The 139,450-nt window shown below is 40.1% G+C and overlaps 11 protein-coding genes across 17 annotated transcripts in view; 4 read left to right on the forward strand and 7 right to left on the reverse strand.

The window, feature by feature from the left end:
• Positions 1–6,809: 6,809 nt before the first annotated feature.
• pigh (phosphatidylinositol glycan anchor biosynthesis, class H) lies at positions 6,810–8,649 on the reverse strand. The gene is made up of 4 exons (XM_014996136.2): positions 8,176–8,649; positions 7,475–7,684; positions 7,301–7,384; positions 6,810–7,212 (listed from the first exon to the last, which is right to left on the reverse strand). Exons 1-4 carry the CDS (start codon positions 8,350–8,352, stop codon positions 7,138–7,140), a joined length of 546 nt encoding a protein of 181 aa, XP_014851622.1. The 5' UTR covers positions 8,353–8,649; the 3' UTR covers positions 6,810–7,137.
• Positions 8,650–9,379: 730 nt separating this feature from the next.
• zfyve1 (zinc finger, FYVE domain containing 1) lies at positions 9,380–18,505 on the forward strand. The gene is made up of 13 exons (XM_014996128.2): positions 9,380–9,665; positions 10,811–11,297; positions 11,837–12,080; positions 12,179–12,439; positions 13,001–13,215; positions 13,303–13,409; positions 13,534–13,642; positions 13,730–13,827; positions 13,932–14,049; positions 14,219–14,389; positions 14,482–14,662; positions 15,297–15,410; positions 17,074–18,505. Exons 2-13 carry the CDS (start codon positions 10,818–10,820, stop codon positions 17,304–17,306), a joined length of 2,331 nt encoding a protein of 776 aa, XP_014851614.1. The 5' UTR covers positions 9,380–9,665; positions 10,811–10,817; the 3' UTR covers positions 17,307–18,505.
• An 89-nt stretch (positions 18,506–18,594) lies between these two features.
• wdr21 (WD repeat domain 21) lies at positions 18,595–24,583 on the reverse strand. 3 transcript variants are annotated; one of them, XM_014996132.2, is made up of 13 exons: positions 23,987–24,583; positions 23,757–23,878; positions 23,018–23,169; positions 22,787–22,869; positions 22,340–22,442; positions 21,630–21,776; positions 21,424–21,473; positions 21,199–21,278; positions 20,966–21,058; positions 20,382–20,479; positions 20,128–20,304; positions 19,884–19,998; positions 18,595–19,806 (listed from the first exon to the last, which is right to left on the reverse strand). In XM_014996132.2, exons 1-13 carry the CDS (start codon positions 24,061–24,063, stop codon positions 19,562–19,564), a joined length of 1,542 nt encoding a protein of 513 aa, XP_014851618.2. In that variant the 5' UTR covers positions 24,064–24,583; the 3' UTR covers positions 18,595–19,561. The 3 variants fall into 3 exon arrangements, with proteins under 3 accessions (XP_014851618.2, XP_014851617.2, XP_014851616.2); XM_014996131.2 differs by having other exon boundaries at positions 21,633–21,776; positions 23,995–24,582; XM_014996130.2 differs by having other exon boundaries at positions 23,995–24,582.
• A 10,193-nt stretch (positions 24,584–34,776) lies between these two features.
• Positions 34,777–49,214, forward strand: dpf3 (double PHD fingers 3). 4 transcript variants are annotated; one of them, XM_014996133.2, is made up of 11 exons: positions 34,777–34,915; positions 36,862–36,969; positions 39,283–39,416; positions 39,730–39,825; positions 40,739–40,811; positions 41,242–41,283; positions 42,165–42,302; positions 42,389–42,517; positions 45,035–45,147; positions 45,253–45,334; positions 45,499–49,214. In XM_014996133.2, exons 1-11 carry the CDS (start codon positions 34,837–34,839, stop codon positions 45,564–45,566), a joined length of 1,062 nt encoding a protein of 353 aa, XP_014851619.2. In that variant the 5' UTR covers positions 34,777–34,836; the 3' UTR covers positions 45,567–49,214. The 4 variants fall into 4 exon arrangements, with proteins under 4 accessions (XP_014851619.2, XP_087857948.1, XP_087857949.1 ...); XM_088001822.1 differs by having other exon boundaries at positions 34,832–34,915; positions 45,035–45,334; XM_088001823.1 differs by having other exon boundaries at positions 34,832–34,915; positions 45,253–49,214.
• A 401-nt stretch (positions 49,215–49,615) lies between these two features.
• On the reverse strand, positions 49,616–52,214 carry leg1.1 (liver-enriched gene 1, tandem duplicate 1). The gene is made up of 8 exons (XM_014996135.2): positions 51,849–52,214; positions 51,673–51,759; positions 51,509–51,582; positions 51,320–51,424; positions 50,718–50,836; positions 50,444–50,585; positions 50,261–50,357; positions 49,616–50,176 (listed from the first exon to the last, which is right to left on the reverse strand). The coding sequence occupies exons 1-8, from the start codon at positions 52,144–52,146 to the stop codon at positions 50,025–50,027; spliced, it is 1,074 nt and encodes a 357-aa protein (XP_014851621.2). The 5' UTR covers positions 52,147–52,214; the 3' UTR covers positions 49,616–50,024.
• A 1,702-nt stretch (positions 52,215–53,916) lies between these two features.
• Positions 53,917–62,056, forward strand: stx7l (syntaxin 7-like). Of its 2 annotated transcripts, none has more exons than XM_014996126.2 (10): positions 53,917–54,020; positions 56,001–56,093; positions 56,201–56,270; positions 56,480–56,570; positions 56,666–56,803; positions 58,101–58,141; positions 58,237–58,327; positions 58,427–58,499; positions 60,055–60,137; positions 60,866–62,056. In XM_014996126.2, exons 2-10 carry the CDS (start codon positions 56,009–56,011, stop codon positions 60,959–60,961), a joined length of 768 nt encoding a protein of 255 aa, XP_014851612.2. In that variant the 5' UTR covers positions 53,917–54,020; positions 56,001–56,008; the 3' UTR covers positions 60,962–62,056. The 2 variants fall into 2 exon arrangements, with proteins under 2 accessions (XP_014851612.2, XP_014851613.2); XM_014996127.2 differs by lacking the exon at positions 53,917–54,020 and adding an exon at positions 54,030–54,253.
• Positions 62,057–90,759: 28,703 nt separating this feature from the next.
• On the forward strand, positions 90,760–93,467 carry ccn2a (cellular communication network factor 2a). Its single transcript, XM_014996121.2, has 5 exons — positions 90,760–91,042; positions 91,208–91,424; positions 91,509–91,760; positions 91,856–92,067; positions 92,171–93,467. The coding sequence occupies exons 1-5, from the start codon at positions 90,980–90,982 to the stop codon at positions 92,465–92,467; spliced, it is 1,041 nt and encodes a 346-aa protein (XP_014851607.1). The 5' UTR covers positions 90,760–90,979; the 3' UTR covers positions 92,468–93,467.
• Positions 93,468–95,970: 2,503 nt separating this feature from the next.
• Positions 95,971–104,646, reverse strand: chga (chromogranin A). The gene is made up of 8 exons (XM_014996123.2): positions 104,351–104,646; positions 104,054–104,103; positions 102,489–102,582; positions 99,863–99,931; positions 99,660–99,746; positions 98,363–98,554; positions 97,290–97,699; positions 95,971–96,653 (listed from the first exon to the last, which is right to left on the reverse strand). Exons 1-8 carry the CDS (start codon positions 104,394–104,396, stop codon positions 96,570–96,572), a joined length of 1,032 nt encoding a protein of 343 aa, XP_014851609.2. The 5' UTR covers positions 104,397–104,646; the 3' UTR covers positions 95,971–96,569.
• Positions 104,647–109,028: 4,382 nt separating this feature from the next.
• Positions 109,029–115,524, reverse strand: LOC106923201 (phospholipase B1, membrane-associated). Its single transcript, XM_014996122.2, has 16 exons — positions 114,981–115,524; positions 114,686–114,750; positions 113,791–113,881; positions 113,648–113,706; positions 113,431–113,498; positions 113,285–113,328; positions 113,077–113,197; positions 112,905–112,956; positions 112,735–112,815; positions 112,565–112,630; positions 112,386–112,477; positions 111,334–111,415; positions 110,926–111,027; positions 110,542–110,637; positions 110,079–110,150; positions 109,029–109,918 (listed from the first exon to the last, which is right to left on the reverse strand). Exons 1-16 carry the CDS (start codon positions 115,033–115,035, stop codon positions 109,802–109,804), a joined length of 1,263 nt encoding a protein of 420 aa, XP_014851608.2. The 5' UTR covers positions 115,036–115,524; the 3' UTR covers positions 109,029–109,801.
• Positions 115,525–116,085: 561 nt separating this feature from the next.
• On the reverse strand, positions 116,086–124,998 carry sel1l (SEL1L adaptor subunit of SYVN1 ubiquitin ligase). The gene is made up of 21 exons (XM_014996120.2): positions 124,441–124,998; positions 124,256–124,293; positions 123,136–123,328; positions 122,356–122,523; positions 121,859–121,964; positions 121,057–121,219; positions 120,899–120,952; positions 120,749–120,808; positions 120,576–120,657; positions 120,314–120,468; positions 120,032–120,088; positions 119,880–119,948; positions 119,578–119,655; positions 119,390–119,452; positions 119,168–119,255; positions 118,928–119,076; positions 118,661–118,826; positions 118,481–118,555; positions 117,617–117,789; positions 117,354–117,482; positions 116,086–117,238 (listed from the first exon to the last, which is right to left on the reverse strand). The coding sequence occupies exons 1-21, from the start codon at positions 124,550–124,552 to the stop codon at positions 116,942–116,944; spliced, it is 2,475 nt and encodes an 824-aa protein (XP_014851606.2). The 5' UTR covers positions 124,553–124,998; the 3' UTR covers positions 116,086–116,941.
• A 1,039-nt stretch (positions 124,999–126,037) lies between these two features.
• The window catches only part of arhgap18 (Rho GTPase activating protein 18), a 19,543-nt gene continuing 6,130 nt past the window's right edge, over positions 126,038–139,450 (reverse strand). The window contains exons 2-18 of the mRNA XM_014996118.2: positions 136,010–136,244; positions 134,727–134,859; positions 133,887–133,966; positions 133,633–133,785; positions 133,137–133,191; positions 132,435–132,556; positions 131,881–131,952; positions 131,667–131,760; positions 131,089–131,180; positions 130,704–130,781; positions 130,452–130,611; positions 130,289–130,371; positions 129,481–129,687; positions 129,228–129,362; positions 128,291–128,412; positions 128,147–128,202; positions 126,038–128,006 (exon numbers count right to left, since the gene is read on the reverse strand). Coding sequence (XP_014851604.2) covers positions 127,915–128,006; positions 128,147–128,202; positions 128,291–128,412; positions 129,228–129,362; positions 129,481–129,687; positions 130,289–130,371; positions 130,452–130,611; positions 130,704–130,781; positions 131,089–131,180; positions 131,667–131,760; positions 131,881–131,952; positions 132,435–132,556; positions 133,137–133,191; positions 133,633–133,785; positions 133,887–133,966; positions 134,727–134,859; positions 136,010–136,244 — 1,969 coding nt within the window. The 3' untranslated portion in view covers positions 126,038–127,914. The remainder of the gene's footprint in view (positions 128,007–128,146; positions 128,203–128,290; positions 128,413–129,227; positions 129,363–129,480; positions 129,688–130,288; positions 130,372–130,451; positions 130,612–130,703; positions 130,782–131,088; positions 131,181–131,666; positions 131,761–131,880; positions 131,953–132,434; positions 132,557–133,136; positions 133,192–133,632; positions 133,786–133,886; positions 133,967–134,726; positions 134,860–136,009; positions 136,245–139,450) is intronic.

A 139,450-nucleotide genomic window follows, 5' to 3' on the forward strand; every position in this document is an offset into this window, starting at 1 on the left:
GTTGGGTCACCCCATGATCACCAAGTCTTCTTAAAAGGTAGAGTCTCTGAGAACAGTTCTTCAAAATGTAGTCAGTGTTTCCATCAAAGTTGAGCTGACTGTCCAGGAACGACCCAAATTTGCCACAGTTTCAACAGGTTGGCCATCGAGAGAAACTGGAACCACTTTAAGGTCTTGTTTAGATCATTTAATTAGCTCTACATTCTTAAGAGAATGAAAAATTTATAATAAATAATAAAGACTTTGCGGTATTCTGATTTAGTAATGTAATTATATTAGTTGTGTTACCACCCCTACGCCACTAGAGGCAGTACAACACCGAAAAGATGCGACTAAGGAGCAGATTTAGAAGTACACCGAAAGCTACAGAATTTGGTAAAAACGGTGAGTTTTGCTGAAGTAATTAAAGACACAAGTTCAAATCCATGCTGAGAGTGGAGCTCCTTCAATCAGTGCTCTTCCGCAGCTCTGATTGGCTAAGCCATGTAACGTGATCCTCTGCAGCAAGTGATGGCAAAGCGGGGCGTCATCACGACTTTACACAGTGTGTCTTTACCTCCGCGGCAGAGGCTCCGCCGAACCCCTGGGGTTCGATCTAACCCAGGTTAAGAACCACTGCTGTAGAGGGAAGGATCTGGCCCAAAACGTTGAGCAGTGTCGTGACCTCACACACAAACAACGAGCGAAGCTCCGTCTTCAGTCAGTGTTTGAGAAATGGTTTTAATAAAATCAGCTGAGGGGTGCTGTGTGCCAGCACAGGGGTTCAAAATTTCTGAGGCGAAGTTTTCAAAGACAAAGTAAAGGCTTTGTTAAAATGGAAAATCTCTCTCACACCATAATGTATCTGCCTTTTTTTTAACCCACAGTATTCATTAATCTTGAGAAAACACAAAAAGCACATTAAAAGGAAGAAGTTCCTATTATCTAATTCAGTGGGAGAATAGACAAAAGAGAGAGAGAGCAAGAGAGAGAAAACAATCAACCTGAAAATATTTGCATGTGAGAGAGCATTTTTATGTTTGGGATCTACAAGGATTTTCATATTTATTTTAAAAAAAAAGAAAGAAAAAAGGTCTAACAACCACAATATTCCATATTTGGCTTAATACTGAGCACTGAAAATGAAAAACATGTAGCCATATAATTTATGAAGAATGTTTTCAATTTGAGGATTTCGATCAGCAAGGCTAACTGTTTGGACTAAAATGCTTTAAAATAAAAAAGTATATGAATATTTATTTTTCAATTGATACTTTCTGTTAAACAGAGAATCTAATTAGTAATTAAAATGTGTGTCCAGGTGGCAAATTTGAAATAAAACCAGTAAATTTAGACATCATTGTCTCTTCAAACAGGATTATATGTGAGCTAACCAACACAGAAATGATTCACTAGACACAAAGTCAACTTCATTGGATGGAAAAAAAAAAATCTGTCGGTTAATCTGAGGAGAAAACAAGAGGTGATTCTGCATGAGAGGTTGCACAAGGAGAAATAGTCAAAGCTAAGGCCAAACAGAGGAACTGCAATGCAATAATATATATTTTTTATTTTCTACTGTGCATGTTGTCATTGTTTAGGTATTTGTCTTTCTTTCCAGCAGTCACATGTCTTCCATGACCTATCTCTAAATGATCCAGGAAGCTCAGTACCTATTTATGGAGTCTGAAGACTCCTGCTTTAGCCTTTGCCTTGTGCCATATTAGAAATATTTTAGTCATTTACTGGTTTTATGGATCAGGCCACTAGGAGTCAATGTGGGTTGTATGCAATATACTAGAAGTATTCATTTATGACAGCAAATGTTTTTAATATTTTGCCAGTGATCAAATCTTTTATAATATATCATGTTATCTGACTACTGTGCATTTTTTTATTTATTTATTTTTAACTTTCCTGGTGGAACAGTTATTTATTTATTTTACGTTGAGCTAATCAGATTTATTTGGGGCAGCAGAACAGTCAGACAATATACAGGTAAGTGGCCCTTGTGTAGTTGTAAGCAAGGGAAACATAAATGTTCATCCTATATCACTGAAGTGTAACAGTAACATGTTTTCAAAGATGACATTGCCTGAAAGGCAGGGAGGGACTTCAGGGACTCTTTTCAAGATTCAAATCTAAACTGACATCATGCGTCTCTTACCTGTCTGAACCAGATTAACTGAAACTTCTTTAAAAACAATAACACAAAGCGCTTCCCCCTTTTGCTCCCAAACTCAACATATTAACAGGGCAAAGAAATGACGGCATACACCAGCTGCCAAAAATCGGCACACCATGTTTTCCACTGTATTTAGCTCAAAACTACAGTAACGAAGCTGGTCAAAAATGAAAATACCAACATGCTAACATTAAGGGGCCATTTGAGACTAAGCAAAAAGAAAAACTGGCCATGGAAGAGTAAATTTCTGGAAAAAAAAATAACTCATGTTCAGATATTAATTTTACATATTTAGAAGGAAAAAGAAAGAGATCAATTTCTAACATTAAAACTAAGAAATTCTCAGAAATGTTAAAGTCGGACAATTGAAAGAAAACACTTCACTGTCTTAAAAACAGAAGTTTATATTTGCAAATATTACTATGCCTTTCAAGTCATGACTTTGTAAGCTTCTCATAGGTTCGCAACGTTTGAGCTAAATGGGGGCGCAGCCGTGGTTGCATTTTTTTTTTTTTTAAATATTTGTTTATTGGTTTTTTTACTATATGTAAACATCAACAAAAGTAAACAAAAACAACCCACCCCAAATAAACAAGAAGCACAGCAGTGTCAACATAGAATAAAATTAAAAAAAAAAAAACAAAACAAAAAAAAAAATATATATATATATATATATATATATACATACAGCCCACATACACAAAGTACAGACAGACATTCCCAGGCAACATTCTAAATAGTCAAAGCTCCCAGACAGCCAAGTGAACGATATATTAAATGTAAAGAAATAAAAAAAACAAGTAAATTAATAAAATAAATAAAGATTACAGTCTCTGTAAGAAAGATTGTACTGGGTCCCAGATCCTCCAGAATTTGTCTGACTTTTGATGAAGATCATGAGTCAACTTTTCAACTAAAACAATATCAGAGATTTGTGAAATCCACATATCAACCGTAGGGGCCTGCGGTGCTGTCCATCTCAGTAATATGCATTTCTTGGCCAGAAATAAGAGGATTACAAGCAAATGTTTAGTATCTGCATTATATAGAATTTCCGAAGTATGATTAAAAAGACAGAAGGAGGGAGTTAGTGGGAACCATTTACCAAAGATCTCTTGTATCATCAGATGAACTGCTTTCCAGAAAACTTGAATACAATTGCAAGACCAAAACAGATGAATAAATGTGCCCCTATGTATTTTGCATTTACGACAAAGATCTAAAGTATCTGGAAACATCCTCCGAAGGCGAACAGGTGTATAATAAGTTCGGTAGAAAAATTTAAAGTTCTGCTCATGTATAGAAACTGAGGTGCAGTTGGGAAAAACCCCAATACAAATTTCCTCCCAATCTGCTAGATCAAACTTCAGCCCTAGATCATGTTCCCACACCAGCTTCATAGCATCGTAAGCTGAGGAGTCAGAGCCAGATAATAAACTATATATCTTGGAGATAAGTCGTTTTGGAGATTTGGTCATGACAATTATATTTTCTAACTCTGACAATCTTGTGCGTAAGTCTCCTGTTCTCCTGAGAGAGTTCACAAAATGACGGATCTGTAGGTATTTATAAAAATCTCTATTAGAAATATTGAAATTGGCCTTAATTTGTTCAAAGGATTTAACAGAGTCAGAGTCCAGTATGTCCATAATAATTGACAGTCCCCTAGATGACCATTCAGACAAACCAATGTTTCTAATCTCCGCTGGTAAATCTGGGTTCAAGGTTAACGACGACCAAGAAGAGAGGATGGGAGAGATATTAAGATATTTCTTCACATCTCGCCAAGCCCGTGGTTGCATTTTAAGCTAACACCGTAAACGTCCCGCTTTCTTTGTGGCAATGTGGGCGACTCCAGAGAACTCTGGCAAATGAAATCACCAAATACGGCTGGCCACTACATGGAAGGATTCTGTGTACCAGTGACTGCAGTGTTTTGTTGAGACACGTGCGTTTCATCCTCAAGACTGTTGAAAGATTGCTCAAAGAAGCCATTACTTCAAAAGCCATATAAAGGACCAGATTATAGTTATCTTTTTTTTTTTTAAAGGGATAAGATATTGGTGGTATGTCTGACCCTTAATTGCATTTTGAGGAAAAGTATAAAAACTGGAGTACCTTATAATCTTCAGCCAGGATACCAGCAAGTTGCTTAAAGTGGATTAAGGACAACCAAATTACTATTTAGTAGTGGGTATCTCAATGACCTCATTTCAGTGACTGAAAAGTTGTGTGTAAGCAGGGCAGCAAACAAATATGATCCGGCTACATCAGTTCTGGCAGAATGCAGTTGTCAAAATAAGAGCAAACTGTTGTGAGAAACTTTTTGAACACAATATAATAATAATAATAATAATGATAATAATAATAATAATAATAATGTTTGACAGAATTTATACTGTGCTAAAATGGAAATATATCAAAATACAGAGGAAGTGTGTAATAAAACTAGACTAAGTTTAGAAAGGATTTTTGAAATGTCCTTATATAATTCTGGTATTTAGGAAAAATAATTAATTTTGGTAATCTGGTAAAATATTCAAGTCTAATTTAATGTTAGAAAGTAAAAAAAAAAAAAAATAACTGGACTTTTTATTTAATGTAAATATGGTTTCAACTGTAAATGGTCATTATGTAGCTGGAACTAGCATGTTACGAAGACAACGTGCTAGTTGTCTGTAACAACTAGCATTGTTACGAACGCTAGTTGTTACGAACTAAAAGCAATAAAATATTTATTGCTTTTATGAAAGCAATAAATGTAAAATTTATTGCTTTCATCTTATTAGTTTTCTATTCAAAAGTTTTATGTACAAAATTTTAAACTGTCTATCTAGTATTCATTAAGTTCAAAACAAGCTAATTTCCTCAGATGTTCTAACAGGCAGAGTTTGCCACGCTAACTGCTAGCAGCTAAATAGCTACTACCGCAGATATACACATCGAGACGCTTTTTAAAAATACTAAAACTGTGATGTTGTCGAGAACATTCAGAAAAGAAAAATGTAATGATGTAAGATACAGCATGACATATTCTAGAAGTCTCCAGCACTGGAAGAACTGCTCAATAGATGACGTGCCGCAGACACTGAGGTCATAAACAAGCCTTCCAGTTCTCTACATAACAAGATCACACACAGATATTCTGAATATTTTTTCCTTACAAGGCATCTTCCATACCATTTGCTTTCAGTGACCTATCCTAGTGGTGTTATCCCAAGGACAGTGGACTAAAAGCAAAATTCAATCTGTTAGCGGAAGGGGAGAGAAGGGATTCAAAAGGGATGAGCCGTGCCCATCGCATTTATGCAAACTCTCTACCTCTGACTGTGTTGTATTGTTTTAATGTCAGTGAAGCAGAGTGTGTGCACATGGGTGTGCACTGCAGGTGGGAAAAGGATCACTCCTCTTCTCAGTGGGTCACTGGTACCTCCACCTAAAATAAACCATGATGTCTTCACACCCAAAAACACTGTAAACTATTTGTACTTTACATGCACTCTTTAGATACTGAAGCACAGTGAACACCTTACTGAAACACACAAATTTAAAACAGAAAAAGATGGCAAATTCATGAGTTATTATACGAGAAGTTATTTTACGATTGTAGCCCTACCGTAAGGTGATAGTGGATCACCGTTGAGTCTAAAGCAAGCCTTGCTGTGTTTTTGCCCTGCCTGATCTTTCAGCTCACTATGGGGGTAGCTGCTGCTTTACGAGGCCTATTCAGAGACCCCAAGGTGTCGCTCTTGCTAATTCCCGGGCCTCCCACTTCTTGTCGATTCCCAACTGTCTCACACCTCCAGGAGGGTCTGTTGTTACGTCAGAAGGTCCCACTTCCCATCAAGTGAAAGCCTCACTCCATGAATGTCACATACACATACAATTAATTATACAATTCAGATGGTTCTGAAGTTTTAATGAAAAAAAAAAAAAAAATAGAGCAAAACATATTAACCCCCTCCCTCCACCCCACCAAATCTTACTACTGCACTACTCATTTTTAGAGAATGGAAGTCATTTAAATATCTGTCCAGGGGTATCCCAGCCCCCCCATTGTACACCATCACTAGCATGATGCGTTTTGAAACTACTGTCCAAAAATATATATATATAATGCTTGTGCAGCAAGCACGGCTCTGAAACCATCACTGCACCCACTGCAGCGGTAATCTGAGGTAAGAATAACTCAACAAACAAGTCTTGTTAACAAAACAGAAAGGCAGACATGTGAAACGTGTCCGACTAAGAGAATGGCTAGATTAGACGTGCAGTTCAACAAGGAAGTAAAATATTAAATATTTGTACCGGTAAGCCCAAAATTATTCATACTCCTATGAACTCCAGGTTTAATCCTTTAATTTCACAAACACTTTTTTTCTGAATGTAAATAATGCTAACATCTTAGAGAAGCCGAGCCAGCAGAAGGGTATGCTTCACTATAAACATGGCATTTTAAAATAAAAATTTAAATAGCTTGTAAACCTCTCTTAAGCTCTTTACATCTAAACTAAAATAAGTTGCATTTACATTCAAAGCATGTATTGGAAGATATTTCGAAACCTTTTTTCAATTTTATAAAGCATTGGTGCCCCCTACTGTCGAATAAAACTATTGCTCTAGAAAAAGAAGCATGCAAGTGAACTTAAGTTTGTTTTAAAATTTATTAACTTACACAAAATGTGTACAATATATATTACACTATATAAGTTAACATCTAGAAGGAGAAAGAATGTTTTCCTATGAAAGCAAGTATTAAACTACCTTTATAACAAAGTAACACATTTAAACTACTGCTTGCGAATAAAGTAAATCTGTCTCATTTCATGGATGTATTCACAAAGGAAATAAATCCTGTAAATATTTAAGATATCCTGGGTAAAGAATGCATTCTCTGCTCATCGGTCAAAAAGAAATTTTAAATAAACAAACAAGGCCCATGAACAATGTTATGACGTTATACGACTTATGTGTCATTGGCACTTGGACAGAATCTCTTGACAGCTCTTGTAAACCTTCGCTAAGCAGTTGAGCCTCGGCTTGGAGCTCTGAAAGATAAAGACGGGACAGTCATCGTGACATGTTCCTGTTAGTCCTGCTAAATGTGACATCTGCCTTAACAGACTTCTAGTTCACCTGAAACAATGGGACAACACTTGAGACTACATTGGGTTCAGAAGGCTCCTTTAGCAGCACACACAGGTAGTAGATGATCTGATTCTGAAATAAAAGCAAAAATATCCATTTAAAAGAGTTCCCGTAGACGTACAAGAGACTATTTTTCCTGTTTCGCAGCATGCACCCACTCACCAGGTAAACAGCTTCATTGATGACAATGTCTTTGATCCTGCTCATCTCGATGAAAGTGGTGACCTCGCGACCTGACGCGTAGCTGGAGGACAGCTGGATGCCCAGGGAGCCGATGACAAGGAGAGACTCGTGGTCCACCTTCACAAAGTGGATGTGAAGCATCATGCCAGTGAGGGTGATGAGAATAGCACTGGAGAGAACTGTGGTGTTCTGCAGGAGAGAGAGAGACAGTGAGGTTCATGAAGGCAGTAAAGTAACAACAATTACGAGGACTTAGTTATAAGTATATGCAGGTATTATAAGCCTGGCAGGGCCACCAGGCTTTACTTGTGTCCCCTCCAGGCTTAGCATTGCTTATTTACTTAAGATTTTTTTTAAATGTTTGAATTTTTAAAGATTTTATAGTTGGTGTTCAGATGTTAATCTTCCTTTCTTCCAATAACACATAATTATGAAGTCCTATTTTCAAATTTCCTATGAACTTTAAATATTTTTTAATTCAAAAACACAGCCCTGGATAAATGACTGCGAACCTTGTATATAATGTTGTAATATTTATGACATTCTCTAAACTGTATACCGAGTAACTAAATATTTCCTTGTGAAATAAAGATCTCTCATTAGGTTTAGAATGAAAAATAAAAAGCCTTGTGATTGTGATCTGGTCAATATTAAGTGATAATTGAAACACACTGTCTTACCTCTGTGAAAAAGAACACACCATAAGCTAAGAGCCACACAGAACAAGTGTACACCATCACTTTACCGATGGACATCTTGGGGGAGCTAACAGTGAACTCCCTGCAAAAGCTGGAGTGAGTCTGGCAATCCAGGGATATCGCTTTGCCGCTTATATTAGACAAGGCTTCGTCCTCCATTGCGGATGAAACTAATACAGAGTTATAGACGAAGAAAGGCGAGCACTGAGTGATTTATCAGAGCTAAAGTTAGCAGCAAGCTAAAGTCTGGTATACGCTTGGAGTCAAGGTTAAAAGCAGGCTATGCTAACAAAAGATAGTAAAAACTAACGACGGGGGAAAACGCCCATTGAAGGATAACGGTGGCTCCCGTCAATATATAAAAGGGGGAAAAAACTCCGCAATTTAATATATCAAATAACTATGCCAGAGATTGGTGCGGAGATGTCAGCGCTCAAATCAATCTTAATTTTGGGCGTAATGTTTTGTACACCAGCGCGTCCAGATTTGCAGCTTTAACTAAAGCGGTCCTTTAATGTGCTTTTTCAAGGAATCACAGTTTAATTATTAACATTAATCAGCACAATATAAATTTACCTTCATCACATGATATTGACCATGGGTTTAGTCATAGACACAGCGTTGAGATAAAAACTAAACAGCATTGGCTTCGTTGCGAGTAAGGATACGCTAGGCGTCCGCCATAATGTGAGTGGCAAGGTCCCCTAAATTTTCTGAAACAAACAAATTTATACTTCGAACTTATTGTGATCAACTATTTTTTATGTAAAGTATTAAGCGCTACTTTTAACACCAGTAATCAGTGATTACTATAATAAGAGATTGCCAATTTATCGGTGTACCCGTTACTTTACTTTTAACTAATAGGATACATTACTGAAGTTGTTGGACCACTGTATATACTTTAAATTGTGTGTAATTTCGTGTATTTATCACTCTGCTTCTGTTCTACTGTGAATTCTCTACTCATGGACAGCTATTTTATTTTCACGCCCCGCTGCTGCGTCATTCGGTGTACGCCGATGTTTAATACAAACAAACCGTACAGAAGCTGTGAGGCGCAAAGCATTTTGGGTAGTATAAAAAACGTTGAAGCCGCATCTTCAGAAAGTTTTTAATTCGCTTTTTGCAACCGTTAGTAGAGTTTAAGCAGGGGCTAAATTGTTTTGATTTCACGATAAATTAAAATTATGCTTATTGTTCCTTCGAAGTGAATTGGGCCATAACACAAAAAATAAACAAACTATATTTCCCGTGATGCACTGCGTTACGCTGACTCTTGACCCTTGTGTAAAAACAAGCCGATCAGCTGCAACAACATCTAACCAGTGGCTGCTGATACAACATAGCTTAGCTTTGCCGACGGGGCAGCTATATGTGGCAGTAGACAGGATGGTCCTGGACAGCAGACGGGTCCAGTTTTAGACCGAGTCCAGCCAATGTTTTCAACCTGAGAACCGTCCAACGAGTGGGTGAGAACTGCTAGATACATTGACTTACATTGTCTCCTCAGAAGTGAGTTGTCTCTTTGTGTAGTAGCTGCTGTTAGCTTACGGCTGTTTATTATTGAGTTGGAGGACCCTGACTTGAAACTTAGCACCATCTGGTGAGCTGCCGCGTTTCTTAATGTTACCTAACAGATTTTTATGTCATCATGAAAAAATATATTTAATAGGCTTGGAAAGTGTCTCCTACCACTGTTGTACTTGAGAATGAGTTATGTTTTTTTTTATTATTAATAATAATAATAAAAATAAGAGTAAAAAAAAAAAAAAACCTTGTTATTTGTATGACTTTGAGAGATAAATATTAAATGACACCGGCTCATAGATTCCTCTAAATGTCCCCTAAATACAACTATTAGCTTTGCATTCAGATCAACAAAGAACATCGGTAAACATCAGCTTAGCTCCACCCATCTTCCCATCAACTCTAACCAAATTCCTGATCCCAGTGGAAAATACTGAGATCAGTATTTTCTTACTTATGTTACCATCACCATATTTCAGTGTTGTGTGCTCAGTTGGATTTGCAGCATTTTTTTCCTGTATGTTTGTCCCAAAAGCTTAATATTGATGTCATCTGACCAGAACCCCTTCCTCCACATGTTTGCTGAGTCGCCTACATGGCTTGTGATAAACTTGTAACAAAGACATCTCATGATTTTCCTTCAAATATGGTTCTTTCACAAAGAGCAAATGTGTGGAATGCATAACAAATATTGTCCTGTCAGCAGATTCTCCCACCTGAACTGTGGATCTCTGCAGATCGTCATGATTCTGCTTGTTAGCTACTGTTTGCTCCTCCAAAACATTTGTTTTTATTTTGCATTAAACTCCTAGGTTAACACCTTCTACTAAATTTGAAATAAGTTGGTTACATTTCATTTTATTTGGTGTTATCAGGATGAAAGGGGTGAAAACAAATGGAATCCACACTTTTCAGATAGTCTAGTGGTAAAAAAGAAAAAAGAAAAAGGAAAACCATGTATAATTTCCTTTCACTTCAGTAATGTATTAATAATTTTGCTGCTTCTCTTCAAAGGTCTGAGTTTTTCAAATATTAATAAGCACATAAATTTTCCTGCTTATTAAGGGGAATCAATCTGACCTTCCAGGTTTACCATGAGCAGCCAAAGTCCGGCGGTGGATAAAGGAATGAACACAGTGCTGGTCTGCCAGGAGAGCTACGCCTGCGGTGGGTCAGACGAGGCTGCGTTCGAATGCGACGAATGCGGCAGCTTGCAGTGCACCCGCTGTGAACTGGAGCTCCACCGCCAGGAGCGCATGAGGAATCACGACCGGGTTCGGATCACGCCGGGTCACGTTCCCTTCTGCGACACCTGTAAAGGCGACAACAGCTGCGCCGGCAGACTCAGAGCGGTGGTGCGCTGCCAGGGCTGCAAGATCAACCTGTGTTTGGACTGCCAGAAACGCACTCACGGTGGAGTCAACAAGCGGAAGCACCCTCTGACGCCTTATCCCCCCGCCAAGGCTCCTCAGGAGAGCAGCGTGACGGATGGGGAGTCGGAGATGGAGATCCTCAAGTCGAAGCTGGAGAAGGTTTGCAGCTTCCTGCTGGTTGATGAGAGGGAGGAAATGCAGGTAACAGCCATAAAAATAGATTATTTTTTCAACAGCAGCTCTTTATTTTTTGCATGATATTAGGGCTTCAACTAAAGATCGTTTTAGTAATCGATTATTCTGATAGGATAAAAAAATTGGCACATTCTCGAGATCTTTTTATTTAACCACATAAGCCCTTTTTATACAATTATATGATCTCATGCTAAAAGATGCAAATAAATAAACAATTAAATTTCCATTTTAAATGAGAAAATAAAAAACATTTAATCGCCTAAAATGCAATATCAAATTAGAGCCGGGTAAAGCTAAAACTATGCCACTCGAGGAATGCAAAATGCATTATGAGGACTTAAATGCAAAAATATATATAGTTTGTACAGTTTTGGCTTAATAACCACTTTCAGAAAATGTCCTTGTTTTGAGTCTTTATATGCCTGTTATCGATTAATCGATTACTAAATTTGTTGACAGTTATTTCAATAATCGCGTCATCATGATTAATAGCTCAAGTCCTACATGATGTAATAATCATGATATGATCTAATGTGGATTCTCAGGTGAAGAATGAGGAGGACTTTGTCAGCAGACTTGGCTGCACCCCTGATGGACTCCTCAAGGTGGTCTCCATCTTTGGCAACACCGGAGAGGGCAAATCTTACACCCTGAACCACACCTTCTTTCTTGGAAGAGAAGTGTTTAAGACCTCCCCCACACAAGAGTCTTGCACCGTGGGGGTTTGGGCAGCTTTGGACCCCATCCATAGTGTTGTAGTCATTGACACAGAGGGTTTGCTTGGGGCCGGTACGGGATAAATTATTTAACTTTAATTAGTTGCTCACCACCACTGTCACCTGGTCTTTGTTAACCAATTTTTATTTTTTACTTTTTTCACTCACCAGGAGCCAACCAAGGTCAGCGAACGCGTCTTCTTCTGAAGGTCCTGGCTGTTTCTGACGTGGTTATCTACCGAACGCATGCGGACCGTCTCCACGACGATCTCTTTAAGTTCCTCGGAGACGCGTCAGACGCCTACCTGAAACACTTTACAAAAGAGCTGAAGGCAACGACGGCCCGCTGCGGTCTGGACGTTCCGCTGTCAACGCTGGGTCCAGCAGTGATTATTTTCCATGAGACCGTCCACACCAAGCTTCTAGGATCAGGTATCTAGCTTGCCAGATTAGATTAGAATCAAATAATTTATCACATTGGACCAGGTCAACTATAAAAAGTTCAAAATGTATGTCTAAAATTAAGGTCTTGAAACGTCTTAAATTCATTTTTAAAAAGTAAGTTGGCCTTAAATATGTTGTTCAGAGGTCTTAAATTTAATCACATATATTGTATCTATTTTTTTAACGATACTTTTCTGTCAGAAAAAATTTGAGTCACACACAAACATCTTCATTGTACTTGGAACTGAAAAAAATGTACCAGTCAGTAAAATCAATTGCAACGCCTCCACATGTCGGAGCATCTTAGAGCTATTCTGACTACCTCAAGTTATGACTTGCATTTCAATATGGCTGCTCCTCGCATCAACCGCAGTGAGATGTGGTGGAAACATGTTTATTTGAATGGAATTTAAGACATACATCTTAAATTGTCTTCATAATGGTCTTAAAAAGTCTTACATTTGAGTTAGTGAAACCTGTCCAACAGGACGGGAACTCCTCAGTGTGACCCATTCTTCTGCCTCCTCTCTGTGTGTTCTCTGCATTTAGACAAACTGTCCGAGTCGGCCGAGCGTCTGCTCCAGGAACGATTCAGGAAACTGGGGCTTTTCCCTGAGGCTTTCAGCTCCATCCAGTACCGCGGGACTCGCACCTACAACCCTCCCACAGACTTCAGTGGGTTGCTGCGCAGCCTGGAGCAGCAGTTGGATAACAACAACACCCGATCGCCGCGTTCCGCAAGCGTCATCTTCAAGGCTCTGCAGGTGTTGTTGATGCTGGCCTTGATCACGGCGGCCTGCACATTCACGCTGCTGTGCTTCCTTTAAAACTAACCGGCTTCTGTTGGTCAGGCCTTGAGTGAGCGTTTCTGTGGGGAGATCCCAGATGAACGAATGACCAGTAACTCCTTTTTCCCAGATGAGTATTTCACCTGCTCCAGCATCTGCCTCAGCTGTGGGTATGTATGTTTTTACAAGATCAATAATGACAAAAAAAAAGAAAAAAAGCACATACATGACTTTTACTGTTAATACCTAAGCGAGTGGTATAAAAGATTCACATTGTCTTTTTCTCGTTTGCAGGTCAGGCTGCAAGAGAAGCATGAATCACTTAAAAGAGGGACTCGACCATGAAGCCAAACATCGTTGCCGCTACTCTGCGCAGTACGACAACCGCATCTACACCTGCAAGGCAAGTGCAAGCAGAGCAGAACGCCTCTGAGATTATGATAAGATGCCCGTTTGCTAAGGTTCTCGGTTTCTGTGTGGACTCGCTCAGGCCTGCTACGAGGGCGGGAAGGAAGTGATTGTGGTTCCCAAGACGACGGCCTCATCCGACTCGCCGTGGTTTGGCCTGGCCATCTACGCCTGGTCAGGGTGAGTCTACGCAAGCCTTCAGAGGATGATTGGATGTGGCTCAAAGATACAAATGGGGCTTCCTTGTCTATCCTCTCTGTGACGACACCAACACCTTTGTCCAGATATGTAATCGAGTGCCCGAACTGCGGAGTAATCTACAGAAGCAGGCAGTACTGGTATGGAAACCAGGATCCGGTGGAAACAGTGGTGAGGACAGAGATCCAGCACATCTGGCCTGGGGTAAGCTCTGAGCTCAGCTGACTGAGGAGAAGCACGCAGGAAACGTGAATTTAAATCAAACTTTGTCGGAAGATGTTCGTTGATATCAAAAGCTTAGTGCCTCTTTGGAAGCGGTCATTTCCGCAATCATACATTTTTTTACACCTCTGTTTGTTTTCCCTCTGTTCAGTCCGATGGCTTTTTGAAAGACAACAACAACGCGGCCCAAAGGTTGTTGGATGGAGTCAAATACATCTCTCAGTCCGTCTCCGAACTCAGCGTCAAACCTGCCAAAGCGGTCACTTCCTGGTTGACCGACCAGATTGCTCCCGCCTACTGGAAACCTAATTCCCTTATCTTGGTGCGCAGCTATAAAATAATGCATGCTGACCACATGGTACTGATTTGTCTTTTTGATATTTCTTCTCTCTTTTTTTTTTTTAACGGTTCAAGAATTGTCACAAATGTGCGGAGGAGTTTCAGCCCAATGACACCAAGCACCACTGCCGCGCCTGCGGAGATGGTTTCTGCGACGCCTGCTCTTCCAAAACCCGGCCGGTCCCGGAGCGGGGCTGGGGGCTCGCGCCGGTCCGGGTCTGCGATGCTTGTTTTCACAACCGAGGAATTCCAACGGGTAAAAAAAAAAAAAAAAAAAACTTTCAATTTGGGCTTTTAATTAAGTGCAACAAACAACTTTAATGATAATAAAAAATAAGAAACGAGTGTAGAATTTTGAATTTATTGCATATTCTTTCTCATCCATACAAATTTAGAAGTATAGATACAGCCACTTATAGCTAATGGCTCTTGGTAGAATTGGTAGAGTTTATTGAAGTTGCTTTCTTGGCATGACCCGTCCAGGGTCAAAGTCTCAGAGATGAACGTACTGTTTGTCTTAAAAACAGACGTCATGGACTGACTCATTGTTTTCTTTATCGGCTGGTTGTTTTGCGCTACACATTGACTGGATATCAGTCCCAAAAATCTAATCTCCTGATATGAATTGATCTATATATGCACACATTTGAGCCTGTTATAAAATTGGCCTTGTGTGGATAGTTGAAAATCCAGCATAACTTCCAGCTTGTGCACTAAATAGTTTTTAACAGTGAATATGGGAATCATGCCAACAATAATCGCATGTAAACTTGTGATCAGGACCGTCCGTCTATATCCAAGGGCAAAGGAAACCAAACAAGACACCCCAGTCCCTTTGTGTTCACTGTTATATTGGTATCTTCTGTCTGATTGGATGGTTTCTGTTTCAGAGTTGCTGGACGCTGCCTTGGAGGAAGAGGGAGGCACCCTGATAGCAAGAAAGGTTGGCGAGGCAGTTCAAAACACTTTGGGTGCCGTCGTCGGTGCCATTGACATACCTTTAGGTGAGCATTACGTTGTACAAAGACTTCAGACCAAAACGTGTATTTGATTAAAATACAGTGAATGTTTTAACTATGTTTTTATTAGCATCTTATCAGGTGTCAGGGCAGCCTTAAAAAGTCTTAAATTTACGTATCTAAAATGAAGGCCTTAAAATGTCTTAAATTATTGTAAGTTGGCCTTAGATGTGATATTCATGGGTCTTAAATTTTGTCTAGGTAGGGCTATTTAGTTGCGTATGTTCTATTTTTTATTTTATTTTTTTTTTCTCGTGGGACTCTTTTTGTCAGGCAAAAGTTTGAGTCACACACAGACATCTTCATTGCATTTGATTGCTGTGTTCCAGTTGTACTCAGAGCTGGAAAATGTACTGACCTCTCAGTCAGTAAAATCAACCGAACGCCATCCTAAAATCAGACTGGCCTCTGGGAAATTGGGAGCAGCTCAGACTACCCCAAGTCACGACTTCTTAAAGTGGAGTTCAATATGGCCGCTCCTGGCATCAACAGTAAAGGGGAGGAGACATGTTTATCAACAGTAAAGGGGAGGAGACATGTTTATTTCACAAGACGCGTGTAAGAGTCTCTCTAAATTCAATGTTACATGTAAGCCCCCTGTAACTATAAACTGAACAAATTAAAAGTAGTGTTTGCTTATGGGAAGTAAAACTTAAAATGACGTTTGTAAGAGCTGCTGCTAACAATGAGTTGAAATTTGGACTTCTTAACTAGTATGTTAAGAAGTCTGTAGCTGCAGGTTCCAGCTTCCAGGGTAAATGGAGCGCAGCATATGACTCACTAACACAGTGGTTCCCAAAACTGGATTATAAATGGCTGTCTGGTTGAAACGTCGCGCGCGCGCGTGTGTGTGTGGGGGGGGGGCATCGACTTTTTTGGGGGCAAAATGAATGTACGTAGCTGAAAATAGACACCAACATCGGTAGCCTACAAGGTACTTGTTAAGTTTAAGGTTCTGTATTGATATTAGCTAGTCATCTTTTAGCTAACATTACCTGCATCCAACAGCTTTACTCAACTCAGTCGGTTAGTTTGGAGGGAAAAACTGAAAAGTTCTTTGCGTTTTGATGGTTTGCTGCCGTGATTCTAACACAAACCTACGTAGCTCCGCACAGCAGCAGCAGGTCTCCTTCACAGGTGTAAACCCAGCGCGAGCGTCGTAGCGCTCATGTTGCGTTTAAAGGCGGCTCGGAAAAACAGGTTACAACATGTTAACAACGGATTAAACAGTTTTAACTGCTGATAAAAGTGACAGAGGACACAAATATGGGAAGTGTGGAAGCCTCTACTGTATCAAATTGACATAGGAATAATAGAGAGTTGGCCATTCTAAGGTAAAAACCCAGCGCATAGTGTTCATGTTTTGTTTTTGTTTTTTTCATCCAGACGGCTTCCCGCGCCCCCCCTGCAATGACACGGCGCCCCCCCCTAGGGGGCGCGCCCCACTGTTTGGGAACCTCTGCACTAACATCATACCTTTATTAGCTTGCTAGCGTTTTTAGCTGCTTTATGTGTAAGTCCAAATTTACCGCCATTTGGCTGGGGGAAGTTCATAGATTTCATTTAAGCTGTAGGTCTTAAATTCCATTCATAAGTCTTAAAAAAAATAAAAAAATCCCATTACCCACTAAGGATTTCTTTCTTCCAGGTCTGGTAAAGGACGCTGCTCGCCCTGCCTACTGGGTCCCAGACCAGGACATCCAATCCTGCTGCGAGTGCCAAAGGGAGTTCACGCCACGTCTGTCCATCCACCACTGCCGCGCCTGTGGCCAGGGAGTGTGTGACGACTGCTCTCAGGAGCGCCGCCCGGTGCCGTCCCGAGGCTGGGACCACCCGGTGCGCGTCTGCAACGGCTGTAGCCAGAAATCCGGGGAACTCTAGCAGGACGGCGAAGCTGTAACGATTAAAATACGCAAGCTTCCCGGGAACGCTGGAGGACAAAACCTCAGTAAAGGGATGTTGCACCGTTCTCAAGGCTGCAGGAAAACGGGACTGTTAATTATGTTTTACTGCCGGTCTCGCATCACTTCTGTTTGATCGGACTGACGTCAATATGCCTAAAATTTACACTGTGAACACCAGTTAAAAATAGACGTGACTTGAATTTTGACAAGAGGCTAAGTGATGCCCGCTTGCGGCTGAATTCAGGTTACGTTCGTCGTCTATCCGTAGATCTCCCTTTACTGTAGATTTAGGCTCCGTAGCCCTTCGACAATCCTTGTCAGTATGACATTCTCATACGTTTAGCACCTTTTGTGTAGTTCGGAGCCAGTTGTATGGATGATTTGGAGAGCAAAGTATGAACCGTAGTTATTAATTGCCTTCAAGTCTGTTCCTCCAGAGTATTGTTTGCCTCATGAAGAGAAATGATGGAACCTTTTCAGTTTTAACTCCGATTGACTGACAGGTTGTTCTGTTGCATCAAGATGCATTCCAAACAGTACAATAACCTAATAGTTAATATGCAAGTAATTACCTTTACCTAATAGATAACTATATGTATAAATAACAGTAATTACTACTTAATAACGGTAATTAAAGTCATTGCTGGTGTACACTCAAGTGACCCGAAACAATGCAGCAGCCTTAATAGTGCTGTCCATTTCAATTGTTTAGATTTTATAAGGACAATATAGAGCATATACAATGAAAAGGTTTACGGTAGATTCTGTTTTATGTTAAAGCAAAAATAAACCCACAGGTTAAAACTCAGTGATGTTTTTGTTGGGTGACCAGTTCACAGAAACAACAGTAGGAGTTAAAGACCCGTTTGAGGCTGGCTCCTCAAACCGGGAGATATAGTAGCGCTTAGTGAGCAGTGTTTGCAGCTTGAACGATCCGGTGAATTTAACAACTTTGTGTTGGTCAGTTTTTTTTTTGTTTTTATTCTGCAGAATATCTGGAAATTATAAGACTTGACTGTACGGAAACTGGCTTGGTCACAAAGTCTTCGGGTAAAAGGACAGACTTTTTGACCCCTGAGTGGGATCTTATCACTGAATATACACATCACATGGAACCAATCATCGACTTGTGTTCATGTATTTCTCATTCAATATGTATTAAACTGAAGAAACACTTTTATGCGTCATTTCTGTTAACTGTTGGTATGCGTGTTTAAATGCTTTCCGTCCTTCCGAATAACACAAGACTCATCAGCAGGAACATGTTGAGTAAATGCACTTGCTGAATGATGCAGCACTTTATTTCGGCACAAACGCATTTTCAAAAACAATGTTTCCCCCTGAGATTTTAAACGCCACTGAGATCATGTTGCTTTGTCCAGGGTTGTGGTTTGAAGAACTTTTTAAAGACAGACGATTCAGGCGAGGCTGGAGCGTAGTCCGCTTATAAGAACCAGCTCTGGTCAGATGAAAACAAATTAGAATATTCTGTCCTGTGTGGAAAATAAAAGCAAACGCACACAGCGGCCCCAGCATCATGCTCTGATGAACCCGGTTAGAGAGGAGGTCGGCTTTCCAGCGGGGAAAAACAACCCTAAAAACACAATGAGAGTTACAACAGAAACGTCTAGATGAAAGCTTGTCAAAATGATGGCCTAGTCAAAGTCATAAACTAAATCCAATTAAGAATTTGTGGCAAAACTTTAAAATTGATGCTCCTCGTCCAGTCTGGATGAATTTGAGCCATTTTGCAAAACACATGCAACAAAAGGTGGGTCTAAGTTATTAATGGAGGTTGAATAGGAATCTGTGCCACACTTTTCAGATTTGTGCTTGTAGAATTTTTTTAAAATAAGCAATCCTTCCTCAATTTTTAAGTACACGCTACTTTGCGTTGGGCAGTCATCCCAATAAAACTCAGGAACGTCTGGTTGTAATGTAACAAAATTATGGAAAAGTTTTCAAGAGAAGTTGTACGAAAAGTAAACAATGTTTAAGCTCTCGTGGCTCCAAGAGACGATCCAGCCAAACGTCCACACACAGCATCACTTCTCTTAAGTGTACATTGGATATTTAACGGTAAACTTGTAAAGTGCGTCACCCAAACCCAGCTCCGGTCGACAGTCGGGACGTTCTCTGGTTGCGTTAGACTTTCTGCTAAACCCAGAACTACATTCGGTCTCCTGGACAATGTTACTACAGCTTCAGGACATTTATTTAAAGGGACAATTTTTATGGCATCGTCTGAATTAAAGCGATGGGCTCTCCTCCGTCCTGGTAGTCGGTGTTGTATGGGAAGTAGTACAGGTCATGCTTGACGGCCATGAGCAGTCCGGGGAGCCCCCTGCTGCCGCCCAAATTCGAGGAGAAGACGACACTTGGGATCATGTCGTTGGCCGCTGGATGGGGCGATGGGATGGTCCTCAACAGGTGACCATCCTTCAGGCTCCACAGCCTTGTGTAGCAGTCTTGGCCCACTGTGTGAATGTGAGTTGGTGAGTTAAAGTTTTAGTTTGCTTTATTCAACAACCAGGAATATAATATCTTCTCCTACCTGCTAACAAAAGACCCTCATGTTCATTGACATGAACGGGGAGGTAGGCGTGCTCGTTGTGATGCCCTTTGTACTCCAGCACAGGCTTCCTAACTCGTACATCCCACATCTTGATCTATAAGGAAATTCAAAAAGCTCTTTGGTTATTACCCAACATATTCCACTTCTTCAAAAGAACAAAAAAAAAAAAGCAATTAGCTGAGCTAAAATGCCAACGAGAGCTTAAGAAACGAACTGCTCCGACCTGACCCAGCATGTCCGCCGCCAGCAGGTAGTTCTCATCCTGCAGGACTCGTACGGAGGTGATGGCTGACTCGTGGTGGAAGCGACTGGCCTTCCAGCTGTGATCCCTGCGGCCACGCTGCCGGAGGTCTATGCTGAAAATCTCCCCCGATCGGCAGCCGTTAAACAGGACCGGAACCTGGAGATGTGGAGGGAATCTAAATCCAGTGCCTGGGTTTGTTCTTCTTACGTGAGAGCAGGGGACGAAAATCTCACCCTCAGAGCAAAATGCTGTGCCAAAACGTCGGTGCCGACGCCGTATGTCTGCGTCCGTCCAGTCTCCGCATCCTTGACGATGACCCGACGAGTCAGGCCTGCAAACACGCACAGCGGCATTAATACAGCCACAGCGGCTTGAGTGGCTACTCATATCCCGGATCGTCTTCACATTGTGTTGCGTTACAAAAAACAAACTTTAGTGTATTTTATAAGGATTTCCACACAAACTAGGGTAAAATTGTGACGTGAAAGGGAAATGACAAATTGTTTGGCATTCATATAAATCCACTTTAATTTGCTAATCCTAAATAAATTCCAGTGCAAGTCGACCAGTGTTATGACAAATGTGACGCACTAGTCTGTCTCCTGCTTATTGCAAGCTGTAACATTTTTCTGTACCCCAATCAATGGACTGTTTTGCATGTAGCTAAACCCTACCCATAACAAACAATTGTCCTAGAGATCTACAGCTAAAGCTAGCCTGTAACCAAGCGACATTGGTTCACCTTCCAGATGCATACAGACGGCTGATCACAATATCGGATTTATTGAAAGGAAAAAATAATGACTGCAGAACCAACCAGTGCTGAAGGTCTTATCAAACTGAGGGTTGAAGCACCAAGCGCAGGACCAAGCTGTAGATATCTTGAAGCTACACAGCATCCCTGGTTGATCTGGGGAAAAGAAAAAAGTCAGAAGAAAAGAGTGTTTACAACTAACGTGTGTTAAGCACGAGAAACCGCAACTTATGTCATCGTCTGGTTAAAGATGTCGATACAAACTACTGTCAGCGTTACAAACGGAGCCGACGAACCTGGATTAGAGTTGCTGAAGAGCGACGCGGGGAGTAAACTAACACAGCCGGGGGTGTCAGCCGCTCCCACCAGACACAACCTAACGGTCACCCATCAAGTGAAGGTACAATACAATATGTGGTAAAAAAAACAAAAAAAAACAATACTATAAACAAGCAGTGTACTGTCAATTTAAATGTACAATATTGACAACATAAAACCAGAAGGCTGAGGCGGAAGGATACAGAACATGAGAGTCGGGGTAGTTAACCGAGGCCCAGCAGATGGAGTTCACCTGAAAAGCACACAGCAGACCCCTTAATATAAGTACGACTGGTACATTTAAGAACAATAACCACATCTAAACCACTGATAAATGTTTAAAGGCAGCAAACCAGACAGAACAGCGAGGCAGATCTCTTTATATGAGTGTCTTCTAGGAATGCCCTACCACCTTGCGGTTGGTGAAGTACAGATTATCGCACATTTCCACGGACAAAGAGCCCCGGCTGCCGCTGCTGAAGTTCATAATGCCGTACTTGCAGCCACCGTGAGAGACGTCGTTGACGGTGAACACTCGCTCACACACAGAATCCCCCTGAGAGAGAGAGACGAGGAAAGGAAAACACATAACAAATGAGTTTGGTTTTTTTTAATGCTAATTTTGATCTGAACTACACAATACCAGGAAAACAAATCGTCGCATTTGTTTAAAACTCCAACACTGATAACGACTGTCATCAACCCTCAACTTTCTCATTCTTTTTCTTGTTTTCCATCATCACAATCCCTCTCCCCCCCTTCCCCAGCCACTTCCTGTCAGGATAAGCATTTTGTCAACTTGAATCTGTATCTAATTTGTGCGTCAAGGGCAGCGAAGTCCATCCATCTGGATAAGTCAAGTTTTAACTGTGCAGAGCGTTAAAACCCCTGAGATTATAAAAACCCAATAAATATGGCAGCCGAGCAACGTGGGGTTATACTCTTTTGTTTTCTTTTTCTTCTTTTGCTCGGTCCTTTTGGTTTCTTGTATTTCCTTCTTATTTATGTAAAGCACTTTGAGCAGTCTCACGTGATTGTAACAATGCATACGTTGATATTGTGATAACAATTATGATTATTGCAGTTCCAGTTTTGAAGGGGTGTGTGAAGTGCTCTCACCACAATGATCCTGAAGTTGTCTGTGTTTGGGTTGCTGTTGTCTGTGCTCTGAATCTGCAGCTTGTGGCGCCTCATTCCGCTTACTTTTACCTCGTGGACAAGCCTGGTTGGTAAAGTGAAGCCACATTAACAATCTGTCCCACCACGGAATCAATCATTTCTTCTCCATGATTTGAATTTTGATTAATTTAAAAATCCTGTTGAAGTTGATTTGTTGGGTTTTATCGGCATTTGGAATCCAACAGCAAAAATTGGCAGGCAACAGTAATAGTGGCCAATATATCTTTAATAAAACTCACTCATTTGCATGTGGAACCAAATATTTCTGAAGTCGCGTTTAGTTTTACTGGTGCTGCTTAGTGTAATGCAAGTAAAGCTGTGGGAATTGAAATGTGTGGACCCCATGTTCACCCCCGAATAGTGCGCACACAGTAGTGATCTGCTTACCTGCAATAGGAGTTCCCGGGTAACAGCCCAAGATGCCTTTTGTGCAGCAACAACGACGTGTTCAGTCCAGTTCTTGGGGCTTTCTGCAAGACACAGATACGGGTGTAATGGCAGAGGCTCAGTCCTTAACAGGAAAAATCTGCTAATGTTGCTCAGCTGAATTTATGAATGCAACGTCTTCGTGTGTTATTAGACTGGAAGAAGTAGGTTGTCCATTCACAGCACACTCACAGCACACTCATCTTCTGCCAGTCTCTTATGTCTCTGCTTTTCCCGTTCCTTTTCTTGCAGCTGCTCTCTGGTCAGCGGGTTGCAGTTATTGTGTCCAGGAAGCAGACGGAAGTAGCGATTCTTCTCAGGGTCAAAGTAGAAACCGGGCAGCTCTGACAGAACAGAGAAAGAACTGAAGCGTCCATAATTTGTATTTTCACCCCTCACTTAGCTAAAACTGGAACATCAAAACCAATTTATCATCAATACATTATGTAATGAACCAGGGTTATGTTTTTCGTTGTGCCTTTTTTGGTGGTTTTATTGACAGGTTGACTTCATGGAGAGCAACAAGACTCCTTCACAACATAACTATAAACAGTTTTTCTTTCCACTGAACTTTCTATCAATATGCTTGAATGGTGAACAGCAAACTTCTTTAGCAATTAACTTTTTTGACAACTTGCTTACTTGGAAACATTTACGGGTATTTTGAGTAAGTAAGTCTGTAAAACTGAATGGTCTAGTCATCTGAATTAAGGGTTTTTATTTGCTGGAAATCCATCATCATAAAAATAAACATTTAATGAATATTGTTTAATATATGTTTTTTTTGCCCTTTTGAATCTAATTACTAAAACTATTGGACATCAAGATGACATTCTAATATATCTCTATTATTATTTTGTTCATAATGTTTGAGTTTCTACTGTCCAGTTGCACCAAAAGTCCCCCGAAAAGGGTGTAATCATTAGGATACCTGGTACTCCGCTGTCGGATTTAGAGGAGGAAGAGGCTGAGGTTGAAGAAGCTGAGGCAGTTTGGTTATCATGTTCCCTCTGAGATGCTCTGTGAGACGGCCCAGCATCATTATAGTCCTCCCTATAAACAGGAGATATTAATCAAAGCCAATTCTAGGATGAGAGACAATATGTAGAGTTATAATAACGTGTGTTTTTGAGTCTTAAATGTGTGCTGTGCTTCGCTAACATGGCTACCACTGTTCGTCGCTGGATGGTCTCTGTCGATTTCCTCTGTACCACGCCTTTCGACGATCCTGTCGCCATTTCCACTTCTTCATCTCTGTTCCTTGACTCCTACAGCCAGATTTATCATTCCACGTAGCCCGTGGTTCACTTCTGGCACATGAACTGCAGTGTGTTTACTCGTTAGCTTAGCAATGCTAGCTTCGTTTCTCACGAGACCCGTTTGATTTGATTCGCAGGAGCTCAAAGCGTGCAAATAAAACGCATATTCGAAGGTTTTGAAACCTTTAATAATACAGTTAATTTAAAATAAGCCTAAGCATGTCAATATGATAATGTTAACGTTAATTGTCGAATCTGAATCTCTCGAGCTCGGTAGCTAAACGTAGTGAGGACTTTGATGTACCTCGGAAATGGGAATACTTTTCCTAAAGAATGGAGAAATCTAATGTTCAAAGTTTGCTTTAACATAAAGACCGTGAACACTAATGTAATCTTCCTCAGGAAAATGCTAGATTAAAACATTAAACATTGTCTTTTGTTAACATACTCTATAAAATAAACTTTCCGCATTTTTCTGATTATTTGTTCTTTGTGTGTTTTCAGTAAGTAATTTAATGCAACACCAGTTTCTCCACTGTTGCCCCGCCCTTCAGTTAATTTATTGGACAACTTTAACAAAGAGTTTCTGACGTGTCATGTATTCATTGGCTATTTCCTCTGTAAGCGTTTTGCTGCCTTTGAAAGTAACTCGAAATTCTTGACTTCTTAATTTAACCTGTCAGGAGACTAAAGGATTAACAAGATAGTTTAAATAAAAGCCGTAGTAAAATTAGAGGGTGGCGAACGTAAGGAGATAGAGAAATTTTGCTATTCTTTTATTCAAAATTGAATTGGGAAATCCTTAGTTTTTTCCCCAATTGAACAAAATAAGCCTCTTTAATTTAAGAATATTTGACCTCTACAGTTAAATAAAGAAGCTTGATTGTTTTCCCCAAAAAATCCCAGAATATAAAAATAGTAATTTATACTAATATAACTTTTTTGTGAATAATCATGATGTTTGTCTGACTGTTCTCTATCTATTTTTATGTAAGAGAAAAAACTTTTCAAATGTGATGAATGGGCTACTGATGACCACTAAGTTTTGAACCACGTTCTTCCGAATCACTAAATAAAGAAACAGAGTTTTAGTTATAATTTGACAAAAATCCAAGTTTCCGTTAAGATGTGTGATATCCGAGAGTCTTTGAATGCAGCATGTTTTTCCTACATAATTGCTTTATAAAATTTAAAAAATATGTCGAGGAATAAAACCGGACTCTAGCAAACATAGGCCACTGCCTCCGTGCTTCATTCATATATATTCTGATATAAGATACAATAAATAGAAATAAGTTAATGCCTTTTCATCTGGCAGAACTATTAAAGGATTCGACGATCCAACAAAGCCACAAAGGAAAGCCCACAATGTTAATTACTCATATTGGTTCTAAGGTTTTGGGTTAATTTAAATACATATTAATCAACTTTGTTTCACAGGATGAGTCCCGTGTGGGGTCTGTTGACATACTTCTGTGAAGCCACGCCCAATGTCTTCATGCTGGGGTTGTATTGGCACGGAGCACAGTAGACAGGACAGCATTGGCTGTTGTATATTTTTTCTACTTTTTTTTTTTTTTTCTTCATGACGGTCCGAAACTGCACAGAGATTTGGAATATTACATTACAGCCTTGCAGAGCGAAAGATGGCGACTGTCATTCATAATCCATTAAAATCGTAAGTAGTATTTATTTATATGTTTCAGGACCACATTATCATTGTCACAGACTAAAGGGGGGATAGCGATGATTTCTTCATATTGTGCAGCTCATAAATACAGATCAGGCTTCTCGCGCACTTGAACGGCTTCAGATGTTTTCAGGTCTCCTGCCCTCTTGCATGGCTGTGCAGCCCCGGTGGAATAAAATGCATGCACAATATGCAAAAACATGCGATCGGAATCGTGCACTTGGTAGGAAGTTCCTCACTTTATGAAGGCGGCACGGGCACAACTTTGCATTGGAGAAACGACACGAGTTACATTTGCATAGGAACTGTCATGCAAGTAATGCAAAACTTGCACTGGTGCAAACTTCAGCTCATCCTTAAAGGGAAAATAAGTCTGCGCACACCTGCTTGTGATGTGGGGGAAAACCAGATATAAATAAGATAAACTAAAACTGTAGCATTTTGAGAGTATTTTCTGTGCACAGTCCGCACTTTACTCCTCTTCTAAGGAAGCCATTCTTTTTCTGATTTGGATGCGTTGAGTTACTTTCTGGCTGAAGGATGAGGTTCCTTCATTTTCAAGGCAGAAGCTTAAATGTTTAGTGCCAACTCTGGCTGGCCTTTGGAACTGCTTATCATTTCCGTTGTGACAAATGTTCAAGCATGATGCCGCCACCACCTCCACACTTCTTCAGTATTGGTATGGTGTTCTTTTAGTGGTGTGCAGAGTTGTTTTTACGTTCAACATACTACATGGAATTATAATTAGACATTTATAAATTAGAATTGCCTTTTCTGGAGTGATTTCCAGTTCTTGGTAATGCCACTGTTACAGCATCTGTTCTCCCCTTGACCATGACATGTCTTCACTGCGCTTCCTGGTACATTTATTGCCTTGGAAATTTATTGGGACCCTTCTCCTGATGGACACCTTTGGTCGAGAAGATTCCCGAATAGTGTTGATTGAGAATCAGCGGAGGGAGCTAAAGATTAGGGCAATGGCACAGAGGTCTTCCAGACTCAAAGATGTTGGGGCGCATCACCACAGATGCAGAAAACCGTGCCAACAGTTAATTACATTAATTGTTTTAATGCCAATAAAGATGCTTATTTTTTGTTGTTGTTTTTTCCAAATCTACACTCCTATATATTAGCTTCTTATCGTTTGTGTGATTTCCTGACAGAAGCAAACTTCTAGGTTGAATTAAAAACTACTTCAAAATAAATCCTGTCATAGGTGTGATAACTTTAGCCTTATCTGTATACTTAATGACAAAAATAAAATTACATTTCTTGTTATTCCAGTTCTACACTAATTTTACTGCTGCCGCACAGCTAGCTGTCCAGGAAGTTAGAAAAGTAGTGGATTAAAACTCTTATATACCAAAAGTTGTTGGGGTGTTTGTGGTCAGTTTATGGCAACTTTGCCAAATAGTTTCCACAGAAAGTCCTTTTGTAAGAGAGTTTTGAGTAGTTTACAGTATAATCATCAATAGCCAGAAGGGTGCAAGTTCCTTCAGTAATGACTCTCTGCAGTGTCCATAAAAAGTTCTAGTTAGGCTTATCAATTTGTCCTGCAGCTGAAATTAAGTCACTACATTTTGAATTCCGTTCTGTGTTGCAACACCATTCAATAACGGATCCCTTCTCTTGATGCACACGCTCTGTGTTTTTGTTCATTTATTTTTTTCTATAACACAAAATATTGTAATCCCCTCACTTGCCAGAGTAAAAGACAATGCTTGTATTCCATCAAAGCAGATTAGGATGTTGACAGTTTATAGCTTTTGTGTATGTAGAGCAGCAGATTAAGAGTGTCCCAGTATTTTTTCCTGAGTCCATCTGTCAGGAGAAAGGTATTGGGTAAGAAAAGGAGAGTCATAAGGGGGTCTGAGAGAGGGAGATCCATCTGCTTTTCACGTGAATTGGACCCACATGTGATTTCTGGGGGAAAAAAAAAAGGGGGGGGGGGGTTGAGACGGGGGAAACACTATGCATTGCAAACCATGCGTGATGTATTTTTGCAAAATATATGAGGAGTGATCTGCTCAACTTTGGTTTTAAGCAGACAACCAGGCTTTAAAATAATAATCTGCCGTGCTAATCTCTGATAGATTCATTAAAACTATCAGAGCCTGACAGTCACTATGTCTGTCCGGCCTTCTCAGTCGTGGTTAGCCATACACATTGTCTTGTGGGGTATTTAAAAAAAAAATAAAAAGCAGGTACAAAGACGCCTTTGTGATGGAAACCTGGAGAGGCAGTGCAGGGTTGGGGTTTAATGAGGAGCTGACATGAGAAGTATTTAAATAAGCACCGTAATTTATATGCAGAGATATGCATATTGCATACCCTGCCGACATCCCGCGGTCAGGTTTGGATTTATAACGTAACAAAGAGCTCAGGTAGGAAGGGGGGCTTGCTGGGGTTTCCGTGAGGATTGGGAAGATGTGGGCTGAGATTTAAAACAGCTTGATGCGAGTGGAGCGAAGGGTTCACGTATTGGGGTTGTATTTGTTGTTTACATGTGTCGCCCCTCCCCCTCACAGTTTGTAGAAGGGGGAGTGAGTGATGGAAGTGGTGTGTGTGTGTGTGTGTGTGGGTGTGGGTGTGTGTGTGTGTGTGTGTGTGTGTGTGTGTGTGTGTGTGTGTGTGTGTCTGGCTGCATTTAGGCCGTATTGCATACATTCATAACGCACCCAGAGTACAGGATTGAACCCTGGCTTTTGTTTATCCTGAACGCTCACAGGAAGAGTTTTTGGTGGTACGGATAGATTTATTTTTTTTCCTGTTCTGCACATAGAAACAGCTCGATTTTCATCACCTTATCATCTTATACAATTTTATTCATTTCTGTGGGAGCATTTTAATATATATATATATATATATATATATATATATATATATATATATATATATATATATATATATGTGTTGCAGCAACATATATGTTTGGTTCATCATATGTTCTGGATGAAGTGGAAGAAAATGGATGGATGGATGTTGCAGCAAAATCATCTCAATCTAGGTCCCAACCCCCCTCGTCTTCAGCTCCTCCATATCTTCTTTTCTTCCTCCATCTTCACTTCTTCTTCCCTTTCATTCCCAGTGTGTGGCGTAAAAAGAATGAATGCATTCATGCATAGACATATCTATGCATTTGAGAAGGAATGAGTGTGACATGGTTTGAAAGGGAACACGTGTGCCCCAGGTCATGTCAGACCCCGTCCACCCCCACACCCCTCTGCCATTCTACCTTATCAGCTCTTCATCCTCCCTCGCTCCCCCACGGTTCCCCCCCCCCCCCTCCGGCTCTGCTTCGCCCAGTCTTCAGACTCCAAAAATTTCCACAGCTTTAATTGCCCATATGTAGCGTCTGCCCTCTGATTCCCCTGAGGTTTCGCACTCATTCAGGGTAACATGCTGCTCATGTTTCTGTATGTCTACAACGTTCCCAAACATATTTTACTTGTCCCATACCTAATTCGTGGGGTTTTAATGTATCAACCTGCAATTTGAGAGTTAAACTGCTTGATGTTTTTTTTTTTTCAGGAGTACATTTGTAAGGTCGGACACTGATGTTGGACCAAAATTAAACTGGATTTATTGGAAATGTTTTTAACATGTTAAAATCTGTATAATTAATTAGTTAAAATGAACGTGTTAAAATTCTCGCCTTAATATTTATTACAGTTTTGTCATATTTTATGTTTGGCCCTTGATTCAGAAAATGATGTTTTTGTCTATAAACTAACACAGGAACTCATTGTTACTCTCTAATCTGGTAACAAATAACATTCCTTGTTGGCAACTCTCTGTCTTTGCTTTGCATAGCCACGTGCATCTGGCTTACACTCACGTCATGCTTTGCAATTTGATTGTCTAAAAATGACCTTTATCTATCAGACTCCAGATCTCTGTGCAGTATTAAAACTTACAGTTAAATGTAGAACTATTACATTTTTCATGCACGTCTATTTTCCCCAAAAGTCCTTTTTTTTTAACATTGGGGAGCAACAAATTAACAGTAATTTAATACTCTCAAGGGCTCTTTTGTATCCACCCGAGGCATACATGATACCCGTGTGCTCTCACTCAAATTCTCCGTGTTTTGACTGTACGTACGCTTGTGAGGAAGTGAATTCCTAATACATCTCTAACTAAAATTGACCTCATAAATGTATGTCAATTACACACATTGACATACAATGTATGTATGTAATGGACATATGGTTTTCCTCTGGTCTGGAACATTTAACTTCACTTTTTACTTTTTGGATGAGAGCTGTTCACACCTACTGGCTGTCATAGTTAGAGGATGAAATGACTAATTATACATCACCAGGCGCTTGTTACACCAGGTGTTTAATTGAGTCCAAATAGCATTTTTGAAAACATCTGTTGTCACGTATTAACTAACTTCTAAGTGAACCATATAAGGCTTTTAATGCGGTTTGTCAGACGCCAGGTGGCGTAGGACAACGTGCGATTAGTGACCAAAATGGTTTTCCATATGTTTTACGCTCAAGTTTTGAAAACACCTCACAGACAAATTCACAGCCGCTCACTTATGTAAGAATCTACGTAGATTCTCCCCCGGGAAGACTGCACAGACGCTCAGGCTGTTGAAATCAGGACAGAAACATCCAGCCAGAGTGATGAAGAAGAAAAAGAAGAAGAAGAGAGAGATGAGGAGAAATGCCTGCAGGTTCCACACACACACACACACACGCACACACACACACACATTTCAGTTCAGGCAACAAATAGTGACGGCTGATATAACGTCTTAACCTCTGGGAATGTGAGTTGTGTGACAGGAAGTCTCTTCTGAAGATCTGCACTGTGACTGCCGCTCTCGTACTGTATAAACACGTGTTGGCAAAAAGCACCAGCTGCATTCCTCGTTTCTGTAGGTCTGTATGACCCAAAACGTCTGCCAACAACTTCCACATGCATCTGTTGCCAGAAACCACATGAAGTTGAGCAACTAGGAGCTTTGGGTTTCTCTTATTTACAGTCGCCTCTCTTAAAGATTCATAAACTGGGAACAGACGTATTGTAGCTAGAGTTAAACTCATCTAGTTCTCCGGCATTTCGAGTGGCTTTTCATCAAAGAGCAGCGGTTTAAGTGTGTTGAATTCTGAGGTGAATAATATGAAGGGGATCAAACTTGTCCAATCTCTGAACTGCTAGAATCGCAGAAGACTGACGGACACACAAGATATGCAAATCGACTTCCCAGCGAGATGGAGAAGGATCCTCCAAACCATGCTGTGAATGTGCATTTGTATTCTAATTCCAGCTTCATAAAATATTTTTCCTCAGTGAAAATATGCGGCTGTACAATTTGTTTTCAGAAAAATGAGAACTGTTACCATTTGGATTCTATTGTTGCTCTATTTGTCATGCTGCTTAAACGGTCTTCCGGAGTGCTTAATATAAACGTCTGCATTTTCTAATTTAAAAACAATAAAAACACAAACCAATCATTAAAGGAAAAATGATTGGTCTGCGAATGCTTTTGGCACTCAAATTAAAAGTTTTTTTTTTTTTTAAATGTCAGTGCGATGCTATGCAACTGCAATACAATTAATTAATCAAGGATGCCAACAGAGAAAATGTCCCCCAAAAGGTCTTTTCTTTTCAAATAGCAGTCGACGTAATTGTCGTGTTATGTAATTAATACCATTACTAATAATATATCAGGACCAACATATCTTTGGGCCAAGCAAATGATTCACAGCCATGGCCTACAGCACAGTATTCCAGTAGAAAGTAAGCTTGGAAAATAAGTGATTTCTGTGGTTTCTGTTTTTAGTCACATTTTAATAATACGTCCTATGTATTTCCTTATTATTTTCCCCAAATACTCATTCCATTGTAATCCTCATTCATCCAGTTTCCCAAAGGTAGATTAAAAAAATATTTCTGACTGAGCTCAGCCCATTTTGTTGTCATTTGTAGCAAATGCTGAGCTGTAATTTGCATTGGAAAAAAAAAGGAAAACTGTAAAGAGAGACATTAGTCTGCCCTTCAGATGTCTCATGCATAATTTTACGAGTGTTCCCTTCTTTCCTCCTTAAGGCTATCCCCTTATGTAATATTGTTTTTCTTTTGTTTATCTTCTTCTGTACATAAATACTTAAATCAGTAATATGTTTTTATCCTCCGCCCCCCAAATCCTCTTTATACGTCATCTTAATTCAATCATTTAAATTCAGTTTGTTTTTAAAAGAGCCAATTTATAACAGATCCCATCTCTTGGGTCTTTGCGAGAAAATATGTCCGAAATATTTCCACTAGCTGCGCTATAAATCAGCTTCATACCGATACAATGCAATCACAGCAGAGAGATATTCGATTCAACAACCAACTTTCTTTCCTCTGTCATCTCCACATACTGCGCATTTTTCTTCATTAGGGCTAAATGTTCTTGTTTTTGCCCATCATGCCATTTTGTGCATATCTGTTTGGGAGTATTCCCAGACTCCTCGTCTGCACCGGTGACGGTCAAGCAGACTGACGTGTGTGCACTCTGTAAACCGAAAACCAAACACAGCCCTGACAGACTGGATACACTAAACTCTCGCAGGGCTGCATCTGCTGGCTTGAACAATGTCAAGCAGAGAAAATCTTCAGCGTGACATCAACACCAGAGTCTCCTTTGTGTATTTCTCACGTCACACAGTTTGCAGAAGGTGCTGATCTTGGTGTGGTTTCCTCTATCTTTAATTGTTCTACCCCTGAAACCTCGGCGAATGAAGCTGAGTCGGCACGAAGACCGTTTCTCAGCAGGATTTTCAAACTGACGGGCCCACCGGTGTTTCATTTTGACAGCTTTGCTTGGTTCATCTTTCTTATGTGCTTTTCTCTTCTCTGCTCGTGTCTAATTGTCAGCTCTAATGCCTTCACTCTAAATATTTTAAGTCCAGACTCTACAGTACATAGACTTAAAGACCTGAAGCGAAGCTTATCTTCAAGTCTTTTCTTGCCTTACGCATTGCCTTGCTTGCAAAACGCTTTGATCCTTTTTTGTATTTTACTGTGCTACAATATAAACTGCAGGGTTTCTGCCAGTGTATTATAAGCCTGGCGGGCCACAAGGCTTTACTTGCGCCCCCACCAGGCTAAGCATTGCTTGTTTATTTATTTAGGTTTTTTTTAATGTTTGCTTTTCTCTAAAACATCATAGTTGGTGTGCAGATACTGGTAATGTCTTCCAATAACACATAATTACCTAGTGATATTTTCACATTTCCTGTCAACTTTATTATTTTTTTTTTTTTTCCAAAACATGGTGGCCCATTGCTAACCCCTACCACTGGGATTCTGCAAAGGTTTTTTTTGTAAGAACTTTCCACAATAGAACAATAAAGCTGTATTTTATCACTTTTCTGGATATTTTTTTCTTTGAAAGCGAGAAAACGTAACGATTTTATCAATAATTGGAAAAGCATTCATGTCCGGAAGAATCTAAGCCAGTCCACAGAATATTTTCCAAAACAGCTCGGGAATTATCACGATGTGTTTTATGATTTTCACTTAGTAAGTATGTGCTGGATGCCATTTTTTTGTCCAGTCTTTCTTATTGTCAAACATCAACCTTAACTGAGGCAGTACTTTTGGTGTTTTCCGGGATTATTTTGTGACCTCCTGAGTCGATGTTGATTTATTTTTGCACTATTTTGAAGTGATTTTTGTAGAGTGAACACACCTGGAAACATTCACTCTTGCTCCGTCCTGTTCCATGTGTAGATAACGACCGACGCTCCTGTTTTCTGGAGTCTCAAAACCTTAGAAATGACAATTTAACCTTTTGCAGACTGTTTTTGTCTGACTCAGCCTTTGAATTTCATTAGTTTGTGCTATTATGTTCTTTGAGATCTTTCACTCTACTTCATGTCGTCAGACAGGATTTACACCTATTTTTATGCCACAGGTCTGGCAGCAATCAGGCCCGTGTGTGGCTTGTGAAACTGAGCAAAAAACAAAAAAAAATGTTGCTGATCGCAGTTAATTCCTGATTTAACAAGGAGGCAATTGTATTTTCACAAAGGGCCAAGTTAGGTTTGAAACCTTGGCTTTGTGGTTTTCTTGTATTTTGTCTCTGCCTGATATCAAAGCCACAGTTGGATGACAAAGAAGAAAAAAAAACCCGTAAGAATTCTGGGAGAAATCCACCCATTTTCCCATTAAAGCAATAAAAATACAGATCTCGCTGCTAACATTTTTTTTACTATGTTAATATTTTGTTCCCGCAGCATGTTTTTTTTTTTTTTTTGACTGTAGGCCTACATGATGAATTTATTCTCTGATCAGAGCATCGTCTTCAACGTGTTTGCCGTGTTCCTTCTGGACGGCTTTTCCTTTTGACAAATATTTTTCTTGCAGATCCTCCCACCTCATTTGTGGATCTCTGCAGCTCCTCCAGAGTCTTGGGTTGGTTCTAGATTAGGAAAGGGGTGACAATTACTTTTTGCAAGGCTCTGTAAATCTGAACAATGCAGTCAAACGTGATTTTTTGCCATCTTTTTTTTTTTTTTTGAAGTCTAAACAAAGTGACTCACTAATTTGACTTAACCCTGTAAGAGAAATATTTTGGGCATAAGTCTTACAATTGTTTTGAGTCTAAGGTGATTTGGGAAAATCAGCCCAGCAGCACGTGGCGTTGCCATTCTGAAAGAAGCTTTTGCATGTTATGAATGTAATAACAACAGCATGTCATCACAAAGGAGAAGTGGAAATCACAGGAGCATGCTTTATACTGCTGTGATTGATAGCACAAATAAGACTATAAAGTTGCGGGTAAGTGTTTTTTTCATCAAATAAACATCTTCTTAATGCAGCGCAGATGTTGAGTGAATGGGGTAATTGTTGTAGAACGAAATGTAAATGAGCCCGACTGCATTTTGCTGTGTTCTCGGCTGGCTCCGCAACTGTATACTCACAGTGCTGTTTGACTATCTGCGTTCTTGTTTTCACGATTTCCTGGATTCAGGCTGGGTGACCAGTTCTATAAAGAGGCCATTGAACACTGTCGCAGCTACAATGCCCGCCTCTGTGCTGAGCGCAGCGTGCGAATGCCCTTCTTGGACTCGCAAACTGGCGTGGCACAGAACAACTGCTACATCTGGATGGAAAAGCGTCACCGCCGACCAGGTAAGAAACTCTGCAAGGGTCAAGAAACCTGCCTGGTCCTGAAAAAAAAAAGAATCTCAGTTTCTCCCCCCTGCAGAATAGCATCTGGCTACATTTTGCAACCCGCTTGAAAATATCTGTATTTCATTTTTTTTACCTGATTTGACCTGAAATATGTTACTGGAACAGGAAGAAGATGGCTGTCTTTTGAGATAGTTCAGCAGATAGACCTCCAAAAGAAACTGAAAAAGTCTTAGCAAAAAAACAAACAAACCATATCATTTTGGTGGAGATGGTAACGTAGATGTCGCTACAAAAGTAAAAAGAGTTGTTTGTGCTAACTCGCAAGCCCTGTGGCACAGCTTGCCACCGCAGCAAATTAGTAAAGCAGTTTTAGGTTTTATTCTAATTTTTTTATTCATTTTAGCAGCGCCAGGAGCATGGAAGCAGGTGACTGCTGTAGTGAGTGCTTTGCGTGGTTGTCTTAGTTTTGGGGGGATATTACAGGTATCCTACAACTGAAGCACTTGTCTCAGAAGTCTGAACTCTGATCTAGAAATAAAAGCACACATAGGCTAAGATTATTTGAATTTAAGTTTCCCATATGTTATTCTTAAATTCTGTTGAGCCTGTGAACTGCAGCCTCACTTACCTGGAGCGGCTCTTAGCGGGGTCTTCTGCTGCTGTTGCCCATCCGTGCTTCCAGGTACAACCAGTCTGCTCATTCTTCTCTGACCTCTGCCCACGCCAGCTGCTTGCTCACTCTCTTTGTGTTTTTCTCTTTCCCTGTAAAAGCAAAGATTGACGTAGTTTGAAATCCCAGAAGGTGAGGAATAGCTGAAATAATTAGACCATGCTAGAAGCAAAGAATCTTGAATTCCCTTTCTTTGCCACCCTGATGGTCGTTCTGACATTCAGCAAGTTGTCTTCTGCGCATACGCACATCTACATGCCGTGAGTTGCTTCCGCGTGACTTACGGTAAGCGGAGTAGCAGAGCGAAAACGAGGAGTCAACTCAGGAAAATTTGCAAGATACCAACTGGTGGGTGTATTTTGTCAATACTCTGATTCTGCTTCCAGGCTTAGATCAACCCAGGGAAGCTTGTTAGCGCATTACCTACAATGTTTAGCTAATAGATATTTGTAATAAAAGAAAAAAAAAAAAACTTAAATATGTGTATCTCATGATGAGGTGCCCATCAGTGATTTATCTTGAATCAAGTGTTCAGAATTGGCCATGCACATGTGGGTCCTCTGTGCAGCCAAAGGGAACAATCTGCTCCTTGGTGAGATCTGGACATAAATAGCCTGTGCTCCATCTTGTATGCAAAGCCCTTCAGGCCACACCCTATACTTTGTGGCAGACCTAACTCGCAATATATGCATTTATTCTGGGTTGATGCCTCCACCTCCTTTCTCTTGATTTTTTTTTTCTCTTTGCTCATGTGGACATAACTGAACCCCCTCTACACCTCCCACCCCCTCTCCGTTCTCCTCTGTTTTCTCCCAAGATAATGGGAGGAGGGGGTGGGGGGAGGATGAGGATTAAAGGCAGAGAAACGATCAAATTTGCTAGAGTAAAGTCAGATTTCAAATTTTCATTCCTTTGCTTTAGAATACGGGTTTCTGCTCCACTAGGATGCAAACTGGAAATTCTGAAACCAACCGGAAGAATCTAAAATAAGACAAAAAAAAATTTTAATGGCGTCTGACTGGGGTCAGGATTTTTCTCAAGATGTTGACCACTGCACTAAACATTACTGAAATCTGGACACAATAAGTGCTGGGGGGCTAAAGGGAGGAGATGAGGGGGACGAGGACTCTAAGTGTTTTTCCGTGTGTCTGTTGTGCTTGGACTCGGCGCATAAATTGTTAAAATGTTGGCAGAGGTTGTTCAAAATTCCTCCACAGTGCCTGCATTAACGAGTGTATGGCTGTGTGTGTTTTGTCCTTTTTTCCTGGTCCAGGCCAGGCGGCGGGGCAGATGTATACGTACCCGGCTCGTTGCTGGAGGAAAAAGAGGCGACTCCACCCACCCCTGGATCCGCAGCTCCGCCTGTGTGAGCTCCGGCTAGGTAATTCAAGCAACAACGCAGACCGGCAGATATACACACGCACAGACGCTCAGTTGAAACCCCGAACACTGCGAAGTAGCGACTCTGTTGTCCCATTTTGATTTGAGTTATTTTTACATGCAGCTTTCAGTTTGACGTGCGTCCTGCTGCTGCTGTGTTTCCTGCACTCTGCTTGTTTTATTAATTCTTGCTATCAGGCCATCTGGCTCTGGTTAGCCTCTCTCTCACCAGGTCTCCAGGTTCTTTTTTTTTTCCCCCTTCGAATCAATGCCCCCTCTCACTGTTCTGTAGCTGTAGACACACACACACACACACACACACACACACACACACACACACACACACCCCCACACACACACACACACACACACACACACACGCTCATATACACCCCCACACATGACTCCTGCTCCCCCCCAACTCCAGCACAGGAGCAACCTCACTGGGCCTCTATAATCATTTGTCCATGAGGCATTAAAATGCAGCTTAGCCTTATGAGACGGCAGTACATGCTTTATTTTGTCAGTTCTCATCCCTTCGTGCTCACAGCGCTTTGTCTTTTGGGGGGTGGGGGGGATATTAGAAGTGGAATACCAGGGAACCCGATAAGAGGAGGAATGAAGGCGATTCTTTGTTTCCGCTCTCTGCCACTATTGTTCCCTCTTCTGTGTCCTCCAGATGCAATATAATACTCCAGAGCGTTCTGCAAAGAATGATTTTTTTTTTTCTTCACACGGCGGAAAGGGGAGTCCTTCTTTGTGGAAAAAAAAAAAAAAAAAGTATAAGAAACTCCCCAGAGCTACAACCAACCAACCTTTAATGCCAAAAGATGAAAAAGCAGTACTGGCTGTTTAACTATTAAAGCTGGAAAGCATTTGCAGGATATCATTGTGCAGGTCGGGTGAAATATATATGATACCACGACAGAGGAATGTGAATTTGTTCCTCCAGAGTTTTATCGAATGCTTCGTTTCTTTAATGCCTTCTGGATAAAGGGGTGTCCACATGCAGAGGATCTCCTTTGGACTGAATGTATAATGATGATTTCTCAGTTCTTCTTTATGTACATTTGCTGCTCTGTGTTATCGGAGCTCATCTAAAAGAGTCTGGAACCAATTTGCTGTTTTCAGGCTCAAGAAAATGCACGAGACTACAGCAGCGCACTGAGAATAATTAGTTGTATGAGAGAAATCATAAATATTAAGCCGAACGATTCTGTTCGCTGCCAGAGCCCGTTTTTGATATGTAACATGAGCGGATGCCCAGGGCGGCATGAGGAAGGGAGTGCATGATCACAACTTTTTGCATGTGCAGACAGCGAAGAGTTGGTTCTCCAACACATGAGCAGGGAAATACAACTGGCCCGACTGACAGAGCAAGTTTGTTCAGGGGAATTTCAAAACAGTGGAAATTGTTGCAACAGAAGATAATAATAATAATAAAAGAAAAATAAAAAGCACTCCCTGTAGAACTTGCTACAAAGGTTTTGCTTTGCAACAGAGCAATGCGGTGGATCTTTCATATCTTTGTTGATAGAAAAATCTCTACCTTATGGAGATATTCTGAATGAGTCTCCTCTGAGCCCAGCCCTGATAAAGGAAACAAAAAAAAAGTTTTTGGAAAGGTTTGCTCGATCTAGTGCATTAAATAAAACTTGAACTACAAAAGCAATTCTAAGTAAACTGATGGATTCTGAGTGAAGCTTGAATCTTCACAAACCTTCACATGACCTTCCCTGACCCCAGCTCTGACTAGAGCTCAACGTTAAGGGGCTGACGATAGAGGAAAACATAAGACATAAGACTCGAGGTATTTGACGGAAGTTCCCACAGGTGAAAAGCAATAAAGGTTGGACATGTTTGTGCTGCTGCTGGAGGTGAGGTGGGGGTTAGCAGATAAAGAAAATGCCCTGCAAGTCTTTCTCTGAAGTCGTCGGATACCGAAAAGACTAAAGGTTTGGGCGTATCGCAGGCGAAACACGAGGAAACTTTAAACGCACATCTCTGCTTTCATCCTACTTTCATTCCGCTTTTAAAGTTCAAAGAGGAGTGATGTAGTGAGTTTGGGCTTTCACAAATCCTCCTTCACAGAATCGAATAAGTACGGAGTGACGGGGCTGACGACGTGCCTCTTACCTTGTCTTTGAAGTGCAACTGGAGCTGAGTTTATATTTTGATATCGGAGGAACAGTTGCGCTGGCTTACCGTGTAACACAAACGGGGTACAAACCGAGGTTTGTGACATACGGAAGCACATACTGAAACCAAATCCTTTCTTTCTGTTGCTCTTCGTCCCTTTACCCTTCCACCACAGAAGCTGATCTGGCGCCCAAACGCGAGGGGCCTCCCGGGGAGGCCACCGCCTTGGAGGCGCTGTTGAGGGGGGACAACGCGTTGGAGAAAAAAAACAACCTCAGTAAGGATGAGGAGACGCTTCTGGAAATACAGGTAACTTTAAACCAACCCGGCGTTGAAAATGAAGGACTTTCTTTCTCACCTTTGTAGCATCTGACTGGTTTACGTGCCTGACGAATGACCGTCAGTGGTACAAGTAACGTTTCTGGCTGTTCCTGCATGACAAAATCTGTAAAACCCATTAAAAATGTGGTGGAAAAAAAATAGTGCCTTGCAACCATGATGTGTTTTAAAGTCTACACAAACCTCTGTGCTGTATTTTTATTTTTAGCTTGTTTTTCCTCATCTTGTTTTATTTGAACCTACTAGGGGTGTGTTTGCTCTTTTTTTTTTTTTTTTTTTGTAGAGAGTTCTGGAAGCAGAGGAGAACGGGGACAGTTTCCACGAAGATGAAGAGTTTGAAGCAGATACACCAAAGAAAAAGAACAGGAATAGAGGCAAAGTGGGTAACAAAAGCCAAAAATACGTCATTCAGTTACATTGCTTAAACATTCACATGCTTTTTTTTTTTCATTACGACTAAAACACTTAGCTTTTTTTATTCTTCTTCCGGGCTGGGCATTTGATCACTCTTCTCATCAGAATTGGTAGAGCTAATTTAAATTGGCTCTATGTCCAAAAAAAACCCAACCAATTTAAATGAGCTCTGGCATTTCTGTTAAGACGAGTGGTTAGAAAGGCGTCACCCGGTTTGTTCTTTACCATTAGTCTGCAACCTTTACAACCTAAAGAGCCGTTTTGCTCTCAGGACAGCCAAATGAAACTCATTTGGAGCTGCAAATGTCTCATGGAAAAAAAAAACAAATTGTCATATAAATATCTGCTTTAGGAAATGTCTTATTTTTATGTAACCAGCATTTTATTTTCTATTTTTATGATTTAAAATAACGAGAAACATAAAAGAGGATTTACATATTTATACTAAAAAGCACCACATAGATTCCAATTTAATGATTAAAACATATTACTGGTACTCTTAGTGACATTCGTTGTGAAAATTCAGCACAGATTCAGTGCAGGGACATTTTAAAAAATGGTTGAAAGCCTGTATTTGCTATTATTTTATTTATTGTATTTAAGAAACATTAACTGGTTCCTTTTAATTTTTAACCAAAGCTATTAAGAAAGTTCAACATGCAGCTGCAGAGACACAGGTTGCTGCTATTCTGTACAATTTTGACAATGCGTGGGAGAAAGGTGGAAATAAATGAATAAAAGCCTGAAATAATACAAATGTATTATATTTAGTTCTATGAATGAGAGCAGTAACATGAACTAAACTAATGTAATCTTTGCTTTAACCTGTAAGCGTAGCAGGGTCGCACGTGTGATAAACGTTTGTTGTTTCCTTGCAGAGCAGAGGATCGACTCGCAGAAGGACAGAATCCGTTAATGCAGAAGACCTGGACAAACCCTACATCTGTGACAGTAAGGAGACGCAAAGCATGTCTCCTCAGTTTATCATTTGCCCTGTCATCCTGCTGTTATTACACCTCCCAACCCCCTTCCTGCAGAAGTTCCCATGACAAAAAAAAAGATCTAAAATGTCTGTTCAAAGAGAAAATACATGTTGATGAAGAGCAGATGTAGCTTCTCAAGTCTCTTAATGTCATCCCTCCTTTTTTTCCCCCTGTTCCTAAAATAAGCATGTAAAGGGACTCTGATGTTTATGCAGAATTGACCAGCATGCCCCCCCCCCCCCCTTTTTTTTTTTGTACCTGGACGAAATCCCCCCTCTCCTCCCCCACCATAGGAGTCGGGTTGTTTGTGGACTGAAACTCATGCCAATCGGTTTCATTTCCATTTTTGTTTCATTCTCTTTCCGTCATGGTTTGCTTCTGTGTCTCCTCTGTTCCAGATAGGTACAAACAAAAGCATAACTCAAAAAAGGCTGAAGAAGGTATCTGAATTTGAACTTTTCTCTCTCCCAGCTCCATGCTATATCGCGGTGGTCAGCCTTTTCGCTAACAGCGCAGGAATGTCTGAGAGAAAGCTTCTGATGCTGTATGCTTGGGCTTCTCCTTGTGGATTCGCTGCATGACACTAACGCTTTGCCATGAGCTCCTGTCGCTACCGGTCGCAAGTTCTGGTGTGACTTCACCGACAGATGCATGTTGCGTCGGTTTCTCTAAAGCCGCCGAGGAAGTGTTTCCACTGGGTGCAAATTATTTACTGCTTTGTGAACTTTATGAAAGTTGAATTGTGCTTTCAAATCAAGAAATATGTTTGTTTTTTGTTTTTTTTGTTTTGTGTTTTTTTTGGGGGGTGGAGGAAAACTGCAGCTTATGCAGAATTGCCTGCTTCACACACACCACATTGCAATTGTTAAGCACGGTGGTGGAGGAGTGATGGTTGGATTTGATGAGATGAAACTCCTTTATGCTTTTCTACGCCACACCAAATACCCGTTTGAAAATTGAAATTAATTCAGGATCATTGTGCTAGTTTAGAAATTCAAGGCAATCTGGAAAGCTTTCAATGTTTTTGGCATGGAAATGATTCCATTATTGTTTGTCTTTTACTTTTGATTAATGGGTTCAGCACAATTGGATGCCAGTAAAAAAAAAGAAAAATCATGACGAGTTCATGCTTTCGTGCTCATATTAATAAAACAATAAACAGAACTAATCTACCAGTACATCCAAAGGTAGTTTTTAACTTTTCAGTATTTCCTGTTTGCTGTTTTTTTTTTTTTTTTTGCTGTTGCTTTGTTTATACATCCTCCTTCTCAGCCCTCAGCTGGTGAATTGTGCTAACGGACGCGTCACGTTTCATCCGCAGTCTGTGGGAAGCGCTACAAGAACCGTCCGGGCCTGAGCTACCACTACGCCCACACTCACCTGGCCGAGGAGGAAGGCGAAGAGGAGAAGGACGCGGAGACGGCTCCGTCGTCGCCTCACAGTTCGGACAACCACAAACGTGAGACGCAGCTCTCGCAGCTGACTTCGTTATGGCGGTCTCTATCAAAATATTCCTTTATGATGGTTTCCTGTTCCTCCGGGCAGCTCAGAAGGGCTCTGATGGAACCATCATTCCCAACGACTACTGTGACTTCTGCTTGGGAGACCAGGACGCCAACAGGAAAACGGGGCAGGCGGAGGAGCTGGTGTCCTGCTCCGACTGCGGTCGCTCTGGTGAGTTTGTCGCAAAGACAAAAAAAAACAAGCGAACCCCAGACGGTGAGATGAGTTTATGAGCACAACCGACTTTAAAGTATTTGCCTCCTCACAGATATTGTGAAAATTGTGAATGTTTCAGTGTCAAATACATTTTAATACTAGGAAAACATCACCAGAGTAAACGCAAAATGCGATCTTCTAGTGATGTTTCTTTCTATATGCGGATTTACGCCAGTTCAGAGGAATTTTGGCTCGAAACAAGTCATTGTGCTGTAGCTTGCTGCTATAGCACAATGCTGCTCTTTTTGCCTACTTACTGTTGTCAGACAGCTTCTATTTAAGTAATATTTCGACTCTACAGATCTGGCAATAATTAGGTCTGGATGTGGCAAATAAAAAAATGTGGTAAATCGCATTTTAACAATGAGGGCAATTATTTTCTGCATCTTGAGCCAGGTTGGTTTGGATCCAGCTTTTGGAATAATTGTGACAGTAAAAGGAAAACAGGAGAAAACAGGAGAACTATGTAAGAGAACCAAACAGTTTTACACAGAAGTTAACAACATTAACAATGAATTATCTTAATACACAGCAAAAGACCTGGATTAATGTCTCCACCATGCATGTGTGGACTGTCTCCTCCCACTGTCCAGAGAAAGTTAGGTTAATTGATTACTCTAAATTGCCTTTAGGTATGAGTGTGTGTGTGTGTGTGCATGGTTGCTTGTCCTTTGTGTCTCTGTGTTGCCCTGTGACAGAATGGAAACCTGTCCAGAGTGCACCCCGCCTCTTGACCGAATGGCTGCTGGAAATGGGTACCAGCCCCCTGGGACCATGCAAGGACAAATGGGTGTAGACGACGGATTGGATTAACCTCTTATACCCTCAGAGGGTATAAATAAATTTAAACTTAACATTTTGGGCAAAACCTTTATGCGGAATAGTTTTTGAAAGATCAAAGCCTCTTTTAGCGGATAATAAAAAATAAAAAAAAATTTAAAGGCACGTGGAGCCTTTGTTTACAGAGCGAGCCGAGGTCGTGGCAGCTGGACCCACCGGTGGGTCCGTCGGGTTCTTAATTATTTTTGCTACTAAAATAGCAAACCCAAATTTGTGTGTGTGTGTGTGTGTGTGTGCGTGTGTGTGTGTGTGTGTGAGAAACAATTTAAAGTTACACTACAAAAGATTCAAAAGATTTATGAAAAATGTAAAGATTTATCAGAGATTTTTACAAAGTCTGAACTTTAAAGAGGTTTTCAGCCCTTTAGAAAAGCCCAGACTGTTTACCCACCTTAAATGTTTTAGCGCTCATTAAGCTCGGCTTGGATGTCAGCGTACGTTGTGGAGGTTTTGTGTTATAGACAAATACAAGTAGAGGAAGTGATGTAATGTATTATTAGTTGTTTGTGCATTTGTATTTAGCCACATTGAGTCAACAACCTGTAGAATAATCTTTAGCCGTAGCTGTAGCTGCAGCTGCAAGTCTTTTGGGAATATGACAGATTGAATATGAAGACGTTTAAAATAAATGAATACGTAAAGCTCAGTCAGGTTAGAAGAAAAGTGCCGATCAAGGTCAATTTCAAAGTTGCCACAAAACAAGCGTTTCTCTTTTTGTGGGTTATCAATGACCTCAATGAGTGAGACTGAACAGCTGAAAAACCGATATTCCCCATTTTTAATATCTGCTGCTTGGTTCAGTTCTGCTTGCCTCGTCTGGCTCCATCCCTCCGTGAGGATTTCTGCTTTTAGATGACATGCCATCACTGCTTGTTTTCTTCAGCTCCGTGCATCATGATGCCGCAGTTGTCTGCATCTCTTCCTTCCACATCACATCCCGCCCCCCCCCCTCTGCTTTGTTTATCCCTGCGAATCATATCTGAGATCACCTGCAGGGAGAAGGCGGAAAAATGCATTTGAGCGAACGAGCGTTGTCAGGACAGGAGAAGAGCGAACCAAGCGTGATGTTGCCTGTGTTCCTCTGACGTGGATGTTTTCATTTTGGCTGGAAGACCACAATTATATCTTCGTGTTTAGTCAAGTTAGAAGCATAAACATCAATTTTTTTGTTAAGAGTTTATGTGATAAACCAATAAAATCAGTTAAATAATTGCATAGCAGATGGACGGAGATACGTTATTGTAAAATAATGGGAAAAGTTTTATTTTTTTACATAAAAAATTATTTGTATTAAGCCTTCTTAAGCCTGCACAAAGAGATGTGGTCAGATTAAACAAATAAGCCTTTCTGACCATGCAACACACTAAATTTGATGATTACCTGAATACAATACCAATAAGTGGATTGTGATTGTTGGGACGCTTTACACAAATGACTTACACAAGGGTGCATAGACATGTTCGCACAGGTGAAATGAGAGTTGTATCAATTTGTAAATGACTTCAAACACCCGAACAACAGAAAGTATTTTTATAAACTGGAGGATGAACATCACTTAAGGTGGAAACTTCTCGTAAAATATGTCCAATAATGTCTCTCCTTGTGTTTTTTTACCTTGATGCCCCTCCAAAGGTCACCCCACATGTCTGCAGTTCACAGAGAACATGATGCAGGCGGTCAGGACGTATCAGTGGCAGTGCATCGAGTGCAAGTCCTGCAGTCTGTGCGGAACCTCCGAGAACGACGTGAGCATCGTCACGCTAAGCCTCGTCGTGTCGGGAACCGTCGCCGAAAATCTCTTTCTTCTCACAATGTCGAGTGTGTGTGTGTGTGTGTTTGTTTCCGTTCAGGACCAGTTGCTGTTCTGCGATGACTGCGATCGGGGATATCACATGTACTGCCTGAAGCCTCCGATGACCCAGCCTCCTGAAGGTGAGAGCCGGTTTTTGAAGGTTTTCTTTTTTTTTTTTTTGCACCAAAGTCATCAGTGGACTCAAAACTTTTTAGGTTATGTGCTTTATGTTTGAGAGAGGCTTCAGGATAAGGCTATATATGGAAAGAGAGAGGAGAGGTGATTTCTCACTGTGTCTTTCCAGGGAGCTGGAGCTGTCACCTGTGTCTGGACCTGTTAAAAGACAAGGCCTCGGCTCACATAGAAGCATAATAGGAACCATGGGATTATCCACATACACACAGCACCATGGAGAAGCATTGCTAACCCTTCAGAAAACCTTGAAAAGTGAGGCATGCCCCAAATCCAAATTTTAGTTTGACTCTTTTCACTCTTTGGTTAGCACAAAGTCCACACTCAAGTCTTTAGATGACACCAGTCATCTGTGGCATCTTCTGGTGGCTTTTCTATCAACATATTTAACATTCTCGCCCTCAGCACCGCCATTGCCGACTGGTTATGTTTTTGAGATCATTTTTTCTATCTTAACCTTATTGATATTTAAAAGGTAGCTGACTTTTGAAGGAGAATCTGCTGCACTGGATTTTATTTAGTCATGTCAAAGTAAAGGGGTTCGCTAATACAAATGCATCTCGCGCACAATACAAACTTTTATTTGGAAAAAACAAAAAACAGACATTCGCTTTTCCTCCCACTGCAATTATGCACTACTTTGTGTCGGCCAAATCAAAAAAAAAAGAAAAAAAAAAGACTTTAAATGAGGCCATTACTTTGGCCTGATGTGGAAACTTTTATCCCATTTTTTTTTGCCTGGCACGGTACACAATAAGTGTTTGTACATACTTTTTGCAGTTTGGTGGAACCACACATGTGGAGCAAACTCCCTGGACAGAATTTAAAAACCCACACAGAGATCGCAAGCGGCTCTCGAAAAACCCCCACATGCACACATTCCAGTACATTAGCAGCTTCCTGTTTAAGAAGACAAAACCTTTTACCTCTCGTGTAGCCGAGCAACACTCAACAGATGCACATGTCATCAGCGAGCAACCTCGACCGCAGGTCAGCGAACAGCAGGTCCACCGCTCAAGCACATCTCTACCTCACCACCCAGTGGACGTCAAGGAGCCAAGGCAGAACCGATAACCCGCTGTTGTTGTTCGCTTTACTTAGGACATGCGTGACAAGTGTTTAGAAGGTGGCGTATCACTTCTTTTCCTCTGCTGCTCTGCGGTCTCCAGCTGGGAGAAAGCTGAGTTAGTTTGACTGATTTCTGTTTAAAGTGCTCCCTCCAGCTTCGCTCCGATGTTTAGACTCTGCAGTGACATTCCTGGCTTATATCTGGGAAGACTCTGCACTGGTCTTCCCAGTTTTTCACCGGGTCGTGTCAAACCTTGCAAATTTACATCCAGAGCCGAGAGGAAATGAAGGGATTGAAAACACTTCGACTATCGTTTGTTTTTGTTTTTTTGGGGGGGGTGGGGGGGGTTGTGTGTTTTTTTTAATCAACGTCTGTCTTCTGTATCCTTTGAGTTACTGTTATTTCTGGTGCTCGGCAAACAGATGATTTCACCTTTCTTTATAATTATTTATATGTTGCTGATAATCGCTAAGTCATGCTGTCAATGACCTCATTTACTCTAAATCACGGATTCCCAAACTGTTACTGTTCCCATCTCAACAAAGTACTATTTATGGCACAACTGTCATCTTTTACAGATAAATTATACCATTTTCTCAATTTACAAAAAACAACAACTTTGCTTAGATTATGTCCAAAGCATAAATGAATAAAGACAAACAAATTGTAAATATGACTCATCAGCTGTGTCATCACTAAGCTAAAGCTTCACTCTGTCAAATCGTTTAATTTTACACTTAATGCCCGAAGATGACGCCTCCTTCATTAACGCTACGGCAAACTAAACTCTAGTTCTGAAAAAAATGTGTTCTTCTTTATAAACTCTCTCAGCAACTGAGATTTAGGCAAGACTTCTTGGTTAAAAGGAGCAAAAGCTGCTGAAATATGCAGCTTGCAAAACAAAACCCTCAGGCAAAGATGAATAGAAATTATTCATCTCTACACATTTGTCTTTTTTTTTTTAGCAGAAGTAGAAACTCATGCTGAAAGTTTGGAAAATAATAATCTTGACTTTGAATATATTCAGTCAGGGAAAAAAAACATTAAGAAATCAATCCTTGTTGACACAATCATTGGTGCCACAATAATTGGTATATCTGTTGTTAGTTTTATTTTTATTATTCTGCACTTAGAAAACCTAAGGCAGCTACAGACAGTGGTTGCTTTAAGCATTTCTGGGTTTATTTGTCTACTATTCATAAGCTCAATGAATATTGAGCTGAGTTTCAGTTCAGACAGAGTCTACCAGATTTTTATTTTTTATTTTTTTTAATAATAATCAGGGAGTCAGGCCCACAATATCACAGATCTTCCACTTTACTATATTTTTTTTTAAGTGCAAGTAAAAATGAAAAGTAGTTCTCCAAGAAATTACTCATGTAAGTATTTGGTAACACGGCTACTTAAGTACTGAGTAACTGATCATGACAAATTACGACAAAAGAAACACATTTCCCCCCCAAATTTTTTAATATAAAACTTATTAAGCTAATGTTTACAGTACAAAATGTATATATATGTAAGTACTTCCAGTGACAATAGTGTTTACTGTATCTTTTTTGACCTACAAATGGCACAACAGGCTCGAAAATAACGTTAGAACAACAAAGCTTTTGTACAAACAAGAGGTTTCACTCCGACATAAACCCTAGGTCTGTCTCTGTGTCTCAAATGTTTTTGGTTGACGTATGTTTGTTCTTCATTCTGTGAAGTTACTCACACTGGGTAGAGTATCCAGAAACTTTACTCAAGTAAGAGTAATGATACTTCCTATTAGTATTATTTAAGCAGAAGTAAAAAGTGTGGCATAGTAAAACTGCTCCTAAAAGTAATTGTTTTCCAAAAAGTTACTCAAGTAAACAACTAGTTCTTACCCACCTCTGTGGATTACTTGATTTACTTTGATGTGGGATTTCCTCTCCTGCTAAATAAATAGACTCAAATTTCCATCATTGTTAATATTATATTATCTGAGACGATGCCAAGATAAAATAAAAGATGGATTTATTTGAAAAACCTTCAAACATCCTAACCAGAGGCTGAGTTTGAAGGGATGTGTGGACAGAGAAACTATCAGGAATATTTCGCTTATTAAACACAGTCTTCTTGTTTAGCTACATGTCTGTGTGTGAACAGTTACGCAAGATGTTACACCTTTAAAAAGTTTATCATAATTTTATATCCTTTTTCTGGATTGTTTTTTACTTTACTGGTGCCACTGCTTTAAATTAGCCAATGTGGAAATATAAACCTTAACCTCAGGCTCTCAAAAAAATAAAAAGTTTACTTCAGTGCCCAGGTAGAAATATATCAAAGTCTTCGTAATGCATTTCTGTCTGTTTAAAATAACATTTGCTCTAGTTGTACGTGAGATGCTTCACTAAACGTTTAAAAATCTTCAGTCATACTTTTGTTTTTATACTGAGCTAAACTGGTGACGAAGCTAATGCTTGTATAAAAATAAGTCTGTCCAGTAAGCTCCACAAAAGGAAGAAAAAATAGTAAAAATTAAATATTGTATTTGTGTCTCGATGTTGTGTGTTTGTTTTTGATACTGCTTTCCACGGACAATCAAACTGTAGCATAGAATTAGTATGTTTATAACAACGAAAGATTTCCTAATCTTTAATAAAATCAGTTTTTTTTTTAAATAAGTCAATGTGTTTTTTTTGTATAATAATTTCACTAAATGAAATTTTGTGCAGCATTTTGTTAATCTAAATTGTTCAATTTGTGTCTGAATAAAGATTTCTCCATAACTCCTGTTAAAAGTGTTTTTACAGACATAAATGAAGGATTTATGTCTGTATGACTATAAATATATGTGTATTTTTTTTTAAATGTTGTCGAAATCACTCAACGACTACAACAGCTCCAAATCATCTTTGAAAGTGAAACAACAGAGAACTAATACTTAATACTTTCCCTAAAATACACATAATTTTACTTGAAGAGATACATGTTGTTATGTTTTACATGACCACTAGAGGTCAGTAATGAGCTACTGAAGATCTTCATGTCAGTGGATTCAAAACATTTAAAATAAGCAGCACATTAGGAAGTACAACGTTTAGAAATCACAACTGTTGCCCTAAAATTCAATATGGCTGCCTTGCATGTAAAATCTCATGACGATTGCAACACAAAGAAAGGGTTAATCTATACTTCAAAACGGTCCTTTATTGTGAAAATGTTGGTTATAAAAATAATTTTCTTAAAGTGTCTTGAGACAATGTGTTGTGAATCAGCCCTATATATATAAATAAACTAAATTAAATTTATTTTTTAGCATTAACCAGGACATCACTTTCTAATACTGACTCTCTAGACAACACTCCAATATAATCAAATGAAGACAGAGTATTCACTTGTTTATGTTTTATGGGTTTACATAAATTGACAAGAGTTACATGAAGAACATCTGCTCTGATCCAGAGCAGATCAACAACCTGTAGTGAAGGTTTTCCTCCTAATTTGATGGGGAGAAAAAAACAAACATTTTATGCGCTAAAGGGACTGTGATCATATTGATGTCACAGTGTTTCTGATTTTGTATTTTTGTGTTCATCTCAGCAGGCGGTAGTCATCTCTGTGATGAAGGACAGGAAAGAGGCTGTGGGGAAGCTGGGATTTGTTAGAAGTTGCTCCAACAGCTCTTTGCCTTTCTCTCTAGTAGTCACCGAACACATCGCCCCTTTCCACATGCGAACCATTGAGCCGCCTGGTAGAAGAGAAGATCATTATCAACCTTTGAGACTTAGTGATCCAAACTGAAGACCATTTTGTTTGTGACTGTGTGTCCTACCAAGAATGGTATTGATGTTTTTCATCCAGGAGAAAATTTTCAGTGAGTTGTTCTCCTCTTGAGTCAGATCGGCAATGTTTGGGGCTGCATCCCCCGCCTACATGCAGGAGTGAAAAAAATAACAGACGAATATTCAGCGAAATAAAGATATTAAAATAAACACGTCAGTGACGGCGTAAGTACCCGTAAAATTCGGCTCGGCAGAGGATTCAGGAACAGCACAGACTTTTCCAGGTTGGAGTGGAAATGAGCTGCTGCAACATACTCTGCAGAGTCCAACCAGCTGTCTGCAAATGACTGCTCCTCAGCGGAGTAGTGGCTCTTCCTGAATGGACAAAAGCCGGGAGATGACACAAAGAAATATTTGGAAATATAAGATTTTGAACATCCACTTCATCATGTAACATGCAAATTCCGTGGTAAGGCCAACATTCAAATTCACAGACGGATGGATTACTTGACGTTGCATGTAGAAGAGGCGTAAGTCGTAGCCATTTGAGCCACCCAGTAGACACCAAGGATGGAGTCTTTCTTCTCGTTGTCAGGTAGAGTAGACTCAGATGTTGGCTTGAGAGCCTTAAAAGACACAAGTTGATCATTAAAGTGATAGAGGTACAGCTCAATAACTTGGAACGTCATCAAATATGGAAAGTGTTTAGGTCACTCAAAAAAAAGCGACAAATGCTCATAATACACATTCATGTCGCACAGAGTGATTTATTTCAAGCATTTGTTTTTGTTATTTTTGATTAATCTTACTTACTGATAACTTAAACTTATAGCTAAAAACATTTGAATGTTACCTTATGCCAATTTATTAAAGGGATTTCTGAAATGGAGATGTTGTTGTTGCCATATTGTGGCCTTCAAACTGAAATGGGAAGACTGCCTTAATGTTGTCGTGGACACCCTCCACAAGCAAGGTAAGATATCAAAAGTTACACCAAAATGTGTCTCCGCATAATACTGCATATTATTGGAAAGCTTAGTAAAAGGAAAGTGTTGGTAGAAAAAGGTACACAAACAACACCGGCTACATTTCCGGCGTCATTTTAATACCTGGAAAAAAGCATCCCACTTGGTCATGGCATCAGAGTGGCTGGCTGAACATTCAGTGTAGGTTGTACAAAAACCCTCTACACCTGCAGGCACCTGAAGCTTGATCTGGAAACATGACAAGAATCATTGTATCCACCACTGTCAATATTCAGGTTGCATCTTGTATGATGACAAAAAAAAAAAAACAACCTGAATGTTTTCTCCCAGGAAACCCTGTTGTGCAGCAGACAGGAAGGGCAACGCTGAGGTGAAGTAGTTCATAGCTGAAAAAAAAAAAAAAAAAAAGAAACATACAGAGATGGGCAGTGATTTCTGTGAGTGTTTTGTGTTCAGATTTGGTTTGTTACACTTACAGCCCCAAAAACTCTCGGGTGAAATACACATGGCGTCTCCTGTTTGTAGACCGCAGGTTGTTGAACCGGACGGGTCGGCAAGGCGACCTACAGAAGCAGCAGATTTACACTATGACATTTCCCAGTGTTTGGGGATGTTTAGTAAATAATAAAAACACAACAAAAGGCTGTCTTACCTGAGGATTTCATCCATCCAAGCTGCAGTGCCAGCCCCCAAAAGGGATTCTCAGTCTGGGTTGTCCCCATGTAGGTCAGGTAAGGGTCTGTACCTGCAATCACCAGACGATAGAAACTCTGGCGGTTTAGGTAATTCCAAGGATTGGGAGTCAGAATCCCATCTTGCATAGGTAGTTCAGTCACTTGGCCGGCGGTTTGTGACCAAAGGTTCGGCAGGCCATTTTCCAGGACAAGAGCAGAGCTGCTTAAAGTCACCGCCGAAGCGAGGAGGAGGCCAAGGGCCACCAAGCACAACATGATTGTCCTGGTTGATGGAGAACAAGTGAGCCGAGAGTGTGCACTCAGGACTGACAGCTGTTTGAGACAACAGGGCTTATGTACTCTCGCTGTTCACATGTCTACACTCTAACTACCATGACAAAGCAAACACACACAATTTAATGCTACAGCCTGCTGACCCGCGGGTCAACGGACCCTTGCAGAAACGATAAGCGGATTTGAGTGCACACAGCTCAATACTGTCCAAATACCCAGACACAGTATGGTGCAAAGTACAACTGGCCATGTTATGTCTCCTTGAGCATTTAAAATGCACATTTTAGCAAAAGTAAATCAATGAAGAACATTGGGTTTGGAAACCATTTGGTTCCATAAAGAAAGACAGAAAACATTTTAAAAAAAACTTTTAAAACCCACACTGGATCTGCAAGCATCGTCACATAAAAGGATGATCTATCGAGCCGACGCAACCTGTCAACATTTTGTTTGCATTTACAGGTGATCGTAGTCTGTCAGAGGTTATGTAAGGATTAATGACAGACTGGTCCATTGATTGCTTAAACTCACTAAACTTTGATGTGCTAACACTGCACCTGTCTGTTCGTAACGGCATGTAAGAACAGATGCTGTTATCTAAGGTATTATAAAGAGCATGTCAACACTAATTCCAAAGTACCAATGGCCAGAATGTTCCTGCAGAGTCTGAGACTGTGAAAAAAACCCCTCACAAAACAGCAAGCGGATATGCGGGGTTGTAAAGCACATGTTGTAAGGGAGGTCAAAATAATACTTTGTAATATTTCTTGTTTTGATGATTATGACTAAAAGATAAAAAATCTAAGATTCAGTGTTTCAGAAAGTGGCTCCTTTTGCATGAATTACTCCATGACTGCGGCACTGCTCAGGCGCTTTAATAGCAGCTTTCATGCTATGTGCTTTGTTGGGTCTGCTGTCTGTCATCTTCCTACTGACAGTACTCCATAAAATCTGTGTGGGGTTGAAGTCAAGCCAGTTTTGCTGGCCAGTCAGGCACTACAACACGATGGTCATTGAACCAGCTTTTGGTACCTTTGGCAGTATGGGCAAGTGCCAAGTCCTATTGGAAAGTTAAATCAGCATCTAAATGTGTTGCTTCAACTAAGCTTTCCAAGAACATGCAGTCTGAACAAGCAGCTTATTTAGCAACGATCATTTGTGTCTTACCCTCTTTGTGAAGGTTATCAATGCTTTTAAACATTGCTAGTAGTAAAAAATAAAAAAAAAACACTCTCCAGTCTGTTTCCCATTGTGTAATTATTTCATTTAATGTAATATTTAAAACAAATATTGTAAACAAGTTCCAATATAAAACAATAAAGACTTTAACTACAACTCTTATCCCCTACACTGCATACTATACCCATTTTTTTGTTTTTATTTATTTATTTGTTTGTTTGTTTAAATGTCCCAAATTCATCTTGAATGGAATGTGCTCTGATCTTTCCCATTTTGTAGAGTAGAAAGTCCTCTGTGTCACATTATATTTGTTGCCCTGTGAAACAGGAAGGCATGAATTCCCACGTCTCTGGTATAATTTTTAAAACGTAATTTCATTCCCTCCCTTTTTTTTTTTTTTTTTTTTACAGAAATTAATGTAACACATGGGATTTTGTTAAATATTCTACTTTGCTTATTTTACATTGTTAAGTTGTTTTTTTTTTTAATGGGGCTTCATTTTATTATTATTTTTTTTTTCATTTTGCTGCATCTGAGATTTTTTTTTTTTTTTTTTTTGTTCCATTATTAAAGTCCAACCAAACGACGATGTGACGGCTGAGCGCAGACGACATCATGTGACAGGGGAGTGGCTCCAAATCAGGAAACACACACCACGGCTGCGAGTCTCAACAAAGGTAAAGTCCTAAACTTCTCCAGAACCGAGCCGAAATCTGGCAGTGACAGAGCCCACATATTAGGATTAAAACTCACTTCTACATCGGCGCTTTATGTTTAGCAGCAAAACGAAAGTTAATATGTAGGCTTCGGTAAACGGAATGCAGTGTGGACTTTGTTACTCTCCATGTTCGTGTCAGCTGTTGCTAATAATAGTTTCTACATCTAAAACAACTATTCGTTTCTATGTGAGGTAAGGTCGTTTGAATCTGTCCCGTTTTCCTGAGATTTAAGTCGCTCGAGTGATTTCCGCATTGCTTCTGCTCCCAGTGGGACACACTGACATAGCAACAACAACAAAAAAAAAAAAGAAAAATGACACAAAATGAGACGTAAATAACGTCAGAGGAGAAATATTACGGAACTAAGAAGCAGAAAGGTTGTCTAAGGTGGATGCGACAGGTTAACAGCTGGTTCTGAGCAGGCCGGGTTCACTTCCCTTAAGTTACAGGAAGCGTGCATGGCTGACCCACATCATGATTCCTCTGGCCCAACCCTGCGACACTGCAGCAGATAAATCCTTGAAACAAAACTAATCCTTACTTGTTTTAATTCAAGGAGCCTATTTTCTGTGTGTGGGCGCCGCCGAGTCTGTGTGCTTTAATCAGTTGTTTGCATCTTGTGTTAGCAACTGGCTTTGTGTAAACTCATGTCGTGTTATTGTAAAACGCAGTTTGTTTGGCTGCTGATTTTGAATAGCTTTTATAGTACGTGTTGACCGACTTTTATTGCACTTTGGTCAGCGTTGTTGTTTTTAAAGTGCGTTTTGTAATAAAGTGATATGCGCCAATCAGCCTTTTACTGGCTGGTACTGAAATCCAGTTTTTTTGTTTTTTTTTGTTTTCAGGTTCCAACATTCTCATTCTGATTTTATCCGGTTTAAAAGAAAAGTGAAATGTTGTGTTGTAGATGGGTAATTTTTATTTTTTAATACCTGAGACTGATGTTTGGAACAAAATGACCAAAACTGCTGAAGCAGGAAATGGGGAGTAGATGAAGACCAGGTTTCACACAGCATATATTTATTTATTTTTTATTATGAGTTCTCATAGCATGATAGCATTTAGAGAAGTTGCATCAGTCTTAGCTTATTGTGGTATTCATGCAAAAATGTACAACAGAACTGCATGATTGTATTGAATACCATGGAAACAAAAAGCTGCATAAATAACTTACTGAATTTAACCTAATTTGTTATTTTGTTTGGGGTGCATGATTAATCGGCCTGCTGATTCATGATCAGCTGATACTTGCATGTGAAACCGATCATATTTTAATGTAAATTAATTAAATTACCACAAAGCTGCTGCATTTGGACGTTATCTCTTTTCACTACAAGGAAACCTAAAACTTTGGACACCTTATTGGTGTTAGTTTGTCCTCAGTTAACCTCAAACCTTGTTATAATGTAAAAGCAAACTACTGCTGTGCACTTTAATTTTGGTAAGGGCCTCAAAACAGACCTGCAGTCTAACCTGTTGTACAAGTTTTGTTTGTTTTTTTTTTTTAAATGTGACAAATTAAACACTAGTGGAACCGACTGTTTTAATTTAATTAATTCAGCAGTTCTCGCTCATATGCAGTTGTAGTGTTTCATAGTTATTGTTCAAAATAAGACTGGAACATTGACGATGTTTTGGGACGGTGTACGTTAACATGGATGCATTCAAAACAAAGACAAATCACAGAACATAATCAATTGGTGTCACCACAAAAAATAATGAAACCGTTTCTTAAGATGATCCGCATACATCTGAAGTTACGGCTGGTATTAAACCACGGTAAACTCTGAAAACTCCCATGCATGTTCCCACAGATGGAGGCTAAATGCTAAAAGCTACGGTCATGTGTTAGTCACGAGAGCAGCAGAGCGCAGTAGCTATGGTAATGAGATCTCGGCGTGACTTCATGAATGAGCTCTGATTGTGTTGTCACCGCAGCTGTCGCCATGGCGTACCACGCTGGGATTCCGGAGGATCCCAATGTTTTGGTCCAGAACATCAGCTCCAACATCCAGAGGATCACGCTGCTGAGTAATGCAGACACGATTATCATCAGCGGCACCCTTGCTGAGGTCACAGCCGCTTTTCTGAATCACAGAATTTGAGATCGTGACGTTTATCTCTCCCTTCCTGCTCAGCCTCGGAGTTGCAGAGAGCGGTGTTCCTGCTGGGGACCGACCAGGACAGCAACCAGCTCAGACAGACGCTGTGAGTAAATTTAGGCTCAGTTGGAGATGTTGCTTGTCTGTTTTTAAAATTATTTGACTAAAACTACAGCTTAAAAGTATATTGAGGTACCACGGAAAAACCTATCCACGCATGTTTATGAAGATAAAATAAATCCTTCTAACTTGGAACCACAATAGTTTTTTTTTTTCCATATAATAAACAAATACTTTTTGTTTATTATATTATAGTCAACAAAAACAGCAGCAAGGCAACCAGCTGGCAAAAGACACTGACAAACTGATGAAAGTCTTCACTTCCCTTCCTATTGGCCCAGATCAGGTACAAATTTTTAAATGGCTGTTTTCACCTATGAGAAATCATAATAGTAATTTTCTATTTTTTATTTTTCCTCTCTGTGTTTTTGGTGGCCTTAGCGGCAAAGGAAGCTACAGAAAGATCGGCTGCTGAACGACTTCTCCGCTGCTCTGAACAGCTTGCAGAAGACGCAGCGGCAGGCGGCCGACAAAGAGCGGGAGTTTGTCGCTCGGGTCCGAGCCAGCTCAAGATTGTCGGTGAGTAAGTCGTGGCCTCCTCACTGGATGGATGACCGTCAGAGTTTAAGAGCTAACGAGCAGCGTTCAGTGTTCCTGTAGAGATTGCGTTGTTTTAGATGTTCAAAAGGAATTTTTGAACATCTAATTTTTAATGGTACAAACTATAGATTTTGCCTTATTTTACTGTTGTGAACATTGTTTCAGCAGCAAAGTTGTTTTCTTCATGACTTGTGTCCTTTTGTACATATAGTTATCAAAAAAAAAAAAAAGAAATCAGAGGAACTCGGGAGATTTTTATACTGCAGTTAAAAAGGAAGTATTTCGCACTGTCGAAGAGAAACGGTGTCTTTGGATATGATGATTTCTTCAGAGATGAGAACAAAGCTGGAGCAGAAACTCTTGAGGTGCATGATATAATCTCACAAAAGTTGCAACACAATTGATAAAAAAAACTAACTTTGAGCTCCGCAGCATGAGTGTTTTCAGTTTCAGACCCTCTGACTGTTAATATAATGCTGAACACGGGCGAACTCATGCAAAACGCATACTTGACGACACAGTGAATGTGTGTGCCCTCCTCCACAGTTAAGCTCTGGAACTGCTGTTTGAGGCTCAGAAACAAATCACTGATGTCTGGGAACTATCCTCATATTCTATAGAAACGACTTGGCCATGTAGTTGTCGCCATGCCAACGTGATCGGATGGCCAAGAAAGCTACAAGTGGATGTCTGTTTGCTTTTTGCTGCTGGCACACTGAAGAAGACGTACAAAGTCAACTTGAATAAAATCACCTAATTTCTCCTTAATCTTTCAGAAGATTTTGCTGAAATGTGGAAATTGGACTTGACATCTAACTGGGCTCCCGTCACGGTCGAAACAAAAATAACTTGGCTCGTCTTGCATCCCCTAAAAAAAACATTTGTAACAATCCTGCATAACACCAGATGTATGAGAAGTTTAGTTTTATAAGCGGCTCTCATGTTCCCTTTCCCTCATGCAGTTCTGTGTTTAGACTCGGATTCCTTTGGGGGAGCCAACTTGCTTGGCAACTCTCTTCCCTCTCTGCTTATCTCACCAGACAGAGAAGCCTCTGTACCGACGTTTTTCATTTTAATAAGCAGGATCAGTGACTTTCTGCTTCAAGTAGCGCCTTAGGAATTGTACTGCCGATGCCACATGAGGGTTTATTTGATGAAGCACTTCGTAGAGATTACACTTTATGCTTACTGAATCAATGTTTGGCTTAAGGAAACTGCTCTGTGATCAAACTTTCAAAGTAAGGCGCATAAATATGTACTTTTATCTTTTTAACAGGGAGGTCAGCCTGACGACAGCTTCGGAAATGCACCTCCAAGGTTGAGTCAGAAACTTTTAATAATAATAATTCATATTCCTTCTGCTGCTGTCGTTGTAGTTCAAAGTATAATTTTCTGTGCGTACATCCACGCAGTTACTCCCAGGTGCAATCACAAGCTGAGATCATCACCGAAGAAGACCTGAGACTGATCCAGGAGAGGGAGTCGGCCATCAGGCAGCTGGAGGTAGGATCCGCACACGAAGAGAGCGTGACGCCTCAGCTCTGTGCGTCGGCAGCCAAAGATGCGATCAGCACCTAATTGCCTTGTGTTCTTTGAATTTAGTCCGACATCACAGACATAAATGACATCTTTAAGGATCTGGGCATGATGGTTCATGAGCAGGGAGACATGATAGGTGAGTATCAGGGACTTTTGGTGTCATTTTTTTTTTTCTGTTGTAAGGCTAAACTACAAAAGCCCCTTGGTTTGTTGTTTACTCCCAGAAAATGTTATAAAAATTGGCAGATTGCATAGAAATAAGAAAAAAAAAATGCGTACCATAACCTAGTCCCATGGATAATAGTAATTTTCTAGGTGTTGTGGTGGCACAGGGGTGAAAGCACAACCCATACATGGCTATACCTATAAGTAGAAAACTTATTCCCACATTTTAGTCCTTTCCTTCCTGCCGATCCCATTTGGAATTTTTGTACCTGAAAATTTCAGTGTTTCCAGGTAAAAACCCAGTAGAGTTTAGCAAAGCTTGTTATTAAGACTTGTTCACCCAAAGCTTGAAAACTCTTTGCTGCAGTTATCTAACAGTGATGTTTGGAAAAAGAAACTCTTTCCATTTCCATCATCCCCATTGTTGATAGCTGGCAAAATAAATACGGGTCCTTCAGCATATTGACCTGTGGCTTAAAAAATGGATCTTTGTGTGTTTGTACACAAAGAAACAGAACGTTATGGATTACTAGTTAGACGCTCCTAGAAACTGATCAACTCAAAAAGTAAAATATAAATCAGAAAAGCCTCACTTACATTTTTAAAGGGATTGTTAGGAGTGTCAGTATGTTTGGCTCTGCTAATTTTAAAACTTCCTTCTTCATATTGGAGTTTTTTTTTATTTATTTTTTTTTAATAAAAATTCTCAAATTGCATCTAGACCAGGTGTCAGCAACCTTTAAAACCCTGGAAGCTATTTTTGTCTTCTATCCAGCTGAACAAAATTAGTTGATAACCAAAAAAGCGACATAATACAAATTAGCTTATTTTTACACTATTAGAAGATTTCTTTAAATTAAAAAACACATTTCTTTTTTTTTTTAGAAAAATCTTCAAACTTTTACACAGATACATTTTCCTCATTTGACTGTTCAGTTTTTAAAAATGGAAAACGGTGTTTAAAAACGCACACATATTGCACCCAGTAGACAAAAATGGTCATAAATGGAATATTCCCAACAATAATGGCATCATCTTGTATTTCTGTTCAGGCCTCGGATCTAAACAAAGGAACACATGAAGTTACTTTCTTATTGTTCTCCACCACTCTCCTATTGCTTTAGCATCTGGATCACTAAGATCTATATCAGCTGTGTGTGTGGGGGGGGGGGGGAACCGTAACAGTTGAAAGTTCATCCAACTCGTCAAATATATTATCGGCAAACAAAATGCTGAGATGTTGCATCCAAGCTCTCCTTTGTGATTTCGATTTTGCACACACTGAAATTAGGATTCAATATATTGTGCAAGTCCAACTGATTAAAATGCAAAGACTAAATCTGTGTCATTGCTGACGTGTTGGCAAAGCTAATTTTGTGTGGTTAGCTCACTTGTCTTCTCTACAGTGAGTCTGGGAAATTTGGAGTTAATAAAGCTGGTTTATAGTTTAGGATTATGTCCAGCTCTATTACCTAATATGACGTGAAAACGGTGTAAATATGTGTGCATGTTTTTGTGTTTTGCAGACAGTATAGAAGCTAACGTGGAGAGTGCAGATGCCCATGTCCAGTCTGGCCAACAGCAACTTGCAAGAGCTGCAGAATATCAGGTACGGTATAAAACAAGAAGAATGTGCATAACTGAGATAAATAGCTCAGAAGTAGCTTTTAAATATTAGAAACATTAGTTTAAGATCGCTTCTCCCGCCATAACAGGGAAGACCTGTGAAGCAACACAATTAGTCACTGTGATTTCATAAATAACGGCACAGAAAAAAAAGGAAGCTCGCTCACTTCTAAGTACTGTGGATCATCCATCTGCAGGAAAATTTGACTGTTTTCAAGACATTTGTGTAAAATTTGAAATGTTCTTTTGAGTTTGTGTTTCACTTATTAATCATATTGGGGTTTTTTTTTAAGTTACTGAACGCTCATGAATACAAACAGGGAATTTCATTGGCTTTTTTTTTAGCCTCTGGATTATTTTAGTTCTGGATTTTAAATTGTTCTTGGAAAAAGGTTTTGAAATTTCAACCTGATCTTGTGAAATTCTAGCATCATTCAGCACAAAGTGATTTAAAGATCTTTGAATTTAAACTCAAATGAACCCGTTTTCTAAATGTGACGGCTCCAAAGTTTTTGTCAGGATGTCGAAAACAAAACACTGGTTGAATCGGACACAGATTTGAAAAGCAGATGTTAAAAATGTGGAATTTCAAAATAAAGGGTAAAATATGTATTATTTATTTTGGTAAAAAAAAAAAAAACTACAACAAAAATCTAGTTTTGATCCATATAATCCCCAAGAAACTTAAATGTTCTTGCTTCCTTTTTTCAGCGGAGCTCCCGGAAGAAGATTTGCATCCTGCTGATAGTGCTGGCTGTTGCTGCTGTCGTTATAGGACTTATTATTTGGGGCTCTCTCAAAAACTAAGCTCTTCCTCTTATTGTTGATGTTGTCAGACAAAATATGAAACACAATCCCTCTCATCCTGAGTTGTCTCTCCATCTTACCCTCTTCGGCCCATTACAAAATCTGTTTGCCTTGTTTTTGACAATGATAGTTTTATTGTGAAGGGTGGCCTTAAGTGAATCATTTGATTTGGATGGCACAGTGTTAATGTTTATTTTTTTTTGTTTTCCTTTTTTTTTGCTTCACTTAATAAGTGATTCCACAACTATTTTCTGAGTCTTTCCTTCGAATTTAATGACTATATAGGTTATAGATAATGTCTTAATAGTAATATGGAGGTAAGTATTGATCATCCTTCTCAGTGCTTCTTCCTGCCAGGTTATAAATGACAATTTCAGAGGAACCAAATTCACATGATCACCTAATACCTGTTATGCTTCAAGTTAGAAATGTGCACAGCAACTGAAATGATTTAGAGAACGCACATTTAGCAGATTGAGCTATATTTAACACATTAAATTAAATTGAAAATATAACGCCGCCTAACATTCCAGACAACAGAGGTGAGATTTGTTCCTTAGGTTCTTTATTTCCAATCAATAAAATGTATTTAAACAAGTTTTTGTTGGTCAAATAATGTATATACTGTCCATCCTGTACATAATTCACCTGGTGAGGGCTGAGCAATTCTGAGATGTTTTTTTTTTTTTTTCCCCTGTTTGTTTTTTTTTGTGTGTGTGTGTGTGGTTTATTTTAACCCACTGACATTTGACACTCCTGTGCACCTTTACAATTTTTTTTTTTTGGTTGATTTGATCTCATCTTCATTTGTAAAGGAAAATATCAAATTACTCTAGTTCAGTAGAAGTTGTGTGATGATCATTGATTGGACTGCTACCTATTATTCGCTGTATCTTAAACTGTACATGACCAATCGCAAACTTAAGCCAAAACCCATGAAGGCCTGGTATTTTATGTACAGTCTTGTAATAAAAGACAGACTTTAATGCTACAGTTTCAGAAATGATGTAATGCCTTTGTAAAATCTTTATGTGATGTATAATATGGAGGTTTAAGATCTGATTGTAATTCTCAATAAATTACAGAACAAAACGAGTGCAGATTCCCTGTCACTGGATGGAAAAGCTCTATATGGGTGTACATACGGGCTTCATAACCACCTCCATCTTCTAAACCTTTTTTTTTTTTCTCAGCTGCAACCTCTCTGACTGGACCGTTGGACTTTGACATTGCCAGAACTGTGCATGGCGTTCAAGCAAATAAACTCTTGATACAAGAAATGTCCTTTTCTTTTACTGATTTTGATCTGTGTTTTTTTGTTTGTTTTTAAGCACAGTCCTCGCTAAACTGGACCTGTCCAAAACCTGCATCTGGACGTTGGGTAACTTTCTGTGCAGCAGATTCATTTGTTCCCAATCATTTTGGAATATTTTGACTCTGAATCAAATTATTTCATTACTATAACGGTCCTGTGGGATGACATTGTACAAAGTGTGGTAACTATCTGTGGTCTGTTAAATGTTACTTCTCCCTTAAAATTAATCTTTTCTTAACTACTTTAGCAATGTCCATAACGACTCTGTTGCACAAATGACAGAAAAACGTACGCAGCAAACACGATCTGAAGCACAGATAAACTCTGTTTTCTAATGTCAAACATTGATCACAAGACGTACACATGCTAACAGATTTAAGATTTATCTCCTGCTGCAATACTTCCTCATTGCATCATGCAAAATCCTCTTAAGATAGTTGGAATTTCTTTGTACAAGCTGACGTTTTGATCAGCTGCTCTTTAGGCTCCTTGAAGGATCTTTAAACTTTGACATTCTCTTTCTGTGCATACTTTGTACTTGACTTTTTTTTTTTTTTCTTTTACATAATGTGCAGTGTACAAATAACGAGGCATGTAGACAAGGGAAGATAACTGATACTTTCTCTCTAGAGGAAGGATGAAACATCTGGAAGTCTTGACTGGGAGAATAGGAGAGAAAAATAGAAAAATGTCCTCAGAGACACATTAACCAGGAATGAGAGGTGTCTGTAGTGAACAAGTTCAGCTCAATAATTAAGGTCGAGGAAGGAAATTAAAATTTTTGTGCAAGGTCTTGGAACGAAGCCGCTAATAATACTTCCCGCTTTTCCTTTCGGGCTTCAGAGAGTTGGAAACCACATGGCACATTATGTCCTTTCGTTGTTTATTGTATGAGCTGAATGAAGTAATGGCCAACAGAGCACAGGCCGAGGGATCAGCCTGGAGTTACCTCATTCATGTCAGAGCAGACAGTGTTGGAGTTGGACTCGGACGTGGAAGCAGCAGGCTGCCGTGACGCAGTGGGGAGAGAACTTTCCTTGGCAGGACGAGAGACGAGGCAGATTTGGATCTTGAGTTTGTAAATACAGTTTGGCGTCAGGAGGACAGGGAATAATTTTCGGGGTCAAACTTAGAAAGTCGCAGGTTGTCGCGAAGAGCTGAGCAGGATTTTCCTTTCCAACCAAAGTTTCGCAGCTTTGTGGAAGCTCGGGAAAGCTTTTAAGGAGTTCAGAGACACAATTTTCGCAAGTTTATTTTACCGGATAATGTGCTAAAAGTGGAGGGTAAGACTGGAATCACAATACATAAAGAGGTGTTTATTTTTGGTAGTGTGATAAATTACTGTCTTTCTAAAAAATGCCCTGGGGAGCCACAAACAATCCCAGGAGCTGGACTAATCCCAGACACAGCAGATTTACCTGAAGTCTGAAGTCATCGTTTGTGATGAAGAGCAGAAGCAACTCATCTGCACAAACACTGAGCTCACTGACATCGGGCTTGAATTTACGTCATCGTTGAAATGGCAAGCTGCTCCTAGTTTTCCTTTCCACAGGGAAGCTGCAACATGCTTTTTCCTGAAACATCAGTTTAATGGAAGGTGACTCTTTTCCATGTAAACAATCAAGAAAGAGGAGACTTTAATTTGCAATTGGCGCGATGGCAGTATTTAAAGCCAAATATAGAAAGTGTTCTTCATAATTATAAAGTCCTAAAACGTTTTCTTGGAAACTTAAAACACCCGTGTCTGTCCAAAGGGTTTTTGTGTTAAATGGAAAAGGTATTTCTCCTCTATGACTTACCAAGGCTTACATCATGCATTCAAAATTGTTTCCATCTTGTTAAAATGCTGTTATTTGTTATGTAAAGAAAAGAAAAAAAAAACATGACAAATAAAAATCTGATGTTAAAAATATACAATAGTATGTACACACTTTTTAAACTGATGCTTTAATGAAGCATATATATATATATATATATATATATATATATTTTTTTTTTTTTTTTTTTTTTTTCCTTTGGAGTCTATCAGCATCATACATTTTTCTGACAGAAGTATTTTCTAATGGAGTCATGGAATATGGTGAAGTCATGCTGAAACTATCCTTCTGATAAACTCCTGCTTTTTGCTCATTTGGGAGTGTGCTTCAGCTTTCTAGACAGACATCTGAAAGTTTAGGAATAAAAACCTGAAGAAAAAAAAACTACTTAATCTGAAGAAAAGAAAGTATGATGTCACACTGTGTGTGTGGGGTGTGTTTTCTGACCCTGACCTTAAGGATTAGTTAAACTTTACTTTAGTTTAGCGACTACTAGGATAATATTCACCAAGCTTAATCATTTTTTGATGTCTGGTGTGACTAAACACTGAAACTGAAACAACAAAAAGTAATTTGAGGCTTTGGATATGCAGACAACCAGATTATTTCACATTTATATTTACGTTTTTTCACCTAAATATTTTTTTCAGGTAATTTGCACAGAATATGTGTTATTAAATGATTTATCATGGTCCTCTTTTTGTTCCCAACAAAACTAGCAAGAACTAGCAAAAATTTCGTAGGTATTTAGTCATTTAACCTTGTTCACCTCATCTTTTTCAGATAATTAAAATAAATAGATTTTTATAGAAGGCTTGTATTGTTTACGTGAACGTTTCTTGAAAAATAAATAAATAAATAAATAAATAAATAAAATAACAGGAATTGCTTTGCGCCAGTGTTTAATAAAAAAAGAAATGCTGCCACCAGAGGGCAGTGTTGCATCACTCGCAGATTCGCCAGTTGCATAACCTCCTATGGGCAACTTCATTGAATTTTTTTCCCAGTTAAAATAGCACAGCTAAATGTTTTGGTGCAAATAATACTGAACAGATTTCCCCGACAACAGCCACTCAGCATAACTACAGTGCAGATATCAAACGGTACGCATCGAGCAGAAACGCATTTTACACACTTTTTGAGATAAAAAAAAAAACAGTTGGATGAAACAATCCTCCGATTATTGAAGCAATGCCAGTCAGAGCTTTGATTTTTCCCTTCAGTGGGTTTTTAGCACGTCTGATCATCAGCTTTGATCTGTTTCAAAACCCGCTAAGACTGTAGCGCTCCTCTCAGTCACGGTGAGATTGGTGTGCCCCTGGATCAAGACAGGGATTTTCAGTCCAGCTCTGAGGCTAAAACCGATGATCAGTTTCTGGAGAAAAGAGCACAAACATATTGTATTTTTAACCATTTTCCTCTTTCCCAGTCCTCCTCCACTTCCCACCTGCAATGCTGAATCAGCCTGCATATTTTGCAGTCTAAAGTTCTTTAACATTTTTCTCCTACCAGAAAAAAAAATAAGAGAAAAAAAAAAAATCAATGTAGCGTTACAGAATAAACGAGAAAACTGTTTTAAGGACATTCTCATTTATTAATGCACACATGGACAAACGCTCTTTCATTAAAAGCTCCAGACGAAGTAAAGTGTGTTGTTGACATCATGTGTTATCCGTCCTCTTGTAATCCTCGGGGATGTCCGGAGCTGTAGAGGGCAGCATTCCTACCTGAGACCCAGGAATGTGGCATTTATTTTGGAGTGCAGCGTGAGGAATGCACTGTTTGCTTCGAAAAATGTCCTCTCTGTGTGGTGCATGAATATTTAGAGAAAAGTCATAAATAAAGATGAGATACAGTTGGCACTGACGGTATGACACCTGGCAGCACAACAGAAAAATGTGCCATCAGGTTTGGAGTTTTGTTTGGGGGGGAATACGGGGGGATTTGGAGGCTTCTTTTGATTCTGGTAAATATTGATGTTTTAAATGAGGAGGAAGTAGCCTTCGGCCATGAGACGGGATGTTCTACGCATGATTTATCACCGCTGCACTCACCTGTTGTTCTGTTTGTTTGGTACAACTAAGCACTTTCACTGAGTTCGGTTTGGGTCCATTTTGCATGCAGAGCAAGAAATTAAGCACATTTGCAGCATTTCTTCAACACATTGTAGCTGTCCTGGCCTGGCCATTGAAGTTTGAGTAGCTGAAGGTCACTCAGAAAGAGGCCCCTGTTCACTTAAAATCACAAAGAGCCAAATTCAGCACTTAGTGTGCAGCTTAAGGAAAGGAGAGAACAGGAAGCTCATGTGAACTTCTGAAATACCAACGCTATAAAAAGTTCCCAGATGCTGTTAATCCACCAAAAGTAAAGATAAAAAACATTTTTGGGAGAAAGGGTTTGTGGGACAGCCGGCGTTCGCTCTGCTTCCATACAAAAGCTGCCAAAAAGTCCTTATCTGATTTGGAGGGATCAGTTATAAGTTCAGAACAACAAAAACAACAACAACAACAACAAAATCACATTTTTAATTAAGTTTTTGTCAGATTTGTTTCATGTTTTCACTCACTTCTGAGTGACTGAGGAATATCCAGGTTGTAAAATCCGTAACATAAAGAAGCTGCAAAAATCAACATTTAACAAGCATTTGTAGCATTTAAGTCACTATTTGCCATAGCTTGATGTATTAATGGTGTATTTTAGTACTAACATCATCATTCAACCAGGCTAGTAATATCTCCAATACCTTATTTAATCAGATACTTCTCGTTGGAAATATATCCTATCACTGGAAAGGCATATCTAATAAAGTGGCCAGTGAGCAGCCCCACCTTGTGGAGGTTGAAGGACATAGCAACGTAACTGGCTTCAGAAACATCAACGTTATCTAATACAATAATAAAATACTGAAAAGAATAAAAAATAAAATAAAAAACCTGAATCTTGATTTGTTGTTCAGGCTCACACACAAGCAAGAGTCAGCTTTGTAGCTCAGCAAGCTGCCGCAGGAATTCAGAAAAGCAAAAGTTTAAAACTCCAGCGAGCCTTGAATACTTGCAGTTTTCAGGCATGGTTACAAAAATATTCTCTGTAAGCCCAGTTTATTTCTAAAGTAACAAAGTAAGACACACGTGCATCTCCAAGCTACTGGTCAGGTGGACAATATGCTGATTTATTTGTTTTACACACAGGTAACATTAAAGGAGGCTTTCTGTGCACTTTGCCATTAAAGTCAGCTGTACTTCACATATGGCAGACTTAAATACCATCCTCGTTTGCTCAACTTGAACCATCTCCAGTAAACACACAACACTATGTGCACAGCAAATATTACCGGCGGGGTGGGGGGGAAATGCAGGAAGACAAAGTAAGCTAAAGTCGCTCTGACCAACAGACGTCATGACCTCACCGTAGGGGGGGAACGAAGGACAAGATGGAGGTGGAGACAGAGGAAGGCAGGGCGGTAACTGAGAAATGGACGAGTGTCTTCTAGGTGGCCGTGATGTTGTGCTGGAAGGATGTGGGCACCGGTCAGGCCACACACACATACACACGCAAACACACACACCTCAAACCCAGTCGTAGTAGCAAGGTCATGCCTAACTGCAGCTCTTATTATTGTTGTGCAGCAGTGAGATTTAACTTTGTGGTGGACAACCAGAGGAATTAGATTCTGGATAAGTATGTTTAAGTATTTGACTCTTGGTTTCTGTAATGGTGGGTAATAAATTGAGGGTGTATGTCTTGGTGGGACTGGAGGGATTCGGCCTGGAGCAGGAAGTTCCTGCTAAACCAGAGTTGGAGATTCTGGACGGAGTTGGAAAAACATACCAGAAGAGTGTGCCAAGCAGCGCTCCATTCAAAATTTGAGGCAGTAAATCAGCCAGGTCCACATCATTTTCTGGTTTTTTTTTTTGACCATCAGCGCTCTCGAGAATTTAACTTTTTAGTTGTTTTAAGCTTTAACGTGACTACACAAAGTAAAAATGCAAAAGACATGCAGCTTATTGCAAACAGGATTTCGCTGCTATTATTAACATATCCTCATCAGGAGCACTCAGTGATTTATTCCTGTAATTTTGCAGCGGTGGGAAGCGTTTGACGTCAGAAGAAGACAAAGCAAACGGCAGAGGAGGTTCCGAGGAGGAGCTCGAGCATGTTTGAGTGAGCAGGTGGGGCCTTCGGGGGTTGGGGGGTCAAAGGTTGAGAGGCGATGGCGGCTGGGACGCTGTGGTGGTTGGGTGAAAGCCGGTCAGCAAACACAGTCTGTCGTCACAAACACATGAGCTACACAGACAAAAACAGAAAGAAGATGAGCGCGCGAGACAGGAAGACGAGAGTGAGGGAAGTTCACTCTAAAAAGTGTTTTTGGGCTGTAGTTCATCTTATGGACTTATTTACATTAATTTAACTTAATTCTTTTGCTTTTGCTATGACAACTTACTTTTTTGTGTTCATTCAACTCAAAACTTACAAATCTTTAACCTGAAGGAACTTTTCACTTTGACTTTACTTAAAACAATTGAGTTCAACGCCAGTTTTGTATCCTACGTCTGACCAACTCAATTTATTATGATCATCCAACTCAATTCACTAAGTTCTTCCAACTCAATTTACTAAGTTTTTATAACTTAATTCATAAGGGGGTTTAACATGACAAATTTAAGTCATTCTTACTCAAATCATTTATTTTGTTCTAATAAACATTTAAAATCTATTTGATTTAATTCTACAGAAAGTCAACTCAAACTTTTAAGAAGTTCCAAACTAAATTTAAATAATCTTTTTACAGTGTCATCTAAATACACAAATCTTTTCCTTAAATAACCTTTTTCACTTTGACTTTGAAATAATTCAGTTTCTGTCCCATGTCTGACACAATGACTCAAGCTTACAGGGACACATTCCCAGTAAGCGACCGTGGCTCTGTGGATAGAGTAGTCGCCTTGTAATCGGAAGGTTGTCAGTTCGACTCCAGCTTCCTCCTGCTGTATGTTAATGTGTCCCCTGGGTACTTAATGCCAAGTTGCCTAGCATCTGAGCATTAAATACATGTGTGAATATGTGCTTTCAGTGGTCAAAAGTGTTATTTAAGTTTATTTACCATTTTTGAAGTAAACTAAATGATTTGAGTAAGACTGACTTAACAAATTGAGTTGGATGATTATAATATATTGAATTGGTTAAACTTAATAAATTTAGTTGGATAAACTTAATTGAATTGCTTGTTACCTACAGAAGCAATTCAATTAAGTTGGTTCAACTTTTTTCTTTTTAGAGTGTTGGTGGAAAAAAAGAAAAGAGAAACGCTGAAGGAGGGAGGCCCTCGGGTTTATTCACGATGTTGTGATATGTTCGTCATGTTCCTGTGTGGTGCCGTCTCTCAAGTGAATGGAAAGTAGTTATGCGCGGTCAGTCATATATATATACCATACAACTCTCCACGCCGTGTTTGCAGAGTCTATGACTGTTTGTTTCTCAACAACATGGGCGAGATTTGAGTTGTCTCGATCGACAGGTACGTGCAAACGTTTCTTGGACTCTTATCCTTTATTAAGGACTCAGTGGTTTCAACATTGGACCTCTGTAAGGTCTGGATGGCGCAGAGTTGTACAAAGCGACCAAACCCACATGACCTCATCGATCTCCATCATGTGACCTTCGCTCTCAGCTGACTGTCAGATGGTTCAGATACTGCCTGTTGGCCCCTCTTGTGATTCCACTTCCTTGTTTTGCATTTCTTTTATTTTTTTTTTATATATATTTTTTTTATTCAACCTTTGCTTAACCAGGATAGAATCCCATCGAGATTAAAAACTGCAGAGGCAGTCCTGGCCGAGAGGCAGCAGCAGATAGAGCACCAAAAAGTTACAGAGTTAAAATAAAACGACGAGACGTGAAAAATGGTTGAATCAGCTTCAATAACTTTTAGCTTGGAGGTAAAAACGCTCAACGTTCCACATCAGTGTGTCAACTGATGTACCAAATTATGCCAATATTAAACCGCCACTACTGAGGGAGTGCAGTCTGCAGCAAGTCTGCTAGTGAGCTGTGTTATTAAAACTCACTAGGTTCAATAAAAGTAAGATTTCATACAGAATTTGTATTTTCACTACTCCTTTACTTAAATCATCATTGCATGCTGATGAGAATTTCTATGTCGATATAGAAAGTTATTAGAAAATACCTCACTGTACATTATGCAGGTTTGTAACATATTGCAGGTTCTACATTGTTCTGTTACTTTCACTTACATATCTGAGGAAATCCATTACTAACATATTGACTTGTTGTGAAGTAGTTGCTTTCATCTCTGAGGTTTCGTATTTTGTACCTTGCAAGACTCATGGGCAATTCTGAAAATCTTCTCAATCACGAGCAGGAGGGAATCAGTCTTGTTCAGATCAGGAGCGAAGAAAACTGGCATTCAAGTGTCCCAGCTCTGTTTTGATGGGTTTTAAAATTTGCATTATTGGATTAAAAGATCAGTAAGAAAAGATGTTTTCTGACAAGTTTTCAAGACTAAAAGATGGTTTAAAAAAATACTTCACCTTCCCTGTTTTTTTGTTTTTTTAATTTATTTTTTTTATGTATCAACTTGTTTTGTTGCCTAGAATCTGGTCACATGCTCACTGATATGTTTACTCCTGACAAACCATAATAGCTGATTTCTTCAGCAGTTTCTAAATGTTTTTTGTTTTTTTTTCAATCTGAAATTTCAGTTATTTTACGCTCAAACTTCAAGCATTAGAGAAGAAGACCCAGCTGGCTAAAGAGGATCTAACAAGACCAGCATAACCCCACGTTTCTGTTCAGGACAGATCAATCCAGCCCTCAAAGGCTCACGTCTGTCGCCACATTAAAACATTTCTCTTTTTCCACCTCTTGTGAAAGACCTTTGGTTTTTTTTTTTTTTGCTTTAATTTATCTCGAGGATATTTGCCAGGAACACATGCCCTCTTTCATCAACTCCCCACTTCACACGTTCAAACAGGCAGGTCAACACACATCGAGACCTGCCAGATGCCGAGTGCGACCACAGCCTTTTACTGTCGGCCAGGCAGGCCGCTCCATCAGAGCCATTTTGATGTTCAGAAATTGCTCACAGGCAAAAGGGGAGGCGAGAAGGTCAGACTCACTTACCAGAATAACAAATCTGTAACTCTGCCTCAATCTTCTCATCAAGCTTCTTAGTCAAAAAGCAGCTTACTTTAAGCTAAATCTGAACCAAATGTGTTATATTGATTCGGCAACAAAATTAACAAGCCATAGTGGTGCACATGGGCACGCTATGTTCAGGTTGCATGAATATTCTTGTTCAAAATGATGAATCTTCAGGTGACGGTCATTTCATATTGTTTTTTACTAGACCCAGAACAAACTGCAATCAGTCAATCAATCAATCAATCGTTTGGAGGAATTTATGGGACTGGTTTAAATACCCAGCAAAAGGTATTCGTGTCAGAAGCTGTGTTTCCCTTGACCTTAATGTTGCACAAATTGGAATTACGAAAATACATTTGCTTAATGGAAAACATGGCAGTTTTGAAAAAAAGTCTTTTGGCACTAGACGAGTTAGTTTATTTTGCAAAACTGCAATGGAAGCACTTCTTTCGCATCACTCTGTCGTGGAAGGTGACGAGAGTGGCAGGAGGATGATGGTGCGTTTTTTTTTTTTTTTGAGGACTTATCACACAAACAAACTCGTTCACAAAGTTCTAACTGCATTTCCTATTCAATGGAAAGACTGCAGTTAAAAATTGCGTTTTTGTACATTAGTTTTGTGCACATTTGTAATAAAACGCAGCGACTGAAGGGTTTACCATTTCGTTTTGTTGCAATCAAAAACATTCTTGCACCTTTACATAAAAAAGCAAATAACTGTGAAATGGAAAGAAAATTATATATGGATTTGTTTTTTTTCTAAATCCCCTTTTTATCTTTATCAGGATGATGTTTTTGTGATTCTTAATTGGATTTAGGTCTGGGCTTTGGAAGGTGTCCAGTCTTTTGCAGCTCAACCGACAACTTTGTAGTTTTTAATTTTGTTCCATAATGGTTCCCATCAAGTCTGAACAGCTTATTCATCCCTGCAAGAGAAAAACACGATGCTGTCATCGCCATGTTTGTAAGTGAGGATGGGCTGCATTGGGTGGTGTAAATTGCCGGATTTCTTCAACACATAATGCTTTGAATGCAGGAACAACAATAACTTTGGGATCATTTGACCAGAGTACCTTCTTCCACAGGTTTGCTGTGTCGGCTACATGTTTGTGGAAAAATCTTCTCAGAGTTGGGTCCTATTGAACTCTTGGCTGTTTTTTTTTATATATTATTATTATTATTATTATTCTCTCTTTGCCTAACCTGTCAATTGAAATTTGTGGTTTTGCCACACTCTTTCCATTATCATATGACGGACTTCGACAAATGTTCAAGGCAGGGTTATATGACCCAGCTCATTTTAACCTGCCTGCAACTTTGTCTTGTCTCCTGTTTTTCTTGGTCTCCGTGATGCTGTTTGTCCACCAACGTAGCCAGCAAACCTCCAAGGTTAAAGCTTGTGATCGTAACGCTACAAAATGAGAGAAAAAAAAAAAAAAAGAAAGAAAACCCGAGGTGTATAAATACCTTGGGGTTTGTGTAACTAGGGAAAGCACAGTCAGCCTATTGTGTCACTGTACAGAGCAGTGTCCAGTGTCAGTCCTTGAGGGTCAGTGCCCTGCATGTTTTAGATGCTTCCCCGCTTCAGCACACCTGAATCCAATGAATGGTTCATTACCATGCCCTCTGCGGGGACTTGATGACATGACGAGGAGTTTAACTCCAGACATCTGGACCAGCAGCGTCGGCGAACCGACGCATGCATCCAAAACTAGAAGAGCGGCGTAGTTGAGTCATTCCTCCGCAGGACAGCAGATAGCGGAACATCTAAAAAGAAATCGGTGGTGCTGGTGACACAGACGGTGACCACCGGTGGTCTGCCGGCGGCTCACTGCTCCAGATAAACAGCTCGGCGCTCTGCTTTTCAAAAACAGCTCTTCCTTCATGCGGCGGCGTGTTGCTCTGCTCAGACCAGTCTGAACTGCCCCTCGCCAGCACACGGCCGCCTCGGCATCAAACGGTATTTTTAATGAAGTGGTCAAAAGCTATTGCACAAACATTCTAAAGTAGCTTAGGTCAACAGCGTCCCTGAGCCTGTTCTGTTAGCTGGAATGCTTCCGCGCGCCGCGAACAGGCCTCTCTTTGTTTTTCCGTCCAGCGGCCTCACGCCACACCGTGCTGCACAGGAATCCTGTTTGTTTTCTTTCAGATTTCTCAACCTAGTTCGCTCTGATGTACAAGCGTGTGTGTGTGTGTATGTGTGTGCTTGCTGTGCCTTGAGGTGTGCATCTGCGCTTGTATCAATACAGCAACAGTATGGCCCATTGACCGTGTGCTCATTATAAGACAGTGCCAAGGTTCACAAGCCGTAACCTGGAACACACTGTAAAATACACTTATTGTAATTCCAGCCAACAACAGTTTGGGCCGTGCAGAGATAGGATGGAAGAGGCCCAGATGGATGTCTGTTGGATAAAAAACGTAAATGTCTCGCCACTCATTCACTCCAGTTAATTCCACTAATTTGGTCAATAATCTGCAATTATCCAAAATACGATGTTCTTTTTAATGCCCGCCATGCTGACTGGACAAGCCCCTCACGCCTCCCGTCTGCCTCATTAAGTCCTCCTTTCCCCTTATTCTGATTTTTAACGTTGGCTGACCAAACCAGAGGAATTCATTATCCCAGAAATCGCATTCTCGCATTGCATTTGGTGTTTTATTATTAAAATATCCTGGGTTTGACTACTTTTATTATTACCCACTTTTAGTAGCAGCACTTGTTTAATAAGAAAAACGGTAAGCTAATGAGTTACCATAAAGACATGGTCTTTAAGATTAAAATATTACATCAGGTCAATAAAAACAATTTTTAGGGTCCTGTGAAAAGTATTCTTAGCACCTGCTGGAAGGTTGTCACATTTAAAAGGTATTTTTAATCTCATAAACAAGCTTCATCAGAATCCAAATTGTAACTTATTGAACATGACTGTCAGAACAGAATGGGATTAGTTACATTCGGAGTTATTTCCTGACAGAAAGCGTAACTCTAGGATTGCCCTTCATGTTTCACATTTCCCCAACACAATCCTGCCACCATGTTTCATTTTGGGGATGGTGTGTTCATATGTGCTGTGTTTAGTTTAGTTTTTTTTTCCTACATAAAGCATCTTGCATGGAGGCAAAAAAAAAGTGCATTTGCATCTCCTCTGACCAGAGCACCTTCCTGCTCCTCTTCTTCATCACCTGACTTCTTCTGGCTTATGCTGTGTGGACTAAAGTGCAACATGAACGTCTCATGGCTTTCGTCTTGCCACTTATTCATGAAAAATGTTGTTCAGTTAACAGACTTCCACCTGAGTGATGGATCTCTGCTGCTCTGACCTGTTGACTGATTTTCTGATTACTGCTCTCCTTGCCCTGTCTGACAGTTCAGGGGGACGGTCGCATTTCTCTAGTCTTACAGTTGTACAGTGGATTATAAGATGTTTAAACTTTGGGATAGTTTTATCATTTATTAATCTACTAAACATCATAGCGTTCTCCTTGATCTATCTGCCGTGGGGGATCTATTTGTGCTGTTTGTTTGCAAATCTCTATAATAATCTTTTGAGGCCTGCACAAAACAGCTGCATGAAATGGGTCGCCATATTCAGAATAAAATTTATTTTTATTAATACCACTGAATGCCACACTTTAAGTATGTCTATTGTAGAAAATGAAACAAAAGAAAAAACATCAAATGTGTCCTGTTGGTTCCACATCACATTTATCCATTAGTTTGTGCTGTTCTGCCACATGAAATTACCTTAAAATACATCCAGGGTTGCAGTTTTGATGTGACATGTGGAAAAGTTTGGAAAGCATAATTTACCCTTGCAAGGCAGTGGACATACCTGTTGGTTACCTCACAGTGTTTGGTTAAGCATCTATCAATCTCCTGGTATTAACATATTTCTTGCTTTCGTGAGTCTCTCGCTGTCCGTCTGCCGTAACTGCTCAGTTTCCACCGAGCCGAGGAAATGCCTGTTCTGGGTTGTCCCACTAAATGCCACATATAGGCGGCACCTTCTAACGCTACGGGGCGAGCTGCTCCGAAAAGCACCTCCAAAACACTCGGCAGGGCGGTGTGCCGGGTAAATCCTGCACCTGCACAAACACTCCGAGCCAGGAGAGCGACCCACACCGCCCTCCGAGGCACTCAAAACCACATGTCCGAGAATCAGGAAAACAACATACCTGGGAACAGTTACCGTGAGAAGCAAAGGTAACGGGGAATACAGTTTCCCACAAACGGCAGCACTTAAACGACAGCTACAGCCTCGAGTCTGCACATACCTCACGAAAGTCAGTCGTACGAGGTGCGGACAAGCTGTCCCTGCAAAGGAACAGCTCAGACATGTGACACAGAACAGACATCTTAGCGGGAAAGAAACAAGATATAGGACGGGGCTGAGGAGACGGAGACAAATGGAAAATGTGGCAAGTGAAATCAGACTGGGTGATAACGACGACTTGGAAACTTTTCCGGTATAATTAAGTCAAAGGGAAAATGTGTAACGACCAACCAGAGACGGGCTGAGGACTGACCCACTCAGCAAAACACCTACCTGTCAGACAAGGCCTGTAAAAGACTCTTCAAACCACAACAAGGCCTCACATTCACACACACTGTTACGTAACCGTCGTAACTATGTCATAACTACATTTCTTCAATAATCGGCGGCAAGTGAGACCCCACAGGAGAGCCTGGTCCCACAAGCTTTTACAGCCTGGTAACTTACTCTCTATCTAGCCAATGGGCCTCCATGCTTAATCTTCAGGTGCTCTTTGTAAATATCTTTTGTAAAAATCAACATAATACCTCACAGAGCTGTCGTCCTCAGTGCTATCCCCACTCAGCTCCTTCAGACTAGCGGCAGCAGTGATTAGCAACCTCCTGGTGGAACCGTTTGTATAGAAGCTACTTCTCAGCCCAACACTCCCAAGAACATTTGCAAACAGCATAACGAGAAGCCGGTGATGCTGTGCTGAGTGTCAGAAAGAGCAGGAGCTTCTTAAAGAGACAGAGGCCAATTTCAATCCATCAAATTGCCAAGTTACATTTCTTTTAGGTCATGCTTGATGTATGTATAACAACTGAAGGTAACAGTTGTTTGACTGTGCAATAAAATGGCACTTTCTGTCTGGAAAATGCCCCTTTGACGACCTTTTGAAGTTGGAGTACAACACAACGCAACGTTGCTAGAAAAATACTGCAATTAGTTTTTCACAACAGAATGCATTACATTAGGTTTGAAAAATCCCAGTTTGCTGCGGCCGAGTTGACAGGTACCTAAGTGATGAGCTCTTCATGCGTCATCGCCTCCTCCACCTCTGCTCTCACAGAGCTGCATCATACCGATGGCGAAGTTCAGCTGGAGAAAATAACAGTGAGCTGACGGCTGGTGAAGCACGACTCACATTTGGTTGTTAAGACACATGGATAAAGATCCTGCATTCAGGGGGGATGAGGATTTATAAACATTACACATTGGGATGAGTCATAATCCTCTCACTATGATGTTACAATGCTGCTATTTGGCTGCTGATTGAGGCGGCGGGATACGATCTGGTGGGGGAAGGGTTGTATCGTTCAGACTGAAATCACATTTGCAGCCATAGTTTATTATACAACTGACCACATGTAATGGAAAATTCAAGGCGTTTGGATTTTTGTGTTCTATTACTTTGTTTTTGTGTGTGTTTTTATGATATAAAGCAGTGGTCCCCAACCTTTTTATCACCACGGACCGGTCAAGACTTGGAAAATTGTGCTGCAGCCCCGGGGTTGGGGGTGGGGGAGCAGAGGGAGTGAATCTCAGATGAGGCTTCTGCATGTTGGTGTTCCCGCTAAATCCTGAATATACCCAATTTGGGTTGTCTTGGCCTTTTTATCACAGCCTGTGGGGTTTACCCTGACTGGGAACGAGAATACAACCTGCTGAATGTGACAGGTAGCCAATCAGAAAGCGCGGTGAAGTAAGAACAGAGGGGAATCCCAAACAGCTGACATATCGCGCAACTGTGAGTCTGGTGGATATCGGAGATGATATGTGGAAATGTTTCTTATTATATGTAAAGGTCGTTATTATATATGTTCATGTTTATTCAGTTAAAAATGTTAATTATTCACCTCCAAATCATAGTGCAGCAAATAGAGCGGCTGCTCCCGCTGTCTTTTATCCACCGCCTTTTCTTTTTGTTACGTCTTTTAACTCTTAAAATGACTCCACAAACTGCCACTATTGCTTCTACATCGTCATCCGTGTTTGGTTATTCTAAATTCCCGCTAGCGTTTTGTGGATTTTCTTCTGGAATCGCGATGTTTGTGACTGGAATCGGTTTGTGTTGCTCCTGCCCTGTGGCTGGAGAGACGAACCGATAGAACCTGTTGTTCATTTATCAGCTCTGTGATCACAGAGGTTTGGAAAATCGGCCGACAATCCTTAAATCTTGCCGTCTAAACCAGACTTAAGACTCACAAGCTCTACTCATCTCCTCTCAACCACTGCCCAAACGCTCTCTGACTCTGGTCGCTATGGTAACGTTTACATATCCCTTCAAAATAAGATACAGATGCGGCACAAAAACGAGCATTTTACTTTCGTGAAAATTTTAACTCACGATAACGACTAACGGGAGCCCTGAACTTGTTTCTCTGCAACGAGACGGTCCCATCTGGGAGTGATGGGAGACAATGACACCTGAAGTGTTGCTTATATCCACAGCCTGCTTGGTCTCCAGTGGCGAAGCAGTTTGAAGCTTCATTCCCTCATTAGCAGCCGGAGTCAGAGCCGGCTAGCTTTACCGCGGTGATCGACGCATGTTACACAGAGCAGCTTGTAATGTGGGACTCACCTACCGGTTCGGGATAAATCCATCCTCCTGTCTCTTCTCTGGGCCTTTTCCCCTTTGCAAAGAAACTTTCCAAAGACATCTGATCCGTTTCTTACTCATTTTGCTGCCTGTGGGCTCAGTGTTGGCGCGCAAGTAACTGAGAGAATCCGGTTAAAGGATTTTCAAAATAAAAGATCCTCCAGACTCAAATAATACATAAAACGGAAATATTTAATTATTTCTTGCGTGGCCCGGTACCAATTGGTCCACGGACCGGGGGTTGGGAACCACTGATGTAAAGCACCTTGAACTACCTTGTTGCTTAAGTATAAATAAACTTGACTTGACTAGGGACTCTCAAGATTGTTTTCATCAACTTTAGCAAACTGGCCGAAGAAAACAAGTAAGTTTCCCAAAGTCCAAACACATTATTGCGCTTAGGTGTGTGTGTGTGTCTGCATTGTTATTTGTCCTGTGTTAAATCTATGTTGCCCTGTGATGGACTGGCGACTTGTCTGTTCTTCCAAGTGTATAAACAATCTTTTTGCGGCATTAAAAGACTAAACTAAGTTAGACATTCGCTAGAAAATGTGTTACCCTGAGTAGAGGATTTATTGTTCAGCCAGAGCTTAGTTATGAAGTATTACATTAACTTTAGGTACCGATGGTGGCTTCTGAAAAGTGGCTAGTTCCTAAATACACTTTTATAAAGAAATCTCACACTGTGCAGAACAATGATATGAAAAAGTACTGAAATAAAATCTCCATCCAGATTTTTTTTTAAATGGCCACATCAATGAAATTTGGAAAAGACAATTTAACAAATTGTCAATCTAGTTGTTGTTTTTTATTGAAACATACTTGTTTGTTGTTTTCCCCACACTTTTCAATATAACACCCATTCAGAGATTTTCCAATTATGTTTCTCGTCTGTGTGGATTCAGGTAGGAGAAACATGTGAAACGTTGTGTTGTCTGCTGCTGCTTCGGCATGCAGGTGCGTGACAACCCCCCCTCCTCCTGCGTCATCACTTCCTCCTCACTTTAGTGAGGAATTCACCTTTGACTGCTCTGGCTGTGGAATAATCCATGTTGTTGTGAAGGAGAAGAAGAAGAAGAAGAAGATGGGAAGATAATATTTTCCACTGTCAGTTTCCAGGAGCCAAGGTGTTGTGGGAAGGTGAAGCGGAATGAGGTAAATGGTTAACTGGGTGGACAGATTGCCCTCTGTGTGGTGGGTTTTGTGCGGCACTTCACGATTTGTAGAAAATCTTGAAAAAGAGTGAGGTTGTCAACTTTTTTGGGAAAATCTGGACGCAACAACAGACACTCAGAGGAGATCTGATTGTGACCGGACTGGCAGAAACACGCCACAGATATGCGGGGGGAAAGGTGTGGACTTCAGTCTGACCTTGCAGCTCGTAGACAGATGGCAAATGGCCCTTTGGTTCCAGAGGTGCAGACAGACAGGGAGGGGTCCCTGTTAGCCACTGTTGCAGAAAACTTCATATCTGGAAACAATTAGCTCAGATGAAAACCCAGACCAGACCGTTTTTGTACAGAGTAGCACAATCCTCCAAAGAGCTTTTTGGGAACAATTTGATCTCCGGTGTTCACGCCGAAACCACAAGTCAGGGAAAAGGCAACCTTCGCTATCATTGCTAGCGATGCCGCCTCACACTTTATTTTACTGAACACACCTCACGCGGATCTTAAAAAGCAATATTGTTGCAGCTGCTTGTTGAATTCGGGCAGTCCCAGAGCTTATCTTTCACCTTTTGTCCACTACATTAGTCATCTGAAAACAGTTTCCTTCTGCTGTGTCAAGTTGTAACAAACCCATCTAGTGCTGACTTTATCCAATGTTCCTTCTCTCGCAGGATCACACAGATGCTGGGATTTTTTTTTTCTTTCTTTTCCCCAGTAATGCCAGAACGTCTGACCAGATTTCCCAGGCAAAGCCAAAAAGCACAGAAGTTGGTGAGATGCCCTGATTGCACACTTCACCAGTAAGAGGCTTTGTGGCTTGAACATTGTGTTTTTGTTCTGGAGAGTTCTCCCTCTTTTTTTCTTCTTTTTTTTGGTGTTTGTGGCAGAATAGGTCATTAAACATGTGAGCTGGTTCCATACCAAAGCGACACACGCAAATATTATTATTAGTTATGCAGCTGTGCTAATGCTGTTTCATTAGATTACATAATAGAAAATAGGAGCTTATATAACAGAAGAAAACCTTGTAATTAGAGTGGAAAGCGAATCCGTTTGACCCTTCACAAAAAGCCATCTTTGCTAATTGTTTACATGAGGAAGAGATTGATTTAGACTCTGTCTGTATCTTTTCAGCCTGTGTTTATGTCTTTTTCCAGCTCTGGGGAAGGTAGACAGAGTCTCACAACTTTCACTCAACAATGATGCCAAGCTTGTCTCAGCTCCAGGTTTTATAACAGCAATGCCGCATTGCGAACTCGAGTTTCTGGTGTTGAACAGACATGGCTGCTGACCAAGCAGGGAGGGCCTAACAAAAATATATGAGCTGTGTTAATGGGAATGTCCAATTCAGCATTTTTGAGGTTGACTCATAGATTTGAACTTGGCGTGGGCTCTATTTAAAAAAAAAATAAAATAAAATAAAATAAAAACTTATCTCATGATCCAAATTACTCCAAAGCTCTGGAACTGATTGGAAATCCCTCAAGAACCAGTTTATTACATCGGTTCATTTAGGAGGAATTTGGGGTTACCCATGCCAATGTGCCCAATTACCACTGCTCAAAAAAATAAAGGGAACACTCAAATAACACATCCTAGATCTGAATGAATGAAATCTTCTCATTGAATACTTTGTTCTGTACAAAGTTGAATGTGCTGACAACAAAATCACACAAAAATCATCAATGGAAATCAAATTTATTAACCAATGGAGGCCTGGATTTGGAGCCACACACAAAATTAAAGTGAAATGTTCCCTTTATTTTTTTGAGCAGTATATATTAAAATCCTCCCTGGGGAGTTTGTATCTCCTTGCACCGTTCTTGTACAGGTTTTTTTTTTTTTTTTACACAATCTGGTTTCCCTATCAGGATCCAAAACATGGACATGCACGTGAAGTGAAGTGTGCATGTCCAAGATTGTCTCCATGTTTTGTCTCTGTGATTAAATGGTGACCCTTCCCAGGGCGTAGTCCACCTCGGGCCATCCAACTCCGAAAAGTATTTATTTAGTAGTAGACAATTATATAAATAAAACGCCTGTCAGTTCTTCACCAAAAAAGACAACTGTCTGCTTTGGAAATCGCATCCTTGATAAGAGGAAAAGACTTAAGGTTTCCGAGTGTTTTGTAGTCTTTGTGACAAAGAGACAAAAAGTGAACAAAGACCACCTTTGCCTCATGCAGAAATTAGAAAACACTGATTAATTAGCAGATAATTGGCTTTTAATAGCTAATTACCTGTTTGTTGTTCATCCTCCTGCAATCTCAAATGAAAGCATTTAGATCTTATATCTCTTCTATTGACTTGTAAACAGAAATGTCAGAGGGAAACTTTACTGTTTATTGAACAGCAATTCTGCTCAATAGACAAAATCTTGCGTTTTTAACAAGCATTTGTAAGTCAGAAACTCAAGTCATAGTGTAATTATGCTGTTTGCAGAGTGACGGCTAGCAAACTGCAACAGCTGGAACATACAGGGAGCTTTCATGAATCTGCATGAGACCACAGCCAGCTGGGAAATAACCATCCGGTAAAACAGACAGTAAACATGCTCTTAAAAACCTATTTGACACCTCAAATGCACCCAGAGTAAAAGAAAACAATCTCTTGAGTCAATCAAAAGAGGGGAAAAAAACACTGAATCTTTGAAGGAATGCTAAGGTGACATCTTGACCTGTACATCGCGGAAAGAAACACCTGTCCGGGAAGCAGCAACTGGCCCCCTTTTTCCTTTTCTTTCTTTTTTTTTTTCTGTGCTTGGAGTAACATTTTCCTTGGCAGTGAATGAGACGAAGCAGCAGCGTGTGATTAAAGCCGATGTTTTCATCCAACGCTTTTACAGGAAGCTAATTAGCCGAGGTATGCGGTCGTGTGCCAAGCTAATGTGGGGGAACTGACATTCCTGCAGAGAGGCGGTGGCCCCGAAAAGTCAGTCCAGTGTGTGTTGTTTAGATTAAAAGACTTGTCTTGGAAAGTCACAACACATTCATTGTCGAGTTCATTGCCATTGGTAACACATTAGAGAAGTGGAAGGAAAATAATACAAGGGTTTTTTTGTTGTTGTTTTGTTTCTCCTAACTAAATCTCAAAGTGCTCCCTGAATGTGAAGTCAGTTCCTTTGGGTCAATACTTGGAAAAAAAATAAAAATAAAAATCTACTTCTGTTGCGACAACCTACTCTACCAGCTTCGAAGATTTTATTAAACAGACTTTGAATTGCTTTTAGCAGTCTTTCTACTGTAGCTCTGTGTGTGGCCTGTCCCACGGTAGAATAAGGGGATATCATCTGTAAAGTGCAGACCATTGTAAGGGTCACAAGCACTTCACGGTCCCAAGACTTTGCACAGTTTGGAGAAATGTCCTCATCACTGCTGACAGCTTTCCCTACTTGTTGAAATCGCTGGTATGTTTCAGTGGGAGGTCCGAAAGAGGAAGCTCACGGGGTTAATGTGTACAGTACGTTTAAAATTAGAAACCCACCCTTTGACTTCCAGCTGAGAGGTCACAAAAACAGAGCCCGGCCAGTCGGGGACCCACATGTAGCCGTGTTTTGGTAAAGACCACCTGACTTCCGTGCCGCTGTGTGTGGCAGTAAATCTGCCGCCGGGACGAGTTCCTCTTTGTTTGTTGAAAGAGCTACGGCCCCCCTAACCCAAACCCTAACCCCCCCCCCCCCCCAATTCTCATCAGTGTCTCTAGTCTAAACACTTTCCACGGCTGCTGTATAAATAGATAGTTTCCACTTTCTGTTTCTGTTTCTGAGATTTCAGCCGCCCGTCGGCTCCGCTCGTTATATCTGCGCAGATGTTTCCCGACTTTTGGTCCGAAGCAACTTTCCACCTGCGAATTTCTTTCTTTTTTTTTTTTTTTTTTTACAACCCGGTGGAGAACGATTCATCCAGAGGTAATGAAACTGATATCCCTCTCCCTTCGCCATAGCAAAATGATTCAAAAGAAAATTTCACCGAAAACAGGAATCCACCTTCAAACAAAATCCCGCTGACATAAAAAAATACATCATATCTCAGCCCATTACTGTAAGTAACTCTAGACCCGGCCATTCTGCACAGGCTATGCGTTAAAAAGATTAGGCCTGATGCGTGTTTCCAGGCTCAACGTTTTCCACCGCTCAGGGCTTTAAATAGGCACACTTTCCATCTTCACAGTTCATCTGCCCACCAACCCCATTGTTAAATCTCAATAGATCACCACAGGCTCCAAATCCATTATTAGTTTCCTCTGCTTGTCTCTTCACGGATGAACCTCAGAAAGTTTCCATCGGCCTCCAAGCCTTTCATCTGTCAAAAACTGGCGCATGCCTCCTTCATTGTTAAATGTCCACAGATCACCATCCAAAACATTTAAGACTTTCCCCCCCCACAACTGCTTCTGCAGACAAGCTTCGAACTGTAAAAGAAAGCAACAGCTCACTTTCCCAGACTTTCTGGGTTTTTTTTTTTTCTCGCCCTGTTTTGCTTTGCTGATCAAACACAAATATTACAAACGACACTGGAATGTTATAAATTAAATCTACTGCCTTGGCAGGTCGAATTCTGCATTCCTTTTTTAAGTTTATGATTTTACAGGTGGAATGCTTAAAACATATTTTAAAAATTAGATAAATAAATAGAAAAAAAAAAACAAAAAAACAAGAGCTCTCTCCTGTTTGCAGCCACGATGATTTCCAACCTAAAGAGTGGAAAAATAGTTCAAAGTGGGGAAAAAATACGCAGGCAGGAAAATCATTTTGAGCTTTGGGTCTCATGTTCAGTTTGCACAGTGGTATATAGATGGGGTGTTTGAAGTTAAAGCCATGGAACATTCTTCAAATAGCTTGCCAGCAACCACTAATGGAATTCAGTTTAATTCAGCTGAATGTAGGCAACACAAGTGAAGTTTCTAATGTGGAGCCGCTTTGGGAAAAACCCACCAGCTTAGTATGTCTAAGGTATACCTCTGCATACACAGAATGCGCCTTCGTGTAATGTATATTTAGAGCGCTAGCATGGCTGAATCAGCAGAAACAAATTATTCCTTTCATGAAGGCTTCGTTAGTCTGAATTACCGTGAACCAGATGGGGGTGATTAAAGCATTAAATGTCATTAAATCTCTGAAATCCCAGCCTTGTTGCTCTGGTCTTGTCAAGAGGAAGATTAAACAAAAACTAGCAGATGCGAAGCGGAGACGGAAAACAACACGTTTTTGTTTTCAACGTCCTTTTCTTCCTGCGGATCTGTGAAATCACGGGAAGGTATGAGTGTGCCTCCGCTGACTGCGGGCAGTGTTTGGGAATCATGGAAACAGTGATGGGATGGCCCACAGGAGGCACAGAGGCTCGCTCTGTAACGTCACCGTCAGGCTTTGACATCACGATCCACGGAGAGCTGTGTAATTTCCACCTTCTGACCCCGAAGGTGAGACTAAATGAGGAAGGTGTTGTTGTGAGACACAAAGTCGGTCTTCTCCACAGAGCCTAAAGGTGGAAACCCCCCAGCTGTTTTGCTTTAGCGGGCTAGTGATGTCACGGGGTAACTATGAATGAGCGTGAATATCACACCATGCTATAACTGGCCGGTAGTAGCTTGTGTAAATCTGGACCAGGACAGGAGACAGGCCTGGGCCTGCAAATACCGTTTGAGCTCAGACGTGATGGAAACCAGAGGGCTAATTTAGAAACTTAATCAATTTTTTGTTTGTTTTTCTCTGTAACTGCATTATTGAGGATTATTAGCAGGTGATATAGAAAAAAATGAAAGCAGTAAAACAGAATCCGTATGAAACGGACTGATCAATTGTTAAGACCAATAGGGATTAACCCAACCACATGAAAAGCAACTCGTCTCACTTGTGGTGAGGATAACTCACTGAAATTCAAGCCAAGCATCAGAATAGGGAAGAAAATAAATTTATTACTAACTTAGTCAGAGGCAATAGTTCATACCAGTTATGTTAGAAATTGCTGATCTTTTGGGATTTTCAACACAATCGTCTCTCAGGTTTGAAGAGAGAAAGTACCTGTAAACAAATGTATTTCTGACAGCAGGGGTGAGAAGAGAACGGACAGACTTGTTAGAGGTGATATTAATAACTTAAACAGATTAGATGCTGCTGCAATACTATGCCAGGTCTCGATCCTATCAGCAAGAAAACCTCCCAAAACAAAAACTGAAAATTGAGGCAATAAATTACACAAGCTGACCACAATTGGATAATAAGAAATAAGAAAAATGTTGACTGGCCTGAAGGATCATAAATTCAGAGGGTAGGGCCAGAGTTTTCATTGACATGAAAGCATAACTCCATCCATATTTTTACTGTACTCAGGTACACAAAAGAAATTGACACACTTTTTTTTTTCTCTTTTTCTCATTGTCTGAAGTTAAATCAGACCAATCTTCTCTTGTCTTGGGTTAGTTAGAAGAACCACCAGAGTTGATGCCACAATAATGAGAGAAAGAATGTCAAAGATTTAGATTGTGAAAACCTTCTGTACACCTTTCATTGTAGAGTTTCAAGGTGATCGAGACAGACCTCATCCAGAGAGGATTTCTGTTTTGAGGACCTAGCGTCACTGAACCCGGTCTCATTGACTAGCATTAGCCTATGAGTTGGTTTACCATGTGTAGGCTCCCAGGAGACAGAAGTTTTGTAAAATGTGATCCCTTCTAATTTGAGTTTGTACATTTTGTATTATCTGTGCCAGTCTACAGAGATATTCAAACCTAACAGCTGGCAGATTCATGTGAGGTAAAAATCGCACTCACAGATAAATAACTGAAAATGAGACACACTAAGTAATAACTTCACATTCGGTTTCTATTGTGTCGAATCTGAACAAGGCGAAAGATCAGACAGTTCACCTCCTTTAATAGAAGCGATGCCAACAAGTACAAAGTTGAGCAGACTACCATTACAGCACCACCAGACATCCAGCTCTGATTTAAACCTGAAGCAACTCTCTTAGACAAATACATCCATCTATACTTAGCCTTGACATATCCGACTCTACCTCACACAGAGCTGTGTATTTCCTTTGGCCACCTCAACCATCCCATCCACATAATCAGATCTGGAAACTAGAGAGAATAAATACAGTCACTGGACTAATATCCACAGGAAACTTTAAGTCCTACAGGCAACGCTCAAACATTCAATGTGCAAAAAATAAAATAAAATAAAAAAATAAAAATCATTCATGAAGTGTAACAAAAACTGAAGAGTATAGATGAAAAAACACTGGTAACTGTGCAACTTTAGTCTTTTTGAACCCTCATTTTTAAGTAAACAAAATGGAGGATGTTTCAATCACACATATTTCAGCCCAATCCCTGTCATAAAACAACGCTCCGAGTATTTTTAGGAGATGTTTTCTGAATGAGGGCTGCACAGTGGCGCAGTTGGTAGAGCTGTCGCCTTGCAGCAAGAAGGTTCTGGGTTCGATTCCCAGCCCCGGTCTTTCTGCATGGAGCTTGCATGTTCTCCCTGTGCATGCGTGGGTTTTCTCCGGTTTCCTCCCACGGTCCAAAAACATGACTGTCAGGTTAATTGGCCTTTCCAGATTGCCCCTAGGTGTGAGTGTGTGTGTGCCTGGTTGTTTGTCCTGTGTGTCTCTGTGTTGCCCTGCGACAGACTGGCGACCTGTCCAGGGTGTACCCCGCCTCTCGCCCGGAACGTGAGCTGGAGATGGGCACCAGCACCCCTCCCGACCCCACTGAGGGACAAGGGTGACGGAAAATGGATGGATGGGTTTTCTGAATGATTCATCTAAATATTTCTCATTTATTGGTGGGATGAGGAAGGAAGTAGTTTAGGGTGAAATTTTAGGGGCTGGGAAAGACAGACAGCCAACTTCCTAAAGTAATTTGGTGTGACCTGCTCGAAGTCGGTGGTAACTTTATGGGGTGATGGGATTCTAAAAAAAAAAAAAAAAGACATCTGCAAGCTGGAAATCAACTGGGGTTAAGTTGGTGTGATCAGTGGGGAAAACTGACTAAACTACTGGAAATGGAGCACAATAAAAACTGTATTTATAATTATCTAACTCCGCAGGTTATGAAGTTTACCAAAGACAAACTTCTACCATGCAACCTGAGCTGGTTTGTAAAATGCTGGGTATTAGTTGTTCATAGTCGATAATATTTCTGTTTTAAAATATAGGACTTTTTACTTGTGTATCTCTAAATGTGTATTGTTCTTCGTTTGTTTTTAACTTATTCAACTGGTCCTATGTCATGATGACACCGGAACAAAACAGAACTAAGACCGCACAATGTTTTTCGCAAATTCATCTTAACCCCTCAAACCACAACCATGCTGATATGCATACTACAAAAAATGCCTGTTGAGGCATATTCTGTACACACCAGAGCTCCAATCGGAAGCACTTTGCTGCCATCTAGTGGTCCGAGTTATATCCCACTTTGGGTAATTTAACAAATTTGCACAGTGCAGATCTAAATGTATGTCTTCCACATGTATGTGCTTTAAACAGCACGAGCTATGTCTACCTTATTTAGAATCTGTTTGCCAACTAGTAAACTAATAGTTATTTTTAAGCAATTGTAAATAAATCCACACTGTTAGGGGTTAAATTTAATCATACTTTTTCTTGTTTTTGTTTCAGAAATTTGTTCTTCTGTTGCTTTGGCCAAAGATTGCATATTTATTTTTCTTGCGTCTTTTTTAGTATTGTCATTGTTTATTTGGTTTAAGCTGTTTTTGAAAAAAAAAAAAAAGGCTCATGGTAGCACACACACAAACAGAAAGCATGAAACAAAAACATTTCATTTTATCTTAAGAGGACATTCATTAAAAACAGCTCGCGAAAATGTCCTGCAGTGGAAGATAAATAGACGGCAACAACTGTAAATTACTCCACATGTTAGATAACAGCGGCTGGTGTGTCGGGGTGTTGTTTTACAGTGTGGCAGGAGCACGTTCCTTCATCAAGCTGCTTCCGTTAGATATCAGTGCAGCTCCTAAAGCTGCGCTGACATACAGCACACACATTTTCTCTTGTCAGCTTTACAGACACGCAGGAATCCCTCACACACACACACGCCACACTTTCACTCACAGCCGTGTTCAGGCAGTGAGGTAGAAGTTTCTACTGTACTGAGCCTGCACAGAAAGAGAACATATCCTTTTTAGGAAAAGCACAGGCCTCCTTATATGGGGATGCTTCCTGTCTAGTAACAACCCAGTCTGCTGGCTTGTTTCTTACATTCCTATCCTTCAGCTCCTAGTTTCTCTGGGAGTTTTTCATTTCCGATTTGCTGGCTGGAGAAGGAGCAGAGCAGTGTTTCAGTCTAGCCTGGTGTGTGAGCCCCCCCTTTTTCTCTTAAAAAAAAAAAGGTAAAGAAAATACACAAACCTCCGTCTAGCCTCTTTCCTGCAAACCTCTCTCTACTTTGAGTTTGATGTAGTAAAATAAGCCTGGCCCAAGATGGGGCACACCTGGCCGTTTCAAGTCCATCACAGACTAAACCTCATTAGGCAGGTGAGAACTCAAAGAGCATGTAGTCTTTGTTCAAGTCATATCTGCACTTTCCCGGAGTCGACTCATGATCTCTTTTTACCTTTCAGCCTTACCCGGGAGTCAGACTCAAGATGTCCTGTTCAATGTGAGATAAAAATCTCCAGCCACGAGGTAAAACAAAGCAACCTAGCAAAATGTTCCCCAATCAGGAAGAGAGAAAAGCATCTGGATGTTCGAATGTATTAAGCATTTCCTTTGGAAAGAACAGTTCAGACTGAAATTGTTAGTCTTTAGCATTTTACCTCGAAACAATAGGTTGAAAGTTTTCCCTATGAACACCAGCTCAGCTTACCGTGACTGCACTCTTTGTTCATTTTAGATGGAAAAACAGGAAGCACGACATAATGATCAAATTTCGTTTTCAGAATTGCAAACTAACAACTCAAATCGGTAGTAGAGGACATTTACTTTCAGAGTCTCTGCATGTGCTTCTCTGAAGTCAAGTTGTGTACTTTCAGAGTGGAAAAGCCAACAGCTATATGAAGCAAATTGATTGGTCATAATGGCTCAGTCAAAACCCAGAATGAAATCCTCATGAGAAGGAAGCTTTGTCAAAACTTTTAAAAACAATATTCAAAGATTCTCTTCATGAAAATTGAGTTTACAGATAAAAAGTTTGTATAAAAATCCCCTAAAATTCTTGTTGTTGTAGCAAAAGGTTGTTTTTCAAAATATTGACTCAGGTATTATTTCTATATAATAAAAAAAACGAAGCTCAGTGCCAGCAAGACAGTAATATGAAATACAGGCACTGGAACAATATTAAATCAGCTACATTAATACATGCTATTAACATTTTAATGGGCCCAAAACTGCCTTGTAAATTAGTAATAACAGTGTTTTAACATTTGTCATATTGGAGGATTTCAACTGCAATGAATGTGTGTGCACTTGTCTTGTGTTTGTGCATTGAGTTTGAGTCTCCATTTGTACAAAAAGACAATATGTGAGATTTGTTGACGCCTAGTGGCAAACTTGCAGAATGCAGCAAACTAAATTTCACTTTGTCTTCCAGGTGTGCAGGAAAAACTGAAGTGGAGGCATACATCCAGAAGTGATTCTATCACAACTTTTATACCTGCTTTATAAACTGTAACAAAAACCACTTTTGAGCTGGTTCCTGCTGGCCATAAAAAATAAAAAAAACTAGGTCAATAACTTGTACAAATAGCATAAGAATTATTGCTTAAAAACATGGTGAAGAGATCATAATGTGCAAATAATAACCTTAGAGCACAGAACTGTAGCAGTTTCCCAGACGTGAGAGCAGAAGGCTAAGTTTCAAAACACCATCTTCCAAGCCTCTTTACTGGAACAAGCGCCTGGACAGATAACCAGCTCAATTTAATGGCTCAAATGATTTCCTTTGTGCAACCGCATAATGTTCATTTACCAAAGTACACGGCGTCTGTGCACCTTTGAAGTCCAGTTGGTGGAATGCTGTTGAGGTCTTAAAGTCTTAACCACCTGCTACACATCAAGCCGTTTATTTTATGATTTTTACGCCTGCATTTTAATGAGATTCCACCTGTTGTTTTCGCCCACCGTTCCTCTTTCATGTAAACTTATCTGCGGCTTCGCATTTGAACCCTGCCGTCTTTTCCTCTTTCTTCTTGTCTTTTTTTTTTCTTATAAAATGTATTATTTATAGGTGCTAGCAGCCTGTTTGTGAAGTCAGTCTTCAGGAATTCCCAGTGTGGGGTCCCAAGCCTCTAAACCAGACTTATCCTTCCATCCCAGATGAAAGCTTCTCGAAGAGAGATGGTGTTGTTTGGCCCGAGCAGCAGAGCCTTGCCTTCAGACAGCAGGAATGTGGGATGTCTGGAGTGGGGGTCAGGAAGCGAGGAAAGAATGCCAAGCATGTCCATGTTTGTCCAGGGCTGGCTCTCCATTCAGCCCCCAGTGACGTGCCGCGAGGGCCAGGGAGTATAAAGGGAGCCGGAGAGTGCAGTCAGAACTCAGATCAACTCCTCTACCGAAGCTGAACTCCGGCTTTCACCGAGAACAGAAACAAGGAAGAGTGTGACCGGAGCAGCAGCTTGACAAGAGATTAACTTCACCGTAAGAGGTTCACAGGCTCGGGCTCTGAGACTAAAGGAAGACTTTCTCCACGAAGGCTTTGGAAGAATCCGAATTTGTAACTGAGAACTAGAAACGATGTCTGCTGGAATGAAGAAAACGATCCTGCTCCCTGTGCTGTGCGTCATGTTCTCCTACATGGTAAGCTCAAACAATTCACCGATGCTATTTTCATTTTCTAAACATGAGTTTTAACCTCAAATATCACCATACACCATGAGTGTACCAGCTGCTTATCCCTGTCCAAGCGGAGCCATGTGCTCATGATGTTTACCTGTGTGTGTGTGTGCGTGTCTTTGGTCCCAGGCTGCAGGTCAGGAGTGTAGCGGCCAGTGTTCCTGCCCCTCCGCCCCGCCTCAGTGTCCCCCGGGAGTGAGTCTAGTGCTGGACGGTTGCGGCTGCTGCAGGGTGTGTGCCAAACAGATGGGAGAGCTCTGCACCGAGAAAGACGTCTGTGACCCCCACAAGGGTCTCTACTGTGATTTTGGAGCCCCCACCAACAGACGCATCGGAGTGTGCACAGGTGAGCCGACAGGTCCTTCTCGATTGTCTGTCACCTTAGGTCGTCCTGAAAGCATGAACCTTAAACTGAACTTTGTCTCCGCAGCTCGGGAGGGAGCGACCTGCGTGTTTGGCGGCATGGTGTACAAAAACGGAGAGTCATTCCAGAGCAGCTGCAAGTACCAGTGTACCTGTCTGGACGGAGCTGTGGGCTGCGTCCCGCTTTGCTCCATGGACATCCGGCTGCCCAGCCCAGACTGCCCCATGCCAAAACGTGTCAAGGTACCCGGGAAGTGCTGCGAGGAGTGGATATGTGAATCTCCCAAGAAGAACTCCTTTGCAGGCACTGCTTTGGCCGGTGAGTCAAGAGAAACGTCCTTTATATGTCTTCCCACGTCAATAAGACGTACTCAGAGCTCTTGTCTAATCCTGGGTCTCTTCATGTGTTTACAGCATACAGAGAGGAGGAGACTTATGGTCCAGATCCTAATATGATGAGGGAGAACTGCCTGGTTCAGACTACTGAATGGAGTGCCTGCTCCAAGACCTGTGGCCTTGGGATATCTACCAGGGTCACCAATGACAACCACGAGTGCAGGCTCGAAAAGCAAACCCGGCTGTGCATGGTGAGACCATGCGAGTCCCAGCTGGAGCAGAGCATCAGGGTGAGTTCTTCTTCAGATGTGCCCCTTGAAGAACTTTCACGAAACAATATCACAATGTTTTCACCAAAGAGCAATCGGCTAAACCTTCATTCTCTACTTGCAGAAAGGGAAAAAGTGCATCCGCACTCCCCGGGTCTCCAAGCCCATGAAGTTTGAGATCTCGGGCTGCACCACCACCAAGTCCTACCGGCCAAAGTTCTGCGGCGTCTGCCTGGACGGCCGTTGCTGCACCCCCCACAGGACCACCACCCTGCCCATGGAGTTCAAGTGCCCCGACGGGCAGGTGATGAAGAAGCACATGATGTTCATCAAGTCCTGCGCCTGCCACTACAACTGCCCCGGGGAGAACGACATCTTCGAGGCTATGTATTACAAGAAGATGATCGGCGACATGGCGTGAGCCGCCGAGGCACGGTCCAAGCCCAAGACTTGAAAAGAAACAGAACTCCATCTCAGTTTGCAGCTCAGTATATTTGCCTTTTGAACGTGTCATTCCCCCCCGTTGTAAACGTAGTCCAGAGACTCTGAACGGCTGAAGCATGTCAGCCACATAGACTCAGACAGAGGGCTGCGCCGCAGCTCTACAAGATTTTATGCACTATAACTTTTTATTTTTTAAATGACAAACCTACTGTGTGTTTTCCGCCCGTTCCACATTATTTTCTTGTTACAAATCCATCCATTTTTCTTTGTGCATATTTATAGCATATTTAAACACTGACCCCCTCTCTAAATGAGGTGTCTAATTAGCCCCCTCTCCCCCCGCCCCGCCCCCTCCTTGAGTCCAAAGACCAGACCTGTAAACTCTCAGCAGCTGTAGAGGGAGCATGCCGACCACAGCGAGCCAGTGTCCAAACAGGTCTGAATGTGTCCTTGTGCGAGTGTGTGTGAGTGCAGGACTGAATGTCGACCTTGTGTGTGTGTGTGTGTGTGGGTGGGTGTGTGTGTGTGCCCTTAGAGAGTGGAGGAAAGGTCAGAGCCTTGGTCCAACATGTGGATGAGAAACCAACTGAGAAACAGCTGAGTTTATGGTTAGATAAGGAACGCAGTTGCAATGGCACTGAGAAAAGAACGTAAACAAAATAAAAATAATAATAATGTGTTGACTGTAACTAATTCAGGTCTATTATGTATAAAAAAAAGAAGTAGAAGAACAGACTGGAAGGATTGTATTTTTCATTCCTTTTTTCATGTTGATATGTAATTTTTGTAAATATTTGTACAGTTTAATTTAATTTAAAGACCCAATTTGTTCTGCGCTTTTAAAGTCTATCTATAGTATATGTTGATGTGGAAGTGGGGGCTTTTTTGTACTGTTTTTATTGAGAAGTGTGACAAAAATGTTGCATGTTTCACTGTGTAGCAGAAAATAAAATCTTATATTTTTTATAAAAACAAAACTCTTGTTTTTATGTCCTCACAACCACTGACTTAGCTCAACTCTAAATATAAACAAAAAGCTGTTGCGTCATTTTTATTTTTCCACTGACCAGCAACCGCTAACACAAATTATACCATTACTTTTCATATTACGTCACATTAGACCAACAAACCTCAAGGTAGGTTTTTTTTTTACAATCTAATGTGATTCATAAAAAAGAAAAATAGCTACAGATCAAAATAGTAACAATGGTAAAAGGAAGAAAAAAGATACGTGTGCAGATTTGTGTTGGTGTATTTGATTAGCAGCATTGCACTATACAGGATATTTTATTCATTCTTCTCTGCCAAACAACTCAAGCTCATACAGCTTGACAGTTTTCAAGACTTGACTGACTGAACCATTATAATCCATGAGTATATGTCCTCTAAATCACTCTGTTGTAGCTCTGACTGTGTGTTTAGTGCTGCTGTCCTTCTGGAAGCTGAACCTCGACTCTAGTGTCCAGGTTTTTGGCAACCTCTGACTAGGAGCGTACTGTTATTAGCTCCATCAATCTTCCCTTCAACAATTTCTCTTTCCCAGAAGCCCTGCAGCTTGATGCTGCCACCAGCTCGCCACAGGCATGGCGTAGTCACGGTGATCTGCAGCGGTAGTTTTCTGCCAAAAGATACTTTCTGCTTTCACCTCACCAGATCACCTTGTACATTTGCTGTTTTCCCTACGGCGCACTTTAAACAGGACTAACAAATCAGAGTTGTTGAGCTTCTCAGGAGTCAACATGAGCCTTTCGACTCAGATTAAGGCTCCCGTTGCTCAGTCTGTCAAGTTTAGTTTGATCACCTTGACTCAAATAACAATTATTTTACTACAAACTCAGGAGTGCTATGCTGTGGAGAAACATTACTTTATGGAGTGGTGTACGATGGCATGTCCTTGTGGGGGGAGATATAACAGAATTCTGCAATTCAAAACAAAATTGCAAACAAAAAAATTGTAACCCTTTGCATACAAATTCACACAATCAACATTGATTGAGAGCAAAAGCAGTTAAACTGTAGTCCCCTTGTAAACTGACTCCACAGTCAGCACTCGCTTCCAATAAAAAAGGAGGTACGATGTTGCCATCTTGTGTCTGAAACATCTCCTGCACTGACTCATGCTCCACGTCAAGTACAGAATAAACTTTGTTTTAGCTCCAGATGAGCTTCTCTGTGATGTAGAGACTGAAGGTTTCCCTTGAAAAAAGACGAAAGCTCAGCAAATGCGAAAGGAGTCCAGGGTTTGATTTTGGTTTCGGGCAATGACCAGAGCTGCTCCAAGATCTTCTGAGGCCTTAAGCAGAGACTGATTTACAGATAGGCCCCCAAATGATGTGTGATAGATTGTTCGGTTATTGCTCATTTACCGCAAATAGGTTTATTTCAATTAATACATCAACTTTTGTTTTCTTAAATTGACTTGAGACAATATATCATAAACCGACAGAGCGTCATGTTTTTCTGTTTTGCTGTTTGAGCTTGGCACTCGTCCCTCCAGGTGTGCAGCTTTCCAACAAAGTAGATTCAGAAAGGAATTGATTTTTCTCACCAGTGAACAGAGCAAGTGGGTTGCAGTGTGTGTCTGTAAAGATTTATGAAGGCGTTAAGGCGTTCTGCACATTTTCTCTCAAGGTTTCAAGCGGATTAAACTCAGATTGAGTTTAGCAATCTTTTACAGGGTTGATGGCATGGCAAAACCTCAGATGGAGTCACGAAGAGGATGCTGTAAACGGCAGCATACTTCAAGTTTCAATTTTAAAAATAACTAGAGTTAAATAGGATTTAGTAATAATGAAGAAAATGCAATGCTGAGTTACCGTTCAGCAGAAAACCACCAACACTGTCTGAGTTATTTGCTTGCATAAATATACAGTTTGAATCTTCCTGCCTGACCTGGCTTTTAATGACTCACTGTGTCCATATTTTGCTGCTGCCTGGTGAAAGAAAGATACAAACTTCATTTCTGAACCTGTTCTGAGCTGCTTCCACGGTTTCTATTTTGAGTAATAAAAAAAGGGAGATAAACTTTTGCACTTCACTTTTTCTCCTGCCCACGTTGCGAAAGTCTCATTCAAAAAAAAAAATGTCACTAGATGGTTTCCCATTAGTCCTCGCGACAAATAAAGTGTGGATTTCGACGGCGGAGCTAATGGCTGCAACGTTGTGTCACCCCTGAATAAGTGCGTCCGCAGCCAATGTGTCATCCCGATGAGTCACGCCGGCCTCAACGCCCACAAACAAACAAGTGCAAACTTCAGCTACTCTCGAGAATGATGTGTTGTTGTTTTTTTTACAGCAAAATACTAGTTTCACTCCTGCTGTAACAGGTTCCTCCATAATTAAATATTTGCTTTGAGATGAAAACCTGCAAAAGTGGCAACCTCCACAGTTCAAGACGTGGATTAATCTTCTTCACATTCAGTGGTGTTATGGGTTATCACAGATATGCATATAGAAACTTTATTTTAAAAAAAAAGAGGCTTCCAGAATCAGTTTGTTTATTTTTTTTTAGAGAAATTCAGTACAGTGTTAGAACACAACACAATTATTTTTCCTGCTAAAAATCTAAACTTATTGCCTTGGCTTGATTGGGGTTAGTTGTTTCTATCACGTCAGGGAATCATTTCTATCCTCTTCTCTTTTTTTTTACCGTCCCAGAGAGAGATTTATATCCTTACACAAAGCCATATTGTGTACGATCTCAGCCTTATCCTACCCGGATAAGTCCCAGCCTTTCGCATCAATCATTTTGTAATCTGACAAGCAGACAAAACGCATGTGCAGAATGAGCAGACGACTGCCATAAAACATAAACATATCTTGAGGAATTTGTCTTTGCGATGTGGGGAATGCGTTCCGATGCAAATCTAGCTCCAATCTACTGCGTGCTACTTTACGTGAGAGAAACCATGTTAAAAAAAAAAAATAAATAAATAAATAACTAAAGAAGCAGAGCAGCATCCTGGAGGAAAAACAGGGAGAGATAAAAACCTTGTCACACATTTGCACGATCTATCTATGGAAACCAGGCGTCTGGTGAAGCGCAGAAGGACGAGGAGGCAGGCAGGCCGTTCTCCCTCTCAGCCCCGCCGCAGCTCGTGGATTTTCTGGGCCACGTTCTCCAGCTCCGACTCGATGGCTGCCAGACTCTCAATCTCAGGCTCCTGCAGGTATAATGAGGGAGGCGAGACAAACGCACAATGAAAGTGATGTAACCTTTGAGCAACTGCGGCTAAAAAGCACGTGGCAGCTGTTTTTTTTTTTTTTCTGAAGCCGTCACGTCACAAGCGGATCCTTTTGTAACTCTCTCAAGTGAAGCTACGTGTGTGGAGGAGGGGGGGGATCCTACTTTTTCCTTCATTTTCACGTACATTTTGGCCTTGACTTTAAAACCATGCAGTGAGCAGGAGACATTAAGCGACGCAACGGCTGTGCATCTAAAAATGTGCTCGCAGCTTTTTTTTTATGTGATTACACCATCGTGCTTAACAGGACACTTGCTTTTGTTCAGTAAGATCCAAGATTCTTGAATCATGATTGGTTCTTGTTATGAATACACGAGTGGGTCGAAAAGCTGGCAGAAGAGTGAACTGCATGTTTTTTTTTTTATGTTTTCTTTATTGGGTTGATCTTTGGATAAATAAAGCAGAAATGTGACGAGATGAGACTGCTGCAGAAATGACTTGAAATATAATGAACCGAGTTCAATGAGGGTCCAGAATAGTGGTAGTATAGAGGAAAAGGAGGGGATAAGAAAATCTGTATTCAAGTTAAAACTTTTCGTGAAGGGTAAAGCCTACCTCCGACCTCCTGGTGCCACTCCCTTCCTCCTCCATCACCTTCCTCTCCTCCGGCGATCTCCGCGCTATCATCTGCAGCTCCCTCTCCTCTGGAGTTCTTTCTGGATCTCTTTTCTTCTTCTGCTTCCCTTCCTCTGCTTCCTCCCTCGAATGGTGAGACACTTCCTGCCGGCTGCCCGACAGAGGCTCTTCCTCTCCTCCTGCTTTCTTCTTCTGCTGCCAGCTCCGGGCCCTCTGGGTTAAGTGACGTAGGCTTTCCCTGCTCCCCCTTTTTACCGCCGTCTGCTCCTCCGTCTCTTCCTTGCCGTCGTGTTTTCGCGAGAAGAGCGCTGACCTTTTGTCGCTCCTCTCCTCGCTTTCTGCCCCCGCCGTCTTTTGTTTTGGATCCTCTCTTTTATTGGACCGATCACCTGGAAATATGACACATCGAAATTAGGGGGCAGAAACGACAGGGAGGAGTCCACCCTGTCAGCAGGATCCCACTCTCTGTAATAAACCCCCACCCCTTGCCAGCTGGCAGCGTTGCCTCCAGAAGTGCAGTCTGTGCTTTATGCGGATTAACAGTGAGTGAGCCAATAAGATATTTATCATGATGGATTATTTTCTGCAATGCATTTCATAATTCTGGGAATGCAAGCTCAGTTTCTGACAATTACCATGATCTCTAAGATTGGTTGATTTCCAGCCAGAATTACGGGCCCTGGCCTCATTTGAATTTTATCACATGAACAAACTTAATCAATTCTGTTTGTGTGCTGTCAGCTTGGCAGCTATATTGGCTCCACTCCCTCTGCAGAAACAGTAAAATTCATCATGTATATGGGAGCACTTCCATCAATCCTCCAGCAGAGTGTGATGGCAGCTGCCACAGTTTATAACCTCCCTTTGCATACAAGACGGAGCTCTCCATCGTTAGTCATTGGTGTATTTTTTTTTTTTTTTTGACATGTCCCCTTATGTCCCGAGTGAAAATAAATCTGACAACCTGAACTATCGAGCCCTGACAATGAGAATGCATCTCATCTGGGATCGCTCTGTGGAGCAGATCCGTTTCGAAGCAACAATCTGCTCGCCTCTCTCGTCGTCCTCTTCTGAATTCTCCTCCGAGCTCGTTCGGTCCTCGTCGCGTTCGGCCTCGTCTTCGTCCCTCTTCACATCCTCAGGTGACTCTTCCTCGGTCCCATCCCTCTGCTCTCCTGACCTCTTCTTCTGGGACAGGATGGATCGCTCGCCGGGTCCTCCCAGAGCTTCCAACATGGATCGATCTAACAACAGAGACTTTAATTCACTTAAAGGGATTGATGTTAAAAGCTTCTCCCTCCACTTTATCACAGCAATATTTCCACATGGTATCTGTCAAGCTCATATGTTCTGTTATCAGCACAATCCAACTTTTTTTTTTTTTTGCAATAACTCCTGTTTATATTGCCTGTTTTCCTCTTTGTGACTAACAGGGAGCATTGCGGCGCCTATAAAAAGCCTGGTGAAGTTCAGTGTGGGAACACGTTATGCCTGCCCTCATTCTGTCCACAGAAAACATCAGCACACTTTAAAATTCACCTCAGCACTTTTTCACCGCCTGACTGAATTGGTAAGGCAGGAAAGAATGAAACACAACAATAAAACACAACTCTGGAATTTTTTGTCAGATTTTCAATTTACTTTTTTATCTGCTTTACTTATAAAAAATGTACAAAGTGTGCCTTGCATTTGTACTCAGGCCTTTTACTCCGAAGCCCCTGAATAAAATTGTTTGCAACCAAGCGGCTTCAGATGAAGCAAAATCTCTTTTGAGTGTGTTAAAATGGCCCAGTCAAAGTCCAGATCAACTGTAAATCAAGAGTTATAGGTTGATTTTCAGAGATGCTCTCCATCCAATCTGACTGAATTTGACCTATTTTGCAAAGAGAAATCAGAAAAATATTCATTCTTTTGATGTGCAAAGCTGATAAAGACTTGCAGTTGTAAATGAAACTGAAAACTAAATCATTTCAATCCATTTCTAAATTTAAAAAAGTGTATATTTATCATATAACATTGTAATCTTAAAAGGTGTGTTTTCATTATTTGTGAGCAAAAAAAAATCATCTTAATGAACAGAAATAAAGGTTTGCAAACATTGTCTGTGTGTAGTTTTACTAAGAGCACTGATTACCTGAAATAAATTCATCTTTCAAAAACATCCTAATTTATTTAGTTAAATCTGCAAAATACAAACTCTACTAATATAAAATATTAATTTAAAAAAATATACAGATGTCTGCGGTCCTACTCAAGGGATCTGAATACTTTTGACAGATGACATTTAAACATATTGATTCAATATTTGCTATATTTTGCACTTTCTCCAGAGTCGCTGATCAGACTCACCTGCACCATCAGCTGTAGTTTGAAGGATTTGTGTGGCTGGAGTTGGTTTCTCCTTGTATTTCTGCAGCCGACCTCTCTCGTGATCACCTAAAACAGTCAATCAATAAACAAATAATGTTACTTAAACGCTTTAAGCTGGTCCTCCTACTTCACCTGCATTAAACACACACACACACACTGACTGTGACTAACGAGTGACTCACCTTGAGCAGCGATCTCCTGCAGCTCCTTCAGGAAGTTATGGTGCCGGAGGATGGTGAGGAGCTTCTCACCTGCACAGACATGCAAACGAGTTTTTAAGAGTTAGGTGTTTCATTTAAAAAAAATAAATAAATAAAAAAACATAAGACGTGAAGCTGGGAGAAAGGCAGCAAAATCTGTTTGTTCTGTTTTGACTTTTGTTTGTTTTAGTAGACTCAGCGATTCGCTTTGGGGATTTCATCGAAGTTAATTGCCAGTGAATTTACTGCTTTCAAAGCAGAAACACAATGAATCACTTCGGCTCACAGCGACTCCCTCTGTGAATTACAGCAGCAGCGAGAAGTGGACTTTCTGCTGACCCACAAACAGCACTGCACTCCGTAGGCAGCAGCCACTCCTGCGCCGTGCTGTGCGCTCTCTTGTACGATTCTCTGATTTTTCTCTCCCTCCCTCCTCCTCCTCTCTTTTCTTTTCATCCATCTGGTGGTGTACTGTTTCCCTCGCTCACTGTGTCTGCTCTGAGCGCTCAGAGTGCCGATTGATTTTATTTTTTTTAAACAGCAAGGACAGCATGAAGGTAAAACAATGCCTATGTAACTGAATAGTCTTCAGCGAGTGGCCCTGACGTGCATACTGCTCTGCAGCAGGTCTTCATCCAGCCGTGACTGCATCAATCCATTAACCTCTCGGTGCGGCCGTTGTTCAGACTGATGCAACTGCAGGTTGTGAAGTCTGGCTCCTTTAGGAATGCTGTCAGCTCTGGTTTCTGTTTGAGCAGGCTCCTTGGTTTAAAAAAATAAAATCCAGATCTCACCACAAAGCAGATTTTGCAACCCGTGTTTGAAAAGGTATAGAAAACAAAAAAAAAAAGCTTTTGTAAATCTCCCAGTATAGTTCAATGAAGATTCAGGATAGGCCACTCTAGATGATTACCAAAAAAATAATAATAAAAATCATGTCATTGGCCAGCCAAAAAATGTACAGTCATGTTTTCTTACACTAATGCCTCCCCCTCACAGATGCCGCCCTAGGCAGTGAGCCATGTCCCCCTCATTTCAAACTCTGCCACTAACGTCCACAGCGATAACCACAAAACGATAAAATAATTCATTTAGGTCAGTTTAAATATCAACTGCATCACACAGACACCAGAGCTACAAGATACTAGAATCTCATTAAAATTTAATGAACTGCTTTGGGCAAAGTTGCACTAACCAGACGAATGTAGCGTCAGTGTTTTCTTTAATTTGCTGAAGTTACAGGAATATGCTCTTAGATTTAATTTTTTTAAAAATCTAAGAGAGTGTTTTAAAGAGCAAGAAAGCGAAAAGTGATTATTTTAATATAATCCTACTGAAGATTTACAACCTTCAAAAGAAAGCTGCGAGCAAAAATCACTGATTTATGGGCATAATCTCTCCAAAGTGAGCTAATAATCATTTATTTGGATGCTCTCTTAACATGAATCTATAAAAGCAAAAGATGCCAACTTGACTGCAGGACATACAGAGGGTAATATAAGACTAATTAGCAATAAAAAGTAAGACTGTATTTGTTTTTTTGTTTTTTATTGTCTGTGATAATTCTGGGTTTTGCAGATGTAATTTAGCATTGTGTCAATAAAATTCAGTTTTGACTAAAAAATAGTGATTACAAAACAATCTGTTTCCAAGGTGATAAAAATTTTTTAAAGATGTAATAACCTTTCAAACATGTGCATATCGTTAAATTAGTACTTTTTTTTAAAGCATTTTGCAATTCCTTTTAAGCATTTTTTATTTCACATCCATAATTTCCATCAAATCTGCTTTGCTTTGACATCTGTTTGTCCAAGCTGGATTTTTCCAATTTACAACTTTTCCTCATTTCTATCCTTTAGCTTCAGGCATAGTTTGCAGAAATGCTACAAAGGATTAGAAGGACATTATTTTAAAGATATGTAAATTGCTTACGATTCCACATCATTGTTCATTTACCACGACTTAATAACAGCTAGCAATAGTTGGAGAACATGTGGAGCAACAGCGACATTAGAGAAATTCTCCATCAGCATTGAAAATATGCGACTGAACATGCTCAAGGGAGCAACCAGCAGGCTAAAAAATTAAAATGCAAAGGAATTTATAGTGAGTCCACAGATGTAATTTACTTTGGAAGCCAGTTGCAGCTGTAAGACCTCCATAAATGGAAATAGTCATGCAGACTTTGGTAAATGCTTTCATCAAATGGTAGGAACTAATATTTACTTCCTCGCGCATCCCAGAAAATTTAACAGCAGTCTCACTTCTCATATTGACTTACTGGTCTTGAGACCAGTAAGTCAATACTTACTGGTCTCAAGTAAGTCGACTGAACATGCGACATGTTCAGTCGCATGTTCAGTCAGCATGCGACTGAACATGCTCAAGGGAGCAACCAGCAGGCTAAAAAATTAAAATGCAAAGGAATTTATAGTGAGTCCACAGATGTAATTTACTTTGGAAGCCAGTTGCAGCTGTAAGACCTCCATAAATGGAAATAGTCATGCAGACTTTGGTAAATGCTTTCATCAAATGGTAGGAACTAATATTTACTTCCTCGCGCATCCCAGAAAATTTAACAGCAGTCTCACTTCTCATATTGACTTACTGGTCTTGAGAGTGTGTAGACATTCCTGACTGACAGGAACTTGCTTCGGTCTTGACAGAACATCAGCCAGCGCCTCGACGATACATTTCATCACCTGCGGACAAGAAGAAGCAAAGCCCCAAAAATGTTTCTTGCTTTTTGTTCAGATTTTTTTATTCTGTGGAAAACTTTGCAGTCAGTAGCTCACCTGGCTGCAGAAGACAACTTGGACTGCTGTGCCCCTAGTGGTGACTAAGTGCATAGCAACTTTACTCAGCAAAAGCAGCAGCATAAACTGTACTTTTAGTATGCTAACAAATACTAGATGCCAACATAAATGCTGTTAGCTGCTCCACTGCAAAAAAAAAAATACATCAAAAATAAAATAATAAACTGAAACAAGATCTTGATGTTTTTTTTTCTTGTTTAGGTTAAACTTATCACTTTAGTCAGAGCAAAATACTGTGAAAAGACAACATTACCTTCTGTCCAAACAAAGTAAAAATATGGCTGAAATGTCAAAAGGTGGAAAAGTCTTCTACATAAAGACATCCACTGATACCCAAATATGGTTGAAAAGTGTTTAAAGTTGACCAAACAGACTGTAACCAAATCAACATTTTCACTTGAATGTCTTTAAGTTCGATATTTGGGGTTTTAAAAAAATAAAATAATAAAAAGAAAGAAGCTCATTTTCTAGTCTAATTGAAAGCTAGATATCCATGGACACCACACAGTTAAGAGGGATGATGCTGTTAAATTTGAGATAAATAAAGGCGTACTAAGAATATTTAAACATTTAATTATTTAGCTGATGTGGATACAGTTTATTGAATTTACTCAACAATTCGAAGATCTGTTTGGATTTTGTTTTATCAAGTTCCTTGATTCTAGCAACAGCGAACATTATTAATGCGTTTGTCTATATTTGTCAAAATTACTTTCTAAAGCTCAATTCTGATTTGAAAGAAACTGCCATGCAAAATATTACATTTTGAAATGTTTGTTTTATTTTTATGTATTTATTTATTTATTTTTGCACCTATGCATCAGAATGGCTGTGATCCTTCTTATAGCCACTTTCTCTTTTCACATGGGAGCCTTTTTTTTATTATTATTATTTTTACTCATGCACATCCTGATGCATGAGAGGCCAGGATACCTAAATTATTCTGAGACTTTATCAATAAAAGCTCTACATTCCTTCATTTGACATTTTTTTCCCACATCTTTTCTTTCCATTCTTGGGTCACTATTTTACAAAAAAAAAAAAACAACTTTTACCCTGGTAACTGGATTTCTGCCATCTTAAATCCTGGAGGTCAAGACTCTCTGCGGGCTTCCAGCTAGTATGTATTGATTTCACAAACCGAGCAAGTCCCCAAGCGGAGAAAGTGCTTTGAACTAAATTGCAAGGATTGAGTATATCTAATCACTGCACAGCTTCAGTGTGATACGTAACATTATGATTTTACATGGTCATTCAAATTAAAGCAGCTCTAGTTTTTTTTATTAAGGGTGATACAATAGAAGTTGGGCGTGTTATGTAAAGCCTTACTATCACAGGTACAATCAGAGCATCTCACCTCCACGTCCTCATTCTCCAGCTGACTTGAAGTCACTGGCAATGACAGAACTGCAAGAGAAGTAAGAACAGGTTTGTGTTTAAACCCCCTTTTGTCTCAGCTGTTTTGTCACAGCAGCTGTCAGTAAAAAACGACGATAGTAGCAGGACTAAATGTGCCAAAGATTCACTTCGTCGCCGATTAAGAGACGCGCCGCTTGTCGCTGTCCTTGGTGCTGAACCTCTGCAGCGACACGTCTTTTGGATTCATCGTCAGAACCCGCCTCACTTTCCGCAAGGTTACTTATGTATTTCTTACCGCGGTTGGACAAAATAGTGAGAAGAAGCAGTCCGCTCCCGATCATGTTGGAAACGAGGTGAAAGAAGCTCTCCAGGAATAAAGCAAAAACAGCGAAGCTTTTTCTTTTTCTTCTTGTTTTTTTATTATCAGAAGCTCGGCGATAAAACGGCGAATTACGGACGCATTCTGAACAAAAAAAACAACAAAAAAACTTAGTCGTCTTTTGGTATTTCTGGAGAGCTATTTTTTTCTCTCTCTCCTCCAGCGACCTGGCAGCCTCCCGTCCTCCTCCGGTCTCTCTGCTGACACTTCCCCGCAACAGCAGCGCTCTTATACGGCGAGGTGGAGGGAGGAAATGACATCATCCTGGGACAAGAGGCCATCATCGCTCATCGTGAGCTTACCTCGGTAGGTTTCAGGGCGTGAACAGGTGAGGGTGACATAACCGGCTGCCATTCAGCATTTTTGTTTGATTTTCCACAGATTTTTTTGTAAAAGGTCTGGAATGAGGAGGTGCATTAGGTTGAACAAATATTTGCAAACACATAAACAGTGGTAAATCATGAGGAAAAGTACAATAGGGCTTTCGAGTGACTGTTATTCATCTTCGTGTTGCTTTTAATTCTGTTTATTTGTGGAGGTGATGCGTGTGAAAGAGCAAAAATAGTTCATAGCCTTTGGACTTGTTTTATATCTTCTAATGATATAAACTTAAAGACATTTTATTAAGATTTTCTGCGACAAACACAAACTAGAACATAACTGTGACAATTAAATTTGAAAAACGTTATAAAATCTGAAACGTGTGGCGTGTTTGTAAAATCTGAAACGTGTGGCGTGTTTGTTTGAGTTTCACCCTTTTTTTGTTTTTCACTAATGGTCACTGATATCCGTAAGGTGGTACTGCTGAAGCTCAGTTTAATACACAGCAAATTCAAAAGTGTTAAATGTTTTGGTGTTAGTAGACTTTTTGCAAAAGCAGAGTTAATTTTACTCTAATAGAGTCACATTCTGTTTATGTAAGTCTGGGGTGTAGATTATTAGCAGTTAAACTCCAGTGTTAAAACAAAGTGTTTCCGTATCAAATCTAGAGGTGTTAAAATAGAATCAATAACTCTTGACTTCTGAACTCTGAACTCCACCAGCGACTCTAACACGGAAGGAGTTAATTCACTGCCTCCGCCCCAGAATCACAGATTCCCACCGAAGCGAAGTGACAGAAGCCAAGTCATTTCAGGACTATTTACTCTCCACATGTCTGAGTTATTTACTGCGCTTGGTAAGTAATTTTTTTCTGAGATGGTTTATAACTATTATTTTGAGTATGACCTGTATGACAGACGTTCGCCACACGGCTCGGTGTTAGCATATTTAGCTTAGCATGTCGAATGTTAGCGGAGTATTTGTTGGAAAAATATCGAGCCGGTGAAGATTTAATCAAATTATTGGCTAACTTGAACAGATCCGTAATAATCTGGAGTATGTTTTTCATTATATTGAACGTTTACATGCATATTGGTCAGATTTATCAACCTTTCTGATCGATTTTTTTCCTTTGAAAAAATGTAATAGACTTTTACTTTGAGAGCATTAATCCCACTGTTGTGTCGTCTTAAATACGTTTTGCAGCATGTTTTAATCCTTTTATTGCCTTTTTGTATATATTAGAACCAGTCTGGTTGAGGATGAATCTCCAGTCGTCAGCCTAACCTCCACCTCCTGATCCCTCCATGGATTCTTCGAAGATTCAAGCTCCAAAAATGATTATGTAAGTGTTAATATCTCTGAAACCCTACATTTCTGCAATGGAGGCTTGTTAGAGTTGTAGTAAAAATGTATCCCTTCGCTCCATTCCTTATTGTTCTGTTTTTTGTTTGTTATGATCCAGAGACCGACACTGGCTGTAGAGACTGAAGACGGTCCGATGCAGTAGAGGAGCATGTTGGTGTCTCCGGCCAAACGTCACCAACAGCCTAACAACCTGAAGACAATCTGTTAGTGATGGACATCTCTCTCTGGTGGAGTGCAGAGAGGAACTGTCTCTTATCAACAGAAACATAAACTTGATAAGAAACGATGGATCTGATTATCAGGTTGGTCTGTTATGTACTGTACATATCTGGCAATCCACCTGTTAAAAGAAAATTTACTCTATCATATTACATGAACTGCTTGCTTTACTTTCTCCACCTTGTACTTTGAACAATTTCATTCATATTGTATTGAAGAAAAAGGTATTAAGCATACTGCATTTTGTATTGCACTGCTGATGTCAGACCTTTTAAAAAGCAATATGTGAATGAAAGTGACATGTGAAATATGCATATTATTCCACATTGTAATATGTTTTGTAATTATGGTGCATATTTTTAAATAAATGCATTTGAGAAAATCATTGCCTCTTTATTAAATGTTTATTTTCCAAAGAATTTTTAAAAGTTCAAACAATAAAATACATATTTAATATTAATTACAAATAACTCTTATGAAGTTAAAAGAAATACTCTGTGAGAGTTAATATTAAGATCTAACACTGAATTAGTGTTAGTAAGTGTTAAATGATTAACTCCAGCAGATTTGATATCTGACACTTTATAAGAGTTAAGGTACTAACTCTCCAAAAAGAGTTAAATTAACACTTTTTGGTGTGGACCCATATAGACAATTTAAAAGTGTTGAAATCAAATCTGACAGTGTTAATCTGGGCCTCCTGGATTTGCTGTGTAGTTTAAACTGAATTTTATTTAGGGTTATTAGAGAAAAATGGCTAAAATTACTTCTTCACTTTAAGTTGCGTCTCCACTTTTAATTACACCATCTTTAATATAACCAGCAACGGCTGGATAAATTAGCAATGATCCCTTCTGCAGTCAAATCCTGTTGGTGATATTTGTACCATGAAGCTTTTTAAAATCGTATGTTGCCTTTTATTGCAATCATCTTTGTCACTAGTTTAACTTCTTACATCATTTGAAAGGGCATTGTGTGACAATGACAAGCGTCATTTTCAGAGAACCATCATTCAGAACCTATTCAGGTTGTGATACGTCCAAACAGAGCATGAGCATAATGTTTTGACCGTTATGATGGTAATAATCTGCAGCCTGCCTCAGTCTGCATCCTCACGTTTTACAGCCACTTGTAGAATGATCAACGTACATCGTGGCTTCTTATGGTTTTTCACATCTTGTGATGCTGCAGCTTCAATTTATTTTAAAATGTATTTTTATTGTGACTTTATGTGAAAATCACACAGAGCAGCTGGGAAGAAAACGGTTTTCCGGCCTAATTATAACTATTATCATTGCATAAGTGCCCCTTGTGTTCCCAAGGAGCAAACACATAAATCATGGAAACAGTTTGCTTGTGAGCTATTGTTGTCTTTGGTCAGCGGGAGATTCGTCAAAACTAAATGACAAAGAGAGGCTTTCAGGAGTGGATATTTTCCCCTCGGCACCGTCCGCAGAGATCCCAAAGTTCCCATTGTGCCTCCAATAAAGACCAGCCTGCGTCAGAGACGGATCCATATTGTCCCGCATAAACCGGCGGTGGGCCTGTTCAAACATGAAGAGGCTTTCCTTTGAACGGCATCATTATGAAATCTGACAGCCCAGTCTGATTAAAATTCATGCTGATTATACCTCCAGAGGCAATGCAATGAAATGGAAGCGAACGTACATATTCCAGATACAGAACTGATTTGTTAGATACAAAATAACCTCATAATTGTTTTTTTTCTTTTTTGTCCTTTAAAACACATAAAGGAAAAATTAACAAGAACACATTAAAAGGCTGCAGTCAGAGCATAATGTGTCAGACTTGTGTACATTGCAGCAAGTTTCAATAAGCCTCATTATCTGCTATGCTGTCCAGCTCATCCACTCTGTTGTGCGTTTATTCATTCAAGAGGTAAATGTACTAAATCTGAGAATCCACAATAGCTTCCATCTGTGCTCGTGATTCACAATAAATAAACTAATTCAATACATTCTGCTAACTTTCTGTCCAACCAGACATCAACGCAGCCTGAGTTACACCTGGATCATCCTATGAAAACACAGTTTACGACAACGACTCAAAAGGTTTTATCTTATTTTTGAGATTCACATGCTTTTTTTTTATTTCCGCCTTGTGTTGTAGGAGTTCTCATTGCATGGCATTTTCTGGAGAGAACAGAGAAAGTGGGCCAGCTACAGCCTGAAGATCCGAGGAGCAGACATGCAACTAAATCACATGCTGCTCGAAAAGACAAGAGTTGTCTGAAGAGATCTCTGGCGGGTAAAAGAGTGACAGCATTTCCATATTTAAATCAGGTTCCTGCTCAGGTTGCAGGAACTTGAGCAGGTACTGAGAAGTACTTCTGCAGAAGGAAATAATACAAATGTCTGGTTGTTGTTTCAGATTTGTATTTGTAAAAATGGTTGTGAGCTACGTGTAATTTCTTTCCACTTCTACAAATACTCACCTCTTTGCTTCTTTTATGGCATAAAATCCTAATAAAAGCTGAAGTTTGTAGTTGCAACGTGACAACATGTGAAAAGTTTCAAGGGTGTGAATACTTCTGCGCAGTAAGAAGGCAATGTAAGTGTTACAGACAATGTTGTTGTGATATCCCAAAATTATGTTTGGTTGGGTTTCCATGCATGCAGTGTTAAAAAAATGCATCAACAATTTAAAGGTTTTATCTCTTTTATTATTATTATTATTATTATTAACATTTGTGTGAAATAAATGTTTCTGAAGGTAGACAATGAACATTTTTTTCCTAAAAATAAATACAGAAATGCCAGAGGTCATTGTTAGGAAATAGAAAATATTGCTCATGTGTGTTTGTAGGCTCGGGTAAAACTCTCAACAACTCCATCTTTATCAGCTAAAGATCGGATAATTACAGCCTTTTAGCAAAAACTGCTCATTTTCATCAGTGATACATTAAAGTCACATTCTGGCTCAGTCTTGGCTGGTCAATGACTACATCAATGTAGAAATTGTAAATTAGAACAAGACAGCAACAGTTTGATACAGTTTTGGTCAGAAGTGCACAGACTCCAATCATTAGCATGAATGTCCTTACAATCTTGTTGCTTTTAGTTACATATTTAAAACTGTTCTCGTCAGAGATTCCCAATTATGTGCGCTCTCTGTGTGTGCTCTCACACAAGTTTTGCAGACGTCAACAAGCTTCTGGTATAATCCAAAAACCAGTTGAAGCTTGTCTCTCGGTGGTATCTGAGTTGTTTTGGAAAAAAGTGGCTGAGATCATCTGTAGGGCTAGAGAAAACCCTCAATAAATTGAAATTTCTGCACTTAATCTTTGTTCTTAAACACCACTGAAAATTCACGTTGTAAAATCATCCCAGAATGGTTAAATTTTTTTTTAAAAGTTCAAATGACTCACTAAAAACCCTGAATGATTTTAGCCTTTATTCTCGTAGCAGTAAAGTTCTGACCAGAACTGGAAATCTGCGTTTAAGCCACGTATAGCAGGAGCAGCAGGATGACGGCTGCCGGTGACGTGGACTTGGAGTGAAGAAGAGACGGACTCGACTTGGCTATGACCGGGCGGGTGAAGATGTACGGGTGTTCCTGCAGACACACGAATAATGAAAATAATTAGGTATAATTACAATTAAAATAAAAAATGCAGTTTTTCTTCACTTTGGCTTTTGGTTTTTACACTAATTTGCAAATAATTTCCCTGATTCAGTACCAGTAGCTGTTCAGAGAGACTGCTAAAAATGCTCACCTTTGGTGGACAGATGAGCTTGACGGGTTCAGAAAAACTCCTCACAATCATTTTCCCTCCCCCAGGCTGAAACTGTGTGCAGGATACAGAAATACATGGTATAGTGTTTGCAGCTCGGTGTTTACTTTTCAATAAAAGAAAGATATTTTTATAAACTATGAACAGCAGTTTGGAGTTTGAAATAACATATCTCTGCAGAAGATGTGCAATTTGTTTTCCCAGAGGGCGTAGATGTTAAATGTAGCGCAACGTAACATAATCAAGAAAGAGGCCGTAAATGATCAACATTTGAACGGCTACTTTTCTAACTTCCCGGAGCAGCTAGCTGTGCTTCAGTGCCAGTGGTAGAAGAAATATGAATCTGCAAACACATCTGTTTCTATAGCATTTCTATCTGCTGAAGATGTATCTAAATGCTTTGTTCAAACAAACAAACATTCAGTCGGGGTGCGTAGTAGTTCACCATGTTGTTCCACAGTCCTTTAGCCAGCTCCTCGTGTCCCTTTATGGTGATGTGGAAGCAGTCGTGAGTGAAGAAGTCCATGTCAATCTTCCCGTTCTGCTCAGAGGGATAAACCATCTATTCTTTAGATTCAGTGACAAAACTCTCTGACTAATCAGAATCACGGGCTTCAATTAGCAAAAGCTCCAGCTGTTTGAGCAGGCATCCTGATGATTCAATCCCCTCGCCACAAAGTTTTGTGCTGATTCACCTCCTGAAAGCAGATGCTCACATCACAACAATATGACTGGGGGTTTTTTGGTTTTTGTGTGTGTGTGTGTTTTTTTGGGGTTTTTTTGGTGGTGGTGGTGTTCGATTTCACTTTTGCTGTGTGAAGTAGATTACCGGGAGGCGTGGGGGGTCAGCTTGTTTGAGGAAAGGCTGCAGGACAACAGCAAAATCCTTCCTGAAGAAGCGATCGCTGTGCAGCAGCTTCTCGAGTCTCCTCTGCAAGAGGAAAAACAAAAAACAAAAAAATTGCAAAATTTCAATCATTCAGAAAGTAATTCTTCTGATTTCAAAAACAAGCATCCACCCACTTGGAAAGATCTGCGACTGCGTAATAGCACAAAAGCACTCATTAGCTTTTGTGCTTTTACTTATAAAAGATAAACTCAGGACTCATGAATACCTACTCTATTTGTTATTTATTTCTAATGCTAATCTAAAGTCTGTGTTTCTAATTCAGGGCTAACAAAACTGTAATAAATGTCAATGCAAAACAATAATACTGTTTAGCACAGTGAGAGTAACCTGAAACTCCAGATTGACCTTAACCACCTCCTCAAGTTCAGGAGACTCGGACAGTGGCTCGATCAGGCACGGGCAGAAGGACCTGGAACAGATAAAAAACTGGGCTAACAAACCAAAACAACACTGTAAATATCTACTCAGTAAAAAATAAAAAATAAAAAAATGTTTAAGACACTTCAAAACCTAAATCTTTAGTTTTATTAGACACACAAAGAGCAAAGCTTTGCATATCGTGTCCAAAGATCAACTAGAAAGAGCATCAACTAAAATGCTCAACTCAGTGAGACATGCTGTTATTTACTGGTGAAAATCAAATACATTTTGATCAGAAAGGGAACTTTCATCAGTCATGAAGTACCCAGCAGGAGTACTTTATGACTATCTGTCAAAGGTTACAGATTGCCTGACTACTGTGAAGTCTATAAACAAAACCGATGCCATAACCTTGCTATCCACTTTATTTAAGCTTGTAAGAAATTTACAAGCTTAAACATAGTTGTGTAAAGTCTTAGAAAGTTTTATTAAATCTTGTTATAACAAGGAGAGCTTTGTCATACAAGCAATTTCATCGTTCTTCATACCATAAGACGTAAAGTTCAGTTAAAGTCGTTTGTTTGCTAACACAGGGCAAGACAACTTTATCCATTCAAGCAACATTTTACATGTGTGTTTGGGATCATTGTCCTGTTATGTCACGACCTATGGCGCTGCTTCAAGAATAAGACCAAAGTTCAGATCAATAACATTTGGTTAGGTCATTCAAGAACAGCCCAGAAACCACTGAGACTCAAGTTTACCAGTTTCTCCAACATCACCGCCTTCAAATAAACGACTGCAATGTGCAGCAACCTGCCAAGACTGAGCCGTTTGGCCTCAGCAGCAGTGTGATGAATGGTCGGAGTCCAGCTGAGTCTTCCAAAACTACATGTTGCTTACAATCAAATCGCTGGAGCTGCGTCACGTATTGTCAGCCCACTCTTGACAAAGTAACGATTGAAATAAAAATCACAAAGAGACCAGAACTGTTACTACGGGGATCACTGCAGGCTCACCGCTGCAGACTACACCCCGGGGTAGGCTTCCGCACCTCCTTCAGAAAATGCATTTGCAAAATCTGCACCACGTTGACGATCATACGGGGAACCTGAAACACAGCATGGAGACTCACTAGACCCTCGCTCCGAAAGAAATGATGGGCGCATCACGTCCCTCTTTTTCGTTTTGGCTTCACCTCATTCATAAGCATTTCTAGAGAGAGGGTCATGAATTGAATGAAGTTATCCGCCGAATACAAAGCCTAGGCAGAAAAAAGGGAGAAATAATTCAGCAAAAATAAAAAAATGCTTTTACTTTAAAGTAAATTCAGCAAACAGATCATTTAAAAAAAGAAAAAGCACTCACCTTATCTTTACAGTAATCACAAATGTCATTCATCCCTATGAGGATGGTCAGAAGCTTCCAGTCTTTGTCAAAGTTAAGACCCTAAAGTGGAGCAAAATGCAATCTAAAACATAAAAGGCCATCCTAAAGCTTTCTCTCTCTTTTGTGTGTGTTTTTTGTACCCAAACTACCTCATGTTGTCTCATTATGTCAATTAATTTTCTTGTCTGATCTGGGAGGTTGCTAGGAAAAAAAAAAAAAATCAGATTTCAATACAATTACAGATCTCAGTTCTTTTAAATCACAGAAACCGATGCCTTCACTAAGGCAGACCGCCGTCTGCTAAGAGTGATGAGGTCTTACAAGGTGTTATCTCCGGTCACGGCCAGATTAAAGCCGGTTTCGCTAATATGAGCCTCCATCCCGTGGACAGTCGTCCCAGGAGAAGCGCCGAGCAGAGTGGGGTTGAATAATTTGATGATGTCTGAAACGCAAAGTTAGGAATAAGTTAAGAAAAGCCGTGGTATCAAACTGATCTGACAAGAGACGATGGTAAGAAACAGCATCTTACTCGCCAGAGTTATGACGTCTTGAAAAGTGCCATAGCCTCCAATACTTCAGAGGGTACAGGTGTATTATTAGTACAACAGAAATATGAGGAGTTGATATTCAGGACCGCAAAAGCAAACATATTCTGATTGTGAGGGTAAATCTCACCTCCACGACACATGGCGAAACTCTACTGGGATTCCAAGCACAGTGGTGGCATTGGCACCTAAGGCTGTCTGAAAAACAAAGTGGTAGGTTATCCCAGTTACTTTGATGGATTCATTCATATCTTGACGTTTAGCAAAAGTTTCAGTGTTCATACAAGGCAGGTTTATTTCAGATTTTAGATATACGCTTGTTAGGGCGTCAAAACAAAAGTACCTACAGTCACGGAGTCCCCCAAGGCGGCGATGACTTTTATATCCGCTGCCTTCACTAATTCAACTACAGCAAAAAGTTGAAAGAGAGAGAGAGGGAGTCAGTTGAAACTGAGGAGTGAAAGAGGGGTCACCTGGGAAGTGGACACACCTGAAGAGGGGACAGTTGGGGACGGGGTCATGTCAGGACACTGGAACGGAGGATGTTTGAAGCGCATGGGTCGGGTTTTCTCTGGAAACGTCTGTGAAAGTGAAATAAAGCATAATGGCATACGTTCTCCGCTCTTTTGAATAATAAGGCCTCTGTCCTCCGGATCTTTTAGCTTTAAATGCCAGTTTAACTACATCATCATCATCATCATCATCATCAATTCAGGAGCTGGTTTTAACATTTTTTTTGTTGTGCATTCGCCATACTTTATGAGAGCATACTTTTAGGTGCATCTCAGTAAATTAGATAATCAAATAACACAAAAAGGGAAACTCAAATACATACATAGACTCGCCTACAGTGTGATATACTTCTGTTTATTTCTCAAGGTTAGAGCTAATGAAACCTTCTGATTCAGTTTCATAGAAATTCAAATATTATCTGGGACTAATTAAAAAAAGGATTTTTTTTTTTTATTTCAAACATATCCATTTACAGCACATCAACGTTCTCTGATGTATGTACTCATTCCCTGCCTTGAGAACCTTTTACATGAATTACTGCATTAAAAGTGTTAGTAAATTAAGTTAACCAGCCTGAGGTGCTGCTGAGGTTTTTTGATTTTATAGTAAGAAGCAAAATAAATTTTAGTTATTAGCACCTTTAACACAGGAAATCACAATGTGCTTCAGAAACCACAAGACATGATTTTAAATTACTGTTAGTTTATAAATCAGTGGGGTACCACTACCAACCTACCACCTGGAATGATTTATAGATAAAAAAAAAAAACAGATGACAAAACCTTTGATTTCTAATAAGCAGTTATGTTTTTGATGTTCCCAACAGCCTTTTGTTGGCCGGTTTTAAAAGGAGCGCTAAACGGTATGTATACCTTATTGAGGTCCTCGTCACTGTAGTGTCGTATCCCCTCGTGAAACTCCTCCCACCAGTCGTTGCCTTTGAAACAAATTGAAATCCTTCGTCTCTAAAATGTGCACAATGTCTCTCAATACAGATTTAAAACATTTCCGAAACATCCCCAAAGACATCAGTTAATGAAATGCTACATGTAACTCTTGTGCTTCTTTCTTAACTGACAAAACAAAACAAAAATGTTGAATTTATCTTAAAAAGTTTGCTACAATAGCAAAAAAATAAACTATACCCCTGCTTGTTCTAGCACTTACCTTTGACAGAGCAGGACAGGAGCGCACATGCCACGGCGATCAAAAGCGCCTCCATAGCAGTGCATATGCACCAGACAATAGGTCACCTCTACACACAGCACAATGTGATGCTCTGTTTTTACAGCTCACGTTGTGTCAACGCCACCAATACAGACTGGGGGACCAATGAGAAAGTCTGGACCAGAATAATGTATTTATCAATGGTCTGTAATTTTTTTTTCTTTTTTTTTAATTGAGAGGGAAAGCTTTCATATGGTGACGTAAACTCATCCAGACTGAGATAAAGGCCTTAGAAGAGAATTATGAAAAATTCACATTTTGAACATTTTTATACTTCCAGTTGTGTCACAACTGCTTCTAAAAACAATCAAAGAGCTTTAAAAAAAAAAAAAAAACAAACAGTTTTTTGGCAATAAGTTCATGTTTTTCGGTGTCTGGGAAAAGAGCCGTTTCAAAAAGCTCTCAGGCACTGCACCGTTACCTAGCAACTCACCTAGCAACCCCACCCATAGATCTATTCTAATCTGTTCTAGGAAGCACAATAGTTTACCTTTAAGAAGACTTTTCATCCGTTCTGAGACGTTTAATGTTCGTAGACGATTCTTAACTTGTCCCTTTTCTAATTGCTTAGTAGAAATTTGAGACCAAAACCCGACGGGGATTACGTCAATAACAAACAGTTAAATATCCATAATAATTTATTAACTCATGTCTAAACCTGTTCTTGTGATGGTAAAAATGTATTTTTTCCTCCCCAAATGTGACTTGCCCTGCTGGTGAATCCTGTAAACCTTCCTGTCCTCAAGCGTGTCACAGCAGCTTTGCTTCTCAACACGGGCACAGAAAGTGGGAGGAATATGTTAAAATCTTGTTTGAAGGTATAATCTAATTTTTGGTTCGTGCTTGACAGAGAGCCGATTTGAAGTGTTGGCTTAAAACACTTTTAAAGACAACAAAAATACAGGAAATGGAAAAAAAAGAATTAAAATAAAACAGAATATAATTAATAGTTGTAGTTTTTCCTCTTATTACTGCCCGAGTAGACATACATGATATCAACAAAAAAAAAAAAAACCCACAATAAATAACAAAAAAGACACTAAAGTGTAGTTTGGCATGTTTTCGACTTGCCATTTAATATGAATTTAAAAACCTATTTTTGCATCATTTTTTTTTATAGAACAAAAATCTCCCACAAAATGTTTCTAATAGGATCTTATTTTGATGGAAGCTTGTTTTTTTTGTTGTTGTTGACCAAATTAAAATGCTCCTCATTGTTGGAAGCCAAAGAGTCACTCTAGAACTTCAGCTTTTTAAAGACAATTGTCCAACATCCTTCTTGTTTCTCTAAAAATTATAATAATAATAAAAAAAAGGATTTTGTATATTATAGCATAGAAATTAAAACTTTATGGATTCCGGCAAAAATACTGAAAGAAATTTAGCTAGAATTAACTTAAAACTGTTTAAAAAATTGCCTCAACCAAAAACAAAATGAAGCAGAATCCCGTCTTTAGCAACTAAAACATTGAATAAGCTTCATTCACATTACGTTACCCTTTTAATTTTCTATTCCTGCTTTTATCTAGGATTGAAGCGGATCGACTCCTGGCGAAAAAACATTTGACAAAACAGGGGCGTGTGAGAGGAAATGAAAGCAGAAATTAGAATCCTTCTAATCGGCTGACTTTAAAATGTTTTTAATCAGGAAACTGCAACGCATCTCCACGGTGGGGACATGGTTGCCTCTTGCAGAATCCCGAGTCACAGGAAAGAAAAAAACAAAACAAAAGAGTCCTAGGTCCTGTGTTTGTTTCATCACTTCTCGAATGGAGAACTGAACAGTTTCAGCAGCCAATGAGAGTTTTCTACTAATGTGGAGGAGAGCAGGCAGTGGGAGACATGCTCAAAGCAGCAGGTTTTTAATCAGTTCTGCTCTCTTGTCTTTCCCTGGCCTCTCCTCACTGCTGCTGCTCCTCCTCCTCCTGATGAGCCTCGCCTGCGGCGGGCGTCTCCTCCTGATCCTGAGGCTCTGCCTGAGCTTGCGGTTCCTCCTCCTCCTCCTGCTGCTGCTGCTGCTGCTGCTGAGCGGGTCTGGGAGTGGGTGCTGGGGGGCGGGGCGCCACGATGATTTGATGCTGCCGCTGTCTATAGGCGATGACCGTGCCCAGCAGCAGGGCGATGACCGTCATGAGGTAGAGGTCCCACTCCGGGCCCAGAAGCTGGTCCAGGTCCACCTGAGCAATCAACTCCTTCAGCTTCCAGAGGTCAAAACCAAAACGGGAGCGGCAGGAGAGAGCGGGACAGACATAATTAAAATCATTTATCTCTCAAGATTCAGTGGAGTTAATGTTTCAGGGCTGAAGCACTTACATTAAGGTCCTGCAGGTACTGCAGAGTGTAAATCAGGCCCAGCTTGCACAGGGCCAGGAAAACTGGGACCTGGGCATCAGGACTGGCTTCTGCTGCCATGTCGTAGAAGCGCTTTGCTAAATGGATATCCTGCAGAAGAAGAAAAAAAAAAACATCCAGATTTCTAGTTTAGAAATCACACATTTGGTACCACTGATTTATGAATCTGTACATATGGATACAAGTAAGTTGCTATTCTAAGTTCATATGTAGCGCAGACTCACCTGTTTGATACCCAGACCTTTCTCATGCATGTAGCCCAGGTTGAACATGGCCTGGGCGCCGTTCTGCTGCTCTGATGCGAGCCTGTAGTGAATGACCGCCGTCTCATAATCCACATCCGTTCCATAGCCATAGAAGTGATAGTCGCCCAGTTTAATCCGAGCCACAGTGTAACCTTTAAAGGAAAAGCACACACAAGTTTGTTTGTTTTTTTCCTAGAGTCAAGAGGAAAACTTCTCATAATATCTGACATTCGTTCTGATTAACAAACGACAGAAAATCTGAAAATGTAAACAGAAAAGAGTTGATACAGTCCACACCTTAATCTAATCAATGAAATTAGAGTTTCACATGAATTATTTTTTTTAATTTAATTTTTAGGTTTGAGTCACACTTCAAGACAGCAGATAAAACCGTCATTGGAGAGTCCAGTGTCTGCAGTTTCTTTTTTTGTGTTATTACATTTTTTATTGTTTCTCATTTCTATTTGGATTAGTAAGGCCACAACTGATTTTAAGGTCGCTGGAACATAAAACAGCGACTGTTTTATGTTACAGTCTTGTAGCAATTATAAAATGTTTGTTCAGACTGATACATGACTGTATCTTCACAGCGCAAAATCTAAATAAAAATATTTGTGGGGTGGGAGGGAGAGAATTGAGTATTTCATTTCTTAAACATTGTGAATTCAAGCATAAGTTTTAAAGATAGTAGACGATTAACTACTCTTAAACCTCCGTTTCTTCCAGCACGTAATGCAGCATAGCTTGTGTCACAGCATGAGAGTATAAAAAAAAAAACTCAAAAATCTCAAAATAAAACTTAAAACATAAATTTATGATGCATGAATGAATAAGATAGCCTACCTTGTGCAGCGGCTCTTGTCCAGTGGAGTAAAGCACGAGGATAGGTCTCGTTGTCGCTGAAGATATTTGCTCCTTCTGTTTGGTAAAAATCCACACGGCAACAAAACGTCAACTTTGACTCGCCACCGTCAGTTCAAAGGAATAGTCAGGCTATCCACAAACGGATCTTGGATTTCTTACTCTGGTCCAGAATGAAGGCTACGTTGCTCTGAGCCACTTCGTAGCCCTGCTCTGCCAGCAGCAGATACTGGACCAGCGCGGCGTCCGTCTCTCCCTCTTTGAAGCTGCCGTAGGCCGTCATCAGACGCTCCGACCAGCGGCCGCGCTCACACACGTTCTTAAAAAGCTGACAGCAGGAAGCGTGCACACACACACACACACACACCACGTTACAATAGGACTGTTTTAATTTCTGCAGAAGCATTTGTAATAAGACCAGCAGCTAACCTCCACTGCAGTGTGGCAGGAGCGCATCACGCCGGTGCCGGTGGCGTGCATCTGGGCCAGGTTGTAGAAAGCCAGGATGTGGCCGGCCTGCGAGGCCAGGTTGAAGAATTTCAGCGCTTGTTTGTAATCACGCTTCACACCGATGCCATCTGCAATGAAGACAGACAGTCGTATATTGTTTAAAAAAAAACAACAACAAAATACAGAAAAACTAGAGAAATTAAATTATTTCCATCTTACTGTAATACATTGTTCCCAGCTGGAGTTGTCCATCCACCCAACCCTGCTCTGCTGCCTTCTGGAAGTATTTTAGAGCCAACTCATAGTTCTGAGAACAAAACGAAGAAATAATTAAAGTAGCTGCTGAAAATGTAAAAGCATAATTAAAAAACAAACAAAAAAAAAAAACATCAAAAGTCAAGAAGAAATCACTTCAGAAATTTAGTAAAATGCGTCTCTTACCACAGGAACTCCCCTTCCATATAAATAAGCCATCCCCAGTCCGCTCTGGCCCACTGGATTACCCTGAACAGTAAAGATGTCATTTCAAAACAAATATTCAGAACTCCTCATTAGATGTAGCCACTCAAAGCAAGTCAATTAAATATATATGCACTTAAAAATGTGTGTGGAGGAGAGTTTCGCGTTACCATATCAGAGGCCTTTTTGAAGTACTGCAGAGCTGTCTCATTGTCCTGAGGGAGAAACTCGCTGCCTTCTGAGTACATCTGAGGGGAAAAGATTCAAACAAATAAAATAAGACAAAAAAAAAAAGTCATTTAGGCATAAATGCCTGTGTCAAAACAGTGGTACAAAACTACTGGCTAACACAGCTCTAGAGTTATTGTCAATCTGCACAACAATCTGAGAGAGTGTTCAAGACATTGAAATTAAAAACAGCATTAAAGAGGAGATAAACTGTCGGTAAATAATTTGACAGAATCTATCCAACCTTTCCAAGGAAAGCCATGGCATGCGTGTTCCCAGCATTCGCAGCCTGTGTGAAGTAGTCATACGCCCTCTGTTGGTGAGGAGGAAGCAAAGACGTGCTAAATATAGGGGAAAAACAGCTGCGGTACGGAATCGTTAGTGGTTTAATGTTACCTGGTGATTCTGCTCCACTCCGCGTCCACCATGTAGATGAAGCTGACCTAAACCAACCTGGAAATGTAGATCAAATTAATTATATTTCAAATAATTAAACGTGGAAGTAACGCCGAGATCAACTTTCTGATCAATACCGACTCACTGTCGGATGCAGAGGTTTAGATATTAATTTGCCGTTTGTTTGTTTTTTTTTCAGTGCTTTGCTAAAGTACGCATAACCCGCTAAATCTTTTCACACATTTGTGGCTGAAAAGAGCCTCAAACTAAAGCGAAACACACCTGAGCTTGAACATCTCCTTTCTCTGCCAAAAACTGGTAGTACTGGATGAGGTCTTCCTCCAGCATCCCACTGGTGGAGCCCGGGTTCTCCACCTCATCCAGCAGCCGGATCCTCTGCACTGCCGAGCCTCCCGTCAGCGACACGTCACTCGCCACTAGGGGAGCCACGAGGCCGGAATACGGACGGAGCAGACGGTAAGTAAAAGAGCAAAAAGATCAAACAAAAAATAAATAAATAAATAAAATAAAATAAAATGCTTACCGTGATTTGCCACCACTCTATAATGCGTTAGCGCTGACTCACAGCTCTGGGAAACACCCACACCGGCCCAATATCTGTAACCCTAATCACAATGTAGAAAGATATTTAATCTATTATGAATATACAAACAACACGTCCGTTAGCGCAGCAACTGAATGAGCAAGTCCACTCACCATAATCATATGTGCTATTAGGTTTCCACCCAATGCGCCAAAGGTGTAATAAACTAAAGCCTGAAAGACAAAACATCAGCATGAAGCGCTGTAATGTACTTGCAGTGACCGGATTTGCTGCAAGGCAGAATTGCAGTGTGGAAAAGACACCTTGGCTTGACTTGAGTTGACTCCGAGTCCCGCTGCATACAGAAAGCCAAGAGCCTGAGGAGAAACGACAGACGGAAAGTTTACGCAGAAGCTTGAAGACGGCGGCTCAAAACGCCTCCAAACTTCAGGCGGCATTTGAACTTTGCGGGACGTTTTACCATCTGAGCTTTAGGTGAGCCCTCCACAGCCAGCTTCTCAAACATCTCTCTGGCTTTGGTGATATTTTGGTTCATGTAGTCTCCGAACAGCATGGCGTATGCAACCTTCTCCGTGGCCTTCTGGTGGCCATTCTCCGCTACTTTCAACAGCTTCTCGTACAACCTGAGAGAGAGAGATGGAGATCAGAGAAGCAGAGGTGATGCAAGTGAAGCGGAACAAAAACAGCTCATAAAATGTGCGTGCCCAGCAGTGTTATGGCATTCAAAGCAAATAAGGATGTGCAACGTCACACGTCACACCTGGTAGTAAAAGAGAAACAGAAAGAGGCTTTCGAACCAAAACCAAAATTTCAAACGACAGTCGGGAAGATCCAAAAATATAAACTGTAGTTTCTATAAAGGCCACTACAATTCTAGACTATTTATAAGCCTATTATTAAAAATGTTTTGACCCATAAAAAAAATAATGTACCTGCAAATTATTCAGATTCAACTGATATAAACAGCCAAACACATGCCAGAACTAGTTACAAATGAATAGATAAAGCAATGAAAATGCATGAACAAGGCTTAAAAGTCAAGTCTGTGGCAGGAAACTTGTTTGCAATACTTGCATTGTTGTATGATTAATACATGCTGTAAGGAAAAAGGAGTGCAAATAAATTGCTAAGACAATATTACAAAGAAATTAACACCTACAATCAAATCCAATGTAAACTAAACTGTAAGTTAATATTGAGCCTGGAGACCAAAAGGCAGCCTCATCAGAACAGAGGAGAAATACTGAAAGTAATAAACTCACTCTTTCTTCTGAGCCTTCCTGGTGGAACCGTTAAGCTTCCGCAGGACTGACTGATACTGCTCCTCCGCCTCTTCAGCCTGCAGTCTCTGCTCCGCCTGCTCCTCCGCTGAAGATAAGAAGAAGCATAAAGAAATGGAAAAAAAAAGAAAAGAAAAGGAAATTCAGATTTCGTAACATTCACTGACAGAAGAGGGGAGGGGCTGAAGTAAAACTACGACTTGTTCAATCTGATTTCCATCATCCCTGCCAGGTTGTGAACCTGATGGCCTCCACATTTTACAAACACAAAACTACTTTACTGTTCAAGTGCAGTCCTTTGACATTTTGTGCCTCTTTTATGTGTAATAATACGCTCACTTGTTAATCCAACGGTTTATATTTCTGTCAGTAAAATGATTCCTGAAAATAAATAAAAACAGCAAAATTCCCGATTCCTACAACTTGAAACTAAAAAATTCGGAGCCGGAGAGACGGCTCAACCACAGCTGAACGCTTACTCTCGCAGAATCCCCATTTCCTGTCTCCGTCGTAGTCGTAGGTTGTGGCGCACCACAGCCGTCCGTCCCCCCGCCCGTCAGTGGTGCAGTCGGCGTACTCCTTCCCGTGGAAGTAGAACGGGAAGACGCAGGGCTCTCCATGGGATGTGCCCCCATTCACCACAGGAACTGAAACAACATGATAAAAATGCTAAAAACAAAGAAAAAGCTAATTCAAAATCACAGTGATAATTACAACTAAAGGGCTGAATATTTGTAGTATTAATTAATTAATCTCTGCCTTTATATAAAAACAACAACCACAGAGGTGAAAGCAACCCCTGAGTGAAATGACGTAACAGGCTGCAACAGAAGCCACAGGTGCAAGACGCTGTTAAACTCTCATGGGGTTAAGCCGTTTACCCAAAGTGCTACTGTCCTCAAACCACATGCTGCCTTTCTTAGTGTCGGCAACAGAGAAAAGCAGGTTAACATGCGGAGACTTACACAAGCTTACAAAATTTTTTTTAAAAATTGAAAAAAAGGGGAAGTTATTTTTGAAGGTATGGTCACTGAGAAGTCACAAAATGCTAATCATTGCTTCTACAAATGTTAAGTATAACTATGAACAAACGCGCTAAATGATCACTGACTTTGATAGCACAGTTGAACACTGACATAAAATCTCACTTTTCACCTCCAGCTTAGTGCTTTAATCAGCATCATAGAAATATTGCAATTCATTTTCTTCTTACTGTATTTAAAACAACAAAAAAAAAAATGGAAGAAAATGTGATTTACCCTCTTTAGGTTTCTCCTCAGGAGGAGGAGGCGGCGGCTGTTCAGGTAGTTCTTCCTTTTCCTCCGTCTCTCGAAGTGACAGTTTTTCCTCTTCTGCTTGGGAGCCGTCGACGCGAGGCGCCGCCGAGGCGGCTGCCAGAATCCTTGATACAATATGGACGTCTTCCTCGTCAGAGTCTGGATCGTGATACGACTGCACAAAGCAAAATTTAAGTTTAACGGAGATCACCGAAACATAAAGAGCTTCAGTGGCGCGTTCAGGACCTGTTCAGTACACTTCATAAAAAAAGAAAGAAAAAAAAGAAAGAGGAACTTATTGTTTCAAATGCGTAATAATCTCATCATCTACAGCACAAGGGTCCACCCAACTGACTAAATGTGTTCACACAACCAGACAGTAAATGCATGTTACTTGAAATACAAAATATCCTGCCAAAATATCATCACCAAGCACTTTTTTCTTTTTACAACTGAGATATTGAATCAATAGCTGCCACTCAATATATTGTCCGGCTCTACTTTTGATCTAAATGAAGGAATGCCTCAACTATTTATCCGATTTTATTAAGATGCAGAAAATGCATCAGAGTACATAATGTTGCTTGATGTGTTCATGTCCCCCAGTGCCATGAACTTGACTCTAAAAAAATCTGACCGAGTATGTGAACTCAAATGCAAAAGTTGATTTGATTTGTTATTGTTTGATTTTAATGTCCAAACTATTTTCATTTTCATGGATAGAAATTCTCACATGGGAATTCTATGGAGATAATTTAAGGAAATAAAATAATAATGGTGGGAGTTCTTTGAATTGATGCGTTTAAGGGAAAAGGAAACTAACCAAATATTGGGTTCATTATGTCTTCAACTCTGCTGCTAATGTGTATGAAGCTCCAACCCAACAGACGTCAATATGCATTATTTACATTTTACAACTAGGTTTACGTTTTTTTTTCGGATTTATGCAGTTTTTTTTGTAACATTAAGGTCTCTTGAAGTGAAAGCAAAACAAACTAAGGTCGAAATGGTTTGCACAGGTCCCAGTAAATAATTGTGTCTATCATTACGCATTCCTGCTCTGACATGCCTTTCAATCAGTATCCAATATCTCATGACGCACCTTTAACTCGGACCCATCGTCTCTGTGTTGATCTTCATCTGAAACACATTAGTAAGGCAGTAGTAAAGACACAGGTTCTCGAAATTGACTGATCAACTTCCTAAACCCAAGATAAAACAGCTGCTTTCAATGGTTCGGAAACGTGCTCTAAACGTCTGCATACCACAAACACAGCCATATCTTACCTGCTGCCAGTCGATCAGCGAAGGCGAGAAGGAGAATAGCCACAAAATAAAGCCTTTTAGCCGTCTTCAAACCTCCCTTATAACCCATTGTTGATGTTAACGGGCTAACCATCTGCTAGCTGCAGCCGTTGCTATTTCTGTTACCAAACATTCGGACACAGAGAAACTAGCACAAAATAAACTTTCACACACAAACCTGGTCGAACGGAGCCCGGATCACTACATATAAACGTGGTTAATTTTAGCTTCCCCGGCTGTCAAACAAGCTAAGAAATTCCAATGCAACAAAACTAGCGAGCTGAGGAGTTCCACTGAAACGACGCAGAGCTAGCAGGCTAGTTCTACACAACCGCATATAGACAAAAAAATGGCCAAATATCAACCTAATACCAAGCTTCCTGATCAAACAGCAAGTGCATACGCAGATTGTATAGTAATCGAGTGAAAGACAACGCTTTGAGGTCTGACATTTAGATTTAAACCAGCACTACCTCACTTAGCTAACCATGTTAAGCTCTTACTATAGACCAACGTTTCCTACTCTGGAATTTCCACCAATCAGAACCCGCTGCGAATGACAGCAGCCAATCAGAGATGGCCAAAAATGTCTCAGCGAATCAGGTGGATACACAATTATCTTTACAGGTGACGGGCTGGGCCACGACACCAAAACATGAAAGAGAGACGACATGAATATGAAAGTTGGGGAAGGTTATTTTGAGCCATGCTTCAGTTTCTTTAGCAAATCAACAACAGTGGTAACATTTAAGCTTAACACACTTAAAAGTAATTGAATATCTGTTAGTTGTCCATACACTTTCATATTTAACATAAGATAAGCTACAAATAATCGAAATAAGCAGGTTTTAGGAGAAAAACTTACTTTCCTCCTTAATAAAAGTACGTTTTTATATGGCATCTTGAGGTAAGCAATGTTTTAATATTACAATGATAAAATAACATTAATTTTTCCTCAATTAATTCATAATTCTGTGTGCTTTAGCTTATGAGTAGAATATACATAGTATATCAGCTTTTAACATCAACAGATTATGTGTCCAAATGATGTACAGAACATGGCATTAGAAACAGCTAATTTCATTGAAAAAAGGAAACATCTTAAAACTGGCACTTGCAAGGAACCAATATTAATTATATGCAAATATGTATGGATTTTAAGGTCGATTTATACATTTTTGATTCTGTTGTGCTATTTTGTGGTCTTTATCCTTGTATTTATGTGATTTCTCATCAACCTGGAATGGAACTAGATATGGAAATTAGCCCCCTGGCTATAATCTCACATATTTACAAGTCATTGATACACAATGTACCATTTTTAAAAATAAACTTGAATTTCCAGCTGCCATTGGGAGAGAATCCAATTTATGTCATGTTTTATTTACATGAAACGACCAAAATAGATTTTTTTTTATTTCCGACCCCAGTTTTGAATTAAATAAAACAAATTAATAAATAACCACTTCTTGATGAAGATCTGAAACAGAGTTCCTAAAGTTGCCTTGATCAAATCTTAATACTTATTGAACTTTGAAAATGCGAGAGCAAATAAATAATCATAGAAGAAGCTGTGGTATTGAATTACTTCAAGTTTATTTACAGGCAGTCATGGTGGTAATTTAAAAGGCAAGCGAATACGTTTTTAGGAAACAAATCACCAAAACATCATACATTACAGAAAGTGACAGTGTAAACTTTACAGACAAATCGAAAAAGGTCATCACATTTTTGTTAACTCTCCGTGATTTTGTAGAAGAGAACCATTTGGGAAGTTAGACATTGCAGTGCAGATATTACAGATATTATATGACAATGTTAGAAACCATTAGATAAAGCTGCTACTAAAAGCACAATATGTGCAAAAAAAAGATAAAATGTATATTTTCTTTTCCCAGATAAAAAGGCTTGCAAGTACACAGAACCTGACATTAGTGGTAAGGCACAAAGGCTCAAAATCAATTATGTGCAAATGTATCGCTGCTTAAGCCCACTTAAAAAATAATAACAAAAAGGTTGTTTCCCAATATCTGTGCAGTTTTGTTGATTGAATCATATTCACACGTTGAGACACTCAGATTAAAAAAGGTTTCTTCGTACACAACTTTACTCATATGTCTTCACTGCATGCCTTTGAAAATCTAAGACATGATATTGAATCCTTTTGATCATTTTAAGAATACCTAAAAAAAAAAAAAAAAAAAAAAAAAAAGAAGTGGAGCTTTTTCACCTTGCTAAGGTTAGACCTCCTAAAATACGTAATTCCCTTTAGAAATCTTCCTGGACAAATGCTATCATACAAGATTCAATAAAGTGGTCATGAACTTTACTAAAATGGGTAAAGAAAAATAAGTACAATATTCTCTACTTAAACAAAAGCCTAAAATAATTTATCTGATGGATGTGGAATCGACTAATTATCACATTATTGCACGGCACCATGTTTTACATCTAATTAAAGCAAAAAAAAAAAAAATGTTAAAGCCAACCAATAAATCACAGTATGGAAATAGGAAGAATTTCTCCACCAGTGGAAAAGTCTTTCCAAAAAGTGGTTTCTGTTTAGTGCCCTTGCTACAGTATACACACCCTTAAAGTTATTTATGCTTTAATAACATTACAACCACAAACCTGAATGTACTTTACAAGAATCTCACGTGATAGACCAACACAAAGTGAAATGTTATTGTGAAGCGATTGAAAACGGATCCATGTTTTGCGAATGACACAGTGCAGTTATATTTAGTCCCCTTTACTAAGGGGGACTTTACTAGATGGTTACTCTGTTGTTTCACAGAACAGAGTAACCATCTGTTCTGTGAAACATTATGGAGCAAACGGCATTTTGCAGACCAAGGGACACGACAGACAGGTCAGGTACAACGTTGTGGGGAAGAACAATTGTAAAACATTATCCCCAATTTTCAGCATCTCGCAATGGTTCCAACTCCCTTCCCGAAACAGAAAAAGTATGGCACGAGTGCAAACTGAAATAAATATAGCTGTACAATTCGACTTTTAATTTTTTTAAATATATTTTTAATCAAGATGACATGTTTGATTTTCTTTCCACTTCACAATCATGCACAACTTTTTTGCTGGTTTATCACTTCAAGTTGCAGTAAAATACATTGTAGCTTCGGAAAGGCAGCTCTGGTAAAAATGTAGACGATTCTTTATAAAAAAAAAAATCTCCCTGGGAATCATTACATTGCAAAGAACTTTAAAAAAAATAGGTTTTTCTGTAAAATGTTTCCCCACACGATAAACTGCAACTGAACCGCCTGCGTTCTCTTATGGGTTCCAGAATCAAATAGTGCTTCGCTACAGATGAAGAATTTCCCCCCCACTGCATCCGGATTCCTCAGAAACTCCAGAGAACCAGCTGCAGCGTTGTCTCAGTGGGGAAATTTAAAGTAGGCCAGGAACCCGCAGGACGACGTCGCGGGCCAGAATTCATCGCTGTACTGCTTTGATGACCCACTCTGCTGCAGGATTCAGCTGGGAAAGATCTTTCATGTACGTTTCCTCGTCTAAGCATCTCTCCTCTTTAGAGGAAAGGCAGACAGAGAGAAATAATTAACAGATGGATTATCAGGAGCTGCAGTCACTGTAACTTTCATGCATAAAAGATAAGTGAATGAAAACTTAAACAGCTCAGTTATATAGCGCTGGGAGTTGAACTTACTGATGTTTCCACCAATCTCATAGAGACACAAATCTTCTTTTTTCACTGACACTGAGCTGGAGACAGAGGTGAAAAAACCAGTTACAGGCTAGTAGTCTACATTTTATTGGAGCAAAGCGAATTGAGTGTAGGTGTAGACGTTACCTGTCTTGGCTTAGGAAGCGAGTTAGTACATCAGAAGCTTGCAAATCTTCTGTAAGTTGAATCGCCATGGATATTTTACTGAACTGTGGTGCTTGAACTCGAATAAATCCCTGAGTATTCTCCTGGAGAAAAACAGAGATGTGGGGAGCTAGGGGTTCAAAACCATAAATTTGACTTCACACAAAAATTCAAGGTTATAATCCAAGACATCTGTCTCCTAAATGAGAGCTTAGAAATAAATTACGTCTCCGTTTAATAAACTGTTACTCTCTCCAAACAGATGTTACTGTTACAAATCTGTTTAAAGGCCAGCCACTTCTCAGTATTGCACGAAAAGACGAAGCGTAAGCTGTGCATTTACTCTCTGCCAGTCAGATATCATATCATAGTGGAGATAAAAACAAGACTGCGAATCAGATGCGTTAACTGCTTGGCTGAAAAGGGTGGAGCAAAGGCCTGCAGTGCTCTGGAAATGATTGACAATTTGAAACTTTGCCTCAAAGCTTCAGAGAAATTCTACAACATCACCACTAGATGTCACTGTTCCTCATTAGACTAAGTATTGGACCTGCGGAAGGTACCAGCAGGTATCAACTGTCAGATTCTAATTTTGAACTTAGCTGTATTGTGTGTGAGCCCCATAAAACTTTTAATATTCCAGCATTATTAATTTACTATAATTTTTATCTCGCTTACCATAATGACCACACATTTTTTTTGTGTGTTTGTTGCCAGGGTTATAACCCATTCTTAAAATTTATCATCAAAATGTTCCACTTTCTGCTTTCAAAATAACAAATTTGTTCCGTTTCAACTTAGAAACAACTTTCAAAAATGACAATTACACAAGGTGACCACTTTTATGAGTTAATTATTTGATAATTACTTAATAATTACTGGATTTTGATAAAAGCTTATTCTAGAAATCCTCTCCTACCTCTGGGATAGCTTTATCAAGTGGTCTGTCGGTGGTTATCTTCTTCAGCAGCTTCCGTACAGCTCTGTCCTTGTACAGTTTTCGCTGGCTTTCCATATTCTGTTGCCTGACCTGAGTCAAAATGAACTTCGGGATCTGAAGTAGATGGTAATAGAGAGATGAAATTGTCTTTTAGAAGATGCTGTTTTTCAGAGTAATCAGGACACATTAACCTCCAATGCTGATTAGAGTCATGTTCAACATCTTCAGTTACCGTCCAAAGGAGATTTTGGTATCTGATGAGCAGCCGGACAATGTTGGCTGTGCTGGTTGCCATGGAGAACTCCTGCTGCTCCGTCACTTTGGATCGAAAGCCTTTGAACATGAAGATGTTGGGTGCCATGACAACAGAGACGTTGTTCAGAGTCATCTTGTTTTTGGCCTGATGATTGATGACACGCTGGAAAAATTCCACCAGTGCCTGCAAAAGGAAATTTACTTTAAAAAAAAAAAAGTCCTTTTGTTGAAGAAAGACGCATATGTGATGTGAATTTAAAGGGGAGTGTGTGACTAGCTTCATAGACTAAGACATGGAGTATAAACCTTCACCTCTGATAGGCTGATTATGTCTCCTGTACCTCCAGGAGACATAATCCTGGAGGTACAGGAGGTTTATCAAGATTAATTAGCTGTATGGCATTTGAAATATTGTAAATTGCAAATACTACAGAATGGGAATACCTTGTGTCATCTGGTAATTATATATATTAGAATGAAAAATCACATCTAGATGTTCCTCAAGGCTCTCTTACTAAATTATTACCAAATCAGTCAATTTAACAGTAATTTTCAGAATAAAGAGTTGTTTTTATGTGTTCTGGAATCTACGGTAGAATCCCTTAATTACTTGTTTGTTTTAAAAATGCTTTCCCCCTGCCCCCCATTATAAATGTTGCTTGTACTTTTGCATGGTACTGCATACCATATTTCAGGTTATCGATGCAAATCTCTTTATCTCAGTTTTTTCTGTAAAGTGATTTGAGTTCCCTTGTGCATATAAAGTGCTACACAAATAAACTTACCTTCAAAGTATCCCGATTGGCCTCAGGCAACAAAAGCACCAGCAGGTTCAAGGCCTGAAGCTGTTGCTTCTTTGTGGGAAGCTCTTTCACAACACAAAGCACAACAGCACGGTCAGACCTCACACTGTATCACATAAATGGCAAAAACAGGCCTGATACATACTGTTGACTGCAATAAAAGCATTGAGGTACTCCACAGTGAGCAGCGGATGGGGCAGCTCCCTGATGAACAGCTTCAACAGGCTCGCCGCGTCGTGCTGCTTCACCTGGTTCCACTGAAACGTCCTGTCGTAGAAAGACGACTCGAGCTCCTGGCACAGTGACTGAAGACACACCAGCAGGCGATGTGAATTAGGCTGAAATCTAGTGTAAACTAATCTAGAAATCTATACAGCGTCCATGCAGCGTCAAATACCTTGACTCTAGTGGCTGCTCCAGGGATACGTAGCAAACCTTCAGTGTCTAACCCTTCCTCCTCTACATGCCTAATGAGCTGAAAGTAGACGAATGACATTACAGAACACCCACAAGAGTAAAGAAGTAAAATAAAATAAAAAAAAGTTTTATATCAAGCAATGAAAGCTACAATACACATTAGAGTGCAATTGTATTGTGGTTTCAATTCAATTCAGCTCAAAAATAACTTATTAATCCTAAAGAGAAATTAAAAAGATTTAAAATTTTACATTGAAAATGAGAGTAATTAACATTTTCCTTCGTCCATATCGAAACCTTTGAATGGCTCTAAGTGAATGAATGAATGAATGAATGAATGAATGAATGAATGACTGGATGCTCACCCTCTGCAGAATAAGTGGCACTTTGGTCCCAGGAACCCGCCGGTGGTCTTGATCCAAAAGAGTTATCAGAGGAACACCAAAAAGGCCACTTTCTACACACACACACACACACACACACACACACACACACACACACACACACACACACACACACACACACACACACACACACAGAGAGAGTGAACAAAATGTGTTTAAACACATTTATACACGCTACAGGGCCTTACAAAAGTTTTCACAACCCTTGAAACTCCATATTTTCTCATGTTAGAATTGCAAAAACCTATATGATTTAATGGGGTTTGACACTAGCTATTTAGCACAGCAAGAATAGCAATAGTAAAAGGAGTTCTACAAAGTACTGATCGACTCATTAGGTAAAATACAAAGACCTTTTTTTTTCCTAAACAACGATGTGTACCGTTTTCTGTCCGCTTTACAATTACACGCCACACTATGTTGGTCTCGCACATAAAATCCTAATGAAATATACAAAAGTTTGCTGTTGAGAAATGAGAAATTTCCGGGAACACACTGTGCTTTTTTTGTTGTTTTTGTTTCTTCTTGGGCAAAAATACCTTTGCTTTTCACTCTGCCGGGTTTATTGGCCTTGACATCTATCCCAGCGGTGTCAAACAGAGCAGTCATCTCTACCAGAACAAGTCTGCGCACCTGAAAGATCGTGTTAAAAAAAAACAACATATACACAAAAATATATCAGTCTGCCATCTAAAAAAAAAACCCTGATCTTTAATTGTGTGTCCATAGATCACCCTGTTACAGGGTTTTTACCTTTTTCATATCCAAAGGAGAAAGATCTCCCACTCTGGTCTGACCCGTTTTATCCCGAAGGAGCTTAAAGTTCTGAACCAAAACAAAAGCAATAAGATTAGGGCACAGAGTTTTCAGTAGCTGAAAGAAAAATCTAAAAAAATAATAATAATTCTGCCTGCATTTAAACCAGGTACAAAGTCTCAACAACATTGTCTTTATGAATGAGTTTAACTGCAATACAAACATCAACCACCAGATGTCACTACAGTCAGTGAGGGCTCGGAATAACACAGACAACCTTGCTCTTGTAATCAACATGACATAACAAAGCAGAGATATGTTTTTATTTATTCTAACGTCATCTATAAAAATAAAACAAAAAACAACATAATTACATAATTACTGTTGATGATTAACAACTATTGAATAAGAAAATATGATCAATTTACGTGGGCTCTTAATGTGGTATGTATACATTCAAAGTTCACGCTTTTAAACAAACGCTGACGTGCTGAATGCACAAGTGTACCTGTAGATACGCCACAGCCATTGTGTGCAATTTTATGACTCACTGGAAGTTTGTCATCAGAGGAGTTAAGGCTGCTGTTGTTGACCTTCAACCTCTGATTATTGTCCCGGTAAGAGAGCGCCTGCTCTGAAAACGCCACTTCCACATTCAGTTCCATCTCGGTTTCTGCAGAAAAGTAGGGAGAAATAAAATAATATGCCCAGCAGGTAGCTCGGTTTGACTGTTTTCGTCCTGATGATCTGAAACCACGAGGCAGGGGGGGGAAAAAAAAAAAGCTCAAGTGTCGTTTTATCTCCCTGCGTGTTAGTCATTACAGACAACAAAAAGGAAGTAAGAGGGGTCTGTTGACTTTCAGCCACTGTGATAGAAAATTAACCCACATTTACAAGGAGCCACATAGCTTCCAACTATTTACAGAAATGCTACGCTCACCTGTATTCCTGCCCTGTTTTTCAAATGTAAATCAGCATTTTGATCCGAGTCCAATCAGCTTCCCGAAACATTTTCTTTGATGCATCAGTCATTGATGGCACTTCCTCTAAAATTCAACACAGACTTCTCACACTGCCTGACTCAATTCCTGTTATACGTGGCTATATTAAACAGAATCCTAAGGATTTTGTTCCTTTAATGCAAAGATTAAACCTCAGTTCCAACTCAGACATTTATTTGGGGTTGGTTTCATAAAACCCATACCGAAGAATCCTGAATGGGTTTTATTCTAAAAGGATTGAGCTGCTCATACCAGCAGTAGTTGCATCTTTGTCACTTCCCTCTTCCAGTTTTGGAGGCTCTTCATTCTGTAACGGTGAGACAGTGCAGCACAAGACGTTATATAACACAGAGCAACATGCTACATACACCAATTCAAAATTGCTTTATTTATTCTAAAAGTCAATTAAATGCAACTCATGCAGGTCCTGAATGATATCATCTGTTGTTGGCAAGAACTGCTAATCCATCTTGTTTGTTTTTGCCGCTTCTCTTTTGCACCAGTTGTGCAAAATGTACATGCATATTTGAGCCGAATGGATGCAACTTTTTCTGTTTGAAAATCTTCAACGTAAACGAAATTACAAAACTAAAATAAAACAAAAGAAAAAAATCTGAAAACTGAAAAATGTCTACAAAAAGAACAATTTAACATACTACATAAAATAAAAAAAAGTTGACTTTTTCAAATTTTTTATTTTAAGGTTTCTAGAATGTTTTTCATGCTGATGTGAGGTTCATCTCATCACCTTTTCAGGGGGTCTGAATATATCCCGAACATCAGGGAGGTGTTGGCGGTTGCGTCGCCGGAGCAGCGTCTGCTGATAAGACGACACGCGAAGCTGCACAGCGGCGGCCTGCGTTCTGGTGAGGGTGGACAGGAACACGGCGCTGTCTTCTTCCTGTCAACCGATAGGAACCAAAAATAGAGGAAGACATTTGCTCGTGCATTGTCCCGATTCTCAGCGATCTGTGAATCTGTACGGGTCGTTTATCTGCTCACATGGTCGTCGGCGGCCAAGGAATCGTCAACCAGTCGTACTAGCCCCGCCTCTGTAAGCCACGCCTCCTCATGCTCTCCTTCTAAAAGAGGAGAAAAAGTCATTTTGAAATGGTTTCGGACCAAAAGGACGAAGAAGGAAGGAAAAAAAATGGGAAAGGTTATAAAATAGAGGAATAATTTTCTATACTTGCTCTTCTTTTTCCAACCTATAAAAATATTCTTTACATAAAAACTACTAAAATGGGGAAAGTTTGTTCTTTTAGAAAACGGTTTAATTACATTACATGGAAAAGATTAATAACAAAGATAAGTGAACAAAGAAATCATACAGGAAAAAGCTTCCCGAGAACAACGGACTAGCAGGCTGAATATAACAGGAAAGAGACAAATATTGAATTCCTAATGAGCAATGGCACGAAAACAGTCTGCATTCGTCACAGCTGACTTTCACTTAGCCCTCAGCTTTAAAGCATGTTTCAGTAAATGTCTCCAATGAAACAAAATTATCCAATTCAAGGACAAAAACTGAAAAAAAACTAAAAAGCAACAGTCGTTTTGATGCATCATATGCATCAGTTTTGACAGCAAGTTCTGATTCGGCAACAAAGTTTCGCTAAAAGAAATACAAAATGTCAAACAAGCTTACTGCCAGCATGTTTCCAGGAGGCAGGTAAAGGTGGCATTTTTCCAAGTTGCATCTCTAATATTCAGATCATGACAGAAAAACTAAAACTACACACACATGCCCCAACTACCAGTAGAAAAATATCTGCATATTCCTGAACTTATAGGAAAATAAAGTTTTATTTGCATCCCGTCAATAGAAACAGAATATCCCACCTTCAGGAGCTTTCTGCTGCTCCTCCTCTTGAGTTTCTCCTTCTCCTCCCGCCCTCCCATGTCCTCCCCCTGAACTCTCGATGTTCTCAATCTCCTTCCAGTAGTCGTCCATCTCCAGCTCATCCAGGGAGTCCTGCGGGAAACACTCAGAGTCAGGGATGTGAACATTTACTGCTTCGAGACGTCGTTCTCGTTTCCGTCCTCGGCTGAGGTTGTCTTCCTTGATGTTTTCACACACGAAAAACCCTCCAGGACCTGACACAACAAGTTAACGGTAGAAAGGGGGAAAAAAACAACAACCACAGCCTGTCAGAACAAGCCTCAGGCAGTTTCTGCCAGAGTTCCCATCACTAAAACAAAAATATCTTTTTACGTAATCCCCCCCTAAATTTAATCACACTCATAATAACGCCAAAAAGTTCATTTTTAATAGAACCATTTATCGCTTTGGGTATTTAAAAATGGCTGACTAATGAACTTTCCAAAATAAACTCCCATTCAAAAAGTTGCTTTGAGAAAAACAGGAAACAAATAACGGAGCAAGTTAAATTGCAAGCAAGTATGGTTTCTTCTGGAAGACCCACTGAGAAAAAGGCTGAAAAACATTTGCACAATTGAGAACACAGACACAAACAAACGTGTCAAAAGCAAGAAGAGAAATCACTTCGTTGGTCACACAGTTGACAAAACAGCTCACAGTCGCCCCCTATTGAACAGGAGTGCGAAATCATAGCTTTATGAGCTGAACCATGGCATAGCTACCCCAAAGTACATGATATAGGACTGTGAAACATTTAAACACAAAATGCATTAGAGATGTTGGTGGTGATATGACTTGCGATAGATTAAATATTAGAGACGCATCAATCCAATTTGTGATCTCCGGTTTTAAATATCTGAAACCGACTTTGGGATATTGCATTGGCATTTCCAAATCCAGCATAAGCGAGAATAGACGCAGATTGAGAGGTGAAACAGATAAAACAGAACAACTTTGTTGTAATATATTCAGCCTTCCTGTTTTCTGTTCAAAGTCACTGCTCGCTCTTTCGTAGACTAAATTAGTCACAGATGTGCCTCAACATGTAGGTTCAATTTAAAAAGCATTCTCCTCCTTTGTGCTCATACCGACTTACTTTTTAAACAACCGATTTACAGATTTCTTCGCTCAACTATATATTCTTCACCAAAAATAGTTTCTCTGTATCGTGCACTGGTTTGTATTCTACAAAAGTTTAAATGGCTAATAACAAGCCATCCCATTACATTCCTTCACTTCTTACCTGAGAGAAGCTGCGCTGGCATGTGGGCTGTGGTCTGGGCTTGGTGTTGGGACTGTGTCTCGGACTGGAGGCCAGCTTAGGGCTGGAGGAAGGCTGAGACCCGGGATGAGTAGCAGAACCTGATTCAGTGTTATTCGTCCCTGTGCCACCGGTGGCCAACGAAGGTCCATATCTATCTTGTTGTTGTTGTTGTGTGCTTTGGTTATGTTCAAGACTGTAGTGGCCTGTTTTGCGACTGTTGATGAGACACAAACAGAAAAGGAGAAAAAATATATATATAATACGTATATAAATAGCTAAACTCCTTGCAAACAGTCCAGCTGGAAAGTGTTTTTTGTTTCACTTGTAGCCGTGTACTTTGCACCATGTTTATCAGACACGATGAAAAGACACACACTGATCATAAAAGCATTCCTTGGCGAGAAGCGTTGTGTTGTCTCAGAGCCGTGACATTCAGCCATGTCTTCTTGGACTTGCAGTAAATCTGTGAGTGTGTGTCAAACAGAGGTGGGTTTGCCAAAGGTTGAAAGCACACACACACAAAAAAAAAAAAAAAAACACAACAAAACATGTTGAATTTTCAACCAGGCTGCTAATGACGGCAACATCTGCCGGGGAGCAAAAATAGCACACCTTGTGCCCCTCCACCTTCGCTTCACTATAGATAAACACATAAATCTTGCTGAGGAGTACATTAATTAATGTTGCTTAACACAGATGAGACAGAGTGGTCTGCTAAGAATAACAGAGTTACTTCACTTACCAGGTGAAACCACCCAAGCACGAGATTTAGCAAACAACTCAACGATGTTTGCACAGCTAAAAATAAAAAGGGATGCAAATACAATAGCAATGTTATACTTGCATGTTTCAGATCAAAATAATTTGAATAAAAGTTAAAAATAGCCCAGGTAAATCCAAAAAGCCATCTCTAAATTATGATTTAGTTTATTAACAGCGAAAAAAAAAAGAAAAAAAGCTATCTGAATCAACCTGTTCTCCTGTCGGGAACAAAAATTCCCCTTTCCGTAAGTTATAAACGAGTTACCGTCCTATGTTGAAAGTTGAGTTAAATTTCATGAGCTACACTCATATCTGATTATTTCAAGGCCTATATTAAGAAATCAAGAAAAAGATCTCAAAAAGCAACACTTCCTGCCCCATTTCAGAGAAACTCAAGAACAAAGCCACTGGCATCTGCAAGACGTTATAAAAGGTATTTCTGATATATTGGCACTAAGGCAAACCACAGTGAGAACCACTGTCCGTGTACAGAGTGGTGAACCTTAACAGTGGAGTGGCTGGTCCACAAAAATGACTCTGAAAGTGCATCAAGGGCTCAGGAGGTTAAAGATTCCCTTATAATAACTTTTGGTAAAAAACCTCCATGGACTGACGAGACCAAAATGGACCACTTTTGAGGATTTTGTGCCTCTTTATTTCTATCATAATCCTAATTCAGCATTTGATAAAAGGATCGTACTGATAGTAAAACATGAAGGTGGCTGTGTGGTTGTCTACAGGTGATTTGTTGGACCTGGACGACTTGTTGTAATTTACGGAACCATACAGTTTTGCATCTAGTAGGAAAAACAAATAGCCAGCCATTAGTTTGTGACCTCAAGCACAAGCAGAACAAGTTTGGAAAGGCCACGTCAAAGCGTGAACTTAAATCTGCTTTACCTTAACCAGACTGTTTATGCTAAAAAAAAAAAATCACTGAATGTAACCATATAAAAATAATTCTGCAAAGAGCATGAGGGTAAAATTCCTCCACTGTGATGCATCACTCTGTCATTCATCCCAAATGGTTCACGTAATGACAGCTGTTGAAGAACAGCCAGTTATTAGGTGTAGGCAAATGAACTTTTCACATCGGGTCAGTTTTTTTTCCCCCCTCTGAAATGAAATCATAATTTGAAAACTACTTTTTGTGTGTTCTTAATTTGTCTTTGTGTGACATAAAATGTTACAAGTGTGACAAAAAAAGATACACAGAAGACAGTGTTGCAGAACTGTACACATCTTTTGTATGTAAAACGTATGTGTTTAGAATAATCTAACGTTAAAACGTTTGAAAAAAATACTTTTCTGTCTTGGTTCTATAATCTCGTCACCAATGGCAGCAACATTTTTTTAGTAACTTGTCTTGTTGTTATATTCCCTGTTCATGCCCTGCAGTTGCAGCTGTTGCAGAGCAGATGATGCAGCTTCCCACAGCTCTGCGTGGCCTCCGTCATATTTCCGTCAACAGCTGCCGGACGCGGGTTTTCACCTGTCGTGTCCATCTATTTGCATATAGTCATCTAGTCAAACACGCCATCACGAACAGCCACGCTCGTCAGCCGAGTTGTTAAAAGGAAAATCCCGGGACACGTAAACAACAGAAACTGGATGAATCGGTGAGACTCGGGTTACTGCAAGTTACAGGAAAAACACAGGCAAGATTTTCACTTCTTAAAAAAGAAAAAATATTTCGGACTGTAAACTCCCATCCATGCTGCTGCATACAAGAGGTTTTATGTAGGAAAGAAACATTTTGTTGGAGTTATAAAAGTTTGTCAAGGCAATGCGTAAGAAGGACAGCTCTGTGACTTGATGTACTGTATTAATTAACTTGGGATTACCAGCAGAGAGCATTAATCTGAAAAAGTTCACAGAGCGAGGCCACATACCACAGCAGACCTTCCACCAAACTCTGTGTTTATCTTGCAATAAAACTCTTGACACTTGTCAGATTAAACCCCGAATCATCTCCATTCCTTTCCGTTCACAGCTCCTTCATTTCAAACATTTCTCCTTTTCTCCTCCTCCTCCTCTTCTTATCTCCATCCACCCGCTGAGATTTAGTTGAGTTTATGTGAGCCGTGTCCTCCTCTGCGCTCCTAATTACGTAAACTCGCTCTGATCTGTGTGGCTCCAGCTGAAGTGCTTTCACTTGAGCGGAATTGCAAAAATGTTCCAGTTTTGCTGGTTTACTGCAGAATATTTGGTTTAAATCTAATCGACGCACGCCAGCTCACTCGGACGCGAGTTAATCGTTTACATTCACCAAGCTTTAAAGGTACTTTGTTTAAATTATAAATCAGGCTCGCAAACGGACACGTCAAGCCATGTTAGTTTCTCATTCATTAATTTGGCCATCACATGTGCAAGCTTTCCAAAGAGAAGAACAAAATAACTAAGCTAACGGATCAAGAGACTCCTCGGCTGTTCACCTCGGAGTCTGCAGTTTGATTTCTACAACTTTTCTGTCGTTGACGAGCCGGGATTAAAAACTCTTACTGGCAGAGATTTAGACAAGTCCCAAGGAAGTCACAACGTTTCATTGGATGGCACAAAAGGAAATAATGAGCAGGAATGATTCACTAACGCTGCCTCTTCCCGGACTGCATTAAAGCATGCGTTTTATTGTGCAACCGATCTTCAAGTGTATCAACT

The sequence above is a fragment of the Poecilia mexicana genome, unplaced genomic scaffold, assembly GCF_051168715.1.
Source record: "Poecilia mexicana isolate PSO_F unplaced genomic scaffold, ASM5116871v1 scaffold_21, whole genome shotgun sequence".
Classification (NCBI taxonomy): domain Eukaryota; kingdom Metazoa; phylum Chordata; class Actinopteri; order Cyprinodontiformes; family Poeciliidae; genus Poecilia; species Poecilia mexicana.

Excerpts from the sequence above, each read along its gene's own strand:
- pigh (XM_014996136.2), bottom strand. The coding sequence starts at position 8,352 with ATGGAGGACGAAGCCTTGTCTAATATAAGCGGCAAAGCGATATCCCTG. Across the intron at positions 7,685-8,175 it reads GTGTGTTCTTTTTCACAGAG|AACACCACAGTTCTCTCCAG; the intron begins GTAAGACAGTGT and ends TCTCTCCTGCAG. Across the intron at positions 7,385-7,474 it reads TCAATGAAGCTGTTTACCTG|AATCAGATCATCTACTACCT; the intron begins GTGAGTGGGTGC and ends CTTTTATTTCAG.
- zfyve1 (XM_014996128.2), top strand. The coding sequence starts at position 10,818 with ATGAGCAGCCAAAGTCCGGCGGTGGATAAAGGAATGAACACAGTGCTG. Across the intron at positions 11,298-11,836 it reads ATGAGAGGGAGGAAATGCAG|GTGAAGAATGAGGAGGACTT; the intron begins GTAACAGCCATA and ends GTGGATTCTCAG. Across the intron at positions 13,828-13,931 it reads GCCATCTACGCCTGGTCAGG|ATATGTAATCGAGTGCCCGA; the intron begins GTGAGTCTACGC and ends ACCTTTGTCCAG.
- wdr21 (XM_014996130.2), bottom strand. The coding sequence starts at position 24,077 with ATGAAGAAGTGGAAATGGCGACAGGATCGTCGAAAGGCGTGGTACAGA. Across the intron at positions 23,879-23,994 it reads CCATCCAGCGACGAACAGTG|GGAGGACTATAATGATGCTG; the intron begins GTAGCCATGTTA and ends TCCTGTTTATAG. Across the intron at positions 21,059-21,198 it reads CTTCAGCAACTCTAATCCAG|ATCAACCAGGGATGCTGTGT; the intron begins GTTCGTCGGCTC and ends TCTTTTCCCCAG.
- dpf3 (XM_088001821.1), top strand. The coding sequence starts at position 34,837 with ATGCCCTTCTTGGACTCGCAAACTGGCGTGGCACAGAACAACTGCTAC. Across the intron at positions 34,916-36,861 it reads AAAGCGTCACCGCCGACCAG|GCCAGGCGGCGGGGCAGATG; the intron begins GTAAGAAACTCT and ends TTCCTGGTCCAG. Across the intron at positions 36,970-39,282 it reads CCTGTGTGAGCTCCGGCTAG|AAGCTGATCTGGCGCCCAAA; the intron begins GTAATTCAAGCA and ends CTTCCACCACAG.
- leg1.1 (XM_014996135.2), bottom strand. The coding sequence starts at position 52,146 with ATGTTGTGCTTGGTGGCCCTTGGCCTCCTCCTCGCTTCGGCGGTGACT. Across the intron at positions 51,583-51,672 it reads ACCCGAGAGTTTTTGGGGCT|CTATGAACTACTTCACCTCA; the intron begins GTAAGTGTAACA and ends TTTTTTTTTCAG. Across the intron at positions 51,425-51,508 it reads TCCTGGGAGAAAACATTCAG|ATCAAGCTTCAGGTGCCTGC; the intron begins GTTGTTTTTTTT and ends TCATGTTTCCAG.
- stx7l (XM_014996126.2), top strand. The coding sequence starts at position 56,009 with ATGGCGTACCACGCTGGGATTCCGGAGGATCCCAATGTTTTGGTCCAG. Across the intron at positions 56,094-56,200 it reads CCAGAGGATCACGCTGCTGA|CCTCGGAGTTGCAGAGAGCG; the intron begins GTAATGCAGACA and ends CTTCCTGCTCAG. Across the intron at positions 56,804-58,100 it reads GAGCCAGCTCAAGATTGTCG|GGAGGTCAGCCTGACGACAG; the intron begins GTGAGTAAGTCG and ends TCTTTTTAACAG.
- ccn2a (XM_014996121.2), top strand. The coding sequence starts at position 90,980 with ATGTCTGCTGGAATGAAGAAAACGATCCTGCTCCCTGTGCTGTGCGTC. Across the intron at positions 91,043-91,207 it reads GCGTCATGTTCTCCTACATG|GCTGCAGGTCAGGAGTGTAG; the intron begins GTAAGCTCAAAC and ends CTTTGGTCCCAG. Across the intron at positions 91,425-91,508 it reads ACGCATCGGAGTGTGCACAG|CTCGGGAGGGAGCGACCTGC; the intron begins GTGAGCCGACAG and ends TTGTCTCCGCAG.
- chga (XM_014996123.2), bottom strand. The coding sequence starts at position 104,396 with ATGATCGGGAGCGGACTGCTTCTTCTCACTATTTTGTCCAACCGCG. Across the intron at positions 99,932-102,488 it reads TCTACACACTCTCAAGACCA|GTGAGAAGCTCCTCACCATC; the intron begins GTAAGTCAATAT and ends ATGTCTGTGCAG. Across the intron at positions 96,654-97,289 it reads GTGGCACCAGGAGGTCGGAG|GAGCCTGAGATTGAGAGTCT; the intron begins GTAGGCTTTACC and ends TTATACCTGCAG.
- LOC106923201 (XM_014996122.2), bottom strand. The coding sequence starts at position 115,035 with ATGGAGGCGCTTTTGATCGCCGTGGCATGTGCGCTCCTGTCCTGCTCT. Across the intron at positions 113,499-113,647 it reads CCTTGGGGGACTCCGTGACT|ACAGCCTTAGGTGCCAATGC; the intron begins GTAGGTACTTTT and ends TTTGTTTTTCAG. Across the intron at positions 111,416-112,385 it reads CCGGGGTGTAGTCTGCAGCG|GTCCTTCTGCCCGTGCCTGA; the intron begins GTGAGCCTGCAG and ends TATCTGTTCCAG.
- sel1l (XM_014996120.2), bottom strand. The coding sequence starts at position 124,552 with ATGGTTAGCCCGTTAACATCAACAATGGGTTATAAGGGAGGTTTGAAG. Across the intron at positions 123,329-124,255 it reads ACGATGGGTCCGAGTTAAAG|TCGTATCACGATCCAGACTC; the intron begins GTGCGTCATGAG and ends TGCTTTGTGCAG. Across the intron at positions 119,077-119,167 it reads GCTGGGAACAATGTATTACA|ATGGCATCGGTGTGAAGCGT; the intron begins GTAAGATGGAAA and ends TCTTCATTGCAG.